Raw genomic sequence first — 144179 nt, forward strand, 5'->3', positions numbered from 1 at the left:
TTTAGATTTGAACCATTATTTTATACTTAAGCGATAAAAAAATAGCTTTGGCTATTCAAAAATAGCAGATCTACAAGCTCAAGCTATGAGCTTGTATATCTGCAATTTTTTAATAGCCAAAGAAATATAAAAATGACACGGATGCGTTCCCGGTCTCAATGGGTTAATCTCGAAAATGTGCCTCCCCACTGCATGTTTTACCAACACGGGCCAAAACATCTGTCGATTCCGGCTATTGATGACTTCACCACCGAGTCCAAGCCTTTAATCCAGGGTTAAGACGATGCTGTATGCGCCCAGCCGAGGAATCGCAGTTGAGAGCGGCGTGCTGCGGGGGGAGCTTTTTAATCGGCATCTTCAGTGAACACGTGTAGCACTGGGGAGGCAGATTAGAATTTATCTGGCTATTAGGCCTTCACGGAGAGCAAGGGTGGCTGAGGATGTGAACAGCTTGCTGCTGTGTATACGACAATTCTCTTGTCGTATACACGATCCCATCATTCGCGGCTTCGAGAACGGGGTAAAGATCAGAGAAAGAAAGAAAAGAGGACTGGCTCCAGATGTGCTGTTCCTGCCAAAGTGTATTCTGAACTTCAGCTCAACAGCGAGCTAAACTCCACTTCCCATAGAAATAATGACAGAATCGTGACGCAAGACTTGTTCTTTTACTGAAGATTCTTCATCTTTACAGGTCATGGACTTGAGACCATATACTGTAAAAAGGAGCTTGAGACTCGGGGACAGCATCTGCCACAGCCTGATGAACCTCACTAAGGAGAGCATAGGCACTCTGGTGAAGGTATGTAGAAGGTAAGTTGAAAAGCATCAGAAAAGGACACAGAAATGAAGAGCATGCACTCTCTGCTGCTACTAACATAAAATGCTGTTTGCAGGCTCACACAGCTACTCTGTATCCAATGCAATTAGCTAAACTCACACACCTGCCTTAACTAACGACCTCTTCTCATCAAGAGGACCTAAAGTCACAGTAACCTCTTCTTGTCAAGAGGGCCTTTCAATATAAGGCTACTTTTGTCTTTCAAAATAAAGCCATTTTAAGCAACATAACAGCATACAATATAAATCACATTATAAGACAAGACACCAGATGTGCCTGAGCCATCGCATCACAAGCAGTGGTTGACAGCAACTAAGTACATTTACTTGAGTAATGTACTTTCGGCATTTATCAATCTATCGTGACTTTGACTTCAGAGTACGCTCAGATCTCACGTCAGGTCTAAGGGCGTGTAGACTTTGGCTGCACCCGTTTGTTCCATCTTAGACCTGTAGAGCAGCATTGTCTGACCGTCTGACAGGCATCTAGACACATGTATCCACTCCAAAATGTATATCTAACACACAAATAAATAATCCCTGTTAAAATATAACATTTCATACATTTATAAAATAAGGCATACATGGACATGCACGCCTATTTTATTTCCAAGTGACAATGACAAGCAATTAAAACTTAACATAGCCTATTTGCAATGTAAGTTGCATGCTTAGTAATCCACTCATTTAAACAAACTGCTTTAACAGTCATTCAGATAAGATTGCAGATCTGGCTGCATTTGCAATTTGAAAATAGCAGATCTACAGCTCACAAGTGTCACGATGCGACGCGCTGTGAGCTTATAGATCTGCTATTTTCAAAATATATGAGCGCTTATGCAAGAGCATTTTCAGGTCGGGAGTCGGGACCGTGGTGGCGCCGATGTAATCTTTTCGTGTGTGTGTGTGTGTGTGTGTGTGTGTGTGTGTGTGTGTGTGTGTGTGTGTGTGTGTGTGTGTGTGTGTGTGTGTGTGTGTGTGTGTGTGTGTGTGTGTGTGTGTGTGTGTGTGTGTGTGTGTGTGTGTGTGTGTGTGTGTGTGTGTGTGTGTGTGTGACTTGACAGGCAGCGTGGCGGACGGGGGAAACTCTTCTCCATGCTTTTTTTGTGTTGTATTCCGGTTCTTCATGTCGTAAAATCGAGGTGTTTCGAGAATAATTAAGGGCGTGTTACTTAAATGACGCTTGATTTCAGCCGTCAGATTTATCCGACCAAATGTACGCTGGGATTGGCTTCATAGGATCCTTTGATAAATCTCACTTGGACGTTGATGTAAGGGCAAACATGAGGCTAAAAATAAGCCGTTCTTCACATTCCATTGATAAATGAGGATCTATATATCGAACCACAAGGCCTGCTTGTGTAGTACGTGTGCACTTTGCCTCAAGTACTGGGGGTTGAATACTTTGTCCACCACTGAATGCATCACAGGGCTGTTCCCCGTCCTAATCCACACGGGCCGCATCAGCACCATGCTCCATTTCACCACTATGATGAACAATAAACAAAGCAGATGTGACTGAAGGACTGAACGCCTGCCTTCCTTCGCTCAGCGCTCGCTTTAGCTGAGACACAGCCACTGTGCGGAGGCACGAGGCGGCGCTCAGCCTGCTGTGTGTTGACACACGGTCCGTCGCCTCCGGTAATGGTGCGAGGCTGAGTGCAGAATTCTCCCCCCTCAGATTCAGATTCAACTTTTGTTGTCACATCAAAGGTTTAACAGGTGTAAAATGGGTGAAATTCTCTTGTCGTATACACGATCCCATCATTTGCGGCTTCGAGAACGGGGTAAAGAAAGAAAAAAGGAAAACATGTCATGTGTGTCAAAATAAATAAGTAATATCCTAACCTAACAGCAGTGGTGGAAAGTAACTAAGTACATTTACTTAAGTACTGTACTTAAGTACAATTTTGAGGTATTTGTACTTTACTTGAGTATTTTCAATTTCCAATACTTTTACTTCTACTCCACTACATCTCAGAGGCAAATATTGTACTTTTACTCCACTACAATTATTTGAAAACTTTAGTTACTAGTAGTTACTTTGTAGATTTATATACATATACATTTCGGCCATTTGAAAATAGCCGATCTACAAGCTTGTGAGCTTGTAGATTTTACTCAAGTACATTTTTAATTCCGGACTTTTACGTAACAAAGTACTTGCAGTATTGATACTTGATACTTTTACTTAAGTAAAGAATGTGAGTACTTTTTCCACCACTGCCTAACAGTAACGAATGTCAAACATGTTGGTGCGTGGTTAAAAATACATGTATACAAAAAAATAACAATATTTAAAGCAGCAGATACAGAAACCGTCCTTTGTGTGTCTATAGTCTCCTGTGCATGCTGTGAGGCATCAATTAGCAGCAGATATCAAACATGTCAGCGTACATGTATATATTTATGTACTGTCACGTAATATGTATCATGCGTGACAGTACATAAATATAAACATATTGGCCGCAACAGTGGCGTGAACAGGTTGTGGCCGAACTAAGCGATGAGTGTCCTTGATGATCCACTCAGCCTTGGATTTCTACAGTAGCCTATGCAGTGTCAGTGTGCACCACACAATTCTAATAGACGTGATGTGTGTATGTGTGTGCGCGCACGTGCATAAGTTATGAAAGTTATGAAAGTGGATGGATGATGCCATTATGTAACTGACTGACCTTAAAGGCAGCTCTCCACCGCACTGATGTTGGGCCGACTCTGCGTTGGAAAGCGTTGGAAATCGTCATTCCGTCGGGTAGAGGTACCTTATCGACCGATTCAGAGAAACCGAACATGTTCAGTCTTTGGGCCGACTGGTAGAGCCGTGGGTAGAGAATAGGGGGGAGAGAGAGGGGTAAAGGTTTGGTCTGAGCTGGCTTTGGTGTTGCCAGATTCTATGAGAGAAACAAGCGACCAGGTCTATGAAAACAATCCCTAAAGAAGCGACCAGTTTCACCACTTAAGCCCTATTATATCAGCTATTTTCAAAAAGAATCTTGAAATCCAGTTCAAATAAGCAACTACACTTCAGAGACAATTAAGCCCAAACAAAAGCAACCAGCAACTATATGAATATTTACAAGCAACTTCACAGGAAAACAAGCCCAAAGTCGCTTATAATAAGCAGACCTGGCAACACTGGCAGCCCAGCCTGCCAGCTATAATGCATTAGCACAACAATGTGCTAACAACTTTTGCCAACAGATTACCAGTCTGTTGCAGTCTGTTGTAGTCTAATTGGTAGAGAGTCACCTTAAAGTAATACTAGGTAACTTTTTCATATAAACAAAAGTAAAATTGTATATCTTTTGTGTGTGGCAAATGTTTCACAATACCCATTCCATGAATTTCTCCCCGGAAAGCCTTTCATAAAGGCACTGGATGAGTTAAGAGGCTGGGTCCAGTTGACCATGCCTATTTCTCTTGCCTGGAATGCCTCGCTCAGGCCATTCTGAATGACGAGACATTCGGAGAGACACCCTTTAATTGGTTGGTTCTGTTGATGCAAAAATCAGAAACAGTTTTTGTCTGAGCCATATACGTACCGAGTCCATCAGACAGCTACCACTTCTGGATGAAGACTCCACAGTCCCGGGGGAAGACCAGTCCAGGACAGGAGGTCTGTTTACAAGCCCTGGGGGACACATCATCCTGAGCCAAGCCGGATGCTGAAAGGCCCCAAACAGGAGTTTGTTATTTATGTGATCATAAGATGTATCTTATCCAGTGGTGGAAGAAGTACTCACATTTTGTACTTAATTGTATCAATACCACAATGTAGAAATACTCTGTTTACAAATAAAAGTCTGGTATTCAAAATGTACAGTAAAAATACAAAAGTATTCATATTAAAATATCCTTAAGTACTGAAAGCCTTTGAAAATAGCAGATCTACAAGCTCGACACGTTGTGAGCTTGTAGATCTGCTATTTTCAAATAGCCATGGCTGAAATGGTTAATGTATGTTTTACAAAGTAACTACCGGTAGTAACTCAAGTAAAAACCTCTGAGATGTAATGGAGTAGAAGTAAAAGTATTGAAAATTGGAAATACTCCAATAAAGTAAAAAATGCATCAAAACTTTTACTTAAGTACAGTACTTGAATACATGTACTTAGTTACTTTACACCACTGGAAGCCAGATGCTGAAAGGCCCAAAACAGCAGCAGTACGTTGTTTATGTGATCATAAAATGTGTCTCATCGCATACTTGCTGCACAGTGTGGATTATCAGTCACAAACTCTGGACCCAAATGGCTACCATCTCCCACTCAACTGGAGGCCATGTCCCCCGTTCCCATCTCTGGACCTCAGTCAGTCTGCGGCAGCCAGTGGTGTAAAGTAACAAAGTACATTTACTTAAGTACTGTACTTGAGTAAAATGTTTAGGTATTTGTACTTACTTGAGTATTTCCAATTTCCAATACTTTTTACTTCTACTCCACTGCATCTCAGAGACAAATATTGTACTTTTACTCCACTACAATTATTTGAAAACTTTAGTTACTTTGCAGATATAAATAAAACATACATTAACCACTTTAGTTATATTTTATACCTCAGCTATTTGAAATCTATACAAGCTCACAACGCGTCGCATCGCGACGTGTTGTGAGCTTGTAGATCGGCTGTTTTCAAACATTAGTACTTTTACTTTTGGTAATTTAAGTACATTTTGATACCAATACCTTTGTACTTTTAGTAAATTTAGAATTCCGGACTTTTACTCGTAACAGAGTACTTCTACATTGCAGTATTGATACTTTTACTTAAGTAAAACATTTGAGAACTTTTTCCACCACTGGCGGCAACCTGCATTGAATTGAGGCACTCCACCACCACACCTTCCAAAAGCATCTACAAAAAATCCCCAGATCCCGGAAACAGTTTGCTGGGTCTGAGAGATGGACTGTTTCCACCTGCCTGGCTACTCTCCTCCACAGGCAGTTCCAACTGCTGTCCCACATGGGTTGTCAATATCCTCCAATAAATGTGCAGCTATGCCTTAACAAGAAGGACATTCTTGATTGCCATCACAGGGTTCCATGGGGACCTGGGAAATACGACAAAACTGTGAAGTGATGTTATTATTATCATCATCAATATTATTATTATTATTATTATTATTATTATTATTATTATTATTATTATTATTATTATTATTTAATTGAAGCAGTGCCCAACAGCTAAGAGAGGAAACATGGGAAAACAATAACCAGGCCGCTCACCACTGGCCACAATCATTTACAATGAAACCAGGAAGTGGAATAAATGTAATTCACCTGAAAACACCCACCGCACGCAAGAAACGGCACTTGGGAAATCAATCAGAAGCCCACCCACTGTGAACACTCAGTGCTTAACCCCAACAAATAATAACCGACTTAAATCCCACTAGTGTATCTCATATACAGAGAAAATAAAGTAAACAATCCCACCAGAGGAGCACAAAGGTAACAATTGAAATATAGTTAACAGTGCCTCAAGTAAGGGATCATGAAGAGTGAATGAGTCATTATTGACAAATACAAACCAACAGGGTGATGTTGGACCCTGACTGGCTTATTACACGACTACTTATTAGAGAAATAAATAATTAAACAAACAACCAAAAATTCTAACAACATGTTTTATTGATTTAAAAAGTACTTAATTTCCTCATTGCCTCAAAGAAAATAAAAATGATGTCCATCCAGTTTAAAAATCTGGTCAAACTATCAAACTAGGTGGTGATCAAATATGAATCAAGTTACTGCATTGCCTATTTCATGCCTAAAACAATGTTCTGAAACCTAAACTTTAGTGTACTGTTTAGCTCTGTAAAATTGGATTGTTGGTTAGTTGTTATTCTGTCACTATGTTGGATACGGCAGCGCAAAAAAACAAGCACCGTGGATTGATATGATCCAGGTGCCCAGTCTTTGTCCACAGCAAAGGGTCTGTTATTCCTAGCTGTCGTCGGCTATCGAGAAATAACAGACCACAGAATGCCGTGATTGCAGTGGTGGAAAAAGTACTCAAATGTTTTACTTAAGTAAAAGTATCAATACTGCAATGTAGGAGTACTCTGTAACAAGTCCGGAAGTCAAAATTTACTTGTGTAAAAGTACAAAAGTGTTGGTATCAAAATGTACTTAAAGTACCAAAAGTAAAAGTACTAAAATGTTTGAAAATAGCAGATCTACAAGCTCACAACGTGTCACGATGCGAGCTTGTAGATCAGCTATTTTCAAATAGCCTAGGTATAAAATAGGGCTGAAGTGGTTAATGTATGTTTTATAATGTAATAATTTACCACTGGAGACGTATGACGAACGAGCTAACGCTAGTTGCTTGTTTCTCAACATGGCAACACCAAGTTGCCAGGTTCTGGGAGAGAAACAAGCAACTAGCGTTAGCTCGTTCGTCATTAACGGTAGCCTCTCAGGAACTTTCACTGCATGTTTGACTATCATGAGACTCCACAATGAGTAGTAGTAGAGAAAAAAATAACTTTGCATCGGTTATAATAGACGAATTTCCCTATGACACGCGCTCCCATTATGACAACGGAGGGGGTTGAAAATATGACGACAGGGGAATCTCTGGAAATAAACAATGCCACTGTTTACGTCGGTAGGTGAGTAACGACACATCAAAGATAACACTTAAAATGACCGGATTTCTCCTTTAAGACAAGTCGTGAAAACATCGACTACTAGCCTATTTAAATGCAAGTGAAATTCACCTAAGGTTCACCAGCGAACTGCTATCAACAATAGAAGAAAATACAAAGGGAAAACCAGGTACAAAAGGCCACAATTGGGTGCGCGTGTGATTGTTGATAGTGGAGTCCCAAACACACACAACTTATCTACAGGTTTCAGAAGAGGCGAACTGTTGCATTTAAAAAAAGAAACTGCTATATTATTGAAAAAGCTTGTACTGGGTGAATTCTTTAAAAGATAAATCACTTCATCGCCCCCCTGATTTGTTATGTGTCAGTTTAACTAATATTATTAGGGGGCCCAGAAGCCCAGACGTCAAGGGGGGGCAGTATTTCTAGCTGTGCTCCTGTGTAGACAACCCAAAACCCCAGGGACCAGCTGGTGCTCCTCTTGCAGACGGTTTGATTTCTCCGAGCCGGAGCGCCGAGGTAACTGCTGAAGCATTCTTCATACAGAATTCATCTGTATGAGACAGAGTTCCAGACTCTCGTCCCCTGCAAACCAGAGGGTTCCATTTGTAAAAAAACAGAAAAACATGTTCTTAACCATTTAAGTCCTGAATACTTCTAGTAGTGAAAATAAATATATAATTTATTAAATGAAAAAAAAAAGAATAATTTGAAAAATGTGCCCAGATAGGATCGAGGCCATGGTGTGGTAATGTGGTTAATATAGATTTTTAAAATAAAATTGTAATATTATGAAACATAAATATAAAACAGACTGTCTATATTTTCCAAAAGGAAATGCATGCATTTAATTCAGTTTGACCAGAAGCAGGGATTAAACATATCTCCACTGGCCAAAAATAAATGAATAACCAGAGGATGGGATATCATAAGCAGAGGCATGGATTACCGCATCCCCCCCACCCCCGTCCCCCTCTGCCTGCATATCGTTGCTGTCGGGCAGAAACCTCTTATCTCCATATTCAAAATGTCTGCGTTTTTTCGTAAATTAACGTCCTTCTTGATCACACTCCAGCGTCATGCAAAAGCATCAAAAGTAGCAGATCCACAAGCGACGCGTTTCGAGCTTGTAGATCTGCTACTTTTGCCGTTTTTCAATTTGAATCCTGAAAAGTAACAGTTTTGGACATGAGGTTTCCGCCCGACAGAGACGATAATACGATACAGTATGAACAATACAGTAACAGTGAGCAGCAAGCAGAGGCCAGCCGGGGTTAGGAAAAGCATCACAGATGGGGGGAGGGGGGGTGGGGTGAGGTGGGGGCTGAATGATGCTCAGGCAGAGTGCTGGCTTTTCGGGCTGCCCGCGCTGCAGCCGGATTAGAACTGCATCAGATTGTCTTACGTAACACATTGTAGTTCCAGACGGCTGGCCAACCAGCGGCGCAGCCCTTCTTACGCAATCTCCATTTGACCTGGCACGACAGAGCATGTGTGCACGTGTAAGCACGCGTATATACGCAATGAGCACACACGCACACGCAAACACACAGGTGGTAAGCTACACAATGCTCACAGCTCCCTTGCGGGTCTTAACTGTGTGTCACAGATTGTACAAGTGCATGTGTATGAGAGAGAGAGAGAGAGAGAGAGAGAGAGAGAGAGAGAGAGAGAGAGAGAGAGAGAGAGAGAGAGAGGACATCATTTCAGGCATTTGAACAGAGAGAGAGAGGGAGAGAGAGAGAGAGAGAGAGAGAGAGAGAGAGAGAGAGAGAGAGAGAGAGAGAGAGAGAGACAGATGACATAATTTCAGGCATTTGAATATGTCATGTCAATGGTGCTCCATCCACAGTGGCCCATGACAACTAACTGCCCTGCCATTTCCGTTTGTTTTCATCCCGGATGACACAGCTAAGTGCTGCAGGTGCTCATAGGCTGCAACACAACAGCAGTGCAATTCAAATGAAAATTATGCATCTCTCATTGTCCTCACAGGCGGTTTTTAATGTCAGAAGTAGGGTACGATGTCGGAATAGACCTTTTTTTAATGGCAGCCATGTTGACATACTACAGTAAATGGAAGGGTAATAACGGTGTTACCAATTATACTAATTATGTGTCAGTTCCACCAACTACAAAGGGGCACTCTACAACAGAGCACATATGGACACGGTCATTGATTTGATTTGATTAATTTGACGTTATGATTAAAATAAAAACACGGGAGAAATAAGACTATTTGAAAAAAAAAAAAGTTAAGTGAATACATTATTTGTTCAAGTTTAAACATCTACCCTGAACTTAAAGGGTAGATGTTCAGATTTCACTCCTATCTAATTTTCCTTGCTTCAAGGACAACTTAAGTGAGAATTGGCTCATCTTACCCCATGTTCCCATACTGTATATGCTTCTAAAAGAATTGTCAAGGATCAAAAAACACAGTAGGCTACAGTTTATTGTGGTCCTAGACAAAACAAAACATTACAACATATAGGACAAGCGTCAAAGCAGCAGAGCTCCACCTCTGCCATCTTGAAGTGCATAGGGACTTCCAGTTGCTTTAAAATAAGAGAATTAAACAGTGCTGTACAATTAAAAACACCTTTCTCCCCACTAGCTATCATATTTAATAGCTCTACAGAACTGGTCTGTGTTGAACAACGGAACATTTGTATAACCCACAGTCTCTGCTAACTGACAGGGTAAACCAGACATCCAGATGAGCTGTTTAAACTTCACTGAGTTTAAATGACAACACACTGATGCAGATTCCACAGGACAGCATCAAAATGCAGTCAGTTGGAAAAACAACAACAACAACAACAACAGAATAGAATCAACAGAGCAAAGGCAAGAAAGTGGGCTGGAGAAGTTGGAGAACACTGCATTCTGCTTTTTAACGTGGAATTCCATTTCTCCATGTCTCTGTTCAGTGGTGGAAAGGTAGGGGTACATTTACATGTACTGTACTTAAGTACAATTTTGAGGTATTTGTACTTTACTTGAGTATTTCCAATTTCCAATACTTTTACTTCTACTCCACTACATCTCAGAGGCAAATATTGTAGGCCTACTTTTACTCCACTACAATTATTTGAAAACTTTAGTTACTAGTTACTTTTCAGGTATACATTATGATATAATGAAACATACATTAACCACTTTAGCCCCATTTTATACCGAGGCTATTTGAAAATAGACGATCTACAAACTCACAACGCGTCGCGTCGCCACGCGTTGTGAGCTTGTAGATCGTATATTTTCAAATATTTTAGTATGTTTACTTTTTGTACATTTTGATGCCAATACTTTTGTACTTTTACTCAAGTAGATTTTGAATTTGGGACTTTTACTTGTAACAGAGTACTTCTACATTGCAGTATTGATACTTTTACTTAAGTAAAACATTCGAGTACCTTTTCCACCACTGTCTCTGTTACATTTTGTGTAGGTTCGGGTTCTGGGCCATCTTCTTATGTATATGTTAGCGTCACTCCAAGATGGCGGCAGCGCTGCCTCAGCGCCATCTAGGGGTGATGTCAAGAATTGAAGGACTGTCGTGTCTTGGTCTGGAAACTCTTGGGTGCTGGTTTTCTGGTGTGTAGTTCGTTTGACAGACGTTGGAGTGGTTGTTTCAATGAGAGAAAACTACAAGCCAAATGCCTGTTAAGCAATGTTATCAGATTTTGCGAGAGAAATAAGCAACCAAGTCTAAGACAAGCCCAAAATAAGCGACTGTGGCAGGTCAGTCAAACTCTATTGTCTAATTTTGTTTGAGAGCAGTGGTTCTCAGACATCTTGATGTCAAGGACCGCCAAATTAATATATGTTTTGCCAGGGACCCCCCCACACAAGATTTGTGTTGCAAAAGGTTTTACAAACATTAGAGATGGACCAATTGCAAAATTCTTGAACAATTCTGATTACCGTTTTTTTAAGTCTGACCTGCCGTTTTTTCCAATATGAAAGAACTAGACAGTTGGGTTGCTCCAATACCGATACGGCCGGTTTGATATAAAACCGGCAATTTTGATCGGCGGCCGATTGATCGGTGCATCTCTAACAAACATTCCAGATTTCAAGATTTTTAAAAAATACTTTAAAGAAAGCCCCAAAAAGCGCAACCCGCAATTTGAAATATTTACAAGCGACTTTATAGAAAAACAGGCCCTTAGTCACTTGATAAGCAGACTCTGCAACACTGCTGTCAAGTGGGGTCAAGCACATGTGCTTATTTGCTATTGATATAGTTCACCTATGTTGAACTCTAACTGAAGTTAAACTTTTACCTGCAGGCAAATTATATCGTTGCTGTCAGGCAGAAACCTCTGATCTCCATATGCTAACTCCTTGTGTTTTTTTGAACGCCCTACTTGATCAAACTACAGCGTCACACAAAAGCATCCAAAGTAGCAAATCTACAAGCTCGAGCTTGTCGATCTGTTACTTTTGCTACTTTTGAATTTGAATCCTGAAAGGTTTTGGACATATGAGGTTCCCACAGGACAGAAACGATATGAAAGATAGATAGATGGCATTCAAGATAAAGACTGTGGTGACATCTGAGTGATAAAAAGATATAAATAGATCTGCGTGTTTATTAAGAGTGACATTATTCCCATGAACCGAACAGATGGCTGCGTGTTTCTAAGCAACATGGTTCCTATAACCTGGAAGGACTGTAGGTATTTACTGTACTGAAGTTATTATTACTGCCACTACATTCTGCTTGATCCAGACTATGACCTTATAAGGCAGTTCCATCTTTTCAATCTTTCTATCTTTTAACTGCATTGATGGGCCTTGCACAATTAAGCATTTCACCCATGTTTCTTGTAGTATGATGATCGAATTTAATGTAATTTGTTTTTCCAGACCTACAAATCATGACAAAATGTAAAATATATTCACTTTGTATATCTGAATCGTGCAAGTGAAATATATTTGAATGAATATATTTGGATTCACTGATATAATTGAATAAAGATCACATGATTAGGGCGCCTAGAGTCTCTTCAGTCGTTTCGCCTTTCCTCAAACGAGTATTTCAAACAGGTGTTTGAAGCCCCCCCCGGACCCACACAGCAACACAAAGCGCACACTAAGCCTTGTTTGTCGAGCATGTGCTCACAATCTGCAAACACCTGACACCGCCGTGACCCATTTCGTATCACATAAACCCCCTTTTTTCCACTCTGCCGCTCAGCAAGCTAATAGCTCACTGTCAAAACTCCACAGCTGTAACAGGGGGAAAGAGAGTATTTCCCCAGTACGTACCTGGGGGGGGGGGGGAGACATTGCTTTTACAACTTCACCCAGTTGATGGCTGCATGCTCAGATGGCTTAGATGAGTGCACAGCAGTGGTGTAAAGTAACTACGTACATTTACTCAAGTACTTATACTTCAGTACAATTTGGAGGGATTTTTTTTTACTTTACTGGAGTATTTCAAATTTTTTAGGCTATTTTCAAACATTTTGGTACTTTCACTTTTGATACTTTAAGTACATTTTGATGCCAATACTTTTGTACTTTTACTTAAGTAACATTTTGAACACAGGCCTTTTACTTGTAACAGAGTATTTTTATATCGTGGTATTGCTATTTTTAACTTAAGTCAAATATCCGAGTACTTTTTCCACCACTGGTGCACGGGATGGAGCTGTTAGTGGTTTTGTGTCTTGCTCAGGGACGCTTTGACACAAACAGTATACTGGGCAAGCCGGGGATTGAACTGGCCGCCTTCGGATTCCTCCAAGCACTTATAGCTGCGTCCGGCCCCAACAGGTCAAGGATACTTCCATTTTTACACCTGATTTCTCAAGGCGCTGCACTTTCCTCTCTTCTTTTCACTGAATAACTGCTTCAGTTCTTCCTACAATGAGGGACTTAAAAGTTCCAGTTGAGCATGTCAACAAAAGAGGACAAATCTGCAGGGCTCCATCAGGGCCCTTGAATGGCAGTGACCCTGAGCTAATGCAGGCCAGCAAGCCATTTTCACTGATATTTTTGTTATTCACCTTATTCTTGGCCCTTCTGCAGGAAGGTGGCATTGCCCTTTTCAACTGCTTCATTTGGCCTGGCGGAGACAACATATCTGTTCACTTCCTCCCTAATAGTGTGTTGCCAGATTTTGCAAGATTAACAAGCGGCCAGCTCTAATGAAAACAAGCCCAAAAGAAGCAACTAGGCAAAGTTTTACCACTTTACGGCTATTTGAAAATGGCAGATCTACAAGCTCACAGCGTGTCACATTGAGACACGTTGTCTAGGAAGTGACAACCGGAAACGGTTGAATTTGACGGAAGTACCGCCCAAGGAAATGACGTTGATGCTTTAGAAATCTGTTAACATTCTCCGTGAATGAAACACGTGTTATGATTGGTCAAAAAATATCGTTTCCAGGGGAAACGCGTACGACGGAAATCCTACCCACTCAGGACTTCCTAGACACTCGCTGCTTTAGGTCGTGACCAGGCTCTTCTTTTCGCAGATGAGTGAGGCTGGGACCGAGGCTACTTGATATGGGGCTCCCCACCCCCCCTACTCCCCTACCTGAATAGAGTGCTCACACTTCTAGAATCTGCCATCCACACTCAGTAGGACTGATAAGTAAGGTTGGGGGCTCAGGAGGTAGAGCGGCTGCTTGGGAAATGATAGCTTCCCGGTTCGATTCCCTGGCTCCTCCTGGCGACGTGTCGAAGTGTCCCTGAGCAAGCCACTGAACCCCGAACTGCTCGCGATGAGCAGGGTGGTGCCTTGCATGGTTTCCTCTGCCGTCGGTGTGTGAATGTGTGGATACAAAGTGCTTTGGATATAAATGCATCTTAAGTCATTTTCTTCTTCCCCAAACATGCAATTTTCTTCTGAAATGGGCCTTCCGCAATTGTCTATTTGAAGAAACAGAGGACAGCATGACGTAAACAAACACATTTTTAATGATTAACGTAAATAAATAAACAACAGTCTTTTCAGCAAGATTAGCAATAACACGTCTCCTTAGTTGTGACAGCAGACCAGACAATGTAGATGTACAATGAGGTGAACACTAGAGCACAGACAGGTTATTTGTACTGCTAACAAATAAACGATCAGCTATTTGCAAAACAGTCAGACTGTTCTGGGACATCGCTGTGATCAGTTAATTGGCAAGGCCAAAGGCCACATGCTGTGGTAATTGCTTATCAAGATATACAGACTGGTGACAAATTTTAGGATAGCGTATCCCATCACGCTCTGTGGCATGTACAAAAATGCTGTGAGCAGGCACAGCTTACCTTGATTTTGGATCAAGATAGCGAGAGAAAAAGATCTAAGTGAGTTTGACAGAGGGGATGTTAAAAGATGACAGGCGCTAGTCTAGTTATGCTGGTCTAAGAATTCAAAAGGAACAGCGACCATAGTGACGTCTGCATTTCAGTCATATGGTTAAGACATCAGTAAATAGGGTCAGAAATGATGGTTGAAAGCACACATTCGATGACTGAGGCCATCTGACTGAGAATGTCTGTGCAGGTTGAGACTGTGTCAGCAAGCCATATAGAGAGGGGTATTATAATAGGGTTGCAGCGCGTAAACCCCTCATAAGTCCTTACAAAGACAATTGCACATTTGAGCGTTCAGTGGTGTAAAAACAACAGACGTGAAAGTGATCTGAGAGTGAGACATCCTTCATATTCTCCACATGTGGCTGAGTGTGTGATATAGCCAGTGGTGTGAACTACAGTAAGTACATTTACTCAAGTACTGTACTTAAGTAAAACATGTTGTTACTTTTACTTTACCGGAGTATTTCCAATTGTCTATACTTTTTCTACTCCACTACATCTCAGAGGCAAATATTATACTTTTACTCCACTACAATTATTTGAAAACTTTAGTTACTAGTTACTTTGCAGATATAAATATATTACATTATAAAACATACATTAAACACTTTAGCCCTATTTTATACCTAGGCTATTTGAAAATAGCCGATCTACAAGCTCACAACGCGTCGCGATGTGAGCTTATAGATCTGCTATTTTCAAACATTTTAATACTTTTACTTTTGGTACTTTAAGTACATTTTGATACCAATACTTTTGTACTTTTACTCAAGTACATTTTGAATTCTGGACTCTTACTTGTAACAGAGTACTTCTATATTGCAGTATTGATACTTTTACGTAAGTAAAACATTTGAGTACTTTTTCCACGACTGGATATAGCCTACACCAAGAGAATAGTACAGGCCTGAATACTTGACCCATTCAAAGGGCATTATTTGCCCCAAATCAATGCATTATTCTGAGTGATCACCTTTATCCAATGATGGAACATTTCTACCCTGATGGGAGTGGTCTCTTCCAGGATGACAATGCCTCCATCCACAGCAGGGCACGAGGTGTCACTGAATGGTTTGGTTGAGTATGGAAATCCTATAAATCATAAAGCTGAGACCTTCACAGGCACCATATCTCAAATCCATTGAACAACTCCTAGAGCATTGGTTCTCAAAACTTTTTCATGTCAAGGACCCCCAAAATGATAAGTATTTGGCTGCAGAACCCCCCCCCCCCTCCCATCTCAAAATATGTTGTTCCAGGGACCCCCCAGAAGCAAAGGCTTGAGTTTGAGCTTGAAAAATATATATATTCAAAGATTTGCACAAGATTTCAAGATTTTTCAAAAATAGCAGATCTACAAGCTCGTCGATCTGCTATTTTTAAAATAGCCACAGTATAAAATATGGATAAAGGGGTCAAAATAATTGTGACGCATTATTTACTAAATTAGCTGGGGACCCCCTGGTACCCCCCCAAAGGACCCCTGGGGTAGCCTGGCATGGCCAGACTAATATCACTGAGTGGAACCTGCATTTCCGAGGGGCAAATTTAAAAAATGCCTCTGGTGATAAACCCGCCCCATATTTGCATACCGGGCTCTGATTGGTCCCTCACAACTTCGGAGGGAGAGAAATAAAATCTCTATTGAGAGGGGCCAGACTTTTTTGCAATGGCAGATTCGTCTGGAACCAGGCTACCCCTGGGGGTCCCCGGACCCCACTTTGAGAACCAATGTCCTAGAGTATGGGAGACTTTGGACCGACATGATCGATGCTCTCCACCATCATCATCAAAACCCCAATGAGGGAACACCTTTTGCTCGAATGGTGTTCTGGTCACTCGTGATAACCCGACTCCTTACTAAGACACTTAATGTTTTTTCCTCTAATTTGACACCAGTCTGTACTGTATATTTCATCTTTAGAGAACAGGATCTCTATAAGTACCTGTATCATAAAAAATATGGATATGAATAAATCAAGTACACAGTTTGTTCTTTGGTACAGTAGCAAGTGCTTGTGGTTTGCTTTTATCAGCATTTCGTTCTGACATGCACGTATCTCTGACTCATGGGACCAATCCGTATCCATATTATTGTGCATAAGCCCAATAGACCCCGTCAGGGGAGCTGCGTTGCTAGGGAACAGTTTGGATCCAAGTTTACTTGCTGCCAGCAAGTAAACTATTCAATAACTATTCACAAACTGCAACTTAAAAATAAGAATGAACTTGGACCCATTTAGATTAGAACATTGATGTTAATGGTAGGGTAAGTGATTTTCTTTGGTTAAAATACATGTTAAATAGCTCTATATTCAGATATTACTCACAATGTTTTAGAGTGTTTGTTCAGCAACAGGAGTATACTTGTCTCTCCTGCTCTTTATTAAACAGAAAATGCATTTTCAGGTCGGGTTACCGATTTTATCCAATCTGGATAGAGAACTCAGTCAGGATACAGATTAAACGAGGGAAATTGGAAGTGATGACACAAAGAAATGAGCAGAAAACTAGATAAAGTGCTCCTCGGAGCACAGGTCTCTGCAGGTTATTGTGGCCTCCTGGTGGCACTATAATAGGCCAATGTGAAAAGGGTGCCATCTATTCTTAGGCCTTTCACAGCAATCGGACACTGCATTCATGATTTGAGGCATTTTGTTCCGAAAATGTGTTTTGCTAAATTAGACCTGCTGGTGGCGCTATAACAGGCCAATGTGAAAAGGGTGGCATTTCTTCCTCGGCCTAGAGGGAATGTGCGTGTGAAATTTCGCGGAAATCGCAAGCTGCGTTCAAAACGGACCAGATCCGTGTTGATCACATGACTATAGAGATACTGTTTACCAATTTGCATGACGTTTGGATAGAATCTGTAGGAGTAATATCCAATATATAACAGGCCCATGTGAAACATTTGGGGCAGTTCTGAATTGGCATCCAGGGAGTGTGTGTGCACAGTTTCGCAGCGACCGGGCCAACGGTGCCGGAGATTAGCTGCTAACGGACGGACGGACGGACGGACGGACGGACGGACGGATACTCTCTCACCATGCCTTTTGGCCTGGAGGAGACAAAAATTACCTGGAACACTAAAATGTAGCTGATAAATGCGTACTCTCTTCTGATTGGCAGAAATGTCGTCACCTACCTGAAAATGTATTTTCTGTTTATTAAAGATCTGGAGAGACATGGAGACTCCTGTTACTGGACAAACACTCTATAGCAATCAGAATATAGTGCTTTTAACACCTTTTAACCTTTTAACAAAACACTTTTTGTTTTAACCCAAACAATTACATTTACCCCTTTAAGTGTGAAAAGCTCTATTTTGTGGGAAAAGAGGAAGGACGTACACATCCAAAACTTGAAGTTGGGCAGGTGCTGAGGAAAGAACAGCACCAAATAAAACAAACGAAACGCTCGCACACTGGTTGGGTGTTTCTTTTTTTTTAACCACTTGAACCCCAACATGCCTATTATGGGGAGAACATTCACCCAAAATAGCTGATTTTGAGCTTGTAGATCGGCTAATTTAGGTGAAGACGTTTGGTGTAGATGGGGGGGGGGGGGGGGGGGGACCGAGAACAGTTGTAACTCAAGTCTGTTTCACTAAAAGACTAAAGGGTTGAAGTGGCTAAAAGCTCTATTTCGGCCACAGTTATTGATTATTGGCATGTCATATAATCACATGTTCAATTAGATTCTTCAGTTATTAAAAAAATAATAAAAAGACCAGAGCATAGTAGAATGTTGACAAATGACTATTATAGATAGTTAATGCATGTTGACTTTATGTCAGTCACTTCCTCCCTTCACACAGCCTCACAGTGCAGTATTGATACTTTTACGTAAGTAAAACATTTGAGTACTTTTTCCACGACTGGATATAGCCTACACCAAGAGAATAGTACAGGCCTGAATACTTGACCCATTCAAAGGGCATTATTTGCCCCAAATCAATGCATTATTTAAAAACGTTTTAAGATTGTAATTGTAGTGTAACAAGCTAGCTGAGAACTGTTTAAAAGGTAACAGTGTTGTGAACAGCACTCACACATGCCTTGCACATTTTTCTTTTGGTTTTCCTCTTGAAGACAGGGCTCGTTGAAAGGACCGCACAGACATAACGCAAGCATTCTCATGAGGAGGAAACAGAAAGCAAACATGTTAAATATAGTTGCTGTTGGGGCAGAAAAATTATTGTCCTACTTCGTCATGCAAGAGTGTCAAACAAAAGTAGCGAGATTTGCCAATCTACAAGTTCATAATGTGTTGCGGTGCGACAAGTTGTATGAGCTTGAAGATTGGCTACTTTCGATGCTTTTGTGCCACACCATGATGAAGTACAGTGACGAAGGCATTAATTTAAAAAAAAAACTATTATACGATATTATATGATACAAGTTTTCTGCCCGACAGCAATGATATGCTGAATAGTTGCAGTACAAAAATAATCAGTAGAAAAACAAACGATCTCTGAGCTCAGTGACGCTAAGTGATTTAGCTAGAACGGGTCACAATTATCATCCTGCCAGCTCCCTTTAAAACGTCTCTAGAGAGGCCATATTAACTTGATGCCTCTGGCATAGTTACAAAAAACAAAAACAAAAAAATACTAGTGCCAGCAGCAGAGCATATGGAGTGGTACACTTGTGCAGTGCCATTATACACAGTATAGTGCTGTTTGTAATTATGGGTAAACTTTGAGGCTCTAAGACTGTTGTCAGTTTTTTAGTTCTGTCTAGGGCTGAGCAATATCTTTTTCTGCCGGGCAGAAACCTCTTTTCTCCATATTTTTAACTTTTTGTGTTTTTTCGTAAATTAATGCCCTACTTGGTCATACTACAGCGTCACACAAAAGCGTCAAAAGTAGCTGAAATACATGCTCAAAACACGCACAAAACGCAGCGCGAAGCGATGCATTTTGATCGTCGATCTGTTATTTTTGCTATTTTTGAATTTTAATCCTGAAAAGTAACTGTTTTGGTTTCCACCCGACAGAGACAATATAGTATAATATCAATATTATATCCAAATAGACCCAGATAATGTCTGTGATTTTTGGATCTCGTAATACTGTGAAATATTGTAAGTGTTCACTTAAGCACTTTCCAAAACAATAATAGCCAATCATAACGCTCATAAAGCATCGCGCGTGCCACGCTATGAGCATCGTGATCGCGTTATGATCGGATTTCTTTTGCTATTGTGGAACAATTTTGAAAAAAATACAAATTATTATCACAATGCATCACTGTCACAATATCGATCGATATCGATATTTGATTTACCACCCAGCCCTAGTTATGTCCACTGCCTTTATACACAGCTAAGAGGCTTTATTTTGTCATTAGCGTGCCCCCCTTCACACGAAAAGTAGTTCCATCAAAAGGTTTCTGTTTCTTGAGTGCATGAACCAGTGTTGCCATGTCTACTTATTATAAGCGAGTCAAGCGACTTTGGGCTTGTTTTTCTGTAAGGTTGTATATATTGGTAGATACGGGTTGCGTTTTTTTGGATGGTTTCTGGAGTGTAGTTGCCTATTTGGGCATGTCAAGGACTCCCAAAATAAATATGTATCGTGTCGCGGACCCTCAGCTGAAAATATGTTGTGCCAGGGACCACCATACAAGATTTGTGTTGTTAAAATGTTTCTAAAATATTCCAAGTATTAACTTTTTTTTTAACTTTTGAAAATAGCCGATCTACTAGCTCACAGCGTGTCGCGTTGCTACGTGTTGTGAGCTTGTAGATCGGCTATTTTCAAATAGCCGCTATATAGCCTATAGTGTGTGTGTGTGTGTGTGTGTGTGTGTGTGTGTGTGTGTTCGTTCATGTAGTCAAATCTGGCAACACTGGCATGAACCTAAGAACCTGGGAGAAGATTGGGACAGTAACACAATGGAGTTGTTTCTAGGAGTTTTTTTTTTTTGTCTCGGGGACCTAATTGCCAAAGCAAAGTTCAGATACATTCATTAGCTGACCGACAGGCACTGGCACCGGTTGGCGTTCTCTCAGTGCGGGTTGCCGGGGACGCCGTTGGTCACGGCCTGTCTGCTCCACCTCCTCTGGCTGAGGAGCTTGCGGTTCTTTTGAACTTCCACCCGCACATCAAAGACCTCCTGAATGGCTTTCCGGAAACAGTGGAAGTTGTAGTCGATAAGCCCTGGAGGGTACAGGAGAAAAAGGTACATAATGAGGCACTTTAACCCATTCAATCCGGGATATGTCCGATATGAGCTTGTAGATCTGCTTTTTTTTAATAGCCCAAAGAAACCTAAAAATGACACACAGATGCGTTCCCGGTCTTAATGGGTTAACACGTCACACTCCTCTGGGTTTGGATTGATTTCGCCCTCATTCTGCCCCTCGTTCGGCCACAGTCCCTAGCAGTGGGTGAGAATGTCGTGTAATTGATGTAAAAAGATGGCTCCAATGCAATCCAGTTTATTTATAGAGCACATTTAAAACATCAGCGTTGAACCAAAAGTGCTGCACACACTGCACACATTAATACATATAAGAGACATTCGTGGGGAATATTTGACAGGAGTACCTATACTTTGTCTCCAGTGGTGGAAAAAGTACTTGTACATTTGTTGCTTAAAAACGTACTTACTTTTTAACGTAAAAGTATCAATACTGCAATGCAGAAATACTCTGTTACAAGTAAAAGTACCAGTATTAAAAATGTACTTGAGTAAAAGTACAAAAGTATTGGCATCAAAATGTACTTGAAGTACCAAAAGTAGAAAGTACTCATTATGCAGAACGCCACATTTCAAGTTTTCAAAATGTATAAAAATCTTTTGAAAATAGCAGATCTACAAGCTCTCAACGCGACGCGTTGAGAGCTTGCTATTTTCGAATAGCCGAAATATATATAGAGCTTAAGTGGTTAATGTATGTTTAATGATAAAAATGTAAATCTAAAAAGTAACTTGTAACAAAAGTTTTCAAATATTTGTAGTGGAGTAAAGGTACAATATTTTCCTCTGAGATGCAGTGGAGTAGAAGTAAAAGTACTGAAATTAAAAAAGAAAATTGTACTTAAGTACAGCACTTGAGTAAATGTACTTACTGTAGTTACTTTACACCACTGTTTGTCTCATGTACTGGGGTTGAGTTTGTCCACCACTAGTCGGAACATATCCTGAGGCCAAAGCTGAACAACATGACACCAGTATAAGGTGTAATTGTACCATAATTCGCCCAAGATATTTGGTGACCCAAGATATTTGTGGTGACCCGAGATATCTCCAAATCTAATTGGCAGATTGCCAAAACACTCGTCTGTGCACTTACATTCTCCCTGGTAGATGCTATTTCAGCTATTTCAGTGGCCCCATGACCAGTGTGTGGTGATCGCTATTTTAATGGTGATTTTAATGACTTATATTTCATAGACTAACCACAAGCCAGAGGTCCTCGCTGGAGCAACTCTGTGTTTAGAACGGTTTACATATTATGTTTTATATTTTTTTGGAAGAATATTAGTCATACCCCCAAATATGGATAGTGTCTGACACCATAGTACTGACGTCATAGTACCGATGTTATAGATGGGTGACATCAATATAGAGTTATAAAAGAACTAGAGTGATAACTGGAAATCCCTGTCTTTGGGCTCTACGTCCTCCCCGTGGGGGCTCCTCACTGGCAGGTGAGCCAGTAGGATATAACACCATGTGACAACACACATAAATGCGTGTGGGGAAATAATTGGCATAACGACTAGAAAAAGCTGGAAAAAAAAGCACACACACAAATAAAAATGACCCCGTCTTGTGTGGTTATGCTTCCACAAGCTTAAAGTCTTTTGAGCGTTTCCATACCAAGTTGATATTTTCATGATGAGTCGTTATTGTGAATTAGTGCCTTGACTGACAGCAGTGGATAGATAGGATTATCCATCCATCCATCCATCACTGCCTGTCAATTCGTAGATATACTGAAGCGTAGTGCTGGACTTTGTGACAGGTGCAGATGCAGACTGGTGCTGGTTTCAAAAAAAGCTCTCAATCGTAAAAAAAAACTAAAACTAAAAAAACTACTTTGTAGGGAAATGATCAAAATAATTTCAGCTTGTCAGAAACTAAGTGATGTTGTTGTCAAAATAATGTAAGCTAATTGGGTCAAATACCACCGTGTACAGTTAGCCCACAAAAGAAAGAGCCTCTTTGGTGTTCGTCCAGTTGGGTGTAGTTATATATGCCTAACCCTAACCTCACAAAAACTATGCCATAACCGTAACCCTACAGTATACCTTAGCCTCACAGAAACTATGCCTAAACCTAACCCTGGGTGTTCCCACCTGGGTGAATCACCTGGAAGAGAGGTTCTTGCGTCCCAATATGACAGACCACTCTAAAATCTTTGAATTGGTTCTGCAAAGACTTATTTTTTTTTATCTCAGACTTTCCAGTCAGTTATAGCCACTAAATTCAATTACAGTATAGATATCACCGTCCGTCCTATTGGTAAGCGGAGATCTCACATACGTCTGGCTAGACGAAAGACTACATACTGTATGGGAAGTAAAAAAAAAAAACGTATTGGAGTTCACAAATGTCAAGCAGTTTGTAGTGTAGAACATTTTATACATAAATGCAACAACATTCTAATTACGTTTCAAATGAAAATTGCAATACTATTTTATTTACATATTTAAATAAGACATTTACGTGTGCATCAGAAATATATTTGTGAACCTTATATTATGTGGATTTTTATGCAATGATACATTTATATTTGTGTGCATTGAAAAATATTCGGTGGGGTCATTTACGTATAAATACAGATTTTTTTTAATCCTTCTGACTGCATTCATGTGTTTTGAGAATGATCTGATCTCGGTAAAGGTGAGCTTAACAATCATCTCTAATTGTGTTCAAGGGTCAGCCATGCCCCACCGCCGAGCTGATGAACGAGGCGAGTGCTGTCACCGATGCCCTTTGTTCAGAAGGGAGAATAATGGCAGTGCTTTGAAAAGGGGCATATTCTAAAGAAGCGGCTCTTCGCACTGTCACACGTGGCCTTGGGGACAGCATTGACACGTTCAAGGGGGACAGGATACGGTCCTTTGATCAGTGCCACACACGGAATTTATCAGTGAGAAATAAGAAGAAAAAAAATCAGAAGTGCCAGTGAAAGAAAAGCTTCTTGATTAATTTTTGCTACTGTAGGTGTGACTTCACCCACACTGAAATATAGTAGTATTGAGATAGCTGCCCGGACCCAGAATCTACAACAGACTATTTATCCTTTCTATTAGAACAGTTTGTTGATGTCACCAGTTTGTGATTTGGTTTCTTTTAACTTTTTATTTCCTTGATTTCTTATGCCCTCTACTTTGCGTAGAGAGCATAACAATAGATATCAATGTACAGTATTCTATATAAAAATTGCCTAGAGGGTCAACCGACGGTGGATGGGAGGGCGGATTTGGACGTCACAAACGTAACATGCAGACCTGCGAGGCGCACCGTTGCGCCGATCCGCACTAAACTTGTCCACCAAAACTGGTCAGGGTTCTGCCATCAGGGACCATGTGTGGCTAGCCTGGGACCAGACGAATCTGCGAGTGCAAAAAAAATTTGCACTCTGCGATTTGGGTCTGGCACCGCTCCATAGAGAATCCATTTCCTGCTCCAGAAGACGTGGGTAACCAATCAGGGCCCAGTATTCAAATATGGGAGACTGTAATTGGTAGTTGGTTGTAGGTCTAACCAATTGCGTCGAGGGCCATTGTTTTGATCCCGCCCCTTGGGAAAAAAAACTTCCTCATGGAAGCACCAGACTCATATCCACACAGTGATATAGTCTGGCTATGCAAGGCTATATCCCCTGGCGGGGCCCCTAGGTGCCTAGGTGCCCTAGGCCCCTGGATACGCACCATTGCTCCCCCCCTCTGTGTTCTTATTAGCTGGGCTTTAAACAGCCATAACTCCAGTTCCCAGCATGCTAAACGCCCCAATCTTCGTAGGTGCTCTTAGACGACCAATAGGGACAGGCTTCCAATTTCATCAACAAAGACAATTTCAGGTTTATCCTTCCTTTTGTCTGTCGGATTGCCTTGAAACTTCACCCACACACTCTCTTTGAGGGGTGTGTGTGTGAAGTTGGTGTGAATTGTTCACTTCCGGTTTTACCATGAAGTGGTCGTACAGGCATTACTGTGGACCTGGGTGCTGCAAGTGCATCGCTACTCGGCAGCAGTGTTATAGCAGTGTTTAACACTTAAATGGCCATAATTCAGTGACCATTGCTCTTATCAGCGCAACATAGGACTAGGTTTGAAGGCTGCATAGTGGCCTGAAAATCTAGTGTATGAAAAGGGCTACAAAATAAATGGATTCACTTGATTGGTTTATGAACTTGATAAGCTGCATTGATTCTATATCAGTTAACCACTTGAACCCATATTCTGGGGGAGAACATTCGCCTAAAAATGCGTGAGCTTGTAGATCGGCCATTCTTGGCATAGAGTGATAAAAGAGCGTACCAAGTACAGTTACAACTCAGGTCTGTTTCACTAAGAATAGAGGGTTTACGTGGTTATGGTAATGAGTTATAATTCGAATTCAACCGAAAGTTTCAGTATACAGTATGTACATAAGCAACTTACTGTACTTAATCTTGAATAGCACATAAAGGCCTACATATTTATACTTCACTGTAATTAGCTCCACATTCACAAAGTGGCTGCTACACGCTCATTATTGATTACATATTCATCTGCATGCATACGTTGTGTCTGTCTGAAGGTTTAAGGGCCTAAATACAGTATACTTCACTTTAATTACATGGAAGATGTCATTGTGGATGGAACATTGGAAGTGAAAATGCAGGGGCAGTATACTGTACCATTATAGTTGCTGTCTGGAACAAACCATGTATCTTTTCACCTGTTCATGTTTTTTTTCGTTGTTGTGTAAATTAATACCCTACTTCATCGTACAACAGTGCCACGCAGAAGTCGCAAAACTAGCCGATCTACAAGCTCACAATGCAATGTGAGCTTATATATCTGATATTTTTTGCTATTGTTTAAAACATTGTGTAACAAGTGTAAGTGAAAATGGTTAAATGTGTGGGTTTTATAAATATTGAACCAATGAAAAGTATTAACACGAGCTTGTGACTAAATAATAACTACATTGGATCGACCTGGAACACAGGTTTTTTTCCCTCTCCATTTCCTGAAAAGTAACGATTTTGGTTTCCACCAGTCAATTTATTCCAGATCCAACCTGCCCCCCTAGCAAATATAGCTTTTAAACATACAGACCTCAAGTGGCAGCCACTGTGAGTATATATACAAAAGTGATATTTAGGCCCTTTCAACCAGGGCAGGGGCGTCAACACCTTTTTCAAAGGGGGCCATATTTGAAAATAAGAAAATACCATAGAACCGATCACAAAGTCACATCAAATGCATCGCATTACGACAATGTTATTTAACTACAGTGCAATATTGTAGCCAAATGTAACTTCACCCATCTGTGCTGTAAGCAAAACAAAATGTAACCAGCTGTGAAAAGATCTCTACTACTCTCTACTACAAAAGAAAAACAATAAAATAAAAAAAACATAAACAATATCCTTTCTTTCGCATCTTGAGAATGAGGCAACACAATACAAGCAGTTAGGACTGAAATTCTACTAATCTGTCTATCTGCCCAGGTTAATTTCAAAACATCAAAATATGAATTTCACTATACTGATAAATAATACATTTCAGGAGGGAAGCCGCGGGCCATATAAAGTCTGCCCTTGTGCCACAATTGGCCCCCGGGCCGCACTAGGGGGCAGGTCAGGGTTCAAATGGTGGAGAAGATGGTTTTGCTGCGTTTAGTGAGTAGGTGAGAGAAACGGGGGTGATGGTGCAGTACCTTAGACCAGCGGTTCTCAACCAGTGGGCCCGAGCCCACTGGTTGGCCGTGAGGATATTGCAAGAGGGCCCCGAAATAATTGGCAAAAAACACTACACTAAATATATGTTAAAAAGAGAAGAAAAAAAACCATGGTATTTCTTTTCTTTAAAACCTTGAAACATTAGTTTTCATTGTGATACCGATAAATAGTAACTTAAAGTATACTACGTTAATTCCATTGATCGAAGCTACAACACAATCAATTGATTGATCATTAAAATAAGCTCTGAAACACACAATTTTCAACTGGGCCCTGATCCAGAAAAGGTTGAGAACGTATTAGACCACTGAATTCATCCTGACATGACAACAAAAGCATAGCAATGTATATACAGTACATCTCTCATTTTACCGCTGCGAGAAGTCAACAATGAAAATCCCCATCAGTATTTCTGATGGTACAGTATATCCGCCAGGACATCTGATGACTTGCTTCGGCCCACACAACGAAAGCCAAACAGTGAGCCAGAGGGTGCAACAGAGTTGGCTTTGCAATCTCCACTGTCTTGCCACCTTCTTGCATCAGCCAGCTAGCCTTGACAGCTTGTTTCAAGCCTTAGCACAGTGACCATTACCATTTCTTATTTTTGCCCACGGATGAAGTGCAGACTTTTCCTCCCCTCCTAACATTATACATAACAACACTACTTTGTGAATCGGCTGGCGTTGGGGGTGACACAACTCGCACAGCATGGACTGTGTTCTACACCGCAAAACAGATAGCTACACACAAGAAAGTGACTTGGTGTCCAAATTACCAAACTAAAAATGTACTAATAATGTCACCAACACTAGAATGACATGACCGGGGATTCACCTCCACCTACCCACTTGCCTTCCGGCGACACGAGCAACCTGGACAGGCTGGCTATAGCTCCCTCGCGGGGGCTACTCTGAAAGGGGTGGAGGAGGTGATGAAGGTGTTTATGGCGAGGAAACTGGACCCAATTATGGGCCTTTTCCTTACTTCCTTCACAGGTTTTACCAATGATACTAATGAAGGCTCTGTTCCATTTCATGTAGCACAGTGGTTCTCAAAGCTTTTAATTTCAAGGACCCCCGTAACTCTGAGAGTGTACAAATGGACCAAATGGTTCCATTTGTACAATCTCAGAGTTACACACCTTTTAAGGGGCCATTTGGAACCCCCTCAAGGAACAATGAGGGCCCCTGGACCACACTTTGAGACCCACTGGTGTAGCAGAGTGTTTCCAGTAAGCCAAAATGCACAATATCAGAACCCTGACTCTGTTTGACCAAAATGGAAAAGAGCCTTCATTAGTATCATTGGTAACACCTGTGAAGGAAGTAGAAGAGGCCCAATTTCTCTCCAAAATGGCTGCTGTGCATAGAGCCTATTAGAGATTGTGTGAAGGTTTAGCAGCAGGGGTAATGATAGATGGTTGTTGTCGGGCAGAAACATTCTTATCTCCATATCCTAACATTTTGTGTTTTGTTCGTAAATGAACGCCCTACTTGTTCACACTACAGCGTCACACCAAAGCATCAAAAGTAGCAGATCTACAAGCTGGAAACGAGGCGCAAAGCGACGCGTTTTGAGCTTTTCGATCTGCTACTTTTGCTATTTTTTTATTTGAATCAAACTCAAATTAAGAAGGTTCTCCTCTGTAATTTCACTATGCACGCTTCTAGATTTACATCCACCGACTTTGTGTTTTTCTTTAATGTTTGCAAACAAGAGACATGTTAGCAGGTAAAGTGTACAGCAGCTCTCTCAGCGAAATGAGAGGTTTGAGCAGGTCTTAAGGGTCTCAAGGGAGGCACAAAAGAACCTGCGATATGACAGTAATATCCTGTAGCAGACATGAATGAGATAAAACAGTTTCGGTACACAATCCATAGACAATAACTCTGTTCTGGCTGTGTAACCTTTACAAAATCAAATGTAGTCACAAGATAAACTGTCCATATGTTGACATTATGATTTTGTATAATGGTTAGGTATACCTAACATAGGTATACAACATATATTGTATAATTGGTAAAAGAGGTGTTTGAACTGAGCTGTGCCATTGGTCCCTAAAATCATAAATTCCCTGATAATATTTTCTGCATGCATGATAGAATATAATATACTATAATGCATAACAGTGGTTCTCAAACTTTTTTGGCTTCAGTACCTGATTTCTGAATCCGAGAAACTTCGGTTCAAACGACCAATTTCCGAAATGTATTCATTATTTATGAGAATGACCAAATGATAAAATAGGTACTGTTTTTTCCACATTATTTGAATTTCCAGCATTTAAAATGATCTGTTACCCCGTGTTTAACAGGAATACAAGGCTCAGAGGGAACGGTGAGCAACGTGGAGTCTACAAGGTCAAAGTAGTCCGGAGCAAAAGATGGAACTCAATGAATATTCAGCTCTGCATATGGACGGACACTCATTAACAACAATATGAAAAGTAGATTTTGAGATGAGTGGAGCGGGATGGATGCTTTGACACAAGATCACATGCAATTATGATAAATAACTGAAATAATAACTCATTACCAGAAAACATGGAGTCACTCTCTAAGCATTTGGACTTACTGTACATATTACGGTGGAGTTGGATTAGCAGGTTAATAAAAGAATATTGTTGCTGTCGGGTAGAAACCTTTTTAACTTTTTATGTTTTTTTCATAAATGAATGCCCTAGTTCGTCATACTACAGTCTCACACAAAACTAGCAAGAATAGCCAATCTACAAGCTCAAAATGTGCCGCATTGTGACGTGTTTTGAGCTTGAAGATCAGCTATTTTTTGCTAATTTTGAATTTAATTCCGGAAAACTAACAGGTTTGGACATTTCCACCCGACAGCAACGATATGCAAATATGCAATAATATGTACATTATATTTAATGAATACACAACTTCCGGAAGGCTTGTTGTACATTTGTTAACACAATTAACACTTTCTAATGTGCCATTTAAGCTAAAGGCTACACAATTGCTACAGAACATTTATTTAGGGCTTCAACTATCCATTATTTTCTTAGCGATTATTCTATTGATTATTTTTTGGACCAATGCAAAGTATTAGCAAGAGCTTGTGATTAAATAATAACTACATGGGATCCACTGGAACGCAGTTTCTTTTTTTTCTTGTTCCTATAAAGGCACCGTTTTGGACATAATACAAGGTTTCCAGCCGTCAGTGACGATTTCATGTGTAAGGTTTATATGAAGAAAAAGAAAAGACAAGAAAAAAGGAGTGGGCCAAATACAGACACCCTGGGGGACGCTGGTCAGCAGAATATATAGCCTTCATTTCTTCAACCACTTTACTGTTAACCCATTAAAACCAGGAATGCATCTGTGTAACCACTTAAACCATTATTTTATACTTTGGCTATTCAAAAATAGCAAATATACAAGCTCATAGTGCGGCACCGAGTGCCACGCTATGAGCTTGTAGATCTGCTATTTTAGAAAAATCGTGAAAATGTGTGCAAATCTGAATATATATATATTCTTTAAGCGTAATTTTTGTAACTCAAGTCTTTGCTTCTAGGGGGTCCCTGGAACAACTTATGTTGAGATGGGGGTCCGCGGCCAAATACATATCATTTTGTACATTTGTAGAATCCCCAGAAGCAAAGATTTTAGTTACTTTTTGAGTTAGTTAGCTTTAAAAAATATTGTATTCAAAGATTTGCAAAAAATCATGATTTAAAAAAAAAATTGCAGATCTACAAGCTCATAGCTGAGCTTGTAGATGAGCTTGTATATCTGCTATTTTTGAATAGCCCACAGTATAAGATAATGGTTCAAGTGGTTCAAATCTAAAATTACAGATGCTTTCCCGGTCGTATTGGGTTAAGTGGTTCATGAAGAAATGAAGGTAATACATCAACACTAAGCTGAACTGACCTTTCCTCTCGAAGCTCTCCTGGCGCAGGAAGCACACCATGGCCAGGAACTTGGTGACCTCCTTCAGGTACATGACGGTGGTGTTGTTCAGGTGGATGATGGCCATGGACTCCTTGTCGTACGGGGAGCAGCCCTCGTCTTCGGCCAGACTGGAGGGGCCCACATGAGGAGGAAGACAAACATTAAAAAGGTCATTTATTGTGGTAAAGTTAAGTACACTGCCCACCACGGTGGAGTCTAGGGGTTTCAATCCACTGCAGTGCATCCGCCTTTGTCGAGCAGCCATACAAACACTATTGGCCCGTGTTCGGAGGAGGGTGTTCAATGTACAAATGTATGCTTTGAGCTTTGAACAAGGTTCATGTCTGGTCAAGAGACATGTTTGAGTCTAACACAGGTTAAAGGGATAGTTCAAATATCCATGAATTCAAGTCTCCATGGGATGAGTAATCGATAGAAAATAAGTACTTTTTTGGGTGAACTATTCCTTTAACATATTGAATCCAAATCTGACTTTTGAAAAACATGTCAAGAAGGTGACAAATTATACAGTTAAATTCAATCTGCAAAATCTTTAACAGATTAGCCCTTTTTAACAACTAGCCGATAGCGAAAATAGTCCCTGGAGAAAAGATAGATTTACAAGACTAAAATAATGAAGACTCAATGATGTTTAGCCAAAATTGACTTAGTAATACAAATGTAAATTTTAAATTAAACATTAAAATAGACAGTATGGTCCTTTAACTCTTACCCTGCCAGAGTTTTTTCAGAACAGTCTGTAGCCTCGGCCAGGGTTTTGACCGATTTTGGTATTTTGTCATGTGTTGTTTGATGTTTGAAAATAGCTCAAAACCAGTAGTTTCAAACCAAAAAACATTGTGAATTGTTTGTCCGTTTCAATTTTAACATTGAAGTGGATGGAGCAGCAAATCTTTGGAAATTGTTATCTCCTTATTCGTTTGGAATATCGAAAAGGTGTCAATACTAAATAATTAGAGAATCTTTTTAGATTTTTTTTTTTTTTTTTTTTTTTTTTCATGACGTTTTTAAACGTCTTTGGCAGGCAACAGCTAATTTCTCAAAGACGTTTATAAACGTCTTTGGCAGTTATAGAGTTAAAGGGGCCACACCATGAATTTCATTTTTTTTTGGGGGGGGGGGGTATTTTTTGGGCTCCCCAGTGTCTCTTGTACCCCAAAAAATATTTTTTTTTAACATTCAGTCATTCATTCTCATTTCAGAGATTTTCAGAATGGGCGTGTCTGAACAGGCCATTTCAGAATGGCAATGCAAGTGACGTCACTTGCCTTGCCATTGCATTGATGATGGCCAGACAGAATTGCTCAGTAGCCCCCCCATGCCCAAAAGGACGTTTTGGTATTGCAGCTGAAAGTGCTGTATAAGCCAGAGACAATTGACTTGGGATGAGTATATCTGAGTGATGATTTAGGCTCAAACCTTTTGAAAAAGGTTTGAGGGCCATACACCATATGATATTAAATATCAAATATATTTTTTAAATTCATGGTGTAGATCCTTTAAGGAACAGGAGTTCAGAATAAGATCAAGATGGGGATGCATATTGTCTGAAGAGGAGAAGAGAGCAACACATCTCATACATGCAGAAGTAATTAACCAATTAACCACTGCATCCATTTATGCTGGCTATTAAAAAATAGCAGATCTACAAGCTCATAGCGTGTCACTTAGTGTTGCACTTCGAGCTTGAACATCTGCTATTTTTGAATAATTTAGATTTTTTTACATACATCTTCTCATCTGGGGGTCCCTGGTACAAAACCTTTTCACATGGGGGTCTGCGGCCAAATACATATCACTTTGGGTTGAGTGAACATGAGTTCAGAGTAAGATCAAGTTGGGGATGCATATAGTATGATGAGGAGAAGAGAGCAACAGATAACAGATAGAAAGGTGGGGAGGTGAAATGGAAAGCAGCACATGAGCACATCTCATCAAGAAGGAGTGAACAGCAGGCCATGAAGGTGAAAAGCAAAACACCAACTATTTGTCCCTGAGGCTGGACACAAACACAGGAAAAAAAGACCCAATATGCAAATATGCCCTTGTAGTTTTCTATTGCACTAATGTATATGTTACAGGTAAATTGGCATTCCAGGTAAATTGGAAAAGGGGCGCTCGTTTTTACCACCCAACCAGCAATTCTGTAGAAACAACACTAGAGGGAGCCACGAGCCAGGCTTCCCAACTAAAGTGCACAAACATAAATGGCCGCGACCACACACACACACACGCGCGCGCGCACGCTCATGCTTTCAATTTAGAAACAACACTAGAGGGAGCCACGAGCCAGGCTTCCCAACTAAAGTGCACAAACATAAATGGCCACGACCACACACACACACACGCGCGCGCACGCACGCTCATGCTTTCCATTTAGAAACAACACTAGAGGGAGCCACGAGCCAGGCTTCCCAACTAAAGTGCACAAACATATATGGCCGCGAAAACACACACGCGCGCACGCGCTCATGCTTTCAATTTGGTTTATTGAAAGCAGGACTGTTAAGATACTTTTATTGTGTTCTGGCTTTTGTTTTAGTTTCTCCCTGACACACACACACACGCACGCACGCACGCACACACACACACACACACACACACACACACACACACACACACACACACACACACACACACACACACACACACACACACACACACACACACACACACTATAACTATTATCACGTGTGCGTGTGAACGCGTGTTCAGCGTTCCCCTATCGTAGCTTCCTGGTTGCTACGTGGGGGGGAACAACAAAAGACAGGTCCGTGTCGCATCAAAGCCCTGCCTCGCCCGAAGCCCTGTGCCTAAAAACAAGTGCTCCCCTTCCAATTTACCTGGAATGCCAATTTACCTGTGACATATATACTGAATGTGTATTTTGCATATGTGTATAGGCCTACTGTACCTAACTGCACGTTCGATATTCCAGATACTAAACCTCCTCATATTCTGCTCCTCACATTTCCCATTGCTGCTAAAGTTTTTTTTTTCTCCTGTAATATTGCTTCTAATAATATTTTATTATAAAAAAAATTACCTGCACTATATAGAACAAGCACACCCTTCAAAGACATGCGACTGAATAGAACATGGCGGCCACGTCTGTTGAGTTCAATGGAGCAGTGGCGGCCTGTTCTATTCGGTTCCTCAAGCTCTATTGCCAATGTTTTTATTTTCCTTTATTATTCTCTTTTTATGTTTCTTACATCCAGTATTTATAGACAAGGTCATCAAGGTCAGGTCTATAATGCGTTATAAACACATTTATAATGTGTTATAATGCACTTATAAGGCATTATAACACTTGTTACAAATGTTTATAAGTATGCATAACAATTTATAACAAGGTTGTAGTGACCACATATCCTTTTGTTAAAAAACAACTTTTCCCATTTGTGCGAGTCACTCTAAAGGGGGGCGCATGCTACCACTTTCGTGGTCACCTTATCACCGCGGTGGTGGTAGAGAGAGCTCTCTCTATCATAGAGAGCGCTCTCTCTATCACCTAAAAGGTGATAGGGTGACCACCTCATTTGGTAGCATGCGTGGGCCTTTAGACAGACTGAAATAATAGACGCTTGTTGGTCGAAGAATAGAATGTCCACTCCAGGTTTGTTTAAGTTTCAAATTAAAGATGTCTATTTTCCTCCTTTACAGTGGATGCAAAACATGAAAAAAAAACTAAACATAAAATAATAGATTAGATAAAACTCCCGCACGCAAACAAGGTCTAAAGACTGTGTGCTTCTCAGTCTGTCACGCCCCTAGCATGTCCTTATAAGGGAGACCTGCCGGGGGTTGAGCACACTACAGTCATTAGTAGCCACACACCACCATACAAGGCCAATAAATAATATTGAATATAGAGAACTGGCTCCTACAAAGGTTTATGAAGTATTATAACTTATGATACTATAATTTATAAGTGCTGGTCATAACGCATTATAAACTCAGTGGAACAACATATTATAAAACACTTTGTATGTCATTTTAAAAAACAATTACATCAATGAATTGATTATTTTACACGAGTCGCACTACAGTGTTGCAAAAATATTGAAAATAGCAGACTGTCAGTTATTTTTTCATAATCGATTAAATCAATTAGTTTGATTACTCTTGAATCTTGAATACAGTAGTACCACACAGATGTTTACTCTGTCTGAGTCCAGCAGGAGGCGTAGGCAGACTGGAAGGTGGTGGTGGGGGGGTGGGGGGGAGGCTTTGACATTGTTACTGGGCTCTCAATTTTTATCTATTAATTTTTTGGGGTTTCTTCTTTTTGAGGGGGGGGGGGGGGGGGGGGCTGAAACTCAAAGAACAAAAGGAAAAATCTCCATCTGATGAATATTCAACAAGTGGAAAAATGTTGCTCTCCGTCTCCTGCATTAGCACCCTCCTCCGTGTCTTTTTGTCTTTGATCTGCGCGGGACACTTCGTTCTCTATGAACGTACATTAAGCCCGTCCGCAGCTTCAACTGGTGGTGTTGTGAATGTGATACAAGCAGAATCCAAAAGAGATGCTAATAAAATTGCTTTTCGCAACTTCGAAAACTGGGTCACTCTCGTTAGACGAGCCCTGGGCTCTGTTTTCTGTCAATAACCCAAAAAAAAAAGAGAGCGGTGTAAAGGACTCACATCCCATCTGCACTGTTTAGACCTAGGACTGCCTGTTCAGCCGTTATTATATAATAGAAATCCCAGGAATGCGAAAAAGCAGCACTCAATTTAGTACCTGAACGCGTGTTAAAAGTCCAGCTCTCATGTTTTGGCCAAAGGCTACGATGATCATTTTGATCGGTGAGGCAGTGATCAAATTGAGCACAGGTGTACTGTATAGCTAACAAAATTCTAAGGTGCAACGGCAACAACCCAAATTCCCACAAAGGCAGACAGACACCAAGTCCATCTTGACTGGTTGGGAAAAAATAAATACACAGTCAAACCTATAAAACAGATCAGTTTTTCTTTCATCACTAAACCCTGCAGTTGACTTGGTCTTCTCCTTTTCCCCCTCTACTCCAAATCTCTTTGCCAAATATAGCCGATCTATTCAAAACGCGTCACATCGTGACACCTTTTAGGATTTAACTCTGTTATTTGGGGTGAATGTTCGCCTATATCATGACATGCCCAGAATAGGGACAGTAGCATTCATGTGCAAAACCTACTGGGGCCATGATGCTGAGACAATCTATCCAAAACATCAACATCTGCTAAAACTCTCGTTTGAAAGCTGAAGACATCTATTTTGCTGCTCCTTTTCACTGAAGTTGTTTTCTTCTGCACTGTAATTTTTATTCATATCTTCATATCTTTCTGGTTAATTCCGACATCTGTCATTATATAATGTGTTTCTTTTGAACTTAATGCTCTATCTTAACCCTGCAAGACCCGGATATATTTCTACTTACAAAAAAAAATTGTCAACCTTTCAGATGGTGTTTTAGGAGTACTTTGGAGAGGAAAATATAATGTTTTTAAAAAAAAATAGTTTTCGTAAGGTTTTATTGAAATGTTGTAATATTACAACAGTGGGTCTAACGGGTAGCAGAATTTCCTATAGGCCATTTTACTCACTGTCAGAATAGCATGGCAAATGTCTATATACTTTCTTTTCCACTTGTGTTAACTGATGTTCCTGTTGTTTGAAGGCTGTACACATTTGTGTTTGTTGTCAGGGAGTCAATCATGTCTTCGGACACAAACCGGCGGAAGTACTGCAGTGGTGTGTGGAGTGAACTCACATCTTCAGTCAAAGGTGGACCAGAAAAGTCTGTATTAGGGCTGATGAAGGTCTTCTTCTGCCACTGATATCTTTCACTGGGTTTGGCGTGTTTGGCCGGTTGGGGGGGGGGCAGTGGGTCAGTGGGTTCACTGGGTTCACTGGGTGGATGGTTTTCTTTGGACTCCTCTCCACAGGCCTCTTCATCCGACTCTTCATCAGTTTCAGTAAAGTCGATGTCCACATCACTCTCTCCATTCATTACAATATCCAACACATCCCTTGCAGTGAAGCGAGGCTCTCTCCTTGCTTGTGGCATTCTGAAATGAAAATAAAGAAATACCATTAGTACATTAGTACTAGCACATCTCACTGCAGGTACATATTTCACAAGTCACACAATACTGTCTGGCCAACCTATTGTACTTTGCTTATCCTCACAAGTGGCATCAGTGATGATGGTACTTAGCACCATCAGTGATGAATGATGATGCTTAGCCTAACAAAGGGATTGGGGATGACTGTAAGTGGGCAATCCCAACACCCATCACATGAACAATGATGAGAGATTCTTAACTGGGCGACTCCCATATGAACAATTACCATACACTGATTGCTAACCACAAACATTACCAAAATGTTTTGCTAAAACATTATAGGCAATGACATGTTATAAGCTAATGATGCAGTATATTTGTCTTCGAGTACAATTGGTTACAATATACAAATTGGTATATATATATATATATATATATATATATATATATATATATATATATATATATATATATATATATATATATATATATATATATATATACACACACACACACACACACACACACACACACACACACACACACACACACACACACACACACATACCAATTTGTATGTTTTAACCAATTGTACTCGAAGACAAATATACTGCTTTAGCTTATAAGTTATAACATTTCATTGCCTATAATGTTTTAGCAAAACATTTTGGTAATGTTTGTGGTTATTTGTGGTATATATATATATATAGTAATGCAATGTGGGGAAAATACACATAATTGTATAAATGTATTGTGAAAACTATAAGACTCCACTTAGCCAGGTGAACAGGTGGCATTGCTATTTGCTACCACTATGACCCAGAGTTGTAAAAAAACAACAAGTATAAAGCATGCTCTAATTTACATTTGGGGGATATCTTTCCCAATAATATCATATGTACATGTTCTAGACATTCTAATGATCACCAAAAAAATTATTGCAGACATTTTACTTACTTTTTTGTGAGAAATCCTGTCCAGTGAAAAAGAGATTGTTCTTCCTTCAAGGATTTTCAAGTTGTGACTTTTCCTGCCTCTGTGGGGGGTATTTATATGCAAATATCCCGGCCAATGACATTGCAAGACTAAACAATAGGATCCAATGATGATGTTTAGGTGAAAGAATAACAGGAAAACAAATGATTTATACCATGTTTTTGATAAAATACAAATGTTGTAATATTACAACTGCGGGTCTTGGAGGGTTAATGTACGTAGGCTACAGTATTAATGCTTAATGTTTTGTGTGAATCACTTTGAATTGAACTTCTGAATTGCCTTGCTGTTAAAATGTGCAATATAAATAAACGTCCCTGGCCTTGGCCTTATGATGAAATGGTTGATCATACTTATGGTGTGGTCTCTGGGCCACGTGGCTGCTTTAGAGTGACTACTCAATATCCTCCTCACTAAAAAAACAATTCCTGGGTGCTTTAATATGAAGTCCTATATCTGTCCTAATTCATTTTTGGATGTCTGTGCTCCACCTTGGTCACCTTAGAAATTGGAGAAATATGAGTTGAGTTAGTGTTTTCTCTTTTCACTTGTTCAGATATGCTGTGGCTTATGGGGGTATTTTGTTTTGTTGTGGGTTTGTGTTGGTTAATTTTTTTTACTTTTAGCGTTTTTACGTTTGTGCACGACGAACAGCATTGCGATGCAACAGATATCAGATGTAATGGCAATCATATAGAAATGAATAAAAAGCTGTCTCATATTTTATGAGATTTATATCACTTTCAATGCACATTGGTCCCGACTCCTGGCACAATGCGGTGCATGCAAACACGCTAAGAACAATTCCTGCACTGCATGTACAGTATTTCAAACAGGAGAAAGGAAATCAACACAGGGCCAATGCAGTATTAATGAAAAGGTCAGCGGGCAGTGCATTATAATTCTTTTTATTTTCAAAACAAACAAGAAATAATTACATTTCGGCGAGGAAAGCTATTCAATTTAGGCAGCCAAGGGACATTTTTCCTGCCATTTTAGAGTGCCAACTCCTTTGCATGCCAAGTTGCTCACAAGAGTGGCCCATTAGCTAAATGAAGAAAAAGAGGGAAAAAAAAGAAAAATACTCAATTTACTAAAGCCTCTAATTAACATTAATACTGCAGCTGTTTTATTATGATAATGATGGCAGCCCTCCGTGGAGTAATCTGTCAACTAGGGCAACCGCTAATACAATGACTGCAACTTTTGTTGAATGTGTACCCAATTCAGGCGCGCACACACACACACACACACACACACACACACACACACACACACACACACACACACACACACACACACACACACACACACACACACACACACACACACACACACACACATTTTTAGAGTCTTTGGTATGACCTGGCCAGGGATCGAACCTCGACCTCCCAATCTCATGGACCCGCACAAAACACAGCAAAACAGTAAACAAATGGAAACGCAGTTAAATCCTCTGGGAGAGCATAAATTGTCTCTCACGGGTCCCTTTGGGTCCATTGAGTACAATGTAGACTACTGTAGGGTGCCCTGCAGCACAACCAGGACCACATAATCGCAAGAACACTCAGGTTGAGTCATCAACAATGGTGTCTCAACATGAGTCATCCCCTTTCTCTAAAAGGTTATCTTTTCTCTTTCCCTCTCCATGTACAATGTTAAGAAAGAGCTTAGCAACAAAAGACATTTTAAACTGCTTGTGTTGCATGTTTAAATAGTAACTCACAAGCTCACTGAGAAATACTCCACTAACCACAACGCTAAAGTGTAATGTCGACATATCTGATTGGTGTATAGCTCACGTTACTATGGAAATAACCCCCCCTACGCGAATGTCACGCGTGTTTCTACTTCCTGATCCCATAGCCTGGAGTACGATAGCAAATCGGCGCTGAAATCACTACCAACTACAATATTTTACAACACTATCAACAATATCAACACTATAATAAAGACAACGATTACAGTTAGAAAGAAGCAAGCTAATAAATTGTTTTGGCTGGAATCATTGGAGAGGTATGTGCAATGGCTTGTACCTTCGCCTTTATTGCAGTTTCCAAATATGTTCATGAATAGAATCATAATATGTTTTATGTTCATGATTAACGAGGAGTCTGATTGGCTTGGTTCCAGGCTTGAAATCCTTAACACAATTCCTGCCATACACGCATAAAGTCGTTCTATTAAATAGCGCACTTGCCCGCCAACACGCATAAAGAATTAAATTATTTAAAAAATTAGGCACGCTGTTTTAGGCACCGTAACACAGCTCTGGGATGATCCATCGTCAATCAGAGAAGAAGTGACATCATTCCAAAAAACGTCACTTCCACCCGCCCTGGTGATGGGATTTTCAGAAATACAGCTGTAACTCAGTTTCTTTTTTTTCCATTGAAAACCACTGTTTTCAGCGGGCCCCAGCCCCAAAATGGCGGACCGCGGTTGGAATGTTGTGGTTTGTCTGAATACACAGATCCCTCCGCCTACCCCTTCCCTCCGCCCTTTTAGTTTTTTTGGAACACAATGTCGCCTCCACGGCGTTTCAAATATCATCGGATGAAGGTAATTACGCTGGCAAGGGGATAACAAACGATATTTAATACCTTGGCGGGTGATGTGTTAATATAAGGATTTCCGAAGAAATCAACAGGCTTTCTATCTGTGGAATCTAAGCCAGTGAAAAAAATGGCCGCCACTGCGACGGTCCATAGGGATGCTAGGGTTAATGTGATTAGCTTGCAGTGTTTTGAAGGGCTGAGTGAGGCCAGTTAAGCATCAATTTGTCCAGTTCAGGTCCATTTATCCAAGCCCACTATGTGATTGGCTCATTAGACACACCTGCTACACCCACTCTCCCAGTTTATCAATCAAGCACAGCTGTTGTCAATCACTTGCTGTGTATTTATTCTGCCCATGTTGTCTCATAATGGAAGCCTTCGCTGCACAAAGACAAGATAGCCCGCCGTGTCACCTTGTGTTTCGTCGCTGTCAGGTGGAAACCTTGTATGCCCAAAACTGTTACTTTTAAGGAAATGGAAAAGGGAACCTGTTGTTCTAATTGTTCCAATGGAGTTATTATTTACTCATAAGCTCATTAATACTTTTCATCGGTTGAATACTTATAATACACACTGACTGACTTAATCACATTCTCTTCCTCTTAAGAACTAAAATTGCAAGTCTACAAGCTCACAACGCATCACAACTCACAACGCGTCACACGTTGTGAGCGGCTAGATCAGCTATTTTTTGCTACTTTTGTGTGACAATGTAGCAGGGCATTCATTTAGGCCTACAAAAAAACGTTGAAATATGGAGATACAAGGTTTCTGCCCGACAGCAACGGATTGTATCGATCTTTTTTGCTACAATGTATTTCATCACTATTCCTGTTATTTCCTCTTCTCTGCACCCTGTGCGCAACTTCCCTTGTCACAGAGATTGCTGTAATCTCATCTATCCATCTAGCCGCAAGCAACTTGGATGTTATCCAACCTCTAAGTTGCAAATACTCTCCATTGACAGTCCCATTCATTAAACAGAAAAGTCCTATCTGATTGTATTAAACGACGATTAACTCACCGATATTGCACCTCTATGGACAGCTTGGGTTATTATCTCTTTGTCTCAGTCAAGGCTTTGTAAAAAAAAAAAAAAAAAAAACACCATTGTCATTGTCAAACTCTGTGCTGCCATGATTCTTTTTATTTTTTCACTCAACATCCTGGATATTATGTACAATTTCAAAACAGGACATGAGTTATTTAAACCATTAAAGCCGGGAAAGCATCCGTGTCATTTAAAATGTTTGCGTTGGATATTCAAAAATAGCAGATCAAAAATAGTAAACAATTATTTGTTTACTTTGTTACTCTTAACATTGAGACTGGATGCACAGGTGATTGTTTCACACAATCAATTCTCAACCTGTTGTTTTGGGGTGCGCTGGTTTCAGTACACCCCAACCACCTCTTGTGTGTTGGCTGGTGAGGCGTGTCCTAGCGAGACCTGATAGAATGGGTTTCATTGTGCGCATACTGGTTGCACGCATACTGGTACTTATCAGTGTGACGTTGTCTGTTAAGGGGTCTATATACAAGCTAACAGCGAGTCACTTCGTGCCGCGCTGCGAGCTTGTACATCTGTACAACTTTAGTTACTAGTTCTATCTAACCCCAAAACCTCCCCACGGACCGGGGACGTATACAATGCAGATAGATTTGGCGTAAATCGCTCAACAGCTACAATTACACATCAATGACATCAACACACGCTACACCGCTCCTGTCTTTTGTAGGTTTATTTATAACACACACACACATTCAAAACTACAACTTAAACAGAACGGTCTACCCTCAGCCAGCCCACGAGTCACTACACACATTAGCCCTCGCTTAAATAGGTCGCAAAAGGTAGGCATGAAATGACGATGAGATGCAGAAGTAACAGTAGATGTAGGTTAGTTTACTGTGGAAACATAGAAACACACGGATGGTATATACTATTAATGATACCATGCAAACATGTAACCAACTTATACAAAATATACTAAACAATAAACAATATATCCTAAACATCCTTCGATACGTACACAGTATATACTGTGACAAAATGCACATTATATTTATTATATTTATCTGCTTGATCTATGGGTGTTACTATGTCTGATTGATATGTGACATCTGACCTATCTATGCATGTTATTATATACGTGTGATATGTGACATGTTGGACACTGTGAAATATATGAACTTTTCCTATTCACGTGAGGTAATGGGTCTGATCACTGGGGTGATTGAGTGATTGATGCCACACTCTACTTGACAAATAGAGGGTGTGGTGCGCGCAGAACTCAGATCATGCAAACCTGTGTAGCAGATGCGACAGGAGAGATATAGAGGAGATCTCCTCCAGGCACCAGTGTTACTGAGTTTAAGGAACAACATTTATACATAATAGTAAACTGCAGCCACCAACAGAGAACGTTCGAGCCCATCGGACCTGCCGTTGCTGCCGTGCTGCGGGATTCGAACGTTGTGGAGTTTGTGAGCGAGGTGCCAGTCGGGAGGAGCCGCGGCTGGTGAGGCAAAACCAAGCGTCCATTTTCTTTGTGGATTACAAATTAGGGGTACCCCGCCCGAACTTTAGCTATTATTTGGACGCCAGTGCGGAAGACGTTTACCTTTTCGTTTGGATATAAAGACAATAGACATTCCCGAGACCGCGGTTCACCAGAGGCCGTTCGGACGTTAAAAAGGGCTTGTTTATTATTGTTTGACAAAGCGAGTAAGCGGCTGTCCATGCAGTGCTCTGAATTATACACTGAAGTTGTAACTTTGTTTAGTGTTCACGGGTGAATCTGCGATATGAGGGGTTCGTGAGAGGAACATTTGGGTAGCTGATTTGTGTGTTTGTTTGTTTATTAGGGACAGAGATAGGGACAGAAGTGACTTAAAGCCTTTATTCATCATTTGTTTGGCCATTTTGTAATGGCATTTATTATTTTGTGGCTTAAATAAATTCACTTAAATTAAATCCTGCCGATCCTGTTGATTTTCCTTTTAGTTAATAATTTTCCCTTGAGAGTAAAAGGGCGATTGTTACAATATGATTGCACTACAAGAGTTTATTACTCAAAATAACTATTTTCAATGCACATTCTCTTACCAGCACGCATCTGCAATGTAAAACACATCGATACAGCTCTACTGAATAATGCTCGACTGAAGAAAATTCTGAAGGGAATGCTGACTAAGCAACTTTATGCGCATGTGCACAACAAGTGAACGACAAAAACAACTCACTGCGCATGCGCACAAACACAAAATGAAAGCTGTACTCAATACACCTACGTTTCAACTAAATATGGATGTTTGCTGTAACACAAACTTAACAGACAATACCCATAAAATCGTACCCCCAAATGTACGCATTTCCCCATATTCAGATTTGAAAATAGCAGATCTACAAGCTCACAACGGGCCGCGATGTGACGCGTTGTGAGCTTGTAGATCGGCTATTTTCAAATATATTAGCACTTTTACTTTTGGTAATTAAAGTATATTTTGATGCAAATACGTTTGTACTTTTACTCAAGTAACATTTTGAACACAGGCCTTTTACTTGTAACAGAGTATTTCTACATTGCAGTATTGATACTTTTACTTAAGTAAAAGATGCAAGTACTTTTTTCCACCACTGTCAGATAAGACATTTCTGTTTAATGAATGGGGCTGTCAATCTACGGTATTGGGGCTACTATCCATCCAGGTCACCAGGTCAGGAGGACTCTGGAAGTGCCAATCAGCAGTCCAGAAAGCTGCATTTCTAACTCTCCCAGACTGAAACTTAATAACCCCATTAGAACACTGGCACCTGTATTATTATGTGTTCCTAATCTTCTCATCTTTCACACAACACACAAGAATTTCATGCTGTCATTGTGCTCGATCATCCCCCAGGTCCACTTGGGGATTTATTTGAAGGGCTAGATTAGTAACTCTCATCAGCTCCTTCCTGGAGGATTTTTTTTTTTTAATTATCTTTTTTTTTTTTACTGAGGTGCAAACTTGTGACAGCAGGACAGGAATTTGAACAAAATGATCAATGTGCGGCGCCCATGATACTATTGTACATTTTTCTATAGCAGCTCTATTCATTGTGTTGAGTTCATGGAGTTCCTTCCGATCCCTATTAGCTGATTCATAGACTCGTGTAGCCAGACAACTATTCCACAATTTCCAAATGCTATATACTGTAGAGTCTGGAACTCCACATCCCGAAAGCCGAGAACGGAAGCTGTCATCTGTTCGTCTTTTCTGTTCACGAAAATATTTTTTTTTAAATATCTTTACATTTTAATTTAGAATTTCCATTTCTGATAAGCAGCAAGCTGTATTATGCTTAGAGGATTTTCATTTATATTAGGACAAATTTGCGCGACTGTAAAGACGAAACGCAAGCGTGGAGGAGGCGTCACACTATATCCCCGGATCATTTTCAGAGCTTCCGTTACTCTAGACCATACATGGGAAACTGGCGGCCCGAGGGCCACATGCGGCCCCCAACTTCACTTAATGCGGTCCGCAGGTTAATATCGGAATACTGATATGTTATTGATTTCAGCTGTTACAATTCCAAACATGCAAACATGACCCGCTTTAAGTACTTCAGTCTATATTAGTAGCTTGATGACTAGTATTAAAATTATATTGTCTTTTTTACGTCCAATGTATTTGTATTTAAGTTAATAAAGTTAACATAAGTATAACTAAATGCATTTGAAATTCAATACAAATGTTACTTTTCAGGATTCCAATTCAAAAATCTCAAACAAAATTCAGGATTCCAATAAAAAAATAGCAAAAATAGCAGATCTACAAGCTCAAAACGTGTCGCACTGCGACGCGTTTTGAGCTTGTAGATCGGCTATTTTTGTTACTTTTGTGTGAATAGAATGGCGAACTACGGCATTTACAAATTTACAAAATTAATTTACGGCCCTCTGGAGTGAGTGTGGAAATATAGTGGCCCTCTCTATCATCAAAGTTGCCCACGCCTGCTCCAGACTGTATGACGGAAGCATTTGAAAATTGTGACAGTTAACGAGACCAGCTGATACATAACATCAGCTAATCTAAATGTTCCTCTTGCTGTCATGGTGTCACTGACGTGTGTGTGTGTGTGTGTGTGTGTGTGTGTGTGTGTGTGTGTGTGTGTGTGTGTGTGTGTGTGTGTGTGTGTGTGTGTGTGTGTGTGTGTGTGTGTGTGTGTGTGTGTGTGTGTGTGTGTGTGTGTGTGTGTGTGTGTGTGTGTGTGTGTGTGTGTGTGTGTGTGTGTGTGTGTATATAATATGAACATGATGACGGATCCAAACCGTAACCGACCCCAAGCTGAAATTGGTTCCGAGTGGAGCCGACATAACAAAAATAAAAAAGAAAGACGCACCCGGACGGCACCAGTTATTTTATGGACCTGCCAAACCTAAAATGCTGTTCTAACATAGCGAGATGTCAGCTATACTCCATATGAAATCTAGCCTAGCTGTAGCAGCCTACAAGAGACATCGACAATGACATTAAATTGCATGTTTTCACCTCAATGAATAAGGAATCCATGATCACACACACATGCCACGGTGCACATGCACTTTGATTCCACGGAGGTATAGTTTGAGCGTGCGCCCTCTCGGCTCTCACTTTAACTGGCGGGGGAACAACTTTGTTCTCTCATATATTGCGCTGCAGTAATCTGATCCCTGGTCAGTCAGTCAATCATAGCAGCACTTGATTGTTGCAGCCCGAGCCCCGTGGGCATCTACTTCCTTTACACCCACAGCCAGCTTACAAAGATCAACAATTTGTTGTGTTAGCTTGTCTGGCACCTAGTTGATCGAGTTGAGAGAGCAACTGCACGTATAGTCAGTAACCAGAACCAGAATGGTCATTGCGGCGAGAGGCAAGCATACAGCCAATACACAACAACAATAGCGCAACACAATGGGAACGGTGGGGTGCTAGACCAGAGCCGGTCGAAAAAAATAAATAATAAATAGACCAGCGAGATCGAGACCATTGCTAAATTGTGGGGGGACATTCATTCTCCCAACTCGTCACAATGCAGCGCGTTAATAAGCTTGTAGACCTGTTATTTTCATAATGTTGAAATGTTTTTGAGACTTTTAGTAAAATTTCGCCTATAACGTAAAAATAGGGACAGATTATTAATCAATTATTGTATTAAATGATCGATTTAATTAAATAATTGTATACATCGATTAAATCTATTAGTTCGATTAACTGTTGCACCCCTATATCTCCCTGCTCTTAAATGTTTGTCTTCTAATGTGCTGAGCAGGGTGTAATATGTCACAGAACGTAAATGCCATGATCAAATATAATATTCACGCTTGTATTTACATTTCATTTCATTTCACTACCATGCACCACAAACCTGTAATAACATTCCAGGTTACATTAGACAAGCCCCAACCCTAGCCGTTTTTAAGTCCAAGTTAAAAACATATTGATGGCACTTTTTATTATTCCTTGTATCAAAGGTGTATTTGTTATATATGCTTTATATCTTTAGTATTTGTTTCTTTCTTTTTATTGTATTTATTTTATTCTCTATCTCTGTTGCACTCCGATTGCATTTGTGTGTATTCTGTAAAGCGTTTGAGTACCTTGGTGTATAAATAAAGTTGCCTTGCCTTACCTTCATGAATTAAATGTTTTCAATCTATTTGTGAGTTATCTGACTGAACGGTATAATTTTCACGCTTGTATTTACATTTCATAAATAACACGTTTTCAATCTATTTGTGAGTTATTTCACTGAACTGTATCATAGCAAAACATGTGTGCATTAATTTGTTGCTGTTGTTGTGGATACAGGAGACGTTGCTTACTAGCTTGGGGCATAATGGAAAAAGGCTCTCTGATATTGCGTATAATGTAAATTACTACTGTGAAGAGAGCTTTCATCACTCTGTATTCATTTCACGGACATGAAAGAGGATTTAACCAGCAGTGGTGGATAGTAAGATGGTGTTTAACAGTGCTGATTGGGGTCACAGAGTAAAACATTTTTTTTACAAATCCGTGGGGTCCGTGGCCTAAAGCATCAATATCAAACTTAACCCATTAAGACCGGTCATTTTAGATTTAAGCGTTGGCTATTCAAAATATAGCAGATGTACAAGCTTCGCAGCGTGTCACTTCGTGCCACGCTGCAAGCTTGTACCTCTGCTATTTTTGAAAACTATTTAAAGTGCTACTGGTTCAGAAGGCAGTTGTAGAATTGGCCTCAGGTCTTAATGGTTTAAAAAGGTTGAGAATCACTGAACTAAACTACATGCTGGAACCCCAATCTACACTGTAGAATCCTCAGTGTTAACTTAACTCTAAGAGTGTGCAAATAGAACCATTTGGTAATAGACAACCAGTGTATCAGATGTCTTATATAAAGAAAAACATCACATGGAGGCACCTGGGACGCATCATCAGTGTTGTAGCCTGGGGTCATCGGGTGTTTCGGGTCTCGCAACATACGACATACCGTCATACACCCTCGCCCAGGTGACCCAGCCGGGGTTGATCAAGCCTCGACTTACGTCCCAGTAGCTACCCACGGTCAGTCCTTTTAGGGAAAGACAGGGCCCCTCAATCCGCTTCTCCGGAACTACTCTGCCGGGACTGGGGGAGAGGAGAGGCTCTGGCACGTGGAGGGACTCTGTGGGTGGCCTCCTGGCCTGGCTCCTCCTTCGTCTCACCAGGTCCAGCGTTGCACCAGACTCCCCCAATCCAAACATTTCTTGGGCCGTGGTGGTACTGCAGGCGCCACTTGCGACTTGCTTGAATGACCCTCCTAATGGCCTCACCATGCTGGGCTTCTTCCTCACGGAAGACACAGGCTGGGGCGCTAACCCATACTACTCCCGGATGCCGTCTACATTCCGGCTTCAACCTACCCGCAGACCAGTTATGTCCATATCACTTCTCTTCTGTCCTACTTTAACTTTCTCCTCCTACTCATAATGGTAATGTCTCTGACCATTACTTTGTAACCTAATCCATCTCTCTATCCACTCTCCAACCTAAACCTATCCAACCTCAATCTGTAGGCATATGTAACGATTTATCGTAATTCGATTCAAATCGATTCAAACTGGTGACAAGCAAACAGCAGAGGGCGCAATCGAGACAAAACAAAAATAAATAAGAAAATACAGGATCTTTGTAAGTGAATTGATAAAAATAAGAGTTTTCAGTTGCTACTGTATTGAAAAGAGGATAAGAGAAAACACAGTATTGTAAAAAATAAAAGAGATGGAAATACTGGGTTTGTGTAAGAAAAAAAAACGATTTCAGTCATTAATTGTCTGGAAAATAGTTTTGTTTAACAAATCGTGAAAAATCGTGAAAAATCGTATTGTGAACCTAGTATCGTGATTCGAATCGTATCGTGAGTTGAGTGAATCGTCACAAGCCTATCAATCCGTCATCCCTCGATGTAACCTCAAACCCTGCCTCTCTTCTCTCCCAATTCCTTTCCCCTCCCTCTCAACTGACTCTGCAAACGCCTCCTTTCTCTCCCGCCATTTCATCTCGTCTTTGACCATCGCCGCCCCGCTCTCCTCTGTCAGCGAACACACCTATATAAGGGCAGCCGAAAGGAAGTGGTGCAAAACTGGCCACTCGGATGACCTCTCCCACTTTGATCCGCTCCCCTCATCCTTTTCCCTCTACATACTGCCACGTCCTCTTTCTGTTGCGCACAGTTTCAGCCCATTGCCTCTAACCCAAGGAACCTCTTCTCCACCAACTCATCCCTCCTCTAACCCATCCAATCCGGCAACGCATCCGTGTCATTTTAGATCTCTTTGGCTATTCAAAAATAGCAGATATACAAGCTCATAGCGCGGCACCGAGTGCCGCGCTATGAGCTTGTAGATCTGCTATTTTTGAAGAATCTTGAAAATGTGAAAATCTTTGAATATATATATTTTAAAGCGAGCATTTGTCAAATATTTTGTTCCAGGGACCTCCGGAAGCAAAGATTTATGTTAAAAACGACGTTTAAAAATATATATGTATTCAAAGACTTGCACAAATGTTCAAGATTTTTCAAAAATAACAGATCTACAAGCTCGAGCTTGTAGATCTGCTAATTTTTGAAAAGACAAAGTGTAAAATAATGGTTATAGCTCAAATCTAAAATGACACAGACGCGTTCCCGGATTGAATGGGTTAAGGGAACACCATTCTCAACCATATCCTCATATAATAGGTCCTCACTATGCTCATGACAAGATGGCACCATATCAGTCTACTCAATCCGTGTCTCAGAGGAGGGCTGTGGACAGAAACCTGCCTATACCAGTGACATCATCCACAGGTCTGGTCATTTCAAATAAGATAGCAAACTTTTCATTTTGATTTTATCAACGCAAGAATTGATTTATTCTTTTTGAACATGTTGACTCATGTTAACTTTCCAGGAAGAGAAAGGCTGTAGGATCTATTAGCCCATGGCCCACCAATGACACACAGAGTGAGTAGACGCTAACTGTGCAATCTTATAATGAACGTTAGTGAGGTCCAATTATATAAAGATACGGTTGAAAATCGAGGAGTAGTTCACCAAAAAAAAAAAAAAAAAATCTATCAATTATTATCAATATATTAATAAATATAAAAAAATAAAAAAATATTATTGATAATAAATATCATCAATTAATTACCCCATGAAGCCTTGAATTCATGGATATTTTTTAGTTTTTGTCGCATTACTAAGCCAATAATTTGATGACTGGTAGGAGACTCAAGGAGTCTCCATTGAGTCTCCTACCGGAGAGACCGCCGGTCATCAAATTATTGGCTCAGGAATGCGAAGAAAACTAAAACATCTCTTTGAAATTCAAGGCTTCATGGGGTGTGTAATTGATATAAAATATTTTATTTTTTAAGTGAACTACTCCTTTAACACATTGAGTGCCAAAAACATAGATCTACGTAGATTTTTTTATTTTTATTAATACCCGTTTGGTATGACATTAGGCCACGGACGCCCACAAGTCAGCGTGGTTCCATTTGTACACTCTGAGTTACATACCCAAGTAAAGGATCTACTGTATATGGTTCCTATACTATCAATCATTTCCCTGGGTGGTCCCTCACTTTGAGAGCCACTGGTCTAACTCATCTAACGCCATCTCTATTGTATCTCTAGATGAGGTTCTGGAACTGGTGTCATCCACCAGATAGACCACCAGTCCCCTTAGACCCCCATGCCCTCCTCAGTATTCCAGACCATTGCCCGATGCTTAAATTGGAAACTGTAATATGCCATCTACCTCCATAACTCTGGCCAAGTGCACGTTAGCATGAACAAGTTGCATTAGCATTTGCAGTCCGTTTGAAGAGGGGGGCTTTGGCCACGAACACACACACACTCTGAACACAGTTATCCAGGGTTCAAAAATGTATTCACCTCAGGTGCTGTGTGGCCTAGTTCTGTTGTCCTCATAACACAACCCCCAGCTCCTGACACACACACACACACACACAAACGCATGTCTGTATTATTATACTTGTGAGGACATCCACATTTTAGGACGACAATTTTATGAATGGATTTTTTCCCCATCTTTTCCCCATGACACCAACGCGCAACTAAGTATAAATCAATATAAAAACAAAAAGTGTACTTCTAAATGTCTAATTCTACCCCAACCTGAATCTTGGCCTAATTGTAAACCTACGGTAACTCCCCACATCTTTTTTCAACCATTAAACAAAAATGTTTTGTTGCGAGGACAAGGAAAATTGTGCTCGCAATATTATATTCTACTATACTTGGGGGGGGGGGTCATTTGGTCCTCACAAGTATAGCCATAGTCACTCACACACACACATGCACGTACGTACGCACGCACGCACGCACAAGCGTGCGGGTCAAACCAGGATTACTCGGACCCCAAAGGGTGACTTCATGGCCATTACTACTCATCTGGCAGTGCTGTGACTGGTCCTGGTTCAAATACTTTGCAAACCGCTACATGGGCCCCTCAGTGACAACCATACAACCTCATCAAAGGCAGTGGTGGACAGTAACTAAGTACATTTAACTGAGTACTGTTAAATTTGGGAATTTAGGTTTTTGGCAAGCTGATGACTTCCACTCCGCAATACATTTTAAACAGAAAAATACTCATTTGGGACTCTTGGGATGGAAACGAACAAACTTTTTTTTTTTAAGGAATACAATGTAATGTTTTTGTCCAATCTGTATGGTAGAGTATGTTAATACAAAATAACAATTGTGGTGGTTGTATGTTGTCTCCCTGCTCTTCTATTGAGACATTTAGATCGTGTCAAACCAGTGGTGGGTTCTACCGTAAGATGCTGTGTACGTCGTACACATTGAGATTCTTTTTCGTCGCCACCGTACACCTTCAAAAACTGTTCAAAACAGCGTATCTGAGACGCTGATACGCTCTGATACGCTAACTGACGGCGTTAACGTGCACTGAGCTGCTCAGGGCTCAGGCAGCAAAGCGAGAGAGAGTAAAACGATTCTGGGCGAGCGTTCCGGTGGTAACTGGAACTGGAACGGACAGAGGCCGCCGGATTAGACCCGGGGCGAGTGTGTTTAGGGACGAGTCTTCTGTGATTTCATTCACCAGCCAGTGTTGCCAGATTTTGCGAGAGAAATAAGCAACCAGTTCTATGAAAACAAGCCCAAAAGAAGCAACTTAGGCCACATGAGCACTTAAAACCTACGCTATTTTTTGAAGCAAGCCTAAGCAAGTACACTTTAGAAACAAGCCCCAAAAAAACGCAACCCACAACGACCAACATTTTACAAGAAAACTTTACAGAAAAACAAGCCCAAAGCCGCTTATAATACGCGGACATGGCAACACTGGCCCCAGCAGGTAAAGCCCCGGAAGAGTGAGACAGGCAGCGCCAACAACAAAAACAAACAAGGAACCGAGAGTGGTACGAGAGACAGAACGAGAGCAAGACAGACATTACAGAGCGAGACACACACGCGCACGAAGCGCGCGGAAATTTTTCACATGCAATATTTTTGTGGGCCACACACGCGCGTGCACATTTTTTACATTTAATTAATTATAGACGCGCGTATGCCGTGCGTGTGGGAGGCAGGGAATAATCATAGTATACCTTTAAAAAAAAACTAGAACACACCACTGGACTGTGTCAAAGGTCATGTCTCACCTAGACACAGGATCTGACTATTTTTGACCTGAAGGTCAAGATTCAATTTATCCCCTGAGCAAGTAGGCAGGCTCTATTAGCTCAATAGTACCTAAACATTTCAGCACTTGCGCAGGACACTGAGTTCAAATCCGATGTAGAAGAGGAAAGTTACATAGTGCTGCTTTAAGCTCTATTTCAAATATAGTGAAAATAGGTGTGTCACGTTGTGAGCGTTGTAGATCTGCTATTTTCACTATTTTTCTTCATTTTGTACTTTTGAATACTTCAGTATATACTTTGTCCACTACTGATAAAAAAAGGAAAGAAAGAAAAGGCAACAGAGGAACAGTGACAATTCATTTTTACCAAGTGGGACTGACTCCACTTCCAGAATGCTAATTTCCATGCCTTACAGCTAAACCTTCTCTTTGTCTGGGATTATGACTGTTGGAGATAATTACAAGCAGCGTTCAGAAGATATAGGACACATCGTCGCTGTCGGGATGTATGTCCAAAGGTGATACTTGTTACTAAAAAATAACCTGTGTCTGCAGTATAGCTATTTTATTTTGGCACCAGCTTGTTAAAACTTTTCATTGGTTACATTTATAAAACTAACAGATACACTTGACCACTTTCTTCTTTTCAAATGTTTTAGCCCACGATTTTGCAACCCATTTTTTCACCCAGTGCAAATTGCCTATGTAATCCTGGACACTACTCTCCCTCTGCCAGCCTAGGGAGAGCCCAGAGCTGAGCTCATGCCTCCTTCAATGCATGAGCGTGTGGAAGGAACACGTTTTCCAACCAATTCCTTTCCCCTCCATCAGGCGCCCCGGCTGACCAGGGGGAGGCAGTATAGAGACCAGGATTACTGCATGTTTTTGTGAGGGTACCTACCCAAGGGGACACAGGGAGAACATACAAACTCCACACAGAAAGGCCCTTTCACCAACCCCACCTAGGGTATGGGCACTGATGACGCGGAGGAGAGGACACGCCCCCAGCGGGAATCGAACCCAGGACCGTCTAGCTGTGAGGCGACAGTGCTACTGACTGCGCCACCCCCTCCACTTAACCACTTTCACTTAAAAAACACAATTGGGAAAATAGCAGAAATAGCTGATGTACAAGCTCACAACGTGTCGCATCGCGATATTTTCATTACTTTTTCAAGACACTCTGATGCAACAAAGACAGGCATTCATTTACAACAACAAAAAATAAAAAAAGTTGAAATGTGGAGATACGAAGTTTCTGCTGGACAGCAACAATATTCAGAAGGAGCCTATGAATATATATGAGGCGCAGAGGTCTCCAGGGGAGGCTCATGTTGACAGAATGACTTCCGTGACCCTGAAAATATATCACTTTGTATCTCAGAAAAAGGAGAAGAAAACTGAAAAAAATAGGGAAAATATTGCATTTAATGCTGCACTATCCTTACCGGAAAAAAAGAAATGCTGCTGGTAAGCTTTACATGCCTCTCTTCTTCTTGAAAGGAAATTGAGCTGTCTTCTTTTCCTGAGGAAGACGTTTTGAGAAGCGAGATTCGATCCAAGGCCACACCTTGGGGTATCTGTAGGCGTGGAGCGTGCTGCCATCCCTGTGCCCATATAAAAAGGTGGGGATTGTAGAATCGATTACATGACTAAAGCCAACAAGTGAAGGGCACAGTATGTGACAATCAAGCTATCTGCAGTAAGTAACCCGTTAAGACCGGGAACGCATCTGTGTGTAATTTTTTTGATTCCTTTGGCTAGTCAAAAATAGCAGATCTACAAGCTCATAGCGTGGCACTCGGTGCCGCGCTACTTTGAGATGAGGGTCCGCGGCCAAATACATATAATTCTGGGCGTCCTTGACATGAAAACGTTTGAGAACCACTGATTATAGCAACTTAAGTTTTTTCGAACGATTTGAGTTCGCTTTAAATATATATGTTCAAAGATTTGCACAAATAGCAGATCTACAAGCTCATAGTGCGGCACCTCGGTGCCGCACTATGAGCTTGTATATCTGCTATTTTTGAATGGCCAAAGAAATCTAAAAATGACACAGATGCGTTCCCGGTTTTAATCGGTTAAGTTGTGCCAAAACTCCCATGTGTGATACATGTTCACTTGTTTATTTGAATTGGGGCTGGAGGAATACAAGTAAACGCCCGGAGACAATTTGATTTCGTAGTCAAGGCAACAGACGTTCCCCCACGACTTGTTAAATCTAATAAATGCCATCCAGCACGGCTCTCACAAATTGTTGCTGTCGGGCAGACACCTTGTATCTCTCCATATTTAAACTTGTTATGTTTTTTATTTTTTCCTCATTCTACACAGTGTCACACAAAAGCAACAAAAATAGCTTTTAGGATTAGGATTTGCCTGTAATACCACCAGATTTGCCCCGGGGCGACAGTTTTTTGGTATTCTTGCGTTGTTGCGCCACGATAAACAAGGAAGTGTAGTGGATCAAATAGAATCACTTTTCGGTTATTGCATCGTCTATTTCTCACTTGTTTTCAAAAACATTCTTGAGAGAAACGTTTAGTTGTAAATGTTTGTTTGTTTGTTTAGCTGGCTGTCATGTTGGATTACAGCATAAAACCAAGCCGCGCAGGTTGACATGAGCAGGTGCTCTGCCTCTGAGTCTTTGATTAGACAGCGGTCATTATCAAGAAATAATGACGATGATTGACCAATCAGAATCAAGCATTCAACCAAGCCGTGTAATAAACATATTTAACCAATGAAAAGTATTAACAAGAGTTTGTGACTAAATAATAACTACATTGGATCCATTGGAACTCAGGTTCTTCAGTTTTTCCACCCGACAGCGGAAGAATTGTTCTTCCTTGTTTTCCTCGTGAAATGGGGAGTGTAAAAAAAAGTTAAATTATGACAGGTGATGAGCGAGATTTCTTTTTTCTCTCTCGCGCTCTGTTGGGGCCATTTCATCTTACGCTGCTCTCTTCTGCAAGACAGGAATCGTTTGTGAAAAGATACGGTTGACAAAAAAAACTGACACCTGAATCTGGGAAAGGTAAGGTTGGGCAGGTTAAACTGAGGCAGGCTATTTTCTTGATAACATAGAATCGCGGATAAATAGGCAATTTTGCTGCATGCCCATGAAGGTTAAATAATGGACAATATTGAGTAAAAGCCATCAACAATGCCTCAGTTAACCCATTCAGACCAGGAACGCATTTCTTTGGCTTTTCAAAAAATAGCATATGTACAAGCTCATATCTAAAATCTAATCGAATAAATCTTTGAATATATATATATGTTTTTTAAAGCGAACATTTGAAACTCAAATCTTTGCTTCTGGGGATTCTAATTAATATCTAAATCCAAAAACATATGTTGCTATATTATCAGTGGTTCTCAAACCTTATTCATGTCAAGGGCCCCCAAAATGATATGTATTTGGCCGCGGACCCCCACCTCAAAATATTTTGTTCCCCCCCCCCCCCCCCCCCCCCCAAAGATTTTAGTAAAAAATGTTCGGTTGAAAAAAATAAAATATATATATATAGCACGCACGCACGCACGCACGCACGCACGCACGCACGCACGCACGCAAACACGCACACACGCACACACGCACACACACACACACACACACACACACAATTTATTTTTCAAAGAGCACTATGAGCTTGTATATCTGACTTTTTTTTTAATAGCCAAAGAAATCTGAAAATGACACGGATGCGATCCCGGTCTTAATGGGTTAACCAATTCTTATCGGTGTGCACTGCACACCCATTTCGGTTTATGCTTTCTTGCCTCTTGTCAAAGCCTTCACCCATCAATGCTGTCTTTCTTGTCAAAGCCTGCCGACTGAGTCTTTGAATCGTCTCTGAGCCCATACAATCCTCTACGGCCCAAAACACACAGCAAAACCATCAGCTCAGCCATGCTGCAATGGCAGCGTCTTGCACGCTGTCTGCTGTTCGCGCTGGCAGCATTTCTGCTGCGGCGCAGAACTTATAAGGCCTAACCGTGAAATGTGATGTGAAATTTGGAGGAAATATTTTAACAACACAAATCTTATATGGGGTTTCCTGGCACAAAATAATTATGTTCAGATGGTGGCCCGCGGGCAAGTATACATATCCATTTGGGCGTCCTTGACATAAAAAAAAGGGTTGAGAACGACTGGGATATAGGAAAAAATGTCTACTTTGAGTTGGCCTTGCCTTGCATAAATAAATACACATTTGAGTGCGCAGAATCGATCGACTAGATGGCCATGAAATCTTATTTAAATTAGTATACGTTATGCAGTGGTGTAAAGTAACTAAGTACATTTACTCAAGTACTGCACTTAAGTACAATTTTGAGTTACTTTTACTTTACCAATTGTCTATACTTTTACTTCTACTCCACAACATCTCAGAGGCAAATATTGTACTTTTACTCCACTACAATTATTTGAAAACTTTAGTTACTAGTTACTTTGCAGATATAAATATATTACATGAACTATCGCTTCCTTTGCTAGAGCCCGTTGAAAGTGAACCTCTGTCTCCTCGAATCCAGGGCAAAAGAAATTAACTGAAGTTACAAGCATTTGCAGGAAACCAATAGACAGCAAACGGACGTAGGCGGAAACCTTCGGATGACGTTATTTCCGTATCCATGTGAGTTACAGTGAAAGTGGTCACTCCGGATTATAGATCACAGCGCAACCTTTTATTAAACAATTAAAAAACTATTCGACACGTTAACGCGCCCATGACACTGTGGACCAAGTACCAACGGACGCGTCAGCACGTCCATGGCAGTCAAAGAGTTAAAGGTGACACTACATACAAATTATTACAACAGTAATATGCAGCTTCACTGCATATAATGAGGCCCTTTTGCTCTGCACAACTCCTTCGTCTTGACAGCACGGAAAGGTCAGAGATTTGCCAGAGCTCTCATGCTCTTTTTTTTTGACAGAACAAAGAAAAGAGAGCCAGATTAGCAACTAATTACATTCTCTGCTGGAGTGATATTGAACCGACACTGAAATGTGCATCAGGTATTATTGAGGAGCGCCAACTGTTTACTTTTGGCTTTGCTGGGAGCTGGGCTCATACATGTCTCAGTATGTCATTTCAGTCCGGGGCTATTCCTATCCTTGGCATGGCCGCTGGCTCAAGTTCATCACTTGAATGGCATATTGTTTGTTTTACCCATTAAGACCAGGAAAGCATCTGTGTCATTTTAGATTTTAGCTAAAAAGCATTATTTTATAAAAGCTCATAGCTTGTATAAACAAGAGCATAGTGCGTCACTTAGTGCCACACTACGAGCTTGTAGAGCAAATCTTAGAATATATATTCTTTTAAAGCTAACATTTTTAACACAAATCTTTGCTTCTGGGGGTCCCCGGAACAACATATTTTTAGATGCGGGTCCACGGCCGAATACGTATAATTTTGGACGTCCTTGACATGAAAAAGTTTGAGAACCACTGATATAGCAACATGTATTTTGTTAGGATTCTGTTTAGAAGACATTTTTAGAGTCGGCCTCAGGTCTTAATACTATAGGTTAACCACATGAATGCTAGCGTCCCAATTCTGGGCATGTCATAATAGGCGGACATTTGGTGAAAATAGCAGATCTGCATGCTGATAAGCTTGCAGAATGACTAAGTACATACCCCTGGGGGGGGACCCTGGTCATACAGCAAATAGTGTCAATTTATCAAAACAAAGTCTACCACTACCGTCAGCTATTATCTCTTTTAGGCATTGCCTATATGCTTTGGCTTCGAAAGTACTGTAATGTCAAAGTTTAGAATACACTGCATGGTACAGTTTTCTCAGAATTCACATACATTATTCAGACATAATGTTTGAATAATGAATACACATTTGCGGGCGTGAGGAGGATAAAATAACATTGTCTGAAACCGAGCAACCAGAAAGTTGAGACTCAACTCCTACTGTACCTGTGAAACTGTTGAGAAAGAGAGAGCAACTTTGTGAACTTTTGCAACATTACCTACGGTTACCATCTGGATTATGCATAAACACGACCAGGCCTTAACCACTTAAACCCTATATACTTAGTTTATCAAAGTATCCCAGACCCAGGAGTATATCTCTGCTGTCTGGCAGAAACCAGCTAACTCCAACATGTTAATTTTTCAGGAAATGAAAAAAAAAAAAACTAAACAAAATGTGGAGTTAGGAGGTTTTGTTCATCATTGATAAGAACAGCTGAATGGACCTCAAAGCTCACAATGAGAAGCGCTTTTTAATACTTTTCATTGGTTCAATATTTTTTTTACCAAGACACAGACGTAAAGAGAGTTCAATAAAAAAAAAAAAAAAATCTTTTTCCCTCAACACCAAATCTGTTTGTCGAAAATAGCCGTTCTACAAGTCTCACAACGCGTGTTGTGAGCTCATAAATGGGCTATTTCCTGCGAATGTTCACACAGGAATAGAGACGACTCCATATCCCATTTGCAATAACCCAGATAAGAGAAAAAGACACATGTAAATAAATTGTGTTTATTTGTGGGTACACAGACACAGGCATATAGGAAAGTGGGTTATTAGACTGTGCCAGTGGCAGTGGAGCAACTTTAGACATGGTGTGTTACTAACATCACAGTCGATGAGTTCTGCTTCTCTGGCTTTTTATTTTGGTAAGGAACTGTTCAGGGCCGTCGCCATGGGGCGACCTGGCCTTCTGTGCAACATCTGTGCCCCCGCAAAAATATATCATTCTGTAATAATGTGGAAAATGTGCACTAAAACAGTGTATTTTAACCCATTCAAGCCGGGAACACATCCCTGTCATTTTAGATTTATTTGGCTATTCAAACATGGCAGATATACAAGCTGGTGCCATCTATGCAGGGGACTTTAACTGCCAGCACACTGACTGGGGATACTCCCACACTACACCAGACGGAGAGACGCTGTGTGAGTGGGCCTCCAACGCCAATGCTCAGCTCCTGTTCGACCCCAAAGAGCCACCAAGTTTCCACTCTTAAAGATGGAACACCTTCACCAACCCAGACCTCACATTTGCTGTATGCCACAACAACGACCCAATTCCGGAGAGACAGGTCATTGATAGGTTCCCCCGGTCACACCACCGACCATCTGTCATCAAAGTCCCCTCACTGGTGCAGCCGGTAGAGGGTAAACCTGTCCGTAGGTGGAACTTCCGGAAGGCCAACTGGCAGGCATTCACCACGGAGACAGAGAGAACATCAGCCTCCCGGACCCAGACATCACTGATGTGGACTCAGCATATGCAGCCTACTGTGAAGTGCTCCTAAGTGCAGCAAAGAAGACGATCTCTCGCGGCTACAATGCGAGCTACATCCCGGGCTGGGACGAAGAGTGCAACCACCTCCTGCGTGAACATCAGCAGGCTTGCTCAAGGGAGGATGTGGAAGCGACTGCAACGGCACTACTCCACAAGCTGGACGCCACCCAAAGGGCCAGATGGACTGAATCCGTTGAGGCAAATTGATTTCACCCATTCCAGCCGTAAGGCGTGGCAGATTATCAACAAGCTCACTGGCAGGAAAACAACACCCCCCAAGTGCCCTGTGACAGCAGATGCCATTGCAGCCCAGCTCCTGAAGAACAGCCAGTTTCAAGGTGCAGATAAGAACTTCGCCCGCTCTACACTGTGCGAGGTATCTTCCCTCTCTAGGGCACCCAGTGTTGATGTTGACATGTCCGGACAGTTTACAACAGCTGAACTTAGGGCGGCCATCGGTAACCTTAGGCAAGGCAAGTCCCCGGGGCATGACAACATCCACCCAGAGTTCGTGACCCACCAGAGTGAGACAACATCTGCCTGGCTGTGCTCTTTTTTCTCATCCTGCTTCCAGAGGTCCAAACTACCGAAGACCTGGCGCCGTGCTGCTGTTATCGCCCTACTGAAACCAGGCAAAACTGCGGAAGACCCCAAGGCCTACAGACCCATCTCACTGCTCTGCGTCCCATTTAAGATTCTGGAGAGGATGATCCTCAGCCGCATAGAGCCAGTAGTAGACCCACAGCTTCCAAGGGAACAGGCTGGTTTCCGGCGGGGCAGATCAACAGTAGATCAAGTAACCCTGCTCACCCAGGACATCGAGGACAGCTTTCAGGCCAAAGAGAAAGCTGGGGTAGTGTTGCTCGACCTAACAGCCGCATACGACACCGTCTGGTACCGTGGACTTCACCTGAAGCTGCTGAGGACTATCCCAGACCGGCACATGGTGAAGTTCATAGTGGAGATGCTGTCCAACCGCAGCTTCATCCTCCGGACCAGCGATGGCCAGCGAAGCAGACTGAGGAGATTGAGAAACGGGGTGCCACAGGGGTCTGTCCTCTCACCACTGCTGTTTAATATTTACATCCACGACCTCCCGGAGACAACATCCAGGCAATATGGTTACGCAGATGATCTGGCGATCATGCTGCGTCGACCAACATGGTCAGCGGTGGAACAGGGGCTCAACCAGGACATGGGCATCTTGGCTGCCTACCTTCGCAAGTGGCGTCTGCAGCTCAGTACTGGGAAGACTGTGTCGGCCGCATACCACCTGTGCAACAGAGAGGCCAAAAGGGAACTGTCGGTGCGCCTGGAGCACCAACCAGCCCCCAAGTACCTTGGTGTTCGGCTGGACAGGACACTGTCCTACAAACAGCACCTTGAGGAAGTGAGAGCCAAAGTGACAGCAAGGGTCTCGCTTATCCGCCGCCTCGCTGGCACAACCTGGGGTGCCTCCGCCAGGACTCTACGAATCTCCACACAAGCCCTGGTGTTCTCTGCTGCCGAATACTGCGCCCCAGTCTGGAGTAGAAGCCCACATGTGAAGAAGGTTGATCCTATCATCAACAATGCCCTTCGGATCATAACTGGCTGCTTGAAGCCCACCCCCGTGTCCTACCTGCCAGTCCTAGCGGGAATTGCCCCGGCCGGTCTCCGACGAGAGGCCGCTACCCTCGCACTTGCAAGGAAAGCCCAAGAACATGACTGGCATATCCTGCACGATACAACAACTAAGGCAGCGTCCCCAAGCAGACTCAAGTCCCGTCACCCCTACAACAGGACAGCACAAGAGATGCTTGGTTCCATCCCTGAGGACCTGTCTACAAGGGCATGGCTAGCAACTTCCTGGAAGCAGGAATGGGATTCGGCTGAACCCACACGTCTGCACCATCACATCCCAGACCCGGGAGATGGAGTTGAAGGAGAACATCTACCACGCCGGCATTGGACCCTGCTGAACCGCCTCCGTACTGGGGTTGGTCGCTTCAAATCGTCCATGAAGGAGTGGGGCCTGGCAGACAGCGCAGTATGCGAGTGTGGCGAGCCTGAGCAGACTGCCGAACATATAATCACCACCTGTCCTCTGTACAGACCTCCTTCAGAGGCTGGCCTCTTCCAAGTGGGACCAGAGACGAGAGCGTGGCTCTGTGACACTGAGCTGGACATATGACGACGATACACGAAAGAAGAAGAAGCTGGTGCCAAGCTATGAGCTTGTAGATCTGCATTTTTTTCAATAAATCTAGGAAATTTTGTGCAAATCTTTGAATAAATATATATATTATTTTAAAGCGAACATCTTTAACTAAAATCTTTGCTTCTGGGTAAGAACAGCTGAATGGACCTCCAAGCAAATGTCTTCTAAATCCTAACAGTTTTTTTTTTTTAAACGTACGTTCTCAAATCAGTCGTTCTCAAACTTTTTTCATGTCAAGGACCACCCAAAATGATATGTATTTGGCCGTGGACCCCCATCTCAAAATATTTTGTTCCAGGGACCCTACAGAAGTTGTAACATGAGTTAAAAATGTTCGCTTAAAAAAACATATTCAAAGATTTGCAAAAGGGGAAAATAGCAGATCTACAAGCTCATAGCGCGGCACTTGGTGCCGTGCTATGAGCTTGTATAACTGCTATTTTTGAATAGCAAAATAAATCTTAAAATGACACAGATGCGTTCCCGGTCTTAAAGGGTTAAATAGGGATACCGGCTTAACCACTTGAAGCCATAGCGTCACTATTCTGGGGGGCGAAGTTTTGGCGTCACAATGTGATGCGTTGTGAGCTTGTAGATCGGCTATTTTCGAGATAAGAGATTTGTTGTCGAGGGGAAAAAAGAACCGGACTAAGTATAGAGCCCTGGAAGACCCCTGTCAACAAAGTACATATGGTGGTTGAGTTTGAAGAATCAAATCATCAGTCGACTGAAGTTCAATCAAGAATTATAAGCACCATTTCATGGGGGCCATGGCCCTCGTGCCCCTCGATTTGAGGTTATGCCCTTCAAAAAATTATAAGCCCCGAGGCCACAGTGGCCTTGATGCCCTGTCCACATTTGCCCAGCTGATTTAAGTGTTTTCACCTGTGCCTCTTTCCTGTCGATACAGTTTTTAGACACCAATGTATTTTGTTGAGATTTTGAATTCTTAACTCCGTCTCAGGAGTCCGTACAAATATTGGTAATTTCTAAGATTTGTATTTATTTATTTCACTGATAGTTACACTATTGTAATAAAAATTAACTCATCCTTAACTGTTAGATTCAATTCATTATTTCCATGGTGGGAGATCGTCAGTAGCCTGGCATTTGGCATGTGTGCCCTCAAAAAGTTTACGGTACCAAAAGCCGAATGGCCTTGCCTCTAAAATGACAAAATGCCAAGCCTGCTTGGACTGTGTGGTACAGTACGTTTCCCCAACGACGTCAATGTCAAACTAATTGCTGTTCCTAAACTGGGACTTAATTCAAGGAAAATGGGTCAGTGTTGCCTCATGATGTCAAAAGTAACACACTGAAAAGATGAGAAGGAAGCTTTCCAATGACACCCAGCTCATCTTTCTGCTGAACTGTGACCCCCTGCTGAACTGTGATGTGTAAAAAAAATACACATACGTCATACGTGTATAGCATTATAGTTCTAGAGTGTTTTATTTATTGTTGCATTGCCTATTTTATGTCTTGTTTGTCTCAGACCTAGGACCACAATGGAAATAAAAGTCACTGACTTTATTATGTTTTTATCCTTGACGTTTCTGTGAGAAGCATATAACGTGTTTTTCTTTGAACCATGACGTCTAATAAATCAAATCAAAAAACATATACCGGTACAGATTGGTTTGGGTTTTGTGCTTTTGGCTGATCTAATGCTGTCATGATGAGGAACATATTGGGGCAGAACCTACAGTATTTGCTAACTAACCCTACTTGCAGGTAATTTCAACTTTTCAGATAATGGGAAAATATAACTTGTATTCCAGTGGAATGGATCCAATGTAGTTATTATTTAGTCACAAGCACTTTTAATACTTTTCATTGGTTAAATATAAAGCCCACAGAATCACCTTTTAACCTGGCATTAATACTGTACAAAATAAAAAATAATCAATCCAAAATAGTTCACAGTAAACGCACTGTGAACTTGTAGATGGCTATTTTGCTAATTCTGCGTTCGCTAATTCTGCAGTTTCTGCCAGACAGCAACAATATATGCACGTGTTTGTTTATTTACTTATTTGCTGCTGGTTCATGCAACTTGTCTTTATTCTCTACCGCATGGCATACCATTGCTTACGTGTCACTGTAAAAGGGGTAGCTAGCTAGCCTATTAATATGCGAGCGTTTTCGTCGGCGGTACTTATGTTTAATACAACATAAGTTTAACTCTTAGTAGGGTATGTGACGTATGTGTTCTGTCTTTGCGTATATCAGAGAGCGCGCGAGAGAGAGTGCATCAGAGGTAGCGCACATCTGAGAGATACAATTGATTTGGGGCTCTCCCGCCCTTCCGGTGAAACTCCTCACTGTCAGGTGAAAAAGAAGCAGCTGGTGACTCCATGCGAATCAGAGGAGACATGTGGTTGTACACCCTCTCTCGACCAAATAGTAGGGGTCGGCAGTGTAAACACATGGGGGGTAATTGGCATAATGACTAAATTGGGGAGGGGGGGGATCACTTAGCAAGGAACTTCACCTGTTTTCTGTTGCAATGGAGAGTGATGTTATTTTCAATTGCCACAATTAACTTACGTAATTTCATGCCTAATGCATGTGTATCCGAGATGGCAATTGTGCCAGTTAATGTGGCATGGTAAGCTAGATAACTAGATGGCCTGAAAGTGGTTTGAGTATCATTGACTATTTTTCATTGGTTTATGAACTCCATCCCATTGTGGCTGGCTATAGTGCAGGCCTGCAGGGAGAGGATTAGATGTATTCAGTGAATTCTTTTTTTTAAAGGCTTCATGACAAAGTACACTAATATCAGTGATAATGGTGGAAGTGAAATTAAGTTTGGAAATATTGTTATGAGGACGACGATATAGGAGGTATGAATCATAGTGATCATTGCAGTATTGTGTTTTTTTGACAATTGGGTTTCATACAGCTTGCTTCTTCTTATTCAAAGAAAACTTAAGTCTATCTAATCGATTAGCTTGAAATTGCAATGCGACGTCCTGGAGAGAATTCAATAACATCTTTATAGTTTTAATGTGAATTCAAAGTCAGTGGGGACCTTGACTGAGACTGGTCCTGTGAATAGCCATGATTCATGCTGTTTTTGTATCCTTTCATTCGGGTTTGCATATCAAAACGATTGCTCAAGATCTCTAACAAACTTTAAAAGCTCGAGCAGTTATGGTAAAGTAAAAGGAAGTTTTAAATTGCTTGACACAAATATTTCTGAACTTGGGTTTTGATAAAAGCAAAGGGAACTTTGTGTGTCAAACGAACACGAACCCAATGACCATACATTTCTGTAATTTCATCGAAGCACCTCTCTCTGTATGAAGGTTATGAATGAAGGTTGTAAATATGAGCCTCATACAGTAATTGTGTCTAACTTATCCCGAAATCCGAGCTCAAGGTTTCTGATAGTTAGACATGTTTACGTTAGGCAAATGAAGACAAATAAAAAAGGCACGGAAATATAATGGGTCTCATAGCTGAGCTGTGATTGAGGTTATGTTTGGCTAACCTTCAGGCATGCAAACAGCCCCGAGGTGAAAACATGTTGTTTTCTTTCGGGTCAGGTGTCACACAATTGCCCTATTTGGGTTCAAAAAGGTGACTGTAGCTGAAAAGTGACACTTTTGCATGTCTGAACCTTAAAGGCGAAAATGGGCCGAAGTACTTAATCTTGTTAAGACACATTGAATGTTATTAAATCTACGGTTCATCCCAGTCAACCGCAGAAATTGGCTTCTCTGGGAGCACATTATTAGAAATCATTTGCTTACTTATTTCTTTAAAAAAATCATCTTAATGTCATACTTTCAAGATGCATACTTCAACGTATTTGAGCCACAAATAAATGTTAATTTTGTTGACTAAAACTATGACGAAAAATGTTAGTCGACCTACAAGCCGATCTACAAGCTCACAACGCGTTGTGAGCTTGTAGATCGGCTATTTTCAGCATGCAACCAAGTATAGAATCTGGCATTACGACGCCATCAAGGCCCTCCAAAATAATTTTTTGCAGACAAAATCAACTGTAGATTTAGTCGACTAAAACTAAAACTAAAACATTTACAGTAAACTAAAACTATAACCTTTCATCTGACTAAAATGACATTTTATTCAAAAGACCATGACTAAAACTTGTCTCTGTTGTGAGACAAGCCGTCTGCGAGCGGTGATTCTATTTAAAGGTCATGTGCATTGGTCCCTAGGAGAAAATTAGCTCATTTCAGCAGGGAGCCGTAGATATTATATATTTATACCAGCACAAAATGAAAGAAAGAAGACATGACAGAAATACAATATTACCTCGACAGGCAGACAGACAGTCTGTCTGGCTGTCTAGGTACTGTATCATTGTGACAGGCAGAGATAAGAGTACACAGCCAAATGTAGTAAGTAACTACTGTATATCCCCTTTTCAAAGCACTAGACCAGGGGTGGGCAACTTTGATGATGGAGAGGGCCACTATATTTCCACACTCACTCCAGAGGGCCACATTGCACATACTGTACAGAAACCTCTTATCTCCGTATTTTAACTTTTTTCGTAATTAATGCCCTACTTCGTCAAAAGTAGCCGATCTACAAGTACAAAACGTGGCGCAGTGCGACGCGTTTTGAGCTTGTAGATCGTCTATTTTTGCAATTTTTTAATTGGAATCCTGAAAAGTAAATGTTGCATTTAATTTTCAAATGCATTTAGCTATACTTATGTTAACTTTATGAACTTAAATACAAATACATTGGACATAAAAAAAGACAATAAAAATGATATACTAGTCATTAAGCTACTAATATAGACTGAAGTAATTAAAGCGGGTCAGGTTTGTGTGTTTGGAATTGGAACAGCTGAAATCAATAATATATCAGTATTCCGATATTAACCTGCATTAAGTGAAGGTGGGGGCCGCATATGGCCCCCGGAACACCAGTTGCCCATGTATGCACTAGACCCCTGGGAGATGGATTGTTGAGGTGGAACACAGCACACACTCAGCTCCCAGTACTTACCACACAACTCAGATACCCAAGCTCATGCGCTGTGTTGGCGGTGTCGAACCAAGAACCTTGTGGTCCAGAGGCAAGCGCTCAGTGGTACTAAAAAAAAGTACTAAATTGCTTTACTTAAGTAAAAGTATCAATACTGCAATGTAGAAATACTCCGTTACAAGTGAAAGTCCGGAATTCAACCAAAAGTAAAAGTAGTCATTATGCAGAATGTCCCATTTCAAGTTTTAAAATGTTTAAAAATATTTTGAAAATAGCAGATCTACAAGATCACAATGTGTCGCATCACGACGCATTGTGGGCTTGTAGATCGGCTATTTTCAAATGGCCGAAATGTATACAGAGCTGAAGTGGTCAATGTAGGTTTTGTAATAATAATAATCAAAATCTACAAAGTAACTAAAGTTTTCAAATACATGTAGTGGAGTAAAAGTACAATATTTGGATCCGAGATGTAGTGGGGTAGAAGTAAAAGTATTGTAAATTGGAAATACCTCAAAATCGTACTTAAGTACAGTGCTTAAGTGAATGTACGTAGTTACTTGCCACCTCTGCAAGTGCTCTACCAACTGAACTACCCGGCCGCTGTAAGCCACATATATTTCGTCTATGTTTCGACCATGCGGGTGTTACCGCGCGGTCTTCCTACCCGTAGATGCAGGAGATGTCGATGACGACGTCGATCATGTCGCAGCACAGCTCGTACGTCTGCATGTCCACCGGGCTGCTGTCCGTGGCGATGTAGATCTTGCTGACCACGTCGAACAGGAAGGCCTTCTCGATGCCCGAGTTCTGACCAAAGGAGACAGAGGCAAGGGTGGGGGGTGAACAGCTGGAAGAGGAACGTGAGTGTACCTGAATTACTGTGCTTGTGAGGGCCAAATGTCCAAAAGCATAATTTGAGAGATTGTGAGGACCATTTTCCATGGTCCTCACAAATTAAATGGTTGTTTTCATGGTTTAAAACAGATTTGGGGAGTTAGGCTTACAATTAAGAAGAGATTCAGCTTAGGGTTAGTATTAGGCATTTAGCAATCTGGGAACGTATATATATATATCTATCTATCTATCTATCTATCTCACACACACACGCACACGCACACGCACACGCACACGCACACGCACACACTTATTTTTTTAGTTGGGTTGGGGTTAGTGTTATGCCTGATTTATACTTGTAAGTGAGGACCGCAATGGACACAACATTTTAGCTTTCTTGCATTTTATCCCTTTGACTGTTGTGTGCAAGCTCCATGTACGTTTGTCAATAAAGATGTCAAAATTGGGGGGGGGGGGGGGGGGGGGGGGGACGACGACACTGTCATGTGGTTTTGAAGTCTTATCGAGGTTAGAAGGAGAAGGTCTTCTCGTCCTGCTGTCAGGCAGACGATTTGCATAGATTCCTCCATATGAAAGTCACTAGTCCAGAGAGACTTCTCTCCATGGCTTTCATTGCATCAGATAGAAGTGCCACATGGCGGCAACATACAGACTGGGGAAGACGCCTCTTGCATGCATATATACAGTAGGACAGAGGCAGTTAGCCCATTCAATCCGGGGGAACGCATCTGTGTCATTTTGGAATTCTTTGGGCTATTCAAAAATAGCAGATCTACAAGCTCATAGCGCGGCACCGGGTGCCGCGCTATGAGCTTGTAGATCTGCTATTTTTGAAATCTTTGAATATACATTTTCAAAGCGATCAAATATCACCAAATATTTACTCGCAATATTTGCTTCTGGGAATTCTACAAATGTCTTCTAAATCCTAACAGTTTTTTTTTTTTAATACAAAAATTATGTTGCTTTAATATCAGTGGTTCTCAAACTTTTTCATGTCAAGGACCCCCAAAATGATTTGTATTTGTCCGCAGACACCCCATCTCAAAATATGTTGTTCCAGGGACCTTCCAGAAGCAAAGATTTTAGTTACACATGTTTACTTTAAAAAATATATATATATATATATATATATATTCAAAAATTAGATCTGCTATTTTTGAATAGCCAAAGTATAAGATAATGGCTAAAGTGGTTCAAATCTAAAATGACAGATGCTTTCCTGGTCTTAATGGGTTAAGTCCCTGTAGATTCGTATCAACTTGGTAACCCAGGCAAAGCACTCAATGCGGCGCACTGCAGTGTACGGTACTTCAGCTTGCTTTAACCACATGGACCCTATCTAGAGTTGTTTTCCGATACCAGTATCGGAAAAGCTGCCGATACTGCCTAAAATACTGGTAGCGGTAGCGAGTATGCCATTCCACTACCACGTCATTTATCACAGGATATTATGAATGCTTCAGTTGATGTTGCACTACTTGTTTTATACTCGCTCTTATGTGTTACTTACATGATTTTACTAAGTTGTAGCTGCACTTTAACACATATTAATGGGATTTTTTTTACCTATTCCTACTGTAGATCAAGGACCCCATAACTCTGTGTGTGCAAATGGAAAAGCCCTGTTGATACGTAATTATCTATAGAGACAGTGGACTACTGATTTCCTATTGAAGTTTTTGGAATAGCTTTAGTCAATGCGTGGCCCTGCAATGCTTTCGCAGTTGAACCGTTGCCTAAGAACTCCGTCTGAGAATTCACTTCACATCCCTCAGTGGGGAGATATCAAGGTCACAGCTGCCAATTACACACACACACACACACACACACACACACACACACACACACACACACACACACACACACACACACACACACACACACACACACACACACACACACACACACACACACACACACACACACACACACACACACACACGGTTTTAAAACAGCTAGTCCATACAACGGTCAGTTAACAGTCGGTCCATAATTGTCATGACAGAGCGTTTGACAATTCTGTTCCAGTTCATTTTTCTGAGTTCATTGCATAATTGATAAAGCAACCGTTCTTATCCAGGTTATTATACAGTATATCTATGGCATACTAGTGAAGTGCAATAATCATGTCATAATAATAGCGGGGTGGTAGTTAGGAGAGAGAGCAGGGGTTCTCAACCTCTTGTAACTCAAGGCCCACCTGGGTGTGTATCAAAATGGTCAGGACCCACACACCAAAATAAATGTAATACTATATAATATATAAAATAAAGGGGCATTATTCAGTTTTTCAAAAGGCTTTGTATAAGCTCTCAATCCTTTTTTTCAGATGAGGTTTGTCCATATAGATAGAACTGTTGAGTGTTGCTTGTGCATTGGGAGTTTCATGAAATTACCCCCCACTGTTTTTCCGTAAATATATATATTTCCTAGTATTGATGGGGTTTTTTTCATAGTAGTGTATGTTCATATGTCTTGATGAATTGAATTCATCAAGAATTCCGCAATGGAAACAAGCCCTCATGGCTTTGTGTGTAATCCTTTTAGAATTATTGTGTAACTGTACCTCTGTTCTGCTTACACACTGTTAATAAAAGTATTCAATCACCCACAGTCTGCTGACCAGCACTGCAAATCGATGTGACGGCCATGAAAAAAACACTGTTGTGAACGTGTTAATAATACTTATTGGGCTTGGCACGTATTTGTGCTTGTTAAAAGCAACTGTTTTGATTAGGCTATGACAGTAATTGGTCTGCAACGTATAAATGTGTAAAACAAAACACAAATGTCTCAGTGAAGAAATCTATCTTTTCGTTTTAATTAACAGTTCAAACCATTGATTCACAAACTTTTTAGCTCGAGACCCAAAAGATACATTTGTTGTCTAGCCGGGACCCAACATTGTGAAAATAGCCGATCTAAAAGCTCACAACGCGTCTCACGATGCGTTGTGAACTTGTAGATCTGCTATTTTCACAACTTCTTCTTTAATTTTTATTTATTTATTTATCAAATTATTTTGAAAAATGTTTGAATTCATTTTATATATTTATATACGAAAACGGGGGGAGGAGGATTTAAAAAACACTGACACCATTTCCCACTTGGCAGGGGATTGAACAGTCCATTGCACGGATGGGTGGTGTTGTGGGTTATGCTGTGCCCTCTCCCCACACAGCGTTTCCGGTAGATGTCCTTAATGGCGGGTAGCTGGATGCCGATTGTGCGCTCAGCAGCTTTCACTATCCGCTGCAGGGCCTTCTGATCAGCGAATGCAGTTACCGTACCACTCTGTACCTCGGATGTTGTGATGCTTTCCACAGCACAGCGGTAGAAGTTGCCGAGGCGTTATTTTGGTGGGCCCTTTTCAACCTCAGTAAGTAAAAAAAAATCACACCCAGTGTGAAGTGGGCGGTGTGGTCACAGTGGTCATCACAGTGATGGAAGTTCACTAACTTAAAAAGAACCATAAATGTGTTTGTTTTTTTAAACCATAAAATAAATTTAAAAAAAAACATAAATGTGTTTTTTTTAAGTGCATAGTCCTATTTATAGGGCTATGCACAAGTGTCATGTGACACTAGCCAATCACAGTCCTGAATAGACTGTGATTGGCCAATCACGGTGCAGGGTTAGGGGGGTACATTTGTGGCCAATCACAGCGCAGGATTTGGTGTGCAAATATCCAAACCTCACATATAGGGGCGGTTTCACCGCCCAAAAAAGTAAGGCCTTCTTAACCAAAGAAGAGGTATTTAGGGACCATTTCAGGTCCTCAGAGATGAGGACACCCATGAAACTTGAAGCTTGACCTCAACCTCTGCTCCATCGATGAAGATGGGGTTAATGGGCACCGATGGCCTCGTGGTCAACACAATGAACGCATGTACCATTATATAGGCTCTGTTGCAGCCTGGGAGTGAGTTGCGGGTTCGATGCTCGAGCTCGAAGGACCTTTGCTGTGTGTCACTCCCCGATTCTTTCCCTGTTTCCTGTCATAACTCCACTGTACTATGAATAAAGGAAGAAAAGCCTTTATTCTTTATGATATTATTTTGTGATATGGCATTTATGTATTTATTTTACATTTAGGACGAGGCTGTTAATAGAGCGCCATATCACTCGTTGTTGAATCTCCTTGTTATCTCCTTGTCTTGTTATCGGTCATACTGTGGTGGTGTCTGCAAATGTAATGGTGGTGTTAGATTTGTGGACGGCAGTTTGGGTCTATTAGTCAGAAGGTCCATGGTACAATTGCAGAGTGTTGAGCTGAAGGTGGTGTAGTTTAGTGACCAGCTTAAAAGGAAGGATAGTGTTGAACTGTAACCAATGAATAGCATTCTGACGTAGCTTGTTCTTGTCCTTCTGGTTCAGATGAGTGAAAGCTGAATGAAGTGCAGTGGAGATGGCATCCCTGTTGGAACGGGTGTGGGTTGAGTAAGGGTGGGATGGAGGCTTTGATGTGATTCAGCACAAGTCTCTCAAAAAACATTATTTACCCAAAGTCCAATCTACCCTGAATTTGAAGGAAATTGAGGGTTTCGATACTCCATACCGTTTGCCTGTATAATTGCCTTAAAATAATTGCCTATTTCTTAAAAAATTTGAATCACACGTTGAGGGGCCTCTATAAAGCGCACCATTCACTTCTGCCCCTGGGGGGCCACGAATGCAAGAATCTGTCATACAGACTCGATTTCCCCCCACAGCTTCTCACGCCCTGAAGCTGCACCAAGCAACTGACATAGCCCTGGGGAGGCGGCTGGGTATAGCAGCCAAGCCTGGCAGAGATCTGTGCTCCAAGGAGCACACTTTAATAGTTTATAATGGATTAAATACGTTTTTAAGATATTGATGCCTTGTTAGAATCTACCTAATTACTGTATGTACACATGCTGTTTCTTAACGAATAATAGGTCAGATTAATATAGCACTGTATCAGTTTTATAACTGCACCTTGTCACGGTCCGCTCCTCGGGCCGTGGACAGTGACTTTATTATTTGGACCTTGTATGCCCTTTTATGGTGTTGGACTCCTAAGGGCTGTTCTTTAGGCCTGTTTAGGCCGTTCATTATGTTCGGCACTCTTGTATTGTATCTCTGTTGCCTTTTGCCTTGGTTTTCCATACTCTTGTTTAGTAGTAGTGTTTCCTGTCTGCCTTGTTTACTGTTTCCTGTCTTGTCTCACCTCCCTGTGATTATTGTAAACCTAGTCACCTGTGCTCGTTGCCTGTTATCCTATCCTGTGTTGATTGTCTGTTGTGTTCACCTGCGTCCTGTTAATCCCCTGTCTATTTAAGTCCTGTGTTTGCTTCAGTTCCCTGTTGGTTCGTTGTATATGGTTGTGTGAGTACTTGTTAGTTTGTGCCTCTTTGTTTCCTTGTATCTAGTTCACTTAGCTTGCCCAGTTTAGTTCTTGCCCTACCCCCTCGTTATTCTGACTGCCTACCTGTGTATTGACCTTGCTTGTACCTGGACTTTGATTATTGCCTACTCCCTTTGTTTGGTGTCAATAAACACTTAAAGTTGAGCTACGCTGCCTCTGCCTCTCATCTTGCGCTTGGGTCCTACACCTCCCTGCCTCGCACCGTGACACAGTGGCGTGCACAGACATTTTGAGGGGCAGGTGCTCAAGTAAAAAAAAAAAGGGCACCTTGCGCGGCGCGCGGAACCGCCAGCTGCCCTAGTAGTGTGAGAAGAAAATTGCAATGCACATTTTGGGGAATTGTTAATATATTAGAAGTTTTTAATCCAGAATTGATCGATGTCACCATGGGCTACATACTGTAAAAAATAAATTTAAAAAAATTAAACTTTTTTTTTTTTTTTAAAGGGCACTTCTGGTCAAGAGGGCAAAGGGCAGGTGCTCTAGCACCACCTAGAGTCTATCTGTGCACGTCCCTGCCGTGACACACCTGTATTAGTTATCTAGTGCTACTCTGTTGCCTGGCAGCTGATGCCTGACACCAGTCTTGTTATATCTGTGAGGTGTCACTTGTTTTTAATACGCGCTGAAGACAGAACATTCAAACATGTACTGTTGGTGCTAAGCCCCATTTATTAAAGGCTCAATGCTTTGCAAAGCATCGGTATTTTTTGGGCTTGTCTCTCTCTCTCTCTCTCTCTCTCTCTCTCTCTCTCTCTCTCTCTCTCTCTCTCTCTCTCTCTCTCTCTCTCTCTCTCTCTCTCTCTCTCTCTCTCTGCGAACAAAGCATTCCCGTACGCTTACCAACGCGGCCAAAGTGAAGCGATTCAAGCTAATACACCAGTATTTCATAAAAAATAAAAGGGATAGTTCACCCCCAAAATGACTTTTTTTCGATCGATTACACACCCCATGAAGCCTTGAATTCATGGAGATTGGTTTGTTTTTGTCACAATCCCAAGCCAAAAATGTGATGGCGGTGGCTCCAGTAGGAGACACAAAGTGCCAACTTTGTGTATCCTACCATCTTTTGCCGGTCATCAAATTATTGGCTTAGGAATGCGACAAACACTAAAAGATCTCCATGAATTCAAGGCTTCATGGGGTGTGATAGAAAATAAGTAATTTTTTGGGTGAACTATCCCTTTAAAGTCACCTGAGGAAGAGTTGCTCTTCTATTTTTCTATACATTTTTCTTATCATGGTCATCGAATGTGCACTTTAATTTTCCAACCCTATTTACCGGTGTCTTTCCTATAGATGGAAAAGCATGTGTCACTTAATCACTGTTCCTAATGAAAGAGTAGCTAGTTGAGCAGTCTTTGTGACTGAAACCCCTGCCATCTGTGCCCCAGAAATGAACCCTCCTTCGGAGTCACTTAGATCCGTTTCTCTTGCCATCTTTTTACACACGCCACGGAGCACGATCACATGATAACCCATTAAGCCCGGGAAAGAATGTTTCTGTGTCATTTTTAGATGTCTTTGGCTATTCAAAAATAGCAGATATACAAGCTTGGTGCCACGCTATGAGCTTGTATATCTGCTATTTCTTTTTATTTAAATCATGAAAAATGTGTGCAAATCTTTGAATATAAATATGTTTTGAAGCGAACATTTGTAACTCAAATCTTTGCTTCTGGGGGATTCTACAAAACGTCTTCTAAATCCTAACAGATTTTTGAATAAAATAAACTTAAGTTGCTATAATATCACAGGTTCTCAAACCTTTTCAGGTAAAATATTTTGTTCCAGGGACCCCCCCAGAAGTTGTAACAGAGTTAAAAATGTGTCCACAAAAAAGATATACAAGCTCATAGTGCGGCACTCGGTGCCGTGCTATGAGCTTGTATATCTGCTATTTCTTTTTATTTAAATCATGAAAAATGTGTGCAAATCTTTGAATATAAATATGTTTTGAAGCGAACATTTGTAACTCAAATCTTTGCTTCTGGGGGATTCTACAAAACGTCTTCTAAATCCTAACAGATTTTTGAATAAAATAAACTTAAGTTGCTATAATATCACAGGTTCTCAAACCTTTTCAGGTAAAATATTTTGTTCCAGGGACCCCCCCAGAAGTTGTAACAGAGTTAAAAATGTGTCCACAAAAAAGATATACAAGCTCATAGTGCGGCACTCGGTGCCGTGCTATGAGCTTGTAGATCTGCTATTTTTGAATAACCCAAAGAAAAGCTAAAATGACAGAGATGCGTTCCCCGATTGAAGGGGTTAATTGTTGTTCAACTGTATCATGCACTATTTATTCAGGGTTTTCCTTTTCCGCCTGTACAGTAGGCCTACAGTATGCGTGCATGCATACACAGAAAGCACCATCTGTGTCCAAGTGAACCTGTTAGCACAAGATTAAATGAATCAATTCAACAAATCCTTTTTACGACACGCCGTCTCCAAACGCCACGCAGACGAGGAAACGCATGTCAGTGTGTCATACATGCACGCATGTGTACAGTGCATGCATGTATGTACCAGTGTTTCCCAAACCGTTTTACATTAAATGTATCTTTTGAGCTGACATTTTGGTGTCTCCACAGGATCCAAACGTACAAAAGAATCCATTATGATTCATGAATTAACCTTTTTTTTTTACTTAAGTAAAAGTATCAATACTGCATTACTCTGTTACAAGTAAAAGTCCGGAATTCAAAATGTATTTGAGTAAAAGTACTAAAGTATTAGTATCAAAATGTACTTAAAGTACCAAAAGTAAAAGTACTCATTATGCAGAATGCCCCATTTCAAAAGTTTTCAAATGGATAAAATGTATGCAAATCTTTGGAAAAAAGCAGATCTACAAGCTCACAATGTGTCGCATCGCGACGCATTGTGAGCTTGTAGAACGGCTATTTTCAAATGGCCGAAATGTATATAGGGTTGAAGTGGTTAATGTGTGTTTTGTAATGATACTCAAAATCTACAAAGTAACTAGTAACTAAAGTGTTCAAATAATTGTAGCGGAGTAAAAATACAATATTTGCCTCTGAGATGTAGTGGAGTAGAAGTGAAAGTACTGTGTCCCCTAGGGTAGGTACCCTCACAGCCGGGGCGCCTGATGGAGGGGAAAGGAACTGGTTGGAATAACGTGTTCCTTCCACGCGCTACGTCCAACCAGGGAAACTCTCCCCTGTCAGGTGACAAGAAGGTCAGCTGGCTCTCATGCATTGAAGGAGGCATGAGCTCGGCCCTGGCCTCCCTAGGTTGGCAGAGGGAGTGTAGTGACCAGGATTACATAGACAATTGGCATTGGGTGTAAAAAAATTGGGTTACAAAATCGTGGGATAAAAAAATAAGTGAAAGTACTGAAAACTGGAAACACTCCAGTAAAGTAAAAATACCTCAAAATTGTACTTAAGTACAGTACTTAAGTACACGTACTTAGTTACTTTCCACCAATGGTTCCATGCATCACTGTGCTGTTGCTATCAGTTACATATCGCTGCCACCTACTGACAGCAACACAAAGTGCATGAAAAGGCGTGCATGGTGAATTATGAATGCCGGCTGCCATCGAGACGCTGTCTGCCCACATTAAAATCAGCTCCAGTGTGTGAGAGTGGCCCACGGCGAAGAAGAGCTGGCCTCAGCGAGACCCCGAGAGGAAGAGGAGGGCTTTACTTACAGATATGAAGATGTTCAGCAGATTCTCAAGCGTAGGCAGCTGTGGGATGAGCTTCTGAACCACTTTGCTGAACGCCTCAAAGATGGAGTGGTCGTAGATGCTGGTTAGATAGAAGCTGTGGGGGGGTTGAAAGGGGGGCACAATTTGAATTTGGTTCATTGGAGGAAAAAGCGACATTAAAAGTTACATGAATAACAGTGGTGGAAAGTAACTAATTAAATGTACTCAAGTACTGTGCTTAAGTAAATTTTTTAGGTGCTTTTACTTTACTGGAGTGTTTCCAGTTTTCAGTGCTTTTACTTCTACTCCACTATACATCTCAGAGGCAAATATTGTACTTTTACGCCACTACACTTTTTTTAAAACTTTAGTTACTAGTTACTTTGCAGACATTAACCACTTCAGCCCTATTTTATACCTAGGCTGTTTGAAAATAGCCAATCTACAAGCTCACAACGCGTCGCATTGCAACGCATTGTGAGCTTGTAGATCTGCTATTTTCAAACATTTTACTTTTGGTACTTTAAGTACATTTTGATACCAATACCTTTGTACTTTTACTTTTGTAAATTTTTGAAATGCATCGCGACGCATTGTGAGCTTGTAGATCGGCCATTTTCAAATGGCCGAAATGTATATAGGGCTGAAGTGGTTAATGTAGGTTTTGTAATAATAATCAAGATCTACAAAGTAACTAGTAACTAAAGTTTTCAAATAATTGTAGTGGAGTAAAAGTACAACATTTGCCTCTGAAATGTAGTGGAGTAGAAGTAAAAGTATTGAACATTGGAAACACTCAAATAAAGTCAAAACATGTCAAAATTTGACTTTAAATACAGTACTTGAGTACATGTACTTAGTTACTTTACAGTTTACACCACCGCACCGGACCAGGTCTGAATTTGGCTTGAGGTGCGGCGGAGGAACCCCTTAGTCTTTCCTCACCTCAGATGTATCCGTTCCAGGCCTGCGTCGGCCAGGTCGTCGTTGGCGCGCTTGTGGATGTCCCGCTGCTTCTCGATCTTGTGGTCGTCCGAGAGCCCGTCCACTTTGTGGATGAACACCTCAAAGTTGATGTCGGGGTTGACCTTGTAGGCCCGCGTCACGGTGAGGTGAAGTCGACTCAGAGCCTCCACGTAGTCATCCTGCGGAGATACGAGAGGAGTGACAGGGGTGGGAGAGGTACTCGGATGTTTTACTTAACCCATTTAGACCTGAGGCCGATTCTAAAAACGCCTTCTAAATCCTGACCTAAGTTTTCTGAAAAACTTCAAATATGTATTCAAAAATTACAAATAATGTATGTTGCTATTTACTGTACATAGCAACAGGAACCCCAAAAGGGGTTCCCGTCTTGAATGCCCAAAATGGGTTAAGTAAAAAGTAGCAATAACGCAATATAAAAATACTCTGTTACATGTAAAAAGTTTTGGCATCAAAATATACTTAAAGTACCAAAAGTAAAAGTACTAAAATGTTTGAAAATAGATCAGATCTACAAGCTCACAACGGACTTATATAACGGCGTTGTGAGCTTGTAGATCGGCTATTTTCAAATAGCCGAAATATATATAGAGCTGGTTAGTGTATGTTTTGTAATACAAATCTAAATCTAAAAAGTAACTAGCAACTAAAGTTTTCAAATGATTTTGTGGAGTAAAAGCACAATAGTTTGCTCAGAGATGTAGCGGAGTAGAAGTTAAAGTATTGCAAATTGTAAATTCCACTAAAGTAAAAAGTAAAAAGTACAGTATTTAAGTAAATGTACTTTGTAACATTACACCACTGGCTTTTAGCAGGCCAAGTATTTAACTCTTCCCAAAAAAAAGAAGCTGCAAGACATTAACTGGTCCATATCGGCCCACGGTGCCATGGCCTCCTGCAGAGTACTGGGGGAATTTGTAAGTGAGAGGCTTCGCAGCACATACGGCGCGGTATCAAAAAGAAAGTCGAGATCAGAGCTGTGAGAGAGGCACGATTGATTTCTTCACGCGGTGTCCTTGGATGCATGAGATGTCTTTGAAATCCATTTGAAAGAAAATCGAGAATACGGGCTCTAACGGCGGCGTGGATACGAGCACCATCGACTTCCATTATAGAATTAACCCTTTAAGACCGGGAACGCATCTGTGTGTGATTTTTTGGATTCCTTTGGCTATTCAAAAATAAACGATATACAAGCTCATAGCGCGGCACCGAGTGCCGCGCTATGAGCTTGTAGATCTGCTATTTTTTGAGAAATCATGAAACTTTGTGCAAATCTTTGAATATTTATACATTTGTAACTCAAATCTTTGCTTCTGGGGGTCCCTGTAACATAACATTTTGAGATGGGGGGGGGGGGTCCGCAGACAAATACATATCATTTTGGGGGTCCTTGACATGAAAAATGTTTGAGAACCACTGATATAATGCAACATAAGTTTTTTTCTTTTTTGTTTAACTGTTTTAGACGACAAAATCCCCCAGAAGCAAAGATTTCAGTAAAACTTTTTCGCTTAAAAAGATTATATTCAAAAGATTTGCACAAACTTTCAGAATTTCTTTCAAAAATAGCAGATCCACAAGCTCGTATATCTGCTATTTTTTTTTATAGCCAAAGAAATCTAAAAAATTACAGATGCGTTCCCGGTCTGAATGGGTTAAAGTAGAAGATAGGGTTAAGCAAAATAAACACAGGGTTGGTGTTTAAGATAGTCAAAGGGGCAGTGCCCTTTCTGAAGAAGACCTTATTGTGTCGAAACGCTAATAAAGCCTTGACTGGGATTTTCAGTGTGCAGACTTTATTATTTATTATGCAGTGCCCTCAATACCCTCATACAGTGGTGGAAAAAGTACTCAAATGTTTTACTTAAGTCAAATTATCAATACTGCAATGAATTCCAGAATTATAAATTTACTTGAGTAAAGGTACTGGTATATTGGTAAAAAAAAAATTGAAAATAGCAGATCTACAAGCTCACAACGCGACGCGTTGTGAGCTTGTAGATCGGCTGTTTTCAAATAGCCTAGGTATAAAATACGGCTAAACTGGTTAATGTATGTTTCATAATATAATAATTTATATCTGCAGTAACTAGTAACTAAAGTTTTCATATAATTGTAGTGGAGTAAAAGTATAATATTTGCCTCTGAGACGTAGCGGAGTAGAAGTAAAAGTATTGAGTACTGGGAGATACTCCAGAAAAGTAAAAGTACCTCAAAATTGTACTCAAGTACAGTACTTGAGTAAATGTACTTGGTTACTTTACACCACTGCCCTCATACCTGACTAAGTACTCCAAAGTGAGTGACACCCAAAGCCACAACACTAGAGGGAGCGACAACGATCTGGTACTACCAAAATATAGAACATGGGACATGTCTCATTCTACTAGTCTGCCGCCAAAATGTGGAATGCCCTGACACCATCCCTTCAAAACATGTAAATCACTGGCTTCTTTCAAAACTAGCCTGAAAAACCATCTATCAGGAGACCACAAGGGGAGGTAAATGCAATTTCCCATAGAAAGGGGGTGTCATTCACTGGCAACATTTTGTTCCTTTTTCTCCTTTGCACATAGTATTTTTCGTTGTGTTATTTTTTTACTGCTACTGTATGTTGATTAATTTAATGCATAGGACCGCAATGGAAACAAGTCCCCAGGGCTTTTTTGTGTTATCCTTTTAGCCTTAATGACTGTACCACGTGCTGTTTACATTTCTGACTAATAAAGTATGCAATCAAAAAAGTATGGAACTACTGATTGAAGTGTCCACACACACATACACACGCCACACGCCCCCCCCCCCCACCACACACACACACACACACACACACACACACACACACACACACACACACACACACACACACACACAGCTAGCCTCTTCCAGTGCCACGCTATAAAAAAAGAAGCCAGGAAAACTAATTAAATTAATAAAGAGAAACAAATTCAAATCAAATTCTGTAATCAAATCAAACCCCATTTCTGATGAAAAAAAACATTGTGCAGACAGAATGAAAAAAGTATTGCCATATTAGCCGCTGTCACTTTTTCTATGGTCGCTTGATAATAAAAGCACTTAATCAGAAGAAAGCGGCGCTTTCATGATAAATGAAATTACATTTTCTTTGAAATCCCTGCAAGCAATGTTGGGCAAAAAAGAAAAAAGTAAAACATAAATAAAAACGGTGTAAGTCTAATTATGATGAATGGTCCGCATTTAACAGGGAAAGTATAGCAGCCGTGTTCTCTGGGTAATGTGCTCTCATTTATCACTTTCGCCGCACCGGCGCTGACAAGAACTAGACGTTGCCTCTGTAGGCAAGGTCCGTGTCAGCAAGGGGAGGGAGACACAACGCAACGCAGATGTTCCATCGTCAAACGAACAGCTCTACCATCGTAACGACTTCGAATCTGGGGAGGAAAAAGTGACAGCTCTATTATTTTGTCCTCTCTGTATCACCAAATAGCCGATGATGCCGAACCATAATTTCAATCATGTGCGGAAAAAAATGAGAAACCCACAGGGCTGAAATAATGTATTCTATGAACCACCACCACCACAGGCTGAAGGCTTTATTAAAAGGAGTGACTCAGAGCACAACCTTTTATGCTTAACCCTTTAAAACCGGAAACGCATCTGTGTCATTTTAAGATTTCTTTGGCTATTCAAAAATAGCAGATCTACAAGTTCATAGCGCGGCACCGAGTGCCACTCTATGAACTTGTATATCTGCTATTTTTGAAAGATCTTGATTTTTTTTTGCAAATGTTGAATATATATGTATTTTTTAAAGCGAAAATGTGTAACTCAAATATTTACTTCTGGGGATTCTACAAATGTCTTCAAAATCTCTAACAGTTTTTTGACAAAACATTGTGTTGCTATAATATCAGTGGTTCCCAAACTTTTTCATGTCAAGGACCACCCAAAATGATATGTATTTGGCCGTGGACCCCATCTCAAAATATTTTGTTCCAGGGACCCCCAGAGGTTGTAACAGAGTTAAAAATGTTCAAAGATTTGCACTTATTTTTTCTTCTAAAATAGCCAAATAAATGTTAAAATTACACAGATGCGTTCCCGGTCTTAATGGATTAACAGAAGGCTTGAAGGCTACATGAATAGAAACACTCAGGCTGTGTATTTCGGTTCGTCGTTGATGATTATCAGAGTACAGTGGTTCTCAACCTTTTCTGGATCAGGGCCCACTTGAGCAAGTACTGTACTTCAGTACACTTTTGAGGATTTTTTACTTTACTTGAGTATTTCCAATGTTCAATACTTTCACTTCTACTCCACTTCATTTTAGAGGCAAATATTGTAAACTTCAGTTACTAGTTACTTTGTAGATTTTGATTATTATTACGAAACATACATTAACCACTCCAGCCCTATATGCATTTCGGCCATTTGAAAATAGCTGATCTATAAGCTCACAATGCGTCGCATCGACGCATTGTGAGCTTGTAGATCTGCTATTTTTTTAAGATTGTTGTACATTTTATACAGTTGAAAAGTTGTGAAACGGAACACAGTTCTTATTTGACGCGATATTAAACGCGTCTATGGGAATTCAGAATGGGGGGAAAAGGGTAGGATGCGTAAATTGTCAGACTTCGGTGCTCTATACTGGCAGTGTGCACATGAAATTTGGTCCAGTAATTTGCGTGCCTGCCTGCCAGACGCACACACGCGCACACACACACAATTTTGCTGCTCACCTCACAAAATTCCATGGTCATAATAAATCTATCAATCCATGCTTAACAAAGCATGCTGCTGTCATTCTCTTCTTGCTCAATTTAGTTTTACAAGGTGACAGGTACAGTGTTTCATGAATAATCATCATTGTCATGTGTATCAGCGTATGTATGTATTAATAATGTATGATAGAGACAAGGTGATTATAGTACAGAATTCCCTCGACATCCTCAAACGTCCTGCTGCACTATTTATATCCGGTCAATCTAAACAATTGTCATCATATGCTGAGCATGGTTGAGTAAAATGTTTGAAAAGTTTCAAATGACCTTTCACACATTGAAACAACTGAATGTATTAATTTGGATTGTATTTACCCTTTAAATACCCAATACATATCATTTTGGGTGGTCCTTGACAAGAAACAGTTTGGGATCAATGTTTGAAAAGTTTCAAATGACCTTTCACACATTGAAACAACTGAATGTATTAATTTGGATTGTATTTACCCTTTAAATACCCAATACATATCATTTTGGGTGGTCCTTGACAAGAAACAGTTTGGGAACCGCTGATATTATAGCTGTTTATAGCTGGTTATAGCTGTTAATGTGTCCGGGTAGCTCAGTCGGTAGAGCTCTCGCCTTCAGACTACAAGGTCATGGGTTCGATCCCGGGCACCGCCAACTCAGCGCATGAGTAGCACGGCTTGGGTGCGGTAAGTCGTGCGGTAAGTACTGGGAGCTGAGGATAGGTGTGGCGCTCTAGCCTGGTAAACCCTCCCTCCGGAAATCTCATTTCCATTTGATTTCAGGAGTGAGTCTGGCCTGATACGCCTTTCTGCAATATTGGCTGTGCTGGAGTTGGGCGGGAGTAATACCGTTGACTGACAACCCCTTCAGCCAATGATAATTTTTCCCCTTCAGCCAATCAGCAGTTCACCAGTCTTAATGTGACGCAACGAGACTTTTGAGACAGCCATACCCAAAATGGGTTGCCTTATTCGGATAGAATGGTGTCACTGCCCGCCCCTACCGGTTCTCTAAATTTTTATTTTTAAATAGGCTTTGTCATGATTAATTGACCACATATATGAAGTTAAACAACTAAATTCTATCCAAACGATATCTTATAAGTAAATTCCGTGCCTCAAAATAGAAGTTAGAGAGCTTTTTGAAGTAAAAAAATAGCGGAGAATTGGCCGCACAAGAAAAAGATGGCTGCCGTTCGTGTTTTGGGCTCACTCGAACTCGCCACCTGATTGGCCAACGTAAGCTGTCAATCACAGAACAATGAGCGACGACGCTGATAGGCTCGGCCGTTTGGCATACACAGCCAATATTGCAGAAAGGCGGATCAGGCCAGACTCACTCCAGGAATCAAATAGAAATGAGATTTCTGGAGGGAGGGTTTACCAGGCTAGTGGCGCTCCACCTCAGCAATCCATCTCCCAGGGGTCTAGCGCATAGTAACGGGGACAGACTCCCACGTGTTACTCGGCTGATACCGACAATAAGCCATCTCCCGACCTACTTACTTACTTACTTATAGCTGTTATATCTGTCGAGATTTAGAACACATTTGTAGAATCCCCAAAAATAAAGGTTTGAGTTACAAATGTTTGCTTTAAAAAAAGAGAAAGCCGCCGTTTCCCCTCAGTTTGGCCATGTGCCCCTCAAAAAAATGCCATGCCCTGAGGCTAGTAGCTACAGTGGCCTTAATGCCCCAGCTGACTGTACCACTTTCTCCTCTTTCTTGTCATGTAGACACCAGTGTCTTTTGTTGAGATTCTGAATTCTTAACTCCCCTGAGTCCCCATCCTCAAACCAATCTAGTAACTTTGATTGGTGCAGGACTGAGCATGGATCAGATTGTAAATACCATTTATTTGTTTCACATATGTCTACATATTACATTTAAAGTCATCCTTAACCCCTAAATTCAATTAATTATTTCAATGGACTTGATGGCCTTCCTGCCCTGGCATTTGGCCTTTGTGCCCTCAAAAAGGTCAAGTGGCCTTGCCCCTAAAAGGAAGAAATTCCAGGCCTGGCCCCGGTCTTAATGGGTTAAGGAAGATTACAAATAAGAAAAATAAACCAAAAAATACTATTTTCTTTCATTAGTATCAGACCACTATAGACCAAATTGGTTTTAAGTTGATTGCTGTGCCGTTGACTTACTGCAAATATCCCATCCCATAATTCCATCAAGTGAGTGTCTGTCCTGGATGTTAGACATCATCCTCATGAGCTAGTCTAAACCATTCAATCCGGGAACGCATCTCTGTCATCTTAGATTTATTTGGCTATTGTGTAAATGTTCGCTTTAAAAATATATATATTTAAAAAATTGCACAAATTGTCATGATTTTTCAAAAGAAATAGCAGATCTACAAGCTCATAGCGCGGCACTGTTATTTTTGAATAGCCAAAGAAATCTAAAAATGACACTGATTCTTTTCCGGTCTAAAGGAGCAGGAGAGGCAGGAGATGTTGCACTATGGAGCAGAAATGTGGTCAGAATGCCACTGAAAAAAAAGAAGCCATGAAACAAACGGGGAACCAGGTTTTCCAATGAAATTACACCCTGCTTTCAGGAACTATTCCCTGGTTGGTCTGGGCCCGCTGCAAGGCCGTCCAAAAAGACACGACATCAACTTCAGATGCTTCCCATCAAGAAAATAAATAGCTGTCCTCATGAAGAGGAAAGTCATCAAAACCTGTCACTAAAACAGCACACTTACGAAAATAGCACACTTTTCTAGAATAGGCTTTCTGACAGGTAACTTCCAAAGTGTAATCTGAAGTTCCCCACCTAGCCTCTTGAGATGAGAAAGATAAACGTTACGGTCGATGAACTGTGTGTGACAGAGCCTTCCCATTTGAAATGTAGGTGGCAGTTTCTGTTCTTTATTAGGATCCATTTACCAGATCTCAACCCATTTCAGTGCTTATGTGAGATTCTGGAGCTGCAGTGCTGCACCCAGTCTTACTATGGTGTTGGGCCATGAAAGTGCTTTGCAGACTGCACGACAGACTGCACGACAGACTGCACGACAGCACTGTTTTGGCTATACAGTTTCATCAGCTCCTAGAAGGCCGTCCTTAACCCTGTTGAACAGAACGAGCCAGGACGCATACAACAAAGCGTGTTACGTGTTTTGCCATGACGCTAGGTTAACACATCAACCCTAGCATCCCTATTCCAGGCATGTCATAATAATAATAATAGCAGATGTACAAGCTCACAATGTGTTGCGTGGTGATGCGATGTGAACTTGTAAGTCACCTACTTTCAGTGAAGAGATTTGCAACGCTGGTACAGTAGTTCTGCTATTTTTGGCTAATATGGATGCCATGTGGTTAATATAATATACAAAAACCAGTGGTACATTTACTCAAGTACTGGACAATTGTGAGGTACTTTTACTTTACTGGAATATTTCCAATTATCAGTACTTTTACTTCTACTCCACTACATCTCAGAGGCAAATATTGTACTTTTACTCCACTACAATTATTTGAAAACTTGAGTTACTAGTTACTTTGCAATTATAAATTATTATAAAACATATATTAACCACTTTAGCCCTATTTTATACATAGGCTATTTGAAAATAGCCGATCTACAAGCTCACAACGCGTCGCAGCACGAAGCGTTGTGAGCTTGTAGATCTGCTATTTTCAAAACATTTTAGTACTTTTGGTACTTTACGTACATTTTGATACAAATATTTTTGTACTTTCACTCTCACTCATTTCTATATTGCAGTATTGATGCTTTTACTTAAGTAAAACATTTAAGTACTTTTTCCACCACTGGTCAGTACTTCTTCTCGTGGCGCCCTCCTCACCTGCGAGTCGATGACGAAGATGAGCGCGCCGGTGCCCCGGAAGATCATCTCGTAGTCGAAGGTGGGGTCGAAGAAGTCGATCTGGCCGGGGAAGTCCCAGATCTGGAAGCTGACGAAGGAGCTGTTGGAGACGTCCTCGCGGCAGATCTTGTTGGTGCTCTCCAGGAACAGCGTCTCGTTGGGCGACATCTTGTGGAACACCACCTTCTGGATGGAGGACTTCCCGCTGCGCCGCAGGCCCATCAGCAGGATGCGCGGCTTCACCTCGCCGCTGAGCGGGTCGCTGTAGCCCTGGACTGCAAGACACGAAACACAGAAGTAACACAAAAGCACTCAAACTGTTTTACTTAAGAAAAAGTGTCGATACCACAATGTAGAAGTACTCTGTTACAAGTAAAATAACCTGTGTTCAAAATGTTACTTGAGTAAAAGGACAAAAGTATTACACATAAAGCACCAAAAGTAAAAGCACTGAAATATTTGAAAATAGCCGATCTACAAGCTCACAACGCGTCGCAGCTTGTAGATCGCTATTTTCAAATAGCCTGGGTATAAAATAGGGCTAAAGTGGTTAATGTGTGTTGTATAATATAATAATTTATATCTAAGAAGTAACTAGTAACTAAAGTTTGTACTATACTGTATTAAGGGGGTCAGTAACTACAGTAAGTACATACTTGAATTGCACACATTTTCACGATTTTTCAAAAAATAGCAGATCTACAAGCTCGTAGCGCGGCACTCGGTGCCACGCTACAAGCTTGTATATCTGCTATTTTTTGAATAGCCAAAGAAATCTAAAATGACACAGAGGCTTCCCCTGATTGAATGTCTTAACTAAAAACCATTACAAATGAAGCCCCTACATAATTGATGAAAAACGAGATGAGCAAAACCTCTCTGGGAAATAAAACAGGCTGTGAGAAACCACCAGGAGATGACAGTGAGATCGAATCTGAAAATAGAAATGATAGTCATTTGTTCATAAACCTGCAATAACCATATTGCTCCATATGTGGCTGATGACAAATGGGTCTGTGGATATCACCAGAGGGCCTCACATAGCTATGTGTTATTATTGAAGTACATGGCATCTATCATCTCAGTAACACACTCTGTCCACAGTCTGTGTGAGTGTGCGTGCGTGCGTGCGTGCGTGCGTGCGTGCGTGCGTGCGTGCGTGCGTGCAGTGGAAAAGGACTCAGATATTTTACTTAAGTAAAAGTAGCAATACCACAATATGAAAATACTCTTTTACAAGTAAAAGGCCTGCGTTCAAAATGCTACTTGAGTAAAAGTACCAAAGTATTGGCATCAAAATATACTTAAAGTACCAAAAGTAAAAGTACTAAAATGTTTCAAAATAGCAGATCTACAAGCTCACAATGCCTTGAGCTAAAGTGGTTCATGTATGTTTTATAATATAATAATGTATATCTGAAATCTAAAGTAACTAGTAACTAAAGCGGTCAAATAACTGTAGTGGAGTAAAAGTACAATATTTGCCTCTGAGGTGTAGTCAGGGGTTGACACTAAGGTCTCAGAGGCACTTACAGGTCATTTTCTACTTGCCCACAGGTCTTGCCCACTTGCCCGAAAAGTAAATCGTCCTTTATAAAATAGGTTAAATTGAATTACCATTCAATTAAACACTTATTTTTTTACTTTCTACTTGCGAATTATGGGGCTGCACGATAAAAAAATTCATACCTCAATATGTATGCCAAATATCTAAATAGCTATGAATATGACTATGGGTTGAAGGTAGGGTAAGTGATATTTTTTAGTTAAAACAAAAAGGGTTTTGTTATGGGTTAAAGCTCTATATTATTTTATTTTTTGCTTTATTGTTAAATTGGTTGCAACTGTAATTGTATTCTTGCTCTGTAAAGCACTTTGAGCTGCATGTCATGTCATGAAAGGTGCTATACAAATAAAGTTTATTATTATTATTATTATTATTATTATTATTATATTCTGATAGTACTCGTTGCTATAGAGTGTTTGTTCAGTAACAGAGGTCTCTCTGTCTCTCCAGCTCTTTGATAGACAGAAATACATTTCCAGTTAGGTGACACCATTTCAGCCAATCAGGAGAGAGTACCCATTTATCAGCTTCACTTTTATAATGTTCCAGTTCCAATTTTACATGCTCATTTCTTTGTGTCGTCACTTCCAATTTCACTTGTTTAATCTGTATCCTGTCTGAGTTCTCTGTCCTGATCCGATAAAATTGGTATCCTGACTCGAAAAGGCATTTTCTGTTTAATAAAAAGAGCTGGAGAGACAAACATGTGCACCTGCCCATGGGGCAACCAGATAGCAAACTTCACCTGCCCTACCATTTTATTTACCTGCCCCGGGCAGGCGGGCAGGTGTTAGTGTCAATCCCTGTGTAGTGGAGTAGAAGTAAAAGTACACACAATTGGAAATACTCCAGTAAAGTAGAAATACCTCAGAATTGTACTTAAGTACAGTACTTGAGTAAATGTACTTAGTTACTTTACATCACTGGGGTGTGTGTGAGTGTGAGTGCGGAGTGTGTGTGGAATTGGCACACTGCCCAGCTGTGACCTTGATATCTCCCTTTAAAAAATATATATTCAAAGCACACATTTTCACGATTTCTCAAAAATAGCAGATCTACAAGCTCATAGCGCGGCACTCGGTGCCGCTCTATGAGCTTGTAGATCTGCTATTTTTTGAATAGCCAATGACATCTAAAACGACAGAGATGCCGATTGAATGGGTTAAAGCTTCATGATGATTTGCCATAATAATCTCCAATATTGACTATACTCTCTGTATGAATTCTGCCAACGGCTGAGCACAACACAGACTCCTCGTCATAACTTTAACCACTTAAACTCTATATTTACTTAGTTTTTCGGGTGGGCTTTATACTAGGTATGCTGGCATTTCCCTCCACACCAAATCTCAGCAGAAAATAGCCGATCTACAAGCTTGGCACTGAGCTATTTTCACCAAATGTTCGCCCCGGAATAGGGACGCTAGGGTTCAAGTGTTTTAGTACCATTTTTCGTTACAACTACTTTGATGAAATCACATCCACTAAAATGACTCTAATATAACGACTCAGTGGATCGTCAGAAAGGCTGATAAATGGTGCATATAGCGCCTTTATCCAAAGCGCGTATTACACGTGTATTACATTCACACACAGATGGCTGAGGAAGGCATGCAAGGCACCAACCTGCTCATCATCGGGAGCAGTTAGGGGTTAGGTGTCTTGATCGAGGACACTAGAGACTAACGGGGATCGAACTGGGAACATCCCCATTCCTAAGACACTGCTTCTCAACCTTTTCAGGCCGCCCAAAACAATCATATTTGAACTGGGGACCCCCACTTGAAAGTGTAGGAGTTGAGGCATTAGATTTTGTTTGACTCTGTTCCACAGATAACTATTGTGAAAATAGCCAATCTACATGGCTATCGACTACTTTAAAAAATGTTTTCTTTCTTAGGTAATATTTGATAATTTGGCCAACCATTTTATTGCAGTTTTGTAAATTACTTTTGACACAGTAAGGGTCTTATTCTTTTTATATTAGAGCTATTAAAAAGGTCTTAAAAGTCCTTAAATTGGTAAATGAGCAGATACCCTGTATACACTTATCACTGACTAAAGATGATGTCACATTTAGCTGTGTCACATGATTAGCTGCCATGTTAATAGAAAGCACACTTTTCATTTCACATTGCTGCGTAATCCAGAGGATTAACAGATTTTCTTTTTTTTAACCCATCATTTCCCTCTATAGCAGCAACCATCCGCCACTGGAGTAGTGTGGTGGTGTTTTACCTGCAGAAACACACTTCCCTCTCTCGCTGTATTTTGGTGTTTGTTTTGGTAGACAGGGACGTTTTTGGGCTACCAAAACAAACAGTGAAAACAACAAAATACAGCGTTTCTGCAGGTAAACAGAGACACCACCACACTACTCCAGTGACTGATGGTATAGGGGGGGGGGGAAACATGTATATATTGTTTTATTATGTAAACACAGGGGCATTACATCTCTGTGTGGAATGCACACGATCACAACCCCTGTCATTCCAATGGCAGCATTTTTTACAGTCTGTCGCTGTGATTCTCTGCAATTCTTTCCATATACGCTCAGGATTTTCTCACTACAGTGTGGGTAAAGACTTGGAAGTTCAACTGAACACATAATATGAAAGCTGTTCTGTGAGTAGGCTACTGATGTATTGCAAGCAGTGGTGGAAAAAGTACTTTGTTTTTAACTTAAGTAAAAGTATCAATACATACTGTAATATATACTCTAGTCTGTTATAAGTAAAAGTACGGAATTCAAAATGTGCTTGAGTAATAGTACAAAAGTACCAAAAGTAAAAGTACTCATTAGGCAGAATGTCCCATTTAAAGTTTTCAAATGTATAAACATCTTTTGAAAATAGCAGATCTACAAGCTCACAATGCGTCGCATCGCGACGCATTGTGAGCTTGTATCGGCTATTTTCAAAATATGGCCTAAATGTGTACAGGGCTGAAGTGGGTAATGTACGTTTTGTAATAATAATCAACATCTACAAAGTAACTAGTAACTCAAGTTTTCAAATAATTGTAGTAAAAGTACAATATTTGCCTCTGAGATGTAGTGGCGTAGAAGTAAAAGTACCGAAAATTGGATATACTCCAGTAAAGTAAAAAATCACACCCAGTGTGAAGTGGGCGGTGTGGTCATCACAGTGGTCATCACAGTGATGGAAGCTCACTTTTAAAAAAAATGTTTTTTTGAAGTGCATAGTCCTATTTATAGGTTATTAATGTCATCATGTGTCTCACTAGCCAATCACAGTGCTGAATAAAGTCAGCCAATAGAGTCCACCAATCACAGTACAGCTAGGGGTGCACTAATGTAGAGGGGTGTACTATTATGGGCCAATCACAGAGCAGGAGAGGGTGTACTAATGAGGTGTCCCAACCCCACTTATAGGGGCGGCTACACTGCCCAAAAATACCTAAGTACCTTGTACTTAAGTACAGCACTTGAGTAAATGTACTTAGTTACTTTACACCACTGATTACAAGTGGTGTCAACGTTGGTGAGTTTAGTCCAGTTCGACTTTGAAGGTTTCATAATTGACAAACAAACTGTAAAATCCTGAAATCCTGCACTTGTTTGAATGACTACTATGTTATATTAGTTATTTTAGAGTGTATTAATACAATATAATATGGCACACATCTGCAGCCAGTGGTTTGTGGTGGTCTACTCTTCCATTGAGACATTTTAGAGCCTGCTGTGACATCTACTGGCCGACACGTGGTACTGCTGCTTAAAGCTCACACCGATATAATTTGACACTTTAGCACACGCGCGCGCACGCACGCACGCACAGTACACACACACACACACACACACACACACACACACACACACACACACACACACACAGGGGGTGGGGTGGAGTCTGTGTGGATATAAAAGTTACGGATATCAGCTTTAAACCATGTTTCACTGACTGTGCGGGGGTCGGGCTGATATTATGCCCTTATATGGTAACACAAGACCCCCCCCCCCTCCCGCAGCAGAAGCGTGCCCACGTTACAAAGTATCACATGTTATAACGTAAACAGTAAACACACCGCTATGGAGGAATGCAAAGCAACGCATTCCTCCATAGTGGTGTTTATACCGTCACTCTGTGTGTATCCTGTGGCTGTTAAGAGTTAATAATAATAGCAGCAGCACGCAGTTGTATTATGACCTTTCCTTCACCGCGAGCAAGGCGTCGTAGTATGTCCAAGCCCTGGAACATGACTGTCATATCATGACATGTCATGGATGAGCTTCAACCTGGTGTTTGCACTTTCTCCATTTACGGCCCGTACATCCACTTAAACGTTCATATTTCAAATATAAAGTGATTACCCCATGGCCATGGATGTTATAATTGTGTAAGGGCCCTCAGAAGTACCCGTGTGTTCCGTGTTGTTCAATAAAAAGGGGATTTTAATCCGATTGGTGGCAATTTTCTCATGGAGTTATAATGTATCAGAGTGCAGTACACCTCCCAACCGATAGGGTCGCGTAGTTGAAAGCATAATTATGGCAAAAAGAACTGGGAAAATGGCCACCGATCGGATTAAAATGATTTTTATTTATAAATACGGAGGATGCAGGTACTTCTGAGGGCCCGTACATAGTTGCAACATCCGTGGCCATGGGGTAAGCACTTTATATTTGAAATATGAACGTTTATGTAGACGTACGGGCCGTAAATGGAGAAAGTGCAAACACCAGGCTGAAGTTCACCCATGACTGCCTGTCGTGATAAGACAGGGCTATATATTTCCAAGCCCACCTCCGTCCTCACAGCCGCACTCCAGGTTTCCGTCCGCGAACGCGTCAAAGTCATCGTCGTCGTCGTCGTAGTAGCAGCCCGACGACATGGCCGTGGAGGAGGCAGCGCCGTCGTCCCCTTCTTCATCCTCCTCTCCGCTGAACTTAGCAGGGGAAGCCGCTCCTTCGCTGCTGCTCGTCATGGCGGACTGGTGGTGGTTGCGGTGGCAAGTGGCGACGTTTGGTTGAGTTCAAAACAACCACCACATAATATGCTGCCGCGCTGCTACCGGCTGCTGTCCAACTCAACTGTCCCACATTATTGTCACCTGATATGTGGGAGCCATGGCTGTGAACTTTCACCCTCCTCTTCCTCACTGTCTAGCGCGCACGCGCGCAAATGCACACCACGCACGCACGCACACCCCACACACACACACACACACACACACACACACACACACACACACACACACACACACGCACAGCAGTGGTGTAAAGTAGTTAAAGGGATAGTTCACCTAAAAAAAATATTTATTTTCTACACACCACATGAAGCCTTGAATTCATGGGGATGTTTTAGTTTTTGTCGCATTCCTAAGCCAATAATTTGATGACCGGTGGAAAGATGCTAATCCAGTACTCAAAGTTGACACTTTGTGTCTCCTACTTTGAGTCTCCTACCGGAGCCACCGCCGGTCATCAAATTATTGGTGGTCATTTTGGGGGTGAACTATCCACAAAAAAAAGGTCATTTTGGTGGTGAACTATCCACAGTGGTACTTACTTGAGAGTGTTTCCATTTCTTAATATCAGAAACAAATGTTTTTTGTAGTCCATTAGCCTATGTTTATTTGACAGCTTTTGTGACTTATGTTACTTTGCAAATTTTGATAAATTAATTAAATTATAATTGAACTTGTAGATCAGCTTTTTTCTAAAAGCCAAAGTATATTAGGGCACAGCAGAGGCCATTATGTGGTTCCACAAATTGAAAGCCCATTCATTGTTTTCCCATAGAGATTACAGAAACAAATAAGGGTATTTATTAAATATAGCATATAATTAAATATTAAAATCACAGAATCAAATGTTTTATGGTCATGATTCACAGGAGCCTGGGTGGCTTGGTTCCAGGCTTCAAAATAATTTAAATCAATATTTACAGAAATCTGGGGAAAATGAATGGCCTTTCGATTTGTGGAACCACAAAATGACCGCCACTGCTACGTATGCCCTAGTCCCATTATGCATGATTCTGAAATGGGTATATAAATTCTGCATAATGAGTAGCCTATCTTTTACTTTATTTTATACTTTATAGTATTTTTATGCTAATCCTTTTGAACTTTCACTGAACTTTGACTTGTAACAGAGTATTTTGACACAGTGGTATTTACTGCTACTTTTACTCAAGTCAAGTCCAAAATGTGAGTAGTTTTCCACCAGCTGTCCTCGCTGCACAAGCTGCACAACACTATGCTCGGGTGTTTCCAGGATCTGGATGGGAAGCTTGGTTCATCTGCAACCCACGTCCACAATCACATGTCAGCGTGTGTGGGACAATAAACGTCCTTTGTGATGGAAACATTGAAATCATCCAGTGGTGGATGGATAGTAACTAGTACATTTACTTGAGTACTGTCTGTACAATTTGGACGCATTTTTTACTTAACTGGAGTTAATATTGTACTTTTACTCCACTATAATTATTTCAAAACTTTAGTTACTAGTTACTTTGTAGATTCAATATTATTACAAATCTATTTCCCATTATACTTTTGGCAATTTGAAAATAGCCGATCTACAAGCTCACAATGCGCCGCAAAGCGACACGTTGTGAGCTTGTAGATCTGCTATTTTCAAACATTTTATACATTTGAAAACTTGTGAAATGGGACATTCTGCATATGACTACTTTTTACGTTTGGTACTTAAAGTCCTACATTTTGATGCCAATACTTTTGTACTTAAACTCAAGTAACATTTGAATACCGAGCTTGTAACAGACTATTTCTACAATAGGATATTGATACTTTTACTTAAGTAAATATTTTGAGTAGGCTTCACTGCTCAAACCTCCTCCACTTCAAAGCGGATTTTGGCTCTATTGTCTGTGTCTAGATTATCTTCAATTTATATCCACTGTATCTACATTTTGAATTTGAGAAAGAAGAAGCATTTGCTATGAACTTCCATGATCATAACACTTGTGCAGTGAATGCCTGGTGACATGAGGATATTGATATATCAATGCAATGGTGTCAGATCCATGGACAGTTATAGGTGCCTCTCTCACTGTCACCTGCATCAGTGATGGAGCCCATAGCCAGAGTCGTAAACTACAGTAGCTATGTTCGACCACAAGATGGCAGTGTAAGTTAGTTTTGAGCATAGACTGTGAAAACAAGAATAGGTTGTGAGCCTCTGCCTATCTGTAGGGCCATTAACTTTAAGTGGGGTCCAGGGACCCTCAGGGTTCCTTGAGGGGGTCCAATGTCTGTAAATCTGAGAGTGTACAAATTATTTGTACACTCTCAGAGTTATGGGGGTCCTTGAAATTTCAAAGTTTGAGAACCACTGCCGTACATTATAGGCCTATATATTAATTGATTGAATATTTTATTGATGAATTTTTAAAAATCAAGCAGTACGATGAGTTAAAAAAAGACACCACATGCATGATACACACAAAAGACAAAGGCTTGTTTCCTTTGTGGTCCATTATACATTCATTTAAAACTCAAACAACGGGACAAACAACATAGCAACAATACAAAATAAAAAATATCAACACAGTGTTAAGGAATTTATGATACAGTACCTTGTTGTTGACTGGGGTCTCCAAGGGTCTTTTTACTCTTACTTGTTCCCCTCCTTTTTTCCATACACCAAATTTCTTCACCAGGAAATAGCCAATCTGCAAGCTCACAACCAATGCAATGCGATGCATTGTGAGCTGATATCTGCTATTCCAGGTGGGATTCCTATTTTCGTCAATGTCCACCTACTGTATTATGAAATGGCCAGAATAGGGATGCTAGGCTTAATGTGTTAAATTAGGGATATACTTGTGATTTCAAAATACAGCATAAACATGGAACAGTGGGGAAAAAACAGATACAAAATATAGTTTTGTTCTCAACAATGAACTTGACTTCCAAAAGCAAGCAGGGATGCAACCAAAGGCAAAGCTGACAATAGATCAGTGGTTCTCTAACCTGTGGGTCAGGACCCCCAGGGGGGGGGGGGTCCCCAGATGACAGTGAAAAATTTCAACAAAAAAGGTGTAACAAAAAAAAACAAAAAAAGACCAGAAAGAGGCAAACATTGTGAAAATAGCCGTTGTGAGCTTGTAGATCAGCTATTTTCACAATATTTATCTGTGGAGCAGAGTCAAACTAAATGTAATGCCTCAACGTCTACAATTCGGGGGGTCCCCAGTTCAAATATGATTCTTTTTGGGGGTTGCAGCCTGAAAAGGTTGAGAACCACTGCAATAGATCACTGGTTCACAACCTTTTCTGGAGCAGGGCCCACCTGAAAATCTTGAAAGCCTTCGCGGCCCACCCATCTGACCACTTAAGGCGGCAGCCATTCAGCTGGCGCGTTAAGTGGTCAGATAGGTGGGCCGGGTGCATTTTTAGAGAATGTTTATTTTAGTGATCAGTCAATCGATTGTGTTCCTGCTCGGATCAATGGATCTAACCAGGCTACTTTAAGTTCCTATTACTCAGTGTCACATGAAAACTCATTCTTTTCTAGGTTTTAAAGAAGAAATGCCGTGTTGTTAATATTAATATTTCAGGGCCCACTTGCAATATCCCCACGGCCCACCAGTGGGCCCCAGCCCACAGGTTGGGAATCACTGCAACAGATGCATGAATACTAGAACGATGATTCATAGGCCTCCCTCCAATCTCTTCCTCCATTGCAAGCATTCCTCAAACCTCCATTTCCCTGTACATTGCACTTTTGCGTAGTGTGTAGTGGTGTGTTTTACGTGTAGTGGTGTGTTCATGTGTTGTGTAGTGTTGTGTGTATGTGTAGTGTTTTGTGAATGTGGAGTGTTGTGTGCATGTGGAGTGTTATGTGTACTGTATGTGGTGTGCGCGTGTGTGTGTGTGTGTGTGTGTGTGTGTGTGTGTGTGTGTGTGTGTGTGTGTGTGTGTGTGTGTGTGTGTGTGTGTGTGTGTGTGTGTGTGTGTGTGTGTGTGTGTGTGTGTGTGTGTGTGTGTGTGTGTGTGTGTGATCAAAATGACTGCCTTTAGGTCATTCTAGTGTTAAGATATCATTGCTCAGAGTAGCCTAGGATTGTTGTTGTTTTTTGGGGGGGGAAGCCCCCAAACCACTGAAATGCATAAAAATCTATGCATTTCGAAACAGTTATACCCTATAAGTGGCTATAACACACTGTAGGAGCTCTGAGGGTGGTCTCCCACAGGTTACAAGTACTGGCCCTCACCTGCTCATCTGATGGCTGGTTTGACCGTGGGGGTAGGGTGAGCTGGGAGAGATAATTTTTGTTGACCCACATTTTGCTCACTGTTTAATTTATTTATTTGCACATATTTATTAGATATTCATTGGGAATATATTGTAATATTTACACTAAGTAAAGCATTTTTGAACTTGAGCTTTCGTTTGGACGTGAGTCCTTTTAGTTTGCGCGTCACATCTGCAGGCTTACCCTGCCTGCTGATCAATTTATTGGGGATTGCAAACACAACAGGTCTTACACCTGCATTACTGCGTTATATTTACTATAACATGGTTGTAACAATTCCTATTCATACCATAATCACAAGGAAATGCAATGCTTCAGCCATACATCACACATGTATTGTGTATGTTTTGCAGTTTGTAATTGGCAATTTCAACCACAGTTGGATTTTAAAAACAAAATCAAAATGCTTTGATGTAATTGACATGATTTCACATACCATGTTAACCAGTCTGGCAGACAAGGAACTGTATCAGTGCTCCCTGGGCCACAGAAAACATTCTCCACTGACATTGTCAACCAAGGGTTTGCCTCTTCCCACTCACGTCTGTACTTTTGGAGACGTTTTCTCTTTTGAGGATTCGGTGGAGTATCGGCTGAAGACATTTCTTAAATGTGCGGTGCCAGTGCAGTGAGCAGCGCTGGTGTCGGTAACTACTGTAGGCAACGATGACAGCACACATTGGCACAGAGCGCAGAGGTTGCAGCCACGGGAAGTGTATGCTTCCCGTGCGACAGTGGCTCAGGGGTAGAGTGGCCTGTAGAGCGGCCGGAGGGTTCCCAGTTTGATCCTGGGCTCCCCCAGAGTTGGTGTCGAAAGTCCTTGAGCAAGACACTGAACCCCTAATTGCTCCCGATGAGCAGGTTGGTGCTTTGCATGGTTTCCTCCGCCATCGGTGCATGAATGTGTGTGTGAATGGGTCAATCTAATGCACAATCTATGTAAAGCGCTTTGGATAAAAGCGCTACATAAATGCACCATTTACCATTTATGCTCTTGGGAGGTCCTGCGTGCCTCCCTCCAGGACAATTTTGCTGGCTTTATTATTGCCTGTGTTTTATTTTCTTAAATTCAGTGTTGACGTGTGTGTGTGTGTGTGTGTGACAGACGTGTATGGGGCAATTATGAAAATACAGGACAAATCACGTCCTGTATTGGTTCAATACTGGATGCAACATTTATTTCTCAAATAAAGGACGATTCTGTATTTTACGGGTAACCCTAGAGTAGCCTTTTATTCCAGTTGTGTGTGTAAACACATGTAGCAGAGATCAGAGTGCTCTCATAAGGGCTCTCTAGTGGTAGACAACTTGCACGTTTTGACACACAGCGACAATGAGACGCAGCTTTTTTTCAGTCATACGTGCTTTATAAACAGAGTTATTATAAGCCACGTGGTGGAGGACCAATCAAATGGGTAAGAGCTCACGCCACAATGTCATGTTTAGAGGCGGGTTTGTTGTGCATGGACTTTCCCGACAAAACAGGTCCATCGTGTTCAGCCTTTAAATCAACTTGGCTCCTGCTAGGGCGATCATTACACACCTTGGCACTGAAATGTGCCAAGGTGCCAAATATGAATATGATGGAGATATTACTTTTCATTGAAAGTTTTCTAGTGTCAACAGCTAAATGTGGTAAGGAAAATATCATTACTACTTTAAGTCTAGGGTTTATTTTAACCTGTGCTCTCATGAAAAGCTATTGCTGTTTGAACCGAACTCCTTGCTGTTGTATTTTGATTGAGAACAATTTCACTTCAGGTATGACATTATTTTACACATATCCCAGTTTCAGATTCCCATTCTTTGGAGTTCCTTTCATTTGGGCTCAAAGAGACTGGAGGTCAAATGCAAGTTAGACAGCTGACCGTATTTGATGGAGTCGCAGTTTCTTATTGCGACGGCCTCAAAGAAGACAGAACACAGTCTGACATAGGCCTACTTCAAAACTGGAGACGGGCACAGGGCGATATCCTAACATCTTACTATCAGATTCATCACTTGATCAACATGTCAGTGGGTGAGTTGTCAAATTTTCAAAAAGCATATAATTATTATATAAATATAAATATAAATAAAATTATTTTCACAAGAAAATATTTTGATATAGCCCACAGTATAATTATAGAGGAAAGTAGTTAAGATACCTTTTGTTTATTCATAATTTACAACTCATGGCAACTCAAAGAATGAACATACATTGACTTTTGATTGAGTGCTGTGACTTAGGCTACTGGACACCCAAAACAAAAGTAATATCACATCCAATAATGCAAAGTTCCTTTCTGTGTTATAAATCATTAGCCTGGAATCCAGCCTGATTTGCTACATTCGTCTTTTTTCTCACTTCCCTGAGAGAAAAAAAACGCCTAACGTAGCAAGCAGGCTGGATCCCAGGCTAATAAATCATAGCATGGCTCTTATGTATTTCATGAGTGAAAGTGAATAGATAATGTCATCTTGTTGTTTTATAGATGTTATCCAGCTACAGCGTGGTTGTGTCTGTTCAACTAATGGAACCGTCTCTGCTTTTGAAAAATGGGCCGTGAGTGGGATAGAGTTCTTAACCTTTGACCCCTACTCACTCAAATGGATGTCCCAGTCTCCATCTGCAAACCCAGTTGAACAGAGCTGGAACAAAAAAGAAATAAGGAATCATGTATTTAGCCACTTTCTCAGGATTCAGTGTCCCTCAATGATGCAGAACATGAAGTTAAAATCAACAGACCAAAATACAGGTAGGTAAGAATGACAATTATAATTCAGGTATTGGGCTGGAGAAAATGCACACATGAAAGCACGCAGACAAACAAACATGCAGGCACTCCAGGCGGACATGCAGACTTGCACACAAGCACGTGCCCTGCCCATTACAAGTAAAAGTCCAGAATTCAAAATGTTATTGAATGAAAGTACAAAAGTATTGGCATCAAAATATACTTCAAGTACCAAAAGTAAAAGTACTCATTGTGCAGAATGTCCCATTTCACAAGTTCAAAATGTATGCAAATCTCTGGAAAATAACAGATCTACAAGCTCACAATGCATCACATCGTGACGCATTGTGAGCTTGTAGATCGGCTATTTTCAAATGGCCGAAATATATAGGGCTGAAGTGGTTAATGTAAGTTTTGTAATAATAATCAAAACTACAAAAAAAAAGAATAACTCGTTTTCATATAATTGCAGTGGAGTAAAAGTACAATATTTTCCTCTGAGATGTAGTGGAGTTGAAGTAAAAGTATTGAAAAGTGTAAATACTGAAGAAAGTAAAAATACCTCAAAATTGTACTTGAGTACAGTACTCGATTAAATATACTTAGTTACTTTACACCACCACATGTTTGCACTCAGACACTTGGTTCATCTCTTGATCACTCTGTTGTATTTGTCCCCAGATGTGCGCATCTTTGCAAAGCCCATTCCTAACACAGCAAAGGTGTCACTGAGGTGTCACGTGACAAGCAGTGACAGATCACTGAAAGTCTTTCTGACTGGAGACGGGGCTCCCATGGTGAACCAGGTTGGACCGCTGCCAACTGGAGATGGAACTGTGATCTTCAGACTAACTGCAGAGATCTTCATCAACCACAACAGCGCTTATGTTTGTACTGTGCAGACAAGAAATAACAACATCTCTGTTTTGTGGGGTGGGAGCTTTTTTCACGATAACATTGATGCCACGATGTTTAGTTGATTAACTGAATGAACATCATTACATAATTATTTACATGATCATTTTCTTTCCCATTGCAGATGGCCACACTCTAGATGGCAGACGCATTAGAATCCAAATGGTCGCCCAAGATAAACGGAATTCACTTCCAAACCTTCTGGCGATGGTCTTCGGTTTTGGTACCTTGGTGCTTATCACCTCTGGATTTTGGTGTTTCATGAATCTCTTGATCAAGATAGGTAATATTTTTGCTTTATTTATTATTGTTTGGGTTTTAGTTTTTTTGTTTAAAAAAATAAGTTATATTAACTATATGCTTTACTATAAACTAATTATTTGTGAGGAAAAAACGTTGTCCTTCTTTAATTTCAATATATTATGTTTTGACTTGTAGTCAAGGTGAAACGTAGACATCCTCCACTGTTTGATAAGAACCTGCCACTGCCAGAGGAACATGAAGAAGTCCACAAGGATTGGATGGAAATTAACATGGTAAGATAATTAAACGACTATGATCCAGCATTACTTTGGTCCCAGATTTCACAGCGTGAGATGATGTGTGTCTGACTCTACTGTGTGTGAGCTACAACCTTTGGAAAAAGATCCTCAAAATGTTTTCTTTTTAGATTTTAGATTTTAACCACTTTAACCATTATTTCATACTTTGGTTTTTCTAAAATAGCAGATCTACAAGCTCATAGGGCGTCACTTTGTGCCGCGCTATGAGCTTGTAGATCTACTATTTTTGAGAAATCGTGAAAATGTGTGCACATCTTTGAATGTATTTTTATTTTTTTAAAGCCAACATGTTTAACTCAAATCTTTACTTATGGGGGTCCCTGGAACAAAATATTTTGAGATGGGGGTCAGCGGCCAATTACATATCATTTTGGGGGTCCTTGAAGTTTGAGCACCACTGATATAGCAACGTCCGTTTTTCAGAAAACTGTTTCAGAAGACATTTGTAGAACGGGCCTCAGGTCTTAATGAGTTAATGTTCTTTCTGCTTTGTTGTATCAGGACACAGAGGAGAAACAGGAAGGTGAGGAGGATGTCACGGAGCACCTCTCCAGAAATGGGAATCAACCCAAGACTATGAGGTTATATGGGTGATCACATCAAATGGCTGAGCCATCAGATGGCCGTAACACAAGTTATTAATCTTTAATGCTTTCAGGTTTTAAGATAAGATCTCTAATCTGTCAGCGCTACAGCCTTAATAATGTAATGTTGTTGTTAGTATTAGTACAGAATCACATGGAAGGAAGTGCACTGAAAAGGGGGGAGCCAAACCTGAGTTTCCGTTTAACACAAAAAAGGGTAAAACTTTTTTTTCTTTTGGGTTTCTTTTTACCGAATGGGTTCCCGGATTGAGATAAGATAAGATAAGGCTTTATTGATCCCTAGAGGGAAATTCATGTGTCATAGCATCAACAGCAGTGAGAACGAAACAGGAGAGATACTGTACTGTACTGTATTTACTCACTGTTGACCCCTACTGGCTGGTCTTGGGGAGGTCTGAGTCACTTCTTTTTACCTGACAGTGAGCAGTTTCCCCAGGAGGGCTTAGCCAGTGGTGGGAAAAGTACTAAAATGTGTTACTTAAGTAAAAGTATCAATACTGCATTGTAGAAATACTCTGTTAGGGCGCGCTCCCACCGCACTTTTATTTTACCTCTGGGTCGGAATCTGCCAATGCTTTGTCAATGTAAATGCATGGATTCACGCAAGAGCGCATCTTTCTGCCTGTCACGCAGACCTTGCGTTTATCCGCTCTATACGACTTGTCCATTTGAAGCATATAACTTCTGGAGGCAGGAGCTGCTTTTCCTCCTCTGTCCAATCGGGTGAGTCGAAGGCGGACCGTCCCAAGACTCAGGAAGCACCATGGTGCTCAAGGCAGAAGGCGGTGCGGGCTACGGGGAGGGTCCTGAAAGTGAGTGACAGGGGGGGTCACTCCCGTTTTTTAGAATCCGCTGGCTGCAAAAAACTGTGGCCGCGCACAACCTGCGTTTAACAGCAGCCAACCATGTTTTGGTGGGAGCGCGCCCTTACAAGTAAAAGTCCGGAATAAAAAATGTACTTGAGTAAAAGTACAAAAGTATTGCAGAATGTCCCTTTTCACAGGTTTTCAATAAAATCTACCAGCGCATTGTGGGCTTGTAGATCGTCTATTTTCAAATGGCCGAAAAGGAGATGCTAACGTAGCGACAGTGGACACCCTGCCAGCCTGGCTTCCCACATGGACTGTTCACTGGAGCGCCCGGCCGAGCCGGATGCACCGCAGAGCAGTGTTATTTTTGTTTAAATGTTTTAGTCTTTAGTCTTAGTCTTTTGAATAACACGCCATTTAGTTTTAGGCCTATTTTAGTCATCTGAAATTGTTTAGTCTTAGTCTAGTTTTAGTCGACAAAATATCAAAATCTTAGTCTTTTAGTCTTTTAGTCTAGTCTTAGTCAACAAAATTTAATTACCACTGCACTGTCTTAGTCTTTCGAATAACACGCCATTTAGTTTTAGTCCCATTTTAGTCATCTGAAATTGTTTAGTCTTAGTCTAGTCTCAGTCGACTAAATATCAAAATCTTTTAGTCTTTTAGTCTTAGTCTTAGTCTTAGTCAATAAAATTAACACTGCCGCAGAGCAAACCCAAGTCTCTGTGGTGTTGTGGGCAAGAACTTTATCCCTGCTCCACTCGATTGCCCCAGGAGAGGTACTGTAATGCAAGGGTTCCCAAACCTTTGAGGCCGTGACCCCCAAAATAATGATATTTGAACTGGGGACCCCCCACCCTGACAAGCACTTTATAGGAGTTGAGGCATTCTATTTAGTTTGACTCGGTTTCACAGATAAATATTGTGAAAATAGCCGAACTACAAGCTCACAACGCCTCGCACAATATTTGCCTATTTTTTAGGAAATATTTGACAATTTGGCCAATGTTTGACCATTTTTTATTATATAGTTTTTTATTTATTTTTATTTTAGAGGTATTAAAAAGGTCCTAAAAGTCACTTATACTGTATGTTGGTTTGTTTACTGTTGAGTGAGAAAATAATGTTGTATATTAAGCTAATCCTCTGGGGACCCCTCAATATCATATGGGGACCCCTCTGGGGGTATAATCATATCTCCTGTCACATTGTCATCAGCCATGTTGTTTCTGTGCAGTTTTATGTAACATCCTTCCTGCATAGTTATTTTTGTATTATTTTTTGAATGTTTTTTTCTGCTGTGACTTAGTACAAGGGTTCCCAAACTTTTCAGGCTGTGACCCCGCAAAATAATCACATTTGAACTCGGGACCCCCCACCCTGACAAGCACTTGGAGTTGTAGGAGTTGTAGGCATAACATTTAGTTTGACTTGGTTCCACAGATAAATATTGTGAAAATAGACGAACTACAAGCTCACAACACCTCGCAATGCCAGAGCTTGTATCGTCTATTTGAACAATGTTGGCCTCTTTCTTAGGTAATATTTGACAATTTGGCCAATGTTTGATTTTTTTTATAGCAAACTATGTTTTGACGTAGTAATGGTCTTAAAAATGTTGAATTTTGTTTTATTTTAGAGATTAGAAAGGTCTTAAAGGTTATTAAATTGCCACTTAAGAAATGTTTAGATACCCTGTATACACTTATACTGTATGTTGGTTTGTTTAATGTTGAGTGAGAAAACAATGTTGCACCCTGGGAACAATGGGACCCTGCCCCCCAAAAAAATCATATGTGGACCCCCCTGGGATCCCGACCCCCAGTTTGGGAACCAGTGACTTCGTAGACCTCATCCTTTAACTATAATTAACAATTGACATTGTATAAAATATTACGTATTTAATGACTGGTGGTATTTAATTAACTAAAATGCACTGTTGTCATGCTTTTTATACTTATACCGTGGAACAGAAAAATACCACCTTAACTACATGTATGGGCCGTCCGCCTCCATGGTAACAGATTGGCGAGGTACCCTGATTGGACCTCGCCTCTCAGTTTCCCATGTACTGTATGTGTCTGCTCTCTGTTGCTTATTTGTCCCAGATATCTGATGAAGGTCAGTGCGACCGAAACGTGTTCTCAATAAATACTCTGGCTGTAAGTGAAGACAGTGTGCAGGATTTCCTTTTTTCATGCATTGACTGCCTGCTCCTATGCACCTGTTGTCCTTGAAGTAGGTGTGCAGAAGAACCTTTTATAACTAAGTTTTTTTTAAACAAAAACAAGTACCACATGTTCATAACCACACACTCAGGCCCAAAGGTTTTTAGTGCAAACAAAGATCGTTTTTTTTTTTGGAAAGATTTATTTATTGACATTGTACGAAGTACATCCATCCATTTTTCTTTTTACACATCAAAACAAGAAAAAGCAAGAAAAATCTTTTAATCAAAATTGCAACATATTGATAGCATTGCGTTCAGGCTCATGAAAGCCACAAGAAATGTAAGCTCATCGTTCATTACTACCCACTTGTGCAGAAATAGACTCCGAAGTTATCAATAAATATATACAGTATTTACATCCTGTAAAAACCAGGAGACCTGGTTCTGCCAGACCCAGAATATACTTTATAAGATCAGAGCACTACGTCACGGCTAAGCCGGACTTCACATGACGTGTCAGCCTGTGTCCCTTTTCAGAGGTCCCTTTTATGCCCATATATGGACGAAAGGGGGACAGACTTTTATGCCCATGTATGGACGAAAGGGGGACAGAAAGGGGGACAGAAAGGGGGAAAAGGGGACATGCCCATGTATGGACGAAAGAGGGACAAAGCCTCATGTAGGCCGACCCTCTGGGTCTGGCAAAAATATACTGTACATACCAGTGATTCTCAAAGTGGGGTCCGGGGAACCTCAGGGGTCCTTGAGGGGGTTCCAGGGGGTCCCCAGCAAAAATGTGTTAATACAGCATCACATTCATTTTAACCGTTTTATCCATATTATATATACGTTGGCTATTCAAAATTAGCAGATCTACAAGCTCACAGCAGTGCAGCACGTCACTTCTTGTGGCGGTGCGAGCTTGTACATCTGCTATTTTTGAAAGATCTTGAAAGTGTTTTGAATAATTTAGATTTTTTTAACACAACTCTTTCTCTTCTGGGGGTCCCTGGCACAAAACTTTTTGAGATGGGCGGGTCCGGGGCCAAATATATATCAATTTGGGGGTCCTAGTATAGGCACAAAAACGTTTTAGAACTACTGGCATAATGCAGTATGCTACATTATCATGGCCCTGGGCTATCGTTGTTGCATGCCGTTATCCAACAGAGGGCCATCATAACAGGGCTGATGCACCCCTGGGAGAAAATGTATTCTATCAAAGTTTGTATGTGAGTGACTGAGTGGATGTGGTTACAAATACATGTTGTTTTCTCTGCAGGTACTGTAGTGCAGTGGTTCTCAAACTTTTTCATGTCAAGGACCCCCAAATTGACACTTATTAGCCCACGGACCCCCATTTGAAAATATATGCTAAAGACCCCCACAAGAGAAGATTTTTTACGACTCTAGCAGTGATTTTCAACCATTTCAATTTCAAGGACCCCCAGTTTGACATGTATTAGGCTACGGACCCCCATTTAATGGGATTTCTATCTCTGGGACCCAATTTATATTGTAAAATCAATGTTAATTTAACTCTGAGAGTGTACAAAAGGAACCAAATGGACCCGTTAGGGTCCATTTGGTTCCATTTGTACACTCTCAGAGTTACAGACCCGTAAGGGGCAATTTGGTTCCTAACTATATATCATTTAGCTGGGGACCCCCTGGAACTCCCTCAAGGACCCCTGGGGGTCCCCGGACCCCACTTTGAGGACCTGTGCACAACTGGAACTGTGCACAATATTGGTACAGGCAGGTTTGAGGCATTACTCTATCAGAGGAATAATACAGTGTTTGCCAGTGGGTCATGGTGGACCCATTTGTATGGGTTGCGAGTAGATAACCTTTTAAAAATACATATGTATATAAACTATATGTCTTTCAAAAGAAAAAGTTGTTTAAAAATGTCAGGAAAATAAAATCTGTAAACATTTTTATTTTGTGAAATAGGCCATAAGTTATTCATGATGTTTGGGTCTCGGGGGTACACCACATGTTTGGTCTGGAGCTGAAAAAGGTTGTGAACCACTGGACTATAATACCATTACACTGCATGATGATGATGATGATTTTTCTTCATTAAAGTGTCATGCTTCCAAGGAAGCACAGCCCATATGGACTTACATCAGTGGTTCTCAAACTTTTTCATGTCAAGGACCCCCAAATTGACACTTATTAGCCCGCGGACCCCCATTTGAAAAGATATGCCCAGGACCCCCATAAGAGAAGATCTTTATGTCTCTTGCAGTGATTTTCGACCATTTTAATTTCAAGGACCCCCAGTTTGACATGCATTTGGCTACGGACCCCCGTTTACTGGCATTTCTATCTCTGGGACCCCAATTTATATTGTAAAATCAATGTTAATTTAACTCTGAGAGTGTCCAAATGGAACCAATTTGGTTTCTATCCATCATGGGGACCCCCTGGAACCCCCTCAAGTACCCCTGGGGGTCCCCGGACCCCACTTTGAGAACCAATGACTTACAGGACACATTTTCAAAGTTTTCAAATTTCATTTGACATGAACAATGAACCGATATGATGATTCACAAACAATGATCAAACGAATAACAAACTAAAACACTCACGCTTCATACTGTACATGGCAGATTACATAAATGCAACTTAAAATAAAGCATTGGGCCACAGTTACCTCACATCTTAACAGGAGACCGGACATGAACCTATTTGAAAAGATGAGATTGTCTTCTACTCCAGGCTCTAGAAACAAAATGTGTCTTAAATACCTCATAATTAAACAACCACTCCAACTTCTGGCCATCATCTTCCCAGAGTAGCTCAGGTTTTTGCTTTTGCATTACATCGAATAAAGAAACCCTCAAATCGTCATACAGAGTACAATAAAACATAAAATGGAATTCATTTTCGACATCTTTCAGGTCACATTCATTGCATGATCCTATTCTCTTCTGGCACAGCTGAGAACCGACCTACCTCAATAGCAAGAGGCCGCTGAGCACACACTGACCACTGGTTTCTGGTTCAAAAGGATTTGGCTTATGGCTCAGTATACCAAAACGTTGCTTATCTGGACATTATGATCTAAGTTTCGGTTTAGACCATATGTCGTTTGACCATTTCTCTTTGTAATTACAAAATATTTTTTGTTTCAACATGTTAATCGTAAACTAATGGCCTAAGTCATTTTTTGAGGAAAATTATATTTTTGCCTAAGTCAGCTCCTCATGACACTGGCCACCTCTGGTAAAATCGCCAATCTCCTAATTGAAAAGGATCATGCTGTTCACTCCCCTTTTAGTATAATGGCCTAACTCCCTAGTGTGACTTAGGCCAAAATAGGATTTTTTTTGGGCCTAAGGGCCTAATTTTGTGATTTAGGCCAAATTATTTACTGATTTAGGCCATTTTTAAAACATTTTTTGGAGCCTAAGTCAGATTTAATCCTATTTAAACCTATTTAAATCTCTTATGTTACATAACTGACAGACAGTGTTATTTTTATTTTAATAGTCATAATTTGTTATAAACATTTTGGGTGAAATGATTAAGAAATATCATATAGTTTTGTTTTGGATCAGTTTTTAATTTTTCCTGAAAAACTTTAAAAAATGACATAGGGCGGTAGGCCATTAGTTTAGTAATGTGACATATGTTACAACACAGCATATTATGAAAGATATAAGCAAAATCTGCCTCTCTGAGAATAGAAAAAACTTTATCCTGGGGTCATTGTGAGCCTTATCCAAGTTGAAGACCTTTTTTTTGTTATCCTACCCTCTGGCAGATTAATGAGACGGTTCCACAACCGTATCACTTCTCCCTTTTGCCTAATCTCCATTGGTTTCCAATCCCAACCCATATCTCCCTGGATTGCAAGAGAGGGGGCAAATGTATGTACAAATGTATGGTCAATATGTCAGGAACTTTTTTATCCATCCTCTATGGATGTTGATGTTAATATCACAAAGCCTTCTTTTAACAGATTACATTTCGGCATTCAATGATGTTACGTTATTGTAAATGCATTACGTCAGTAGTTTTTTCATGATTATTTGAAAATAGCGGATCTACAAGCTCAAGACGGGTTGTTTATAGGGTTAAGGTGCTTAAACTTTTCGAAAAAGTTTGATGCTATATTAACTCCTTTTGCTGGGGACCCCCTAGAACCCCCTTGAGGAACCCTGGTGGTCCCTGGACCCCACTTTCAGAACCACTGTATTATGCCAACAAAACCTTTACCGTTACATTGATTCCTTAAATTGCCATAATAAATAATAAAGTGGTTAGAGCATGCAGCCAAAGCACGCCAATCAGCTGATCAATCAGTCAATGACAGTATAAAGTAATACAAACTACAGGGACCAGCATGCCAGGAGTCCTCTTATACTTGTGTTTGTCCACAAGATGGCAGTGTAAGTTAGTTTTAGGGAGAAGAGTTGCAGTGTTGCCAAGTCATGTTTTTTTTCTGTAGGTTGCGGGTTGTGTTTTTTTTTTGGGCTTGTTTCTGAAGTGTAGTTGCTTATTTGGGCTTGTTTCCAATGGTTTTATTTGTATTATTTAAACCAGTGGTTCTCAAATATTGTCATGTCATGGACCCCCAAATTAATATGTAGCCTATTTGTCCCTAACCCTGACCCCCATCAGAAAATGTTTTGTGCCAGGGAGCCCCGTACCAGATTTGTGTTGTTTGAAATATTCCACATTTTATTTAAAGATTTTTTGAAAATAGCAGATGATGATCTACAAGCTCACAACGCATCGCATCGTGAGCTTGTATATGATGTATAGGTTTGAAGTGCTCATGTGGCCTACTATAGTCGCTTCTTTTGGGGCTTGTTTTCATAGACCTTGTTGCTTATTTCTCTCGCAAAATCTAGCAGCACTGGCTGTGTCACAAGCTCTTGTTAATACTTTTCATTGATTCAATATATATAAATCTACATGCAGACACATTTTATAAAATAAAACGTTGTTTAAACCAATGTGTATGGTATGTTAATACAGTATAACTAGCACATCTGCAGTGGATGGAGGTTGGCTCTCTACTCTTCCATTGAGACACACCCTGCTGTTGGTACACAGTACTGTGTCAAGCGCAATTATAGCTCTTTTGGCCAAGCAGGGATTGCGTCTTGGGCAAGATCTCCCATGTGTGAGACCAGGGTTCAAATCTAGGTTTTGGGGGAAAAAAAGTATGGATTGCAGCTTTAAACCTCAACCTGATGATAAAGTGTTTAGAAACAGAAAGGTGTGCCTTTTCACCTTTTTGGTTAATAATGCACTAAGAATAGAAGGAAACAAACAGTAAGGAATGCAGTAACATGGGAGTTATCAAACTCCCATACTTAGGCTACTCATCATGTGCAGATTAATTGTGCAAAAGTATTGAAAAAAATCTATTTCCCATCACCTCCTGTAGGCTACACCAGTGGGTGCTACTGAAACATGTAACAATCGCTCTCAATTATGAATAATGTGAATTAGAATGTGTTGGAATTCAGCACTGTTATTCAACACCTTCTCCAGTAGAGCTGTACAATATAGACAAACACATTCTGACAGTAAGAACTAAAATATTACAGTAAGACTGCAATTATCCATTATTTTCTTATTACTAATCAAATAATCGAGAGGCACAACTTTTTAATTAATAATTAATCAACGAATCAAGGTGAAAAAATGTAATAGATTTTTTTTTATTTCACTAAATTCATTAGTCTGATTAAACCAAGCTTGTAGATCGGCCCGTGTCCCCTAGGGTAGGTACCCTCACAAAAAACATGCAGTAATCCTGGTCTCTATACTGCCTCCCCCTGGTCAGCCGGGGCGCCTGATGGAGGGCAAAGGAACTGGTTGGAATAACGTGTTCCTTCCACGCGCCACCGAGGAAACTCCCTCCTGTCAGGTGATATGAAGCGGCCTGCTCACTCCTCATGCATTGAAGGAGGCATGAGCTCAGTTCTGGGCTCTCCCTAGGCTGGCAGAGGGAGAGCAGCGCCCAGGATTACATAGGCAATTGGCACTGGGTGAAATGAAATTTTTTTTTAAAGAAAATAAAACGTCAATTTTAGAAAGTTTTTGAACATTTTTAAACATTTTAATGAAATACCCAAAATAGGGATGCCAGGTTGAAAATTGTTAAACTTTGCAGGCCCAGTCTGCGTTTCTTTTGCTTTGGCAAAATATTATATTTAATGTGTTGTAGCAATTTGTTAAACAAGAAATGGATTGTGGGACCGAGGCTCCGAGGTGGGCCACCATTATTTGGAGCTGGGGCTAGTGGAATGGATGTACATCACAACAGCACCTTCGGAAGGCTTGGAGGAGCTGAGAAAACATGGACAGCAGAAGCCTTTGTATAGCAGCGTATAAGGTGATGTGACTTCCTGTCAGAAAAGGACTTCCCATGGAGCTGTGTCAACCATGTTTGGCTACAAATGACTCATCGTGACCTCATCATGACGACAGTAGTTAACACCCCCGTACGATATAAAATATCAGGCCACGGCAAAGTCTTAAAGTAGATTCCTTGTTTGAAGACTTCTTGTCATGCATATTTTCTAGTTTTTGTAGTTTTTGTGATCCAGCATCTTGGTAATGGCTTTGTTCCTCAACATATTCTATGGGATATTTGGTCGACGAAAAGAACCCGACCAACAAGAGGCAGCGATTCAGAAACTCAGGGAGACAGAGGAGATGCTAAAGACGAAACAGGAATCTCTAGAGAAGAGCATTCAGAAGGAACTGCTTTCAGTCATAAATGAAAAAAACATTACAAACAAACTGGCGGCCGTGCAGGCCTTGAAAAGAAAGAAGAGGTACGAAAAGCAGGTGGAACAGATCGAAGGTAAGATATCGAACGTGGAGTCACAGAGAGAGGCACTGGAGAACGCCAACGTCTACACTAAAGTGCTCAAGAACATGGCCTTCGCCGCCAAGGCCATGAAGTCTGTCCACGACAACATGGACGTCGATAACGTGGACGACCAAATTCAGGCCATCACGGAGCAGCAGGAGATGGCACTGGACATCTCCGATGTCATCTCCAAGCCCATGGGCCCCGGAGAGGTGTATGACGAGGATGAGCTGCTGGCCGAGTTGGAAGAGATGAAACGGCACCAGCGGCTGGCGGACAACAAGCTGTTGGAGGTCGACGGGACGCTTCCCAGCGTGACTTCCACTTCCTTACCTGCCGAGTCCGTCTCTCTATCAGAGACTGATGGGGCGCTTCCCGGCGTGACTTCCACTTCTTTACCTGCCGAGTCCGTCTCTCTACCGGAGACTGATGGGACGCTTCACGGCTTTACCCGCCTTTTCCCCTTTTCCACTTTACCCGCCGAGTCCAGCTCTCTACCTACCACAAACTGCAACACAACACACACACAGCAACATACAGACAACACTCCAGATGAACCTGTGCTGAAGAAGCCTAGACTGAACTTGTGAAATTGAAAGAAAGGAAAATGGGAAATGTAATGTCTAGAATAGATTAATTGCAGATTGGTATTCAGGTTAAAGCTGCACTATGTAACTTTCCTGTTCTACCCCGGATTTGAACCCTGGTCTCCTGCTCAAGTGCTGAAATATTTACAGCTGAGCTAATAGAGCCTGACTGCTTGCTCAGAGGATAAATTGAATTTTGACCTTCAGGTCAGGATCGTGTCAAAGATCATGTCCAACATAGACACAGGATTTAAATGTCTCAATAGAAGAGTAGGGAGACCCAACCACCCCAATTGTATACGTTATATTGTATTAACATACTCTACCATATAGATTGGGGAAAATAACATTTTATTCACTAAAAAAATGATATAATAGAGCTTTAATGTTGTTTATACACACACACAAAAATAAACTAAGTATATTAAGATACCTTGAAATGATATGCTTTGCACTGATATCCTTTAAGTGATATGCTAAAGGATATAGACCACTTCATCCATTTTCAACCAATCTTCATATAATTGATCCTCATTATGTTAATTATCAGATGGCACCATTTCTGTCTACTCTGTGTCTCAGAGGAGGACAGCAGACAGTTCAGAAACCTGCCTACCATCCTCAGTAGGCAGATTTGGTCATTTCAAACAAGATGTCAACCTCTTTATAAATTTATTTTGTTAATGCAAGAGAAATGTCGTCCGTTTCTATGCTCTTGCATTAATAAAAAAAACTTTAATTAAATGAAAGGATGAAATCTTGTTAGAAAGGATCAAACATGCCTACCGATGATGCCACTCGTGGGCAGGTTTCTGAACAGTTCACAGCTCTCTTCTGAGACACAGACTGAATAGACAAAAACGGTGCCGGCTTATAATGAGCATTAGCGAGGACCAATTACATGAAGATAGGTTGAAAAAGTGGTCCTTTAAGTTAACTGACACAATCTGTTTGCCAACTTGTTTGCCTCAAAGACAGGGGGATGTGATGATTAGATGGTATCTGATAATTATCTAATCAAATTATCTAATTCATTCATTTAGACCTATTTGATCCCACGGGGGAGACTCAGTTTTTAGCTTCACCCAGCTGAGTGCTGCCTAAGTCGTCAGACTTGAGCACGGCCTCTCTACCCATTCAGCTATATCCGCCCCCTATCTGTGAACACAAGGAGTAATGTTGATGGAAGGAAAACGGGAAACTATTGTTAACCACTTCAACCCCAGCATCCATATTCTGGGCTGAACATTGGCTGAATTGCGACGCATTGTGAGCTTAGTTATACAGCTATTTTTGAAGTACAGAGCCAACTCAGGTCCAGTTTACTAAGGATAGAGCGTTTACGTGGTTAAAGTGGACCACACATAGAGGTGACATGTACTGTATGTTGACATGCTGATGGTGAAATAATAAATAAAGGTCACATGGCATGCGTGAGGACATAAGGTAGTCCAACATTTTTTAACATATTGCATAAAATCATAACTTTCTTTCAGCCACTATCTGGCTGTTCAGTCTCAATGTGATAGCAGTCTAACTGATCACACAAGAATAAAAATAATTTTCAAACATTTTCAGAAAGTTAAAACAAATACAAGCGCGTGCATGTCGATGTGTGTGTGTGCGTGCATGCGTGTGAGTGTGCATGTGTGCACGTGTTGGGGGGGTCTCATCATCATGTCCAATGTACTAAGAAGGGAGGCTCTAAACGAACAGAACAGTTGTGGTTGTTGTTGTTGTATGTGTTATAGGAAATCATTATAGTTAAAGGAACACTTCACCCATTTTCAACCTTATCTTCATATAATTGGTCGTCACTAATGCTCATTATACGATGACACCATTTCTGTCTACTCACTCTGTGTCTCATTGGTGGGCTGTGGACAGTTCAGAAACCTGCTTACCAGTGACATCATCGATGGGGATTCCAAGCTAATAGAAATTGCAGTCTTCATCTTCCTGGAAAGTTGGCATGCTGAAATAGAAGCCATTCTTCTTTCCTTAATAAAAAATTAAGTATTAATAATAAAGTTTGAAATCTTGTGTTTAAAATGATGATAAATACCCCATTTTATGATTTAAAAAAAACTAAAACTAAGCCGTTTAAAGAAATACGAAATACCATACAAATACAAAAAGTGAACTTGTTGAAAACACAAAGTAAAAGCTGTGTATTCATTCATTCAACCAAAATTATAATATACATGTATTTAGTATTTATTGTGCATATTTGTTATGGAGGTTGTTAAGGTCCTACAGGCCTTCTAAAAAGTTACATATGTGTATGTTGTAATCCATCTTTTTGTGTGTCAGTAGTCTATGCTGACTGAGTGCTACACCTTACTCACTGGATTCAGTCCATATGTATAGGCTACTATATCATACTGTATGTATATTAAATTAAATCTATGAACCGAAACATGGTTTTCAAGTGGTATTGCAAGTGGTATTGCAAACGTGTTGCCAAATTGTGCAAGAGAAAATCTGCGAAAACAGGCCCAAAAGAAGCGATGCTAAATACATAGACTATTTGAAAATAGACGTTCTGCAAACTCACAACATGTCGCGTTACAATGTGTTGTGAGCTTGTAAATCTGCTTATTTAAAAGAAAAAATCTAATATTTGGAAAACATTTGAAACATTTTAACTACACAAATGGGTGTCCGTGGTACAAATATTTTCATATGGGGGTCCACGGACAAATACATATTAATTTGAGGGTCCTTGACATGAAAATATTCAAAAACACTGGTTTAAACAATATTAGGAAGCAAGCCCAAACAAGCAAAGACCATTTTGGGAACAAGCCCAAAAAAACGCAACCCACAACTACCAATATTTACAAGCGACTTTGCAGAAAAACAAGCCCAAAGTCACTTATAATAAGCGGACATAGCAACATTGTAGTGTGCAACGCACACAAAAATGTCTGGTCACATTTATGTTTTTTGTGTATTTGTTTTTATTTCTATTTTGAGAATGTTAATTTTGTGAGTGAAATGTCTTGACTTCTCTGAACCAGAATGCAGGGGTGTCAATTGGGTATGGCAGGTGCCATACCTCAGCTCCAGAAAAAAAAAAGAAAAAAAAGAAAAAGGTACGATTGCCATACCTTAGCTTTTGCTAAACTGACGCCACTGCCAGAATGGACAATAATTGTTAAAATAATTGTATAGGTTAACTGCACCATGTAACTTTCCTCTATTCTACCCCGGATTTGAACCCGGTTTTCTGCGCAAGTGCTGACATTTTTACCATTGAGGTAATAGAGCCTGCTTGCTCCATTAGGTCAAAATTCGTGTCAGATCCTGTGTCTAGGTGAGTCAGACCTTAATGTCTAAACAGAAGAGTAAGGAGACAAAATACAACCACCCCAATGTATAAGTTATATTGTATTGTAAGCCTACATACTCTACTATACAGATTATATATATTTTGATTCATTAAAATAAAGTTGCATCGTGCCGCTTTAAGGCAAAGTGATAGTTATTGCTGAGGAATTCACTATTTCAAATGTGTCTGTCCAGGAAATAGCTAATGGACTGAAGATTGGACTGAGTGGGAATTGTTGTATATGTCTGTGAACTTCATGCACACAACACCTTCAAAGCACCTCAAAGGGTGACTAATGTGCACACATACCTATTTCTTTACCTTTCTACTAGTTATTCTGAATTTGTTCAGTTTCGTTTTTTGGTCATTGTTGTGATTGTTGCTACAATGTTGAGGAACTGAAACCAAATTCCAAAGGATTGTACTCTTGTGTATTTTTTACATATAATCAAATATGTGTAGATCAATGTCCACGAGGACAAAGAAAGCATTGTTCTGTATAGGTACACACAGAGAGGATGAAAACACACGCCCCCCCCCCCCCCCCACACACACACACACACACACATTCACACACACACATTTTAAAATTCTATTCGAATGGCTGTTGATGTCCGGGTTGGAAACAAAAGTGTGCTCAAACCCGTTTCCAACCCGGACATCAACAGCCATTCGAATAGAATTTTAAAATGGTGCCGGTACATTGATGATGTCTTTTGTATTTACCAGGGTAATGTGAATGAACTATATGTTTTTTTGAGACTGTTGAATAGTTTTGACTGTAATTTACAATTTACAATGGACCACAGCACAGAGAAAGTAATTTTTTTAGATATGTGGGTCATGAAAGGCAATGGAGATTTATTCACTACACTATACAGGAAGGAGACTGATAGAAACACACTCCTTTTGGCCACAAGTTTTCTACACCACTGAAAAGGGGCCTCCCCAAGAGCCAATTTTATAGACTAAGACGGGTTTGTCATTCTACAGAAGATTTTACTGAGAAAGCCTCAGAGATGCGAGATAGGTTTGTGGAGCGAGGCTGCCCCACCACTTGGGTGGACCAAGCCTACAATAAAGCGCTCCAAAAACCTCGTTCTGAACTGCTTACCACCAGTAACAAGAACAAAAACAAAAATACAATTTCAGTCACTTGTATTACAACTTATTCCCCTCACTCGCAAGCCATCAAAGCAGTCTTCAAAAAACACTGGCACATTTTACAGACAGACCCTGAATTAAAGGTTGGGTAAGTGATTTTCTTTGGTTAAAGGGTCTACACCATGAAAATCACTTTTTTTCTTGGTTTTTTGTATTTTTTGGGGTCCCCAGTGTCTCTTGTACCCCAAAAAATGATTTTTTTTTTAAATTCAGTCATTCCTTCTCATTTCATGGATTTCCAGAATGGGCGTGTCTGAACAGGCGATCTCAGAATGGAAATGTTTATGATGTCACAAACATTATTGATGGCAAACCCAATGTTAAATGAAAAGTGCCCGAATCGCTCCGAAACGTTTTCTACCCCCCCTAAGTGGGGGTCTACGAACAAATACATCGGGCTCGGATTTTGGCTCCGCCCCCCGGAAGTGGGTGAAACAGGCACCTCAAACACTTGGTGGAATTGTTCAAAAATCTTCAAAGTGTTTTTTTTTCAATTTTGTATTTTTCTTAGATGCTTCTTTTTATGCAGAATTTTTCCATTTTTTTTCTTTTTTTTAATAATTTTTTTAAATATTTTTTTGTATTAACAAACAGAATTGCTCAGTAGCCCCCCCCTGCCCAAGAGGACGTTTTGGTATTGCAGCTGAAAGCGCTGTATAAGCCAGAGACAATTGACTTGGGATGAGTATATCTGAGTGATGATTTAGGCTCAAACCTTTTGAAAAAGGTTTGAGGGACATACACCATATGATATTAAATATCAAATATTTTATTTAAATTCATGGTGTAGCTCCTTTAAAATAAGTGTTAAATAGCTCTATATTCTGATAAGACTAAGAAATGAGCATGCAAAATTGGAACTGGAACACTATAAAAATGTACCTTAAAAATGGGTACTTTCTCCTGATTGGCTGAGATTTTGACACCTACCTGAAAATGTATTTTCTGTTTATTAAAGAGCTGGAGAGACGGGGAGACTCCTGTTACTGAACAAACACTCTATGATTACTATCAGAATATAGTGCTTTAACCTTTTAACAAAATATTTTTTGTTTTAACCCAAAAATATCACTTACCCTACCTTTAACCACTGTCTTTCGTGATCCTCCTCTATTTGTTTAAACGTGACCACAATCTCCGAGACAACCTTGTCAATGCCTATTTTGCACAAAATAAACCAGCACAGTCCATCCAAACACGTCTTTGCCCCTTACCAAATGGAAATTACCGTTGTGGTCATTGTGCACAGTGTAATAACACAACCAAACTAACGCACTTTAGACATCCACACACCGGAAAAAAGTTTCCAATTAGAAGTATCATCACCTGTGATAGCACCCATGTAATCTATATGATTCAGTGCCCTTGTGGCCTAGCATACAGTATGTTGGCAAAACTACCCGTAAATTAAAACAACGCATCAGTGAGCACAAAAGCTCAATACGCAGGAATGATCGAGAATATCCTGTGGCTATTCATTTCAATGATGCTAAACATGACATATCCTCTTTTAGATTCCAGGGGATAGAACAGATCAAGATGCCACCTAGGGGTGGTGATATAGACCTTCTCCTAAAGAGAAGAGGAGCCATACTGGATCTTCACACGCCAAACATTGGCCCCAAAAGGCTTAAATGATGAATTTGTACTTAATGTTATGCTGTGATTAGTCATGCGTTATTTGGATGGACTAGCTATGTAATAGACCTGTGCTTTTAACTTGTTGGAGTTTTGTGCTCGATTCGTTTATTTTTACCTTTATTCTCACTGTGTGTCTTTTTATTATTATTGGGTCCACTAATATTATCTTTTTCTTTATAGATATTGAAGACCTGGCCCGATGACATGTACAGGCCTTTTCCTCTTCAGAGCCATAATTAGTGTTGCTTTGACCCAGAAAAAAAATGTGTGAATGGGATTGGTGTTGCTTTAATATGATGGTGGTGGGAGTGGCTTTAGGTCTGAGATTGCGGGTGCAGCCAATGGGTTGCATGTCCGATGACCTTCACTTTGGAGGTGTAGCCTTTAAAATGTTTGGTGGTTGATGTGTTCTGTATAGTCTGTCCTGATGAAGGTCTAACGACCGAAACGTCGAATAAAGAGCTAAATCTTTTTGCAAGATCCAGACGGTGTGGGTCCCATTCTTTGATCTAATCATCAGAGATCTCCATAATTTGTACATTTTTGAATTACGCACCTGTCGCCAACCCTTGAGGTGTGCATCGGCCTCCTTCACAAATGTTTCTCAGTTGAAAATCATTATATTTTGTTACGTAAACTCAATATTGTAATGACCGGTAGGTTTTATCGTGCCAGGAACACTTTAATTCACATGCAGCCTTATCGCAGTTTGTTACCAACCAACTCAACATGTGGAAACCTTCAAGTGAAAAGCACAACTGCATTTTATCGTCTACTCAGGCTTTTGTGAGCCCCCTAGACAGTGTTTAAGTTGCTTGATTCAGTATTTAGATATTGATATTCATTTTATCAGACACACCCTCTTCCTATAACCGATTATAACTTCAATTCCATTTTTAACATGTTAGATTCATCAAAAACACCCGTCCTTGGTTCTGGTGACTCATCCTTTTTTTTGTATTATTGTATTAATTTTTTTTCATTTTCCCCCAAAAATATATTTTAAAAAAATGAATAAAAAGTAATTGAAAAAACACAGTCTCCTCGCGTATTAGAAGGACAATATCAGTCACCAGAACTAAGGACGGGTGTTTCCAATGAATTTAACATGGTTAAAATGGAGTTTGAAGTTATGGGTTTTTATAGGAAGGGGGAGTGTCTGATAAAATGAATATTAAATATCTAAATACTGAAATCAAGCAACTTAAAAACTGTCCGGGGTGCTCGCAAAAGCCTGAGTAGACGATAAAATTACCCTATTTAAAATAAAATAAAACATATCAGCAGCCAGTATACAATGTAATGTATTTTATGCTATATTTTATAGCATATTTCAAATACCGGGAACATCACAAGATACATAACATACACATTAAAATGTTTTATTATTCTGAAATTGAAAGGAATAGCACTGGCATTTCTTCACATTTTGTTCCATTGATATAATAAGTCATAACAACAAAAGTGATGGAAGTATACGTAATGACGGCTAATGTCGATGGATGTTGATGTCAGGTATGGATGAACATTTTTGTTTTATCTCCACTGAAATGTTATGAGTGATATGGCATATTAGTGCATATTGTAACATTGTAAACATGGTAATAGCACTGCAGGTACAAGTTTTACAATTTAAATGTTTGAACACAATCATTTGCTAATTATTATGAATTTGTTGTGTTTACAGGCAGAGGTGATGCTGATAAGAACCCAGCAGTCTTTATGTGAAGTGGAAATGTTGCAAGTTCTGCAAAGTTTTGTTTCTTAAATATAGTTTCTTATTTAAGCTTGCTTAAGTTTAATCACTTTATACATATCTACTATTTTCCAAAAATCTCTAAAACATTAGACAGTAAGGTTTCACTGACCTGCCTTATAGTCACTTATTTTGGGCTTGTTTTCATACACCTGCTTGTTTGTTTCTCTCAGAAAATCTGGCCTGGCTGTTCTGGCCATGTCATAATCTGGCGAAAATGCATTGAACATCTGGCAAACAGTGGGTGAACATTGGCTAATCCAATTCAGCTTCTGCCCCAACAGCTACACCAGAGCCAATTCTTTTCAAATCCTCGTCATCATCTTTTTCGTCGTCATCATATTTCGGTGGTAACTTTAAGTTGCAGTATGTGATCAATTTGTATTAAAATAAGGGTTAAATAGCGCTATATTCTGATAGCAATCATTGCTACTGACTGTTTGTTCAGTAACCCGGAGCTCCCTGTCTCTCCAGCTCTTTAGTAAACTTAGGGCCTGCACAATTAAGAATTAAGAATTACACCCATGTTACTTGTAATGTGATGTGATAATAAAGATTGATTGATTCCGAAAATACATTTCCCGGTCGACGAGGTCGTGATACCAATTGTATATTGTTGCGAGCGGAGTAAGATTAACCAGATGTCATCTGGCACGTCGGTCAATTAATTAATACTACTATAGGCCTACTAAGGTACGATTGAGAGACAGACATATGTCAAACTGTCATTCACTCGCTGGCGTTTTGACAGTTCAGTTTATCTGTCAAACTAAAGATCACGGATCCACTGAACGTTTGCGACTCGGCCGATATCTTTCAAGGAAATGAGTTAAGTTTAGCGCGAGTGCAAAAGTCAGAATTCATCCGGTCAATACGTGGGACCACTATTAATAACTCAAGGTACTAACAACATCACTAGTTTCGTCCTTGACGCAAATAACCTATGATTTATTTTTAGTACCCCGTAGCCATAAGGAAGAGGAGGAGGAGGAAAGGGCCTCCTTATGTTTATATCCCACAAAGCCACAAAAGATAAGAGACTAAACGATTTATGTCCTCAACACAGCCTTAACCATTCACTAAGAGACGCATGTTTAGCCTTCATATCGATAACTCGTCTCCGGTAACTTTCCTTAAATAAATGACAGGACCCTTTTTCTCTATCTCTTCGTTTCACTAATTTTACCGTATGTCAAGGAATGTATTACCACTGATTTAAATTATTTACGAGCTCCTTAAAAAGGCTCAATTGAGTCCGGATAGCATGCACATTTTTTACCATCCTCGCTCAACGGCTTATCAGAGCCAAGTAAATAATTCAAGTGGTCTCAAATCCTTATACTGACACACCGGTACCACTTATCCCCCTTCTCTAGCTCAGCCTTCCCCTGTCGCTTGCCCTTTCAACAGTTACGAAAAAGATCAAAGATATAAACTATAGTCACTCCCTATTAGTTTATAAATAAGCAACAGCTCCTGTCATCTACTCCCTTAGTAATCATGAGGTGTGTTATTTATATCAATAATGGCGTGTGCAGCCATGCGTTGCGGGTGCCTTACCGTACCGGTCCAGGGAGGGTTCTCGTGAAAGGAGATTAAAAAAAAACATAATTTTTATATTGTATTTATTTATCTCGATAGACATTAGTTACAAGATACAAGTAGATATGAAAATAATAAGTACACCAAACTGGTTAAAAAAAAACCAAAAATATAATAACTGTAAAAAAGTCATAATACAGGATAAAAATATATTTTCCCTAAAAAACTGAGATATTGGTTTAAAATGCCAACATCCCAGAGAAAGTCAGTATTAGTCAAAAGTCAGTAAAAAAAAAATCACACCCAGTGTGAAGTGGGCGGTGTGGTCACAGTGGTCATCACAGTGATGGAAGTTCACTTAAAGAAAAGTAATATTGTGGACCAACCATTGTACACCCCTAACTTAAAAAAAAACATAAATGTGTTTTATTAAGTGCATAGTCATATTTATAGGGCTATGCACATGTGTCATGTTTCACTAGCCAATCACAGTCCTGAATAGACTGTGATTGGCCAATCACGGTGCAGGGTTAGGGGGGTACACTGGTGGCCAATCACAGCGCAGGGTTGGGGGGGTGCAATGTCCAAACCTCACATATAGGGGCGGTTTCACCGCCCAAAAAAGGTTTAAAGGGAATTAAAATGTATTTCCCATAAAAATCCAAAAAGTCAAGAAATGTATTAAAAGTCCGAAAGATCATAGTCCGAAATTTTACAGAGAGACCCCCGCCGAAGCGGGCTCCCCGGCCGTAAATCCAGTGACCTTCTTCTCCACGCCTTCCTACCTCAAATTTGACCCACTATTTATACAAAAAAAATTGCTAAAAGTTCACTGGGTTCACATGTTTGTCCCAGGTTTGTCACCTGTATACAGGTGTCTGAGCCACCTGAGGCCACGTGTGGGACTTCAGAACTCGCTGTACTTTAAGGGGGATTCCCCCTAGAAACACATGTTAGTACAGCTGATAGACTGAGTTCAGCCAGCGGTCAGCTCAACCCAGTGACCTTTGTGTATGACATCATCGTCAGTTTTTGCCAGACCCAAGGGGTCGGGCTTACATGAGGCTTTGTACCTGTTTCGTCCATACATGGGCATGGTCACTTTGTCCTCCGGCCCCAGCCAAAAAAAAAATCTGCCCCCCAAAAAAGTATGTCCATACATGGGCATAGAAGGGACACACGTCGTGTCCCAGCCATAAAAGTCTGTCCCCCTTTCGTCCATACATGGGCATAGACACAGGCTGACACGTCATGTGAAGTCTGGGTCTGGCAGAACCAGGTCTCCTGGTCTTGTTCACTGATTACAGCTAAATAATCATACTTCTCGACTTACAAGTTAATACATACTTTGGTAAACAATAATATAATCCCATATAAAGGTGATTAAATATTTGTTATATGTGTATATGTGAACAAGTGTTTAAAACCCATAATGATTTAAACATAACTAAATGTTTCTATCCCTTTCTCTAGGCCTGCTATTCTCTAAGCTATAGTATAGTTCTGCAAGCTAGTTGACAGCCTAAAAAGATTGATAGCCTAGGTTGAAGCGAAGAGAGAGAGAGAGAGAGAGAGAGAGAGAATGAGAGAGCGACCTGCACTTTGAATACGCGGGGAAGCCAAAAGCCCCCACCCGTGCTAGCTCTTCTCACACTCCCACCTCCCTGTCTCTCTGTACGCCCATAGAAAGAGAGGCCTACAATTTTTCCAACACAATATGTGGGATATATCTTCCCTTATTGTCTCCGCCAGCGGTGGAGAGTATGTTTTCGTTCTGTCCCGCTGTGTGCCCCCCCCCTCTAGCCAAGTTAACATTGGTCAAGCTCCACGTGACACGTGACAATATGTTGACACCAACGCTTTTGATTGGCTAGAGGGACGCATGACGAAATAAAATCCTATAAATAGGTGTGTCACTTCAAAAAGTCATTTATGTTTTTGAAGTGAGGTAAGACAGGATCAATCAGTCTTGATTGGAACAGTACCTTCAAGTACAAATCACCCGTCCGTGCGTGTGTGTGTCCCTCTGAGAACACCTAACATTGGTCAAGTTTCACGTGACATCACAATATGTAATATAAATATATAAATAGCTTAGACAGGAACAGTACTTTCCAGTACAAACAGAGATCACAGCTGAGATCACACAATGAAACTAACTCCCATTACGCAAACTGAAGAGTAAGAAGAAGAGACGCTACAGATCACAAGAACTAGAAGTTGATGAAGCTGCTGCCGCATTCTTAAAGAAGATGTCGGGAAAGTGGACCCAATTATGTCTGTTTCTCCTGTGAACGAATGCTCTACAGAGAAACAGTGGTAGAGTTAAAACCTGCAAAGTACACAGCAACAATAGATACTGTAAGTCTCCTGGACAAAGACCCAACTGCAATCAAGCAAAACATCCCTGGTCCAGCATGTTCCATTACTTTAACGTTCACCTTTAACTTTTTGTTTAACTAAAATATATATATTTTACCCTACTGTATCTCATTAGTTATTGCTATGATAATATAATTGCTATGGTATAGTAACATGTTCTATTTTAAGTAAGAATTAGAATATTCCCAGAAAACTATGGTTAAAGATAGGGTAAGTGATTTCATTTGATTAAAATAGCACAGGTCTGCTGGCGGAGACTTGTGCTCCGAGGAGCCCATTTTCTAGTTAATATTATCTTTATCACCACCTTGTCACAGATACTATGTGGAATAAGTGTATTCATTCTTAACATTATTTAGTCGTCTCCTCCAACATCCACTCCTGTTAAAATGAAGACACATAATTTCCCATCCTAATTCATCTGTATATCAGATTCTTTCATTAATATAATTAGGATAAAGAGCTCATACAGGATACAGGATAAACAAGTGAAAATGGAATATCCTACATGACACCACCACGACAGTGTTGTCTCAATACAGACTCAAGTCCCGCCACCCATACAACAAGGTGGCATCAGTTCTATCCCTGAGGACCTGCCTACAAATTAATTATCATTATTTATAATAAGTGTAATAATAATAATAATAATTATTATTATTATTATGATGTTACATCTGGGACCCAGGAGACAGCATCAAATCAGAAGATCTACCACAACGACAATGGACCCAGCTGAACCTCCTGCGTACTGGGGTTCAGCTGCGTACTGCTTCGAATTGCCTATGAAGAAGTGAGGCCTGCCAGACAACGCAGCATGCGAGTGCAGGGAGTTTGAGAAGATTGCCGACCACATAATCACCACCTGTCCCCTGTATAGACCACCTTCATAGGCCGCCCTTTCTGATGTGGGACCTGGTGTGGCACCTGGTGTGGCTGCACGACACTAAGCTGGACATCTGTTGATCATACACAAAAGAAGACGGAGACGTTTTTCCCTCAACATCTTCAACCAGGGTTCCTATACATTTTCCAATTCAAAATTCCATACTTTTTCCAGACTCGAACTTCCGGAAATTGCTGTAATTTTTCAGAACATAATCGACATCTGTGTACAAAAATCGAGATGTTTATTAACCACATGAACTGTGGTGTACCTACTCTGGGCATATTCTATACAATTGGCTAATGGGAGGGCCGGCCAGCCGTCGGGTTGTTCAGATATGCGGTTGTCCAGAACCCTGATCCGACCGATATGTCCATATACGATAGGCATATCATTCAGTTGTCCAGAACCACTGATCCAACCGATATGCCCATATATGGGCATGCCAATAAATGGCCATATACCGATAACATCTGGTATCTCCATATATGGGCATATAAGAGGGACAAGGACATACAGATGCAGAGATCTCTAAATGGGCATAAAAGGAACATGAACTGACAGATTTACATATATGGGCACAAGAGGGACACATATCGATCGGATCAGCGGTGTACCTCTAGTACTTGACATTTGTCCTCTGCATCGGGGAGCAGTTTGGAGTGTCTTGTTCAGGGACACTTAGACCGCAGAAAGGGCACGGACTGGGAACCTAAGACTCTGATCACATAAGTCTATATTAATGGTTTTAAAATTTAACTGATAGTAGGTACTGTAGCTCAGTGGTTCTTAACCTTTTCAGCCCACGACCCCCAAAATAATCATATTTGAAATGAGGACCCCGACCCTGACAAGCACTTGGAATTGTAGGCATTACATTTTTTTTAGACTCGGTTCCACAGATAAATGTTGTGGAAATAGCCGATCTCCAAGCTCACAACGCCTCGCGTTTTGCCTCTTTCTTCTCCGTAGAAGACACAAAGGAAACACTTTGTGTCTCCTACCGGATACATTGAAATCAATGCTTCATGGGGTGTTTGATAGAAAATTAAAAAAAAATTGGGTGAACTACTCCATTAAATTTTCACTTCACTGACATCTGGGGTCCCCAAAATTGTGTAGGGACCCCGACCCACAGGTTGAGAACCACTGCGTGTATCTTATACAAATCATTTAACCACCAACGGTGTCACATAAAGCTAAAATAGCTGTGAGGTTGTAGATCGGCTATTTGAGCTATGTGACATTCAGTGTTTGTCATGTAAATTTAAATAATTGTATAATTTCAACCTCTACACTACAGTAACAGAAGGGATGTTATATGCAATACTTCATACTTGCTTTCAATGACATGAATCTCACTATGGCCTGTGCTCTCACACACAGTGGTAAACATTGTTTCTGCCTGCTCCAAACACCATGAAAAACACTTTTGATCAAGTTCTTTGAAATTCTGAATGTTATCATTTAGAAAACTGAATAGGGACAATAGTCTGGAATCTCCTGTATGGAGTATTTGGTGATGTTTGAGACTACCCCTCCAGCTGAACCCTTTACCACACTGATCACAGTTGTAGGGCACGGGTGGGGGCTTCTCAGTGGAAAGACTACTCTCCTGTATGTGTTTTCTGGTGATGTTTGAGACTACTGTTATGGCTGAACCCTTTCCCACACTGGTCACAGTTGTAGGGCTTCTCTCCTGTATGAAGTCTCTGGTGACTTTTGAGATTACTGGGCTGGCTGAACCCTTTCCCACAGTGGTCACAGTGGTAGGGCTTCTCTCCTGTATGTGTCCTCTGGTGAATTTTGAGACTATTGGTGTGGCTGAACCATTTCCCACACTGGTCACAGTTGTAGGGCTTCTCTCCTGTATGAATTCTCTGGTGACTTTTCAGTTTACTGCTCTCGCTGAACCCTTTCCCACACTGATCACAGTGGAAAGGCTTCTCTCCTGTATGAATCCTCTGGTGTTTTTTGAGTGTAGCCCTCTCGCTGAACCTTTTCCCACACTTGTCACAGTGGAAAGGCTTCTCTCCTGTATGAGTTCTCTGGTGAACTTTGAGATGACCGCTCTGGCTGAACGCTTTCCCACACTGCTCACAATGATAGGGCTTCTCTCCTGTGTGTCTCCTCTGGTGATTTTTGAGACTAATGCTGTGGCTGAACCATTTCCCACACTGGTCACAGTTGTAGGGCTTTTCTCCTGTATGAATTCTCTGGTGACTTTTGAGTTGACCCCTATCGCCATACCCTTCACCACACTGGTCACAATGATAGGGCTTCTCTCCTGTATGGATTCTCTGGTGAAGTTTGAGACTATAGCCCCGGCTGAACCCTTTCCCACACTGGTCACAGTTGTAAGGCTTCTCTCCTGTATGAAGTCTCTGGTGACTTTTGAGATAACTCTGCTGGTTGAACCCTTTCCCACAGTGGTCACAGTGGTAGGGCTTCTCTCCTGTATGTGTCCTCTGGTGAACTTTGAGATCCCTTCTCTGGTTGAATCCTTTCCCACACTGGCCACAGTGGTAGGGCTTCTCTCCTGTATGTGTCCTCTGGTGAACTTTGAGATCCCTTCTCTGGTTGAATCCTTTCCCACACTGGCCACAGTGGTAGGGCTTCTCTCCTGTATGAATTGTCTGATGATGTTTGAGACTTTTACTATCACTGAACCGTTTACCACACTGGTCGCAGTGGAAAGGCTTCTCTCCTGTATGAATCCTCTGGTGACTTTTGAGTGTACCCCTCTGGCTGAACCCTTTCCCACACTGGTCACAATGATAGGGCTTCTCTCCTGTATGTGTTCTCTGATGTCTTTTGAGAGAACTGTTCTGGCTGAACCCTTTCCCACACTGGTCACAATGATAGGGCTTCTCTCCTGTATGTGTTCTCTGATGTTCTTTGAGATAACTGCTCTGGCTGAACCCTTTCCCACACTGGTCACAATTATAGGGCTTCTCTCCTGCATGAATTCTCTGGTGAACTTTGAGAGCATCCCTCCGGCTGAACCCTTTCCCACACTGGCGACAGTTATAGGGCTTCTCTCCTGTATGAATTCTCTGGTGACGTTTGAGTTGACTGCTGTGGCTGAACCCTTCCCCACACTGGTCACAATTATAGGGCTTCTCTCCAGTATGAACTCTATAGTGAGATTTGAGACTACTGCTCTGGCTAAACCCTTTCCCACACTGGTCACAGTGATAGGGCTTCTCTCCTGTATGTGTCCACTGGTGACATTTGAGAAGAATTCTCAGGCTAAACCCTTTCCCACACTGTTCACAGTGGTAGGGCTTCTCTCCTGTATGAGTTCTCTGGTGATCTTTGAGATGACTGCTATGGCTGAACCCTTTCCCACACTGGTCACATTTATAGGGCTTCTCTCCTGTATGAACTCTATGGTGAGATTTGAGACTACTGCTCTGGCTGAACCCTTTCCCACACTGGTCACAGTGATAGGGCTTCTCACCTGTATGAATTATCTGGTGATGTTTGAGGTGACTGTTTCGGCTGAATGTTGTCCCACTCTGGTCACAGTGGTAGGGCTTCTCTCCTGTATGAGTTCTCTGGTGTATTTCGAGTCTCTTGTTTCTGAGGTTTTTACCACCCTGGTTACAGTCGATATGTTTCTTCACTGGTAGTTGGGCAGGAAAGACATCTGGGATGGAGAATGAGGGGAGATAAAACAAGAACCATGAAATGTTTTTTAAATAACATGCAAGCTGTGTTGCAAACTGATAATGTTCTAATTTTAAAAGCATCAAACATTACTTCTTTCTTTAGAATGTATGTAATGTAATGTAAACCTCCTAGAGTCTGCTTCATGCAACATTTAACAGTTATATTAGTTAATACAGCATATGTGTTATATATAGAACACAATAGATACAGTCCGCAATAGACAGGAACGCCCACAAAACATCACTTCCGGTTTGCTCAGTGGGGGACAAACACTGGATCTGCTACCGTTGCTATGAATAAGCCACAAGATTGAAAAGTGGCCGTGTGATGTGCTTCACACTAAATAAGCATATAAATCCACTCAACTCAACTCAAATTTTATTTATAGAGCACATTACAATGACCAAAGCCACCAAAGTGCTATACAACACATCAATGAAAAAACAACAATGTATAGTTCACACAGTGCAAAAATACGATACAAAATACAAAATACAAAATACAGGCGGCAATTAAAAAATCACACCCAGTGTGAAGTGGGCGGTGTCTATGTGATTCACTTTTTTTAAAGTGCATAGTCCTATTTATAGGGCTATGCACATGTGTCATGTTTCCCTAGCCAATCACAGTCCTGAATAGACTGTGATTGGCCAATCACAGTGCAGGGTTAGGGGGGTACACTGGTGGCCAATCACAGCGCAGGATTTGGTGTGCAAATATCCAAACCTCACATATAGGGGCGGTTTCACCGCCCAAAAATGCATAGCAGAAAATAGTGAGGTAGAGACAATGGTCGTGATGTATCTGATTAACTGTGTTCAAAGGCCAGGGAAAAGAAGTAAGTAATGCTCTCATGTGTAATGAGAATAAGAAGTTTACAAAGTGTAACCCCACCACCAAATAATAGGCTAATAAAACATGGAAAGGACATTATATAAGCCTTTTCAACTGAACAGTGCTTGAGGTAAAAACATGATGCTGGAATCCAGGGCATACTGGAACGCTGCTATCCGATTATGGACCAGAGCTTTAATGATTGCTGAGGGGAAATTTGTCTTTTGGATTAATATATCACTGTCCAATGTTGGAATGGGGAATGGATCTGTTGTGGACACAACTAGATTTCATCCATACTGTATCCTCATCAGATGGTAATACTTATTTGGCTAGTGTGTGTGACGTTCATGTGATCAATATACAGTACAGTATTATAAATGAATACCGTGGTCCGTGACATTGGAGGCACATCTGTTGCCTCCAGCAACATCAAGGCATGATAGTCCGTTTTCATCATTACATGGCCGAGTTGGCAGACACTGGCAAACACGCTGAGGGAGATAATAATTCAGCTCTAAATGCAACAGAAAAAGAATCGGTTGAATTTGCATCATATCTATAATATGCATACAAGCAATAGATTGTTTTACATATTTTTGTCTCCGCCAGGCCAAAAGGCATGGCGAGAGTATGTTTTACCCCGTCCGTCCGTCCGTCCGTCCGTCCGTGTGTGTGTGTGTGTGTGTGTGTGTGTGTGTGTGTGTGTGTGTGTGTGTGTGTGTGTGTGTGTGTGTGTGTGTGTGTGTGTGTGTGTGATTCTGTCTGTGTACAGCTAATCTCTGGCACAGTTGGTTTGATCGCAGTGAAACTGTGCACACACACTCCCTGGATAGACCCTCCAGAAAAATGCAATTATGCGATCGCAGAATTTACCGCATAATCAGCAAAATGGCGCATAATTATGAAAAAAAATATATATTTTTTTAAAAAAGGCTGCATCGCATCACATAATATATCGCATCGCATAATATGCGCTTCGCATTGCATATTTCCGCATATTTCGCAACTTCTCACATATTTCGCAACTTTGCACATATCGCATATTTCGCATATTGCCGCATATTTCACAACTTTCTGCATATTTCGCAACTTCCCATAATTTCACCGCATAAAATTGCAAAAAAAACCCCGCATATTTCATCGCAAAATCAAAGATTTTAGCCTGCATAATCAACAGTTTTAGCCCGTATAATCAAGGATCTTTGCCCGCGTTTTTCTGGAGGGTCTACCTGGATGCCAGAGCATAACCTCTTTTCACATGGTCCTTTCATTGCGCCACCAGGAGGCCGATTTGTGCAAAACAATTTTTTTGACAGTACTCCTACAGATTGCTCCGTTTTGAACAAAATGCCTCAAATCATGAACACAGCATGCAATTTCCCTGACATTTTGCACGCACATTCCCACTAGGCCAAGGAAGAAAGTTTTCAAATCAGCCTCATGGTGGCGCTATAACAGGCCAAGGAAAAACGTTTGCCCTGCATTTTTAGCGCCACCAGGAGGCCGACTTACAATTTTTTTTATATTAAGCCTTCAGATTTTATCCAAATTTCACGCAAATCGGTACACATGATCTCTATCGTCAAGTGAGCAAGACGGATCTGTTAGATTTTTTATATTCCATCCTGATTGGCTAAGATTGAAATCTAAAATTTGTCCCGTTTTGAACAAAATGCCACAAATCATGAACGCCACATTGAGGAACAGATGCCACCCTTTTAACATTGCCCTATTATAGCGCCACCAGGAGGCCGATGTTTGCCACAAATTTCTTTTTTATATTACTCCTACAAATTTTGTCCAAACATCATGCAAATCGGTACACATTAACTCTATAGTCAAATGATCAAGATGGTTCCGTCCATTTTTTCATATTCCATCCTGATTGGCGAATTCCGAACATTGCTGGCCCCACAACAACCTACCTGACCTGGCGGAGACCTGTGCTCCGAGGAGCACTTTTTCTAGTTTCTTCTATTTTATTAAGTATAATTACTACCAGGCCCAGATTGGCCATTGGGAGATTTGGTCCGATTCCCTGCCTGCCTGGTGACTGAGCTGTCCTGCAGGAGATTGTGATTGAAATGCAACGGCAAATGATTATCTTATAATTCCCACATTCTAAAGTTTCCAGATCTGATCAAATTCAAAACAGCCCAAGTCATGTACAGAGCAACAAAACAAATCCCTTTCAACTAATGTGCCAAAAAGATTCCCAGACAAAGAGAGTAACTATGACCTAAGAAGGCCTTTAGACTTTGAAAAACTGCTAGTCCGAACTACCCTCAAGATCATGTGTAGCCTACTTCATAATGCAGATTGTCACTGTGGAGTCGGCAAGCCGATGCTATCCAAACAAGCGTCAACATTTATCAATTCAAAATGAAAAATTAAAATGTATTTTATGATGTTTACAAGCAGAAAGAAACTCAATCAACGGATGGCTACTAGACTGAACATTTATTTATTATATACTGTATTATTATATTAACCTGATAATAATGCATAAGAAAAGTACTGATTGCACCTTGTGAAATAATTTAAATTACACCTATTAATATATAGATAATAAATGTATTAATATTGTTCTGTTATTATATCATTATTATTACTTTCAGCTAGACCTGCGCCGGCCATTCCACGTGTTCCGTATAGCTCTTTGCTATCTTGACTCTCACATAGAGAGAGAGAGTTATGAGTGTGCGTGAGAGAGTGCGGGTAACATGTGTGGGAGGGTATGCTGTATGTATGTTAACACCATGTTAATTATGTATTCTTGCAGGGAACACTGTGGCAATTTCATTTATTTATGCAAACTAAACCAGGGGTAGGGCTCGATAAGCATTATGCTTCTCCCTGTCCCCTTTTTCGGCATCTTACTATGTCAAATGGACTTGACAACCTGTGCCTTGGATGTTTTTGAGATTGTGCCTTCACTTTTTCTAAATCAGGCTTGTCACACTCATTTTGGGGTCTAGGCCGCATTGGTCAAAAAGTGACTTGATGTGGTTGATGTGATTTAGAATCTAAATGCACTGATGTACATAACGCAGAGATGAATTTTGTTGTCCAAATGTGCTGAAAATAAACTGAACTGCTCTCGATGGTGCCAAATAAATAAAATAATAAAAATAAAAACAGCTTCGCAAAAATGAAACGCATAGACAAGTATTGAAGGACATGAAAGGATGTGATGCAAGCAAATATCCCTGGGGTGAGGCCAAACAACATTTTCCAGCTTTCCTTTTCGAGCATGTATTGCAGTATTGGGGGTAACACTGTCTGTTCAATTCCACGGTGAAGACTGTTCTACTGTATGGAGCAGAAACCTGGAGAACAACTGTTAAAACCATGAAAATAATCCAAACATTCAACAACACCTGCCTTAGCCGGCCAAACACAATCAGTAACGTGGAACTGTGGCAGCTAACAAGACAACACCCTGTAGAGGAGGTTATCCTCCAAAGACACTGGCGATGGATTGGCCACACTCTTCGCAAACCTGCATCTAATATCACATGATACGCCCTGTTCTGGAACCCACAGGGGAGAAGGAAGAGGGGCCAACCAAGAAACACCTGGTGGCGTGACCTGGATGCAGATGTGAAAAGATCTGGCCACACAAGGGGACAGCTGGAGAAACTGGCCCAGGACTGGGATGCCTGGAGAGTACTTGTCCATGGTCTAAACCCAAAGTTGGGCTATAGGCGTATGTAAGTAAGTAATAGACTGATCGCCGCCCGACAATGGCTATTGTCCAATCCTAGCATAGCAACCGTTTATACTTAGACAACACCACCATTCTACAATAGGAGTCAATATAATCTACCACGCACAAACACGATACCTATAAACATTAATAACACTAATAGTATGTATACCAGGTGAAACATTGCTGCCTGTGGAATCTTCATTCTGGAATATATGTACCCAGAGCAGTTGGAAGGGGCATTTTGTTACTGTATATCCATTTCCCCAAGCTGAAATATGCACTGTAACTGCAGACTGTGGCTATACACAAACACATGGCATTGGCATTGGCCAGGCTGATAACGTGGATTCACTCTCACATTCCTCCCTGGTATCAGTCTTGACTTCGGCCCATAGGGAGCGAGTATGAGAAATCAGAAAATGATCGGGACAATGAGTGACTGCGTTTCAACTGCTGTCCGTTTAACAGTGAAAAGCATCAAAATCATTTTCTGATTTCTCATACTCGCTCCCTGTGCGGCAAAGTCCAGACTGATACCGGGGAGGAACGTGAGACTGAATCCACGTTATCAGTCTGGCCAATGCCAGGCTAGCGCTCTCACACACACACACACACACACACACACACACACACACACACACACACACACACACACACACACACACACACACACACACACACACACACACACACACACACAGGCCTAGAGTTTGCATCCAAAATATAATTTAGTAAATTTACGCATATTTTCTCCACCACAGAACATTTGCAGGACAGTACATAGATTATCTATTATCTATCCCTCTGTGTATAAATCCATGCCGTACGCTGAATCTCCAGTAAAGCTTGATGATACTAAATTGAGCGCAAGCTTGTAGACTGGCTATTTTCGGTGTGTGACACCGCACACAACGCAGTATATCAAGGAATGCCCTAAATCGAAACCAAAGCCGTACCGGCCGTGCGCAGCACTGCACACACATGTCCACTCACCGAGCCCAAACACAACGAGTGGTCCGTCGTGAATGATGTGAGACAGATAGGTATGTGGGAAAAAAGTAGTATTACAGCCTATACTTTCTTATTTGTCAAGTAGGGCGCTCTCTCTCTCTCTCTCTCTCTCTCTCTCTCTCTCTCTCTCTCTCTCTCTCTCTCTCTCTCTCTCTCTCTCTCTCTCTCTCTCTCTCTCTCTCTCTCTCTCTCTCTCTCTCTCTCTCTCTCTCTCTCTCCCCTCCCCCCCCCATGGGCAGGCAACCTTAGGCACAGGTGCCAACATTGGCACAGGCCAGGGAGGGTGATCACTGGCACACTGGCATAAGTGTGAGAGAGAGGTTTTTCTTTTCATATTAAATATTAAAAACAAGTTTAGTCAGTTAAATTAAGTCCCCTCACATCTACGTATATAGACCTACGTATATACAAAGTACATCCTGCACATAATTCTATATTCATTCAAACTCCTAACTCTGACTGAAGAGGGAGTCTGGGAGACAGGTGGGTTATTGCTGATAATCATTATGTCCTGATGTGAAAGACAATTGGCCGTTTCTCAATACCCGAACTTGTCTGTACTCCCGTCCTCACGAACTTGTGATACGTCATCAGTCGCTGCCCAAGTACTGTTCCAATTCTAAGTTCGCATTTGCCCAAGTACAGACCAAATACCCGGATGTGAACTTGATCCGCCCCCTTTACCGAGCATGCTTCAGACTAGACTCGCTGAGGACTTTTCACAGCAGATTGCCCAGAATGCAACACCGCACCGGACCACCAGCGCTTGAAAAACTGGACCAATATGGCGGACACGGACCGCGGTAAGAAATGTCCGAATTCTTTTTTTGTTTTGCCACAGAATGTAATTTTAAGATTTATTTTAGGCTTGAATGTTGTTAATTAACTTCAAATCTGTGGCTGATTTGTGCACCGAACTTTCGGACGTTTGTGTAGCCGGCTAGCCGCTGTTAACCCGGCCGCAGATGACCGGCCCGTCAGACCACTGTACCCCGCCTAAGAAGCCTTATTTGCGGCCAGTACTTTTGAAAGTGTCCGCTGGTTCAGCTGGGTCTTCTTTGTAGTGGTTCAAATGAGATCTAATTAGTTGTGGATATATTTATTGGACTTCTATAGTCTCAGCCAATTTTGGGGAGATGCCTCTGACTAATGTTTGATATGTGTTTATGCGAGTAGTATTAACGTTATTTTACTTCAATTGAAGGTATGCGTCCAGGGAGTTAATTCTGCACTGAGCTGTCAACGAGACTTTTCACCAAGCAAGAGGACTTCATCCAGAGAAATATGCATTTGTTTATCAGTTGTGGAAAAAGTACTCACATTTTTTACTTGAGTAAAAGTAACAATACTGCAATGTAGAAATACTCTGTTACAAGCAAAAGTCCGGAATTTAAAAATTACTTGAGTAAAAGTACAAAAGTATTGGTATAAAAATGTACTTAAATACCAAAAGTTGAAAGTAATCCTTATGCAGAATGTCCCATTTCACAAGTTTTCTAATGTATAAAATGTCTAGAAATCTTTTGAAAATAGCAGACCTACAAGTCCTATAAGTGAGCTTGTAGATCGGCTATTTTCTAATGGGCGAAATGTAGATATGGCTCAAGTGGTTAATGTATGTTTTGTAATAATAATCTAAATCTACAAAGTAACTAGTAACTGAAGTTTTCTAATAATTGTAATGGAGTAGATTTGGAGTAGAAGTAGTGGAGTAGAAGTAAAAGTATTGGAAATTGGAAATACTCAAGTAAAGTATAAATACCTAAAGATTGCACGGTACAGTACTTGAGTAAATGTACTTTGTTGCTTTGACCACTGGTCTTTTGTCTCAGTTGGGCAAATTGGTTTGACTGAGTGCAAAGTTAGGATTCATAACTTTATAGTTCAACTTTATTAGTAAATTAGTCCATTTAACCTATTAGTATCCAACTTTAAAGTGGTACTTAACTGCCTCTTTTGTGTTCTTTTGATCAAATTTGCATGTAATTATTATTGAACAATTGCTACCAATGTGCATTTAAACTAACACAGCATTACAATATTATTCAAGGGACAGATGTGGAAACCCAGGCCCTCATTACCTGGCGGGGGACCAATGACCGGTACTTCACTGGGAAGAAAAACACGTTTAAATCTGGATGGGAGTGAGTATTGAGTGCTTCTAGCATTTCCTATATATCTGGGCAGTGGTTGGTGTCAGATTTGGGCAGTGTCCATCTTTAATGATTTCTTATTATTGTAGTGGAAGTGAGTCAGTATTGTTGTTTTCTCAGGGAATTTGTTAAGACTTCAGGCCTGTCCATGACAGGCAAACAGGCAGGCAAGAAGTGGAATAATCTCAAAGATCGCTACAAGGTAATCTGAACATCTGCAAAGACGCAGCATTCCTTGAGTGAAAGTGTTACTTGGGAATGTGAATAGTCAGTTTCACAGTGTAGTAATTAGAACCCTATTTCCAGGAGCATAAAGATCCACCATCTGGGAAAGGGGTAGAGCCCGGTGATGCCACAGCTGCCACCTGGAAGTGGTACAGTCAGATGGATGCTGCTCTCGGGGGGCAGCACTCAATTAATGCCCCCCTGGTGGTTGCATCCAATATCACTGCCACTTCAGGTGGCGTGGTCCGCTTAGCGACCTCTAGCCTATCAGAAACAGAGGAAGCCAGGGAGAGCCAGCCAGAAAAAAATGAAGATTTGCTGGAGTCCGAGAGAGAAGAGGAGAGGCACAGGGAGGACTTGAGAAGAGAAGAGGAGAGGGAAAGGGCAGCCACACAGCGCTCAGAGAGATATCTGGCTCTGTTTGAGAAACTGGTGGACAAAATGTAGTGAAATAATCATATTTGAACTGCTAAATATAGCAGATCTATAAGCTTGTTCCCCATCAAACAAAGAGTTGGCGGACCCTCTTTAGTAACTCTAAGAACCCCCTAGAGGTTCCGGACCCCCTGTTGAACACCCCTGCTGTACACAAACCTTCCTCTGTCTGTAGATCAGGGGTCTTCAATGTTTTTCAGGCCAAGGACCCCTATAGCTGAGAGAGAGATGAAGCAGGGACCCCCTACTACATATGTTGCAGATTAAACCTTTTCATAGATTTCATAGATAGATCCATGGACTTGTTTGACAGCACTATCATTGTGTAGTGTTGTGCTAGATTCATGTTAATGTGTATTTTCATATATTTAACCACTTGAACCATCAATACTTAGTAAACTTGACCTTGCGCTCTGTACTTGGTTTGCTCCCCCCTACACCAAACCTCTGCTGAAAATAGCAGATCTGCTATTTCCGGCTAATGTTCCTCTCAGAATAGGGATGCTAGGGTTCAAGTGGATAATGTAAAAAAAAAGTTCCTATCACACAAAGATTTGGTGGACCCCCCTGTAGTAACTCTGAGGACCCCCTAGGGGTCCTGGACCACCGTTGAAGACCTCTGCTCTACATGTAATCATGGTCTCCCAGCCATGCATCCAGTTCATCAGGAGCACTGATTTCATCAGCAAGCCTCTCTCGGAGACCGTTCCCAGACAGTTCCCTCTCAGCGCAGTCTGCGCCATCCTCCTCAACTGGGCCCGGGCCTTCCTCCTGCTCCTCCTCCTCGTCCAGGATATCCCCTGCTGCCTTGCAAATGTTGTGGAGTATTATATGCAGCCTGCGGCGATCACCTTTGGGGCAAAGATGGGCCTGATCTCCAGGGCCCGAAGGAAGATCGAGCGCCACCGTGCCTTCAGCATCCCAAAGGTACGCTCTACGATGTTGCGTCCTTTGGTGTGGTGCCGGTTGTACCGTGCTTGAACTTGGCCTGTGAATTCAAATGTACTTTGTAAATCTATTGTGTATTTCAAAGTCACCAAAGTACTCTCTCTCTGTGTGTGTGTGTGTGTGTGTGTGTGTGTGTGTGTGTGTGTGTGTGTGTGTTTTCTTATGACACAGGAAGAGCGTTCTTACCTGCCAAAGGCTTGCGGTATGGAGTCATAAGAGCCACAGGGTGCTGCAAGCACGGATAGCCTCCATCACCCAACAGGAAGTACCTTGCTGGTGGATACAGGGCCTGCTTGTAGAAGCGTGATCGCCGCATGACAAGGGCATCATGTACAGTACCTGGTTGGCCAATGTATGTTGAATGTTAATGTTAATGTTTTGAATAGCCAAAGAAATCTTAAAATGACAGTCTTAATCTGAATGTTTTAGAAAATGTTTGGATACAATTTGCATTGGCTATTGATTTCATGTTTTGTCCCAAAACATGCCTAGCATTACTTGAAATACGTGCAGCCTAATGTACAGGGTCCCCACAGTCATGAAATTCCCTGAAATATTTCATAATTAGAAAAAAACTTTTCCAGTCCTGGAAAAGGTTTTGAATTTATCAAGGGTCGTGGAAAAATATTTGGCTATGCATTGTTTTTGGCTATTGATTTTGTTGATAAAAAACATTTTCCAAAACATGTACATTACACAAAACATGTAACATAAGTTAGTTTTTCGCCAAACAGGTTGTGTGATTGCAGCCTAAATGTATATCGGACGTGACAAAAAGAACAGATTAAGAGAAGACTGCACAAGCCATTATCCCCAATGCAATCTTGCGCTCTCTCCCTCTCTAACCATGGAAGAGAGACGTTGCCTTGGAATAAAATTATATTTGATACACATATTTGAACACAAGCAGATTGCTTTAAATTATCGTATATTTTTTCTTGTCAGGAATCCAGTGGAGAGCCGCCCCACCCCGGCCGGGAGGAAGCTGATGACCTGGAAAAGACCGGGGAAGCTTCCTCCCGCCCCACATTCCTGGCCGCGAGGAAGCTGAGGACCTGGAACAGACCGGCGAGGCTTCCTCCCGAAACAAATCCAGCATATCTTCATTTTTTTTTCTTAGGTCGTGGCTGGCTTTCCCTGGCTTCCTCTGCTTTCGAAGAAGGGCTAGAGGTCGCTAAGCGCACCACGCCACCTGCAGCTGTGGCACCACCAGGCTCTATCCCTTTGCCTGTTGGTGGGTCTTTATGCTCCTGAAAATAGGGTTCTAATTACTGCACCCCGGCCGGGAGGAAGCTGATGACCTGGAAAAGACCGGGGAAGCTTCCTCCCGGCCCCCCCCCCTGCCCGCAATGAAGCTGAGGACCTGGAGAAGACCGGCGAGGCTTCGGCCAGGTAAAAGTGACCAAAATGAAAATGCACTGTGATATGTTAGCTTGTAGATCTGTTCTTTTTGTCAGGTGACACCTTTACTGTAGTCTATCTAGGCAGAGGCATTGATAGCACACATGTTTAAAGGTCAATACCACTTTGGTAGAGGCTAGGGTTGTGTAGTTAACGTGCCATGATGTAACTCCAAAGGTGGACAAGAAATCAAAAATAATCGCTCCAACACAGATACCCTGCAGCACCAGTGAGGGCAAAAGCTTTCTGTTGATGTAGGGGGGGACCATTCGGACGTGGCACCGGCAGCATGGCGCAATACCGTTCCCAGACAAGTCCCTCTCAGTGCCATCCCCCACCCCCCTGGCCGCGAGGAAGCTGAGGACCTGGAACAGAGCGGCGAGGCTTCCTCCCGGCTCCACCCCCTGCCCACAAGGAAGCTCAGGACGTGGAGTAGACCGGCGAGGCTTCGGTGAGGTAAAAGTGACCAAAATTAAAATGCACCGTGATATGTTGTTAGCTTGTAGATCTGTTCTTTTTGTCACGTGACACCTTTACTGGAGTCTATTTAACGTGCCATGGTGGACAAGATTAAGAAATCACAAATAATCGCTCCATTGATTAGAAATTTATCATTCTAAATATGCTCCTCATTGACTTACATTGTACATAAACATTGACATTATTATTAGCACATAAACGAATGTAAACAACGCTGATTCAGACGATATAGAACATCACCAAACCCAGTACTGTTTTGTTTATTCTAATAAAAATGTTAACTTCCTGTTGGTTTTACTAGTTGAAGACTGCGGATTGCCGTCTTGTTGAGATGCCATGTTGGCCTGCCTCTCTAGTGTTGTAAGTTTATCTAACTAGGCAATTTTTGTATTGGATAATGCTTTGTGTTAGTAATTAGCCTAGACTTGACAGTTTTGTTCTTATTAAAAATAGTAAAATCAACAGGAAGTTTCGATTTGCACTAAAAATACAAACAGTACTGGCTTTGGTGATGTTCTATATTGTCTGAATCAGCTTTGTTCGTTTATGTGCTAAAAGAGTGACGCGTGACAAGGGCATCATGTACAGTACCTGGTTGGCCAATGTAAACAGAAACCTGCCATTCGCATCACAGATACCCTGCAGGACCAGTGAGGGGAAAAGCTTCCTGTTAATGTAGCACTTTTTTTGTGGCAGTCTAGGGGGGACGATTCGGACGTGGCAACCGTCGATGGCACCGGCAGCATGGCGGAATACCGGATGTCCAGCTAGCCAGCGAAACTCGGCCCCCACCTCCTCCATGTCCTCGGGTCTGGGGAAATGAATCACTCTGTGGAGGAGCTCTGTCATCATTTCCTCCCAAGACCTTGTGGACCGTCCTGCAGATGGTGGAGATTGGCATCCCGAAGGCGTCTCGTGTCATCCTGTAGGACGCCCCACAGGCCAGCCAGTAAAGTGTCACCAGCACCTCAATTTCATGGCTCCATCCGTGGTCCTTCTCCCGGGGCAGCATATGGATGAGCATGGTCACACTCAACCTGGATAGCCGTAGGGCTGGTTTTGTGTCGCCACCGGCGAAGTACAGGGGACTGAGGAAGGGGACATGCTCATTCAATTGCGCATGATAGCGCACTGTGGGTTGGTCCTGTAAAAAAAAGAACATCATGTCACAAAATGGCAGATATACAAGCTCATAGTGCGGCACTGTGCCACGCTATGAGCTTGTAGATCTGCAATTTTTTTTAAACTCTGGGACAATTGTGCACATAATTTTTTTTTTTTTTTTTTAAATCATTGCTTCTGTGGGGGTCCCTGGAATAAAACGTTTTGAGATGGGGGTCCGCGGCCAAATGTTTTCTAAATCCTAACAGTATGTTGTATAAGTGGTACTCCAACTTTGCCATGTCAAGGGCCCACAAAATGATATGTATTTAGCCGCGAACCCCCATCTCTAAATGTTGTTCCAGGGACCACCCAGAAGCACAGATCGGAGTTTAAAATGTTTGCTTTAAAACATATATATATACACAAGTTTTGTTGTGCACAAATCTTCCACGATTTTTCAAAAAAATATCAGATACAGTAGACCAGCTCATAGTGAGCTTGTATATCTGCTATTTTTGAATAGCCAAAGAAATCTTAAAATGACACACAGATGCTTTCCCGGTCTTAATGGGTTAACTGAATTTTTTTAATGCTTGGATCTAATTTGCATTGTCTATTGTCCCAAAACATGTCTAGCATTACTTGAAATACGTGCCACCTAATGTACACAGGATGTCATGTGACAAAAATAGTAGATCTACAAGCTAACGCGTTGCGTCATACATTGTTGCCTTGTAGATCTGTTCCTTTTGTCACGTGACACCTTTGCTGGAGTCTATCTAGGCAGTGGCATTGATAGCACACATGTTTAAAGGGCAAGACCACTTTGGTAGGGGTTGGGGTTGTGTAGTTACCTTGCCATGATGTAACTCCAAAGGTAGTCAAGAAGAAAAAAAAAATTGCTCCCTTGATTAGAAATTGATAATTCAAAATATGCTCCACATTGACTTACATTGTACAGTGAAACAGCTCTCAAAGTCACTCTTTTAGCACATAAAGAAACAAACTGATTCAGACAATGATCCAGATCCAGTCCGGGTTTTCTTCTTAATAAAAATAGTTAATCAACAGGAAGTTGATATTTTTATTTAAAAAAAAAAACAGTACTGTGTTTGGTGATCTATATTGTCTGAATCAGCCTTGTTAGTGCTAAAAGAGTGACTTTAAGAACTGTTTCACTGTACAGTGTCAATGAGGAGCATATTTTGAATTCTCAATTTCTAATCAATGGAGCAATTATTTTTGATTTCTTGTCCACCTTGGACAGGTAACTACACAACCCAAACCTCTACCAAAGTAGAGGTTGGAACCCACTCCCACCTCACATCAAAGCCGCCCCCACTCTTGCCGTGTTCAAAACCCACCTTTTTAGACTCGCTTTCCCTGCTTAACCCAAACCAAATCTCACTTTCTTCCTCTAAGCCTTAGCCTTTTGTTTTTAGCCTTTTAACATCTTCTTTTTCTCCTAATAAAATTGTTTTTAAACTGTTTTGTAAAGCGACTTTGGGTACTAGAAAAGCGCTATATAAGTCTGATGTATTATTATTATTATTATTATTATTATTATTAAAGTGATCTTGCCCTTTTAAGATTATTGCACCATTGCTATACGCCTGGAATTGGGGCTAAATACTTTGGAAAAGTTTTGAAAATATTGCTTATATTGGCATAACTGATTATTTTACTTTTTTTAAATCTCATAGTGATTTCACCATAACATCAAAATATCAAGGTCCATATCACCCAAACCTACATTATTACATTATTATGTAATGAAGACCAGAGTTGCAACTGTACTTGGACCTATTTCTGTCTACACCACATCTCTTGAATTGCTGAAATCTTGCAGAATTATCAGACCAGAAAGCCACTGTAGCCTTATATGAAATATAGTGCTTTTCACTAATGACGTGTCCCACAGTTTATATAAAGGTTTATGTTTCACCATACATAAAGCTAGCCTTCATAGACATGACTCATGGGATATTCTGGTTTTGACTAATGATATACAATGTCACACAGATGAGGTACAGTACAGGTACTTTATTCACACTTATTTGTGTTTTATTTATGCTTACCAAGTAAACTGTGAAGTCTAGGCTAACTACTAACACAAAGCATGATCCAATACAAAAAATTGCCTAGTTAGATAAACTTACAACACTAGAGAGGCAGGCCAACATGGCATCTCTCCTCTGCCTCCTCAGCTCCATCCTGGCTCTCCTTGCACGGATTCTCCTCCTCCACTGGGCAGCCTCCTCTTCAGCCTCTAAATGCAGCATGCCTACAGCCACAGCAGCAACTACAAGACGCTTCTGGTCCATTTTTGTCCCGTTCTCACTTTTAAAATGCTTGTCTTTCTTATAATATCAATATAATATCTAATAATAAAATACAGTGATTTTGTTTGAATATGATGGAATATGATTAAGGATTACTGTGATTATGGTAAGCTCACATTTCATATCACACACACGATACAGTAAGAACTCCTGTAAGTTATTAAAAGTAAAAAAAAAAAAAAAAAAAAAAAACGTTTTTTAAGAAACGTTTATTTTGAATTTTTTTTATGCATGGGCAGGGACCACCTGCAATACCTTTGCGGACCACCAGTGGTCCGCGGACCACCGGTTGAAAACCCCTGGTATAGGCCTTCATATGCATATTTCTATACGCTTTTAAAAAAATATAACAGTAAATGGGATATTAACATGTATTTCTCTTTTAAAAACGAAAAGAGGCAGTGTTGTTTTATTTAAATTTTATTTTTTATAGAATGTTTTGTTGTAAACAGCACATTAAACTTATTTTATACTCCGTTGTACAAAAATAACGAGATGGTGACGTCATCGAGTACGCTGCCGTTCCAACTACCGTACTCCCGTTCTCCCGTCCTCCCGTCCTCGGAAGTACGCTGCCGTTCCAACTACCGTACTCCCGTCCTCCCGTCCTCCCGTCCTCGGAAGTTCCTACTTCCGAGGCGAACTTGCAAGTCTGAACTTCCAAGGACGCAAGTCCATGCTTCCCAAGTTCGGGTATTGAGAAACGGCCAATATATTTAAATGGATTCCTGGCTAAAAGGCCAAAT

The 144179-nt window shown here is 40.9% G+C and overlaps 3 protein-coding genes and 1 long non-coding RNA gene across 8 annotated transcripts; 3 read left to right on the forward strand and 1 right to left on the reverse strand.

The window, feature by feature from the left end:
* Window positions 1-18972: 18972 nt before the first annotated feature.
* rragd (ras-related GTP binding D) lies at window positions 18973-93052 on the reverse strand. Of its 2 annotated transcripts, none has more exons than XM_080415112.1 (7): window positions 92708-93052; window positions 86354-86644; window positions 77752-77951; window positions 76807-76921; window positions 67545-67687; window positions 30597-30745; window positions 18973-20944 (listed from the first exon to the last, which is right to left on the reverse strand). In XM_080415112.1, the coding sequence occupies exons 1-7, from the start codon at window positions 92831-92833 to the stop codon at window positions 20793-20795; spliced, it is 1176 nt and encodes a 391-aa protein (XP_080271238.1). In that variant the 5' UTR covers window positions 92834-93052; the 3' UTR covers window positions 18973-20792. The 2 variants fall into 2 exon arrangements, with proteins under 2 accessions (XP_080271238.1, XP_080271237.1); XM_080415111.1 differs by having other exon boundaries at window positions 86354-86649.
* Window positions 93053-98736: 5684 nt separating this feature from the next.
* Window positions 98737-104972, forward strand: LOC308074274 (MHC class I-like protein MILL2). Of its 4 annotated transcripts, none has more exons than XR_013932080.1 (8): window positions 98737-98827; window positions 98982-99212; window positions 99667-99930; window positions 100591-100842; window positions 100949-101107; window positions 101263-101360; window positions 101889-104818; window positions 104862-104972. XR_013932080.1 is itself a non-coding variant. In XM_080413658.1 (7 exons), the coding sequence occupies exons 1-7, from the start codon at window positions 98767-98769 to the stop codon at window positions 101979-101981; spliced, it is 1158 nt and encodes a 385-aa protein (XP_080269784.1). In that variant the 5' UTR covers window positions 98737-98766; the 3' UTR covers window positions 101982-104972. The 4 variants fall into 4 exon arrangements, 1 of the variants encoding a protein (XP_080269784.1); XR_013932081.1 differs by having other exon boundaries at window positions 101889-103893; window positions 104482-104972; XR_013932082.1 differs by having other exon boundaries at window positions 101889-103422; window positions 103468-104972.
* A 6587-nt stretch (window positions 104973-111559) lies between these two features.
* LOC308074830 (putative charged multivesicular body protein 4B-like protein CHMP4BP1) lies at window positions 111560-112408 on the forward strand (the record flags this gene model as incomplete). The annotated part of the gene is made up of 1 exon (XM_080414329.1): window positions 111560-112408. One exon carries the CDS (start codon window positions 111560-111562, stop codon window positions 112406-112408), a length of 849 nt encoding a protein of 282 aa, XP_080270455.1.
* A 25597-nt stretch (window positions 112409-138005) lies between these two features.
* LOC308074509 lies at window positions 138006-139127 on the forward strand. The gene is made up of 3 exons (XR_013932116.1): window positions 138006-138085; window positions 138278-138458; window positions 139052-139127. It is a non-coding gene; the product is annotated as an uncharacterized lncRNA (long non-coding RNA).
* The last annotated feature ends 5052 nt before the right edge of the window (window positions 139128-144179 follow it).

The sequence above is a fragment of the Gymnoscopelus braueri genome (assembly GCF_963280865.1).
Source record: "Gymnoscopelus braueri genome assembly, chromosome: 19".
Classification (NCBI taxonomy): Eukaryota; Metazoa; Chordata; class Actinopteri; order Myctophiformes; family Myctophidae; genus Gymnoscopelus; species Gymnoscopelus braueri.

Bases quoted from the DNA above. Each gene is read 5' to 3' on its own strand.
- LOC308074274 (XM_080413658.1), top strand. From the start codon at position 98,767: ATGAATATGATGGAGATATTACTTTTCATTGAAAGTTTTCTAGTGTCA. The intron at 99,931-100,590 runs GTAGGTAAGAAT...ATTTGTCCCCAG, and splicing joins ATCAACAGACCAAAATACAG to ATGTGCGCATCTTTGCAAAG. The intron at 101,108-101,262 runs GTAATATTTTTG...TTTGACTTGTAG, and splicing joins GAATCTCTTGATCAAGATAG to TCAAGGTGAAACGTAGACAT.
- rragd (XM_080415111.1), bottom strand. From the start codon at position 92,888: ATGACGAGCAGCAGCGAAGGAGCGGCTTCCCCTGCTAAGTTCAGCGGA. The intron at 76,922-77,751 runs GTGAGGAAAGAC...ACCCCCCCACAG, and splicing joins CTGGAACGGATACATCTGAG to CTTCTATCTAACCAGCATCT. The intron at 20,945-30,596 runs GTCAGTTCAGCT...TGTACCCTCCAG, and splicing joins GGAGAGCTTCGAGAGGAAAG to GGCTTATCGACTACAACTTC.